Here is a 144,179-nt window from a genome sequence, read left to right as displayed (position 1 = left end):
TCCCTGACCACCTGGGCTCCAATGGCTTCCAGGTTCTCCCTGGCGTGGCCATCATGCTTGCTTTCCATTTGTGGTTGCACCTGAAGGTCGGAAAATACTCATTTAAATATTTTGATTTGGTTCCCCTCCTTACTGGGAGGAAACGTGATTACATCTGAGAGCAGGTGTGGGAAGATTTTGTGCTAAAGCACTCACACGTGATTCTCTGGCCCTGCTCCATTCTAATGCCTTTTACACCAAGCGCAATGTGGCTGGAAAAATGCGGCCAAAGACTCAAAGTTACTGCCTAAAGTGAAACTGAACCAAAAAGACCAGGAGATTCTAGTTTTCATTGTTTGTGTTGAGCTAACCACAGCTTGGGTGCTGCAAGAAATATAATTAATCAGCAGCCTCACATTAGGAAATTCGGAAAGAGTTGTTACTCCTCATCATTATTCAGTAATCGCTGTTACCAAACATTTGCTGTTGAATTAGAACCGTAGCATCCCTCCAGTGCAGAAGGAGGCCATTCAGCCCATCGTGTCTGCACCGACTCTCCGAAAGAGCATCTTATCCAGGTGTACCCCACACCCTATCCCTGTAACCCAGCATATTTAGCGTGACTAATCCACTTTACCTACACATTTTTGGACTGTGGGAGGAAACCGGAGCACTCGGAGGAAACCCTCGCAGACACGGGGAGGACACTGAATCAGGCTTGGTTTTTGCTCCTCAGTCAAATAGCCAACTGACTTGTATGATCTGTTCTCAAGGTGGGGAATGGCTGTTTTGGAGTTACCTGGGAGCAGTTTTGACCCTGGAATTAAATCCTAGCAAAACCAAATCCTTGAAATCAGTGAGGAAAAAAACTAATAAATAAAAAAGTAACCAAGATCATTAAAAAAATTTCAGCATCAAGATATTTCTGCCACACAGCCTGCACCCAACCCTTACACAAAAATTTTGATTCTTCAATTTGCACAATTTAACTTCTAAATCGATTTGCCTCTGAATAAGACAGTGTTTCTTTTAGAGCAATGCTAAAAATACAACAAGGTGTCTCATACAGATGCTGTCCTTCCTGTTGAGGACAATGGGAAATGTAATAAATATCCGGAGCTGCAGGCAATGCAATGATTAGGTTCCCCGGCAATGCAATGTTCTGGTACACAGGATACGTTCCAAAGTGCTATAGAAATAGCTGGATCCAATGCTGGATCATTGCTGAACGTCAGCTCACTCCCAGTAAAAGGCAGGCTTTGTAGAACTGGTATGTTTTCCACGTTGATGTTCTTGTAGCTGTGATACTAAGAAAGTCTATTGCTGAGGGACAGTAAAAGTGATTCAGATTACTTTGATTTTGATATCCCTGTCATTTCTCCATAGAATTGCTTTGACCCTGGAAAAATGGATTTTCTGCATATTAAATTCCCTTTATAACAATACAATAATTCCCAAATAGAATCTTGGAATGGTAAGGCAGTAAGGTAAGTGGGTAAGTGAGTACATTGGGTAAGATAACAGACGGGTAGAGTGGCAGGTGGGTGAAATGGTAAGGCGGGTGGAAACATAGAAATATAGAAAATAACAACAGGAGCAGGCCATTCAGCCCTTCGAGCCCACTCCACCATTCAATATGATCATGGCTGATCATCCAACTCAGTAGCTTGATCCTGCTTTCCCCCCATATCCTTTGATCACACCCACAATGTTTTGGCTGCAACTGCTTTCTGTGGTAGAGAATTCCACAGGCTGAACGCTCACTGGGTGAAGAAATTTCTCCTCATCTCAGTCCGAAAAAGTTTATCCCACATCCTTACACTGTGACCCCTGGTTCTGCACACTCCCACCATCGGGAACATCCTTCCTGCATCTGCTCTGTCTAGTCCTTTTAGAATTTAATATGTTTCTATGAGATCACCCCTCATTCTTCTGAACTCCAGCGAATGTAATCCTAACCGTCTCAATTTCTCCTCATATGTCAGACCTGCCACCCCAGGAATCAGCCTGGTAAATCTTCTCTGCACCCTCTCTAGAGCAAGAATATCCTTCCTCAGATAATGAGACCAAAACTGCAGCAAGACATCCCTATTCCTGCACTCGAATCGCTCGTTATGAAGGCCAACATACCAATTGCCTTCTGCACCTGTATGCTTACCTTCAGCGACAGTGTACAAGGACAACCAGGTCTCATTGCACATTCCTCTCTATCGCCATTCAGATAGTAATCTGCCTTCATGTTTTTGCTACCAGAGTGGATAAGCTCACTTTTATCCAAATTATAATGCATTGCCGTGATCTTGCCCACTCACTCAGCTTGTCCAAACCACACTGAAGCATCTCTGTGTCTTCTGCACAGCTCACCCTTCCACCCAGCTTTATGTCATCTGCAAATTTTTAGAAACTACATTTAATTTCCTCATCCACATCAATAACATATATAATGAATAGCTTGGGTCCCAGCACTGAACCCTATGGAACCCCACTAGTCATTACCTGCTATTCGTAAAATGACCCATTTATTCCTACTCTTCGTTTCCTGTCTGCCGACCATTTTTCTATCCATTTCAATACACTAACCCCAATTCAATGCACTTTAATCTTACATGCTAACTTCTTATGTGGGACTTTGTCAAAAGCCTTCTGAAAGTCCAAATAAACCACATCCACTGGCTCCCCCTCATCAAGTCTACTCAATACATCATTGAAGTTTGTACGAGGCAGATTTTTTATATAGAGAGTGGTGGGTGCCTGGAACTTGTTGCCGCGGGAGGTAGTGGAAGCGGATACGGTAGTGACTTTTAAGGGGTGTCTCAACAAGTACATGAATGAGATGGGAATAGAGGGCTATGGTCCCTAGAAGCTTAGGGGGTTTTAGTTAAGTTGGGCAGCATGGTCGCTGCAGGCTTGGAGGGCTGAAGGGCCTGTTCCTGTGCTGTAATTTTCTTTGTTCTTGTTCTTTGTTCTATATCAGTTCCAGTCCTGCCCAGGCATAACCTTCCCAATTTGTTCTGGTCCCACCTCCCCCAGAACCAATCTCAATTTCCCAGGAGTCTGAAACCCTGTCCCTCTCACCATTGCTTCACCAAGTATTCATCCGATATTTTCTGCTATTTCTACTCTGACTAGCACAAGGCAGTAACCCTGAGATCACTATCGTTGAGGTCCTACTTTTCAACTTACTTCATAACCCCCTATGTTCTGCTTTCAGGACCTCTTCCATTTTTTTAACCGATGTCATTGATGCTGATGTGTGCTAGGTCCCCTGGGGGTTCACCCTCCCCCTTCAGAATGTCTTGCACCCACACCGAGACATTCTTGACCCTAAAACCAGGGAGGCAACGTGCCATCCTGGAATCTCATTTGCAGCCACAAAAACAGCTATCTATTCCCCTTGCAACTGAGTCCCCTATAACTATTGCATTTCAACACATTATACTCCTCCCCTCTGCAGCAGAGCCAACCACGATGCTATGAATTTGGCTGTTGCTGCTTTCCCCTGAGAGGCCATTCCTTTCAACAATGCCCAAAGCAGTATATCTGCGGGGGAATGGCCACAAGGTAGGTTGGCAGCTGGGTAAGTGGATACAGTGGATAAGGTGGCAGATTGGTGAGATGGGTAGGTGTGTGAGGTGGAGTCCGGTCGGGGAAGGAGTTGGAATGGGGGTTAATCAGACCGGGTCAAGGGGAAGTAGGTGGGCTGGTTAGTGGGGGAAAGTCGGGAGGCTGATGGGAAAATTGGGGGTCAGGGAGGTTAGTCAGTGGGTCAGTGCAATGAATGGGGCTCAGTGTATAGTAACCCAACCATTAGACTAAAATAAAATCAACGTGCCAAGGATGCTGGAAATCTGAAATAAAAACAGAAAATGCTGGAAAAACTGTTGCACAGTTCAAAACCCAACACATTTCTACCTTTCACCAGTTACACAGATGGGTGATTTTGGACTCAAAATATTAATTCTGTTTCTCTGTCCACAGACGTTGACAGACTTTTAAATTTTTATTTCAGGTGCCAGACTAAGTTTTTTCCTGTCTAACATCTCCTGGGTAACTATCATTGAATTGGAATTAACCAAAGTCTCTGATTCTAACTCCGAGTTGAAGACATTGGCCAGAATGCTCCAATCTTGCCCGTGACTAGGATTCTCTGATCCCACTGCAGTTAACGGAGTTTTGGCTGAGCGCCAAATTCTCTGTTCTTGCTGACAGTGGTAGCAAGGTGAACGAGACCAGAGAATTCCAGCTATTTTCGGATTTCCAGGAAGCAGGGAAATTTCCCATCATATGTTAAATTTCTCAAACAATTCCTACAGGGTCCTTGCGACGGGACCTCAGAAAGTGCATCTTCCGGGGTATATCCAACTATCCAGACATCAGAAGGTCTTTACCAACTCTTTGGAGTCAAAATAAATAACCAATTAAACTAAACCAAATAAACTGAGGGACAAAGTAAAAGGGGAACTGCCTTAAACAAATACAAATCACAAATGAAACTTAAAACATAAAACCAAAATGTATTAAATGGGTTGATAAGGCACCCAGTCTCTGCAGTGCCCAGTGGGCATGGAAGGCCTCCCTGGTGCCCGTGGACGCTGCATGTTCTCTCTCCAGGGACACCCGGCCACAAATGTAGCCACGGTAAAGGGGCCGACAGTCAGGTCAGCCAATCCCCTCGATTGCCCACTGCCTGAACTTGTTGATGGCAAATTTGACCAGGCCCAGGAGCAGGTTCATGAGAAGGTCATCTTCCTTCTCCACCTTCTCTGCACTGGTCAGGAGGGTGGGGCTGAAGCGCAAATAAAATTACCAACATCTGCCTGTTCATCTCATATATTGCTTAGCGTTTGAACTCCATGAGTTTCACACTCACTTGCTAATACATTACATAACATTTAAACACTCATGGACAGTAACCTAATGTACTGCACAACACGTGAGATCCAGCTGACCTAACGTTATCTTTGGTACACTCACTGATCTTTCCAACATACTGCCCATTGGCACAACAGCCACAGGAAACTAGCTGTCCCTCCTAAATGTCTGCCAGATATGGAGACACCATTCACTGCTGCCACAAACTGTAATGGACATCATTGACACAGATCACAACAAAGTGCCCACCAAGAAATTCAGCAATTACTCTTGAAGTCAACTGGAAAACAGGCAACCCAGAAAATATTTCTGTTCATACCTTAGTGAAAATGGAGAATGGACCAATTAAATAGAGTGATCCTGTAGATTAGTACTCAGTGCACTTAGCAATGAGAGGGAAAAGATGAACTTTGCCAAGTATGCTTGAAGATGAATTCTGATTTGAAATTGTGTAATATTTTCATTAATATAATGAATATTAAAGAAGGCAACAAGTGTTACGGATGGGAGGAATAAACCAGCTGAATGTAACAGATGAAGAGCAATGTGAATAAGCGATGTAGTGCAAAATGATTTTTGGAACATTATTGGCACGGATCTGGTAAGTAAAGAGTTTAATTGTTCCAAAATTACTTTGAAAGCAGCTAGGGAGGAAACACATCTAATTTGAACACTGCACACATCCCACAATCTGCAATGAGGTCATTGGCGGGTGGCACAGTGGTATAGTGGTTAGCACTGCTGCCTCCCAGTGCCAGAGACTTGGGATCGATTCCCAGCTTGGATCACTGTCTGTGTGGAATCTGTACGTTCTCCCGTGACTGTGTGGGTTTCCTCCAGGTGCTCCGGTTTCCTCCCACAGTCCAAAAGACGTACTGGTTGGGTGCATTGCCCATGCTAAATTCTCCCTCAGGGTACCCGAACAGGTGCTGGAGTGTGGTGGCTAAAGGATTTTCACAGTGACTTCATTGCAGTGTTAATTTAAGCCTACTTGAGACACTAATAAACTTTAATTTGTTTTTTTTGAAGTGAAATTCATCAAGGCTTAAGTATTGTCCATGGTACAAGGGAGAATTTCACAGCTGTTCTTCAAAAAAGTGACAATTGATATATTGTTTCATCCAAAAAAGCAGATGGAACGTTAAATTAACATGTCATTCACTGTGAATACTGCACTAGAGTGCCAACCTAGATATTGTGTTCACAATGCTGGAGTGAGACTTGAACTAACCACCTTCTGGCTCAGAGGCAAGATGATCACTGTGTATGTGTTTCAAATGGTGGATCTATTGGGTGAGCGGTAGCCACAGTGATCTCAAACTTTTTGTGTCCTTTGGCCATCTTTACTGACTTAACATAACCTTTGACCCAAGTTGATTTGAGTAATTAAAATGACATTTAAGCAGGTGCCTCTTTGTCACTCCATGAACTGGTGCTCATTCCCTTCACCACCATTATGCTATTCCTGCAGTGCACACCAGTAGCAAGGAATAACAAGTTCTTCTTCCATAGCACCTATCAACACTATGACCTTACAACCTTGAAGGCAAGTATAGTAGGTGCATGAGAACACCAGTACCTGCGAGTTCCCCTTCAAGCCAAACACCATTCTGATTTGAAAATCTATTGCCGTTCTATCACTACTGCTGTTTCAAAATCCTGAAAACTCATTACCCAGAACAAAATGTGGGAAAACTTTCACCACAAACACTTCAACAGTTCAAGAAGATGACTCAATACCATCTTGCCATGGGAGATTAGAGGTGGGCAATAAATGCTGGCACTATGAACAACGCCCACAACACAATGAATGATAAAAGGTATTGTGAAAAATAAAATGGAAATTGCAACTTCAGATGATACAAAAGGCTTTGTGTTATTATCAGTCACAGTATAGCTGCTGATTGTCCAGTCCATGCCAGCATTCACGAAAGAAATGGTTAAACCAGTCAACAGAAAGGAAAAATTCTGCCTTCTTATCTTTTTTCATTACACTCTCACTTCAAAGCAAGGAATGACCTACTTTGATGAAAAAAACGAAGTACAAAGCAGCATCAGGCCATTTCACTGAACTGGAGGATTTGCCAGATAAAAGATGAACCAGATTCAGTACTTTTTGTAAAACACTCTGCAATCATTAACAAAGTTCAAGCAACGCCTCCTTTATAAGCTGTGATCAATTCAAATATTCCCTTAAATGTCACTCAGTGTTTTTAAGTAAAGGCCACATTTTTTTTCCCGTCTGCATTATTAGTGATTTAAATGATCAGGTGTGACGTGGGTTTTTCATAGATCTGTGAGATTTTCGCAGCAATTGGGAAACAAAAGATAATGTATGCAGATCTGGTGATGCAGGTCGAGGCTGAGGAATAAAAGCTCATAACTGGATTAATGTAGTTTTACCTCACTTGTATTTTAAACCTTTTTTTCTATTTGTTTACATCACTTCTGCAAAGACACCGATCGACATCAGAATTCTGCGCAGAGGAATGAGCTGAGGCAGTTGAATATTGCTTAAGGGGGACAAAGGACACACAATCAATATTGATGCAGTTTACAAAAGGACATTATAACTCATAAAATGCCATAAGTAAATGATGATCTCACATTGAGACCCATCAGGAGAGACTGAGCAGGCTGGGGTTCTTTTCACTCAAAATGAAAAGAGTGAGACCTGATAGAGATCTTTAAAATTATGGGAGGATTTGTCAGGGTGTGCTTGGAGAAAATTGTTTCCAATTGTGGAGGGACCTAAACTAAGAGTCATAAATATATGTAAGAATGTCGCTAATAAATCCAAAAATAAATACAAGATAAATCTTTTTGCCTAGTATAGTTAGGATGTGGAATCTGCTATAAAACTGGATGAGGCTAATGACATTGTGATGGTGCTGTGCCTTTAAGAAATGTATTTTAATCATGTATCTGCAGGTTTTTCAAGCAGACCATAGCATTTTATTAGTGCCATGATGTTGCGGCACGGTAACACAGTGACTAGCACTGCTGCTTCACAGCTCCAGGGACCTGGGTTTGATTCCTGGCTCAGGTCACTGTCTGTGTGGACAGTGCACATTCTCCTCGTGTCTGCATGGGTTTCCTCCCACAGTCCAAAGATGTGTGGGTTAGGTTGGTTGTCCATGCTAAAATTGTCCCTTAGTGTACTAGGATGCTTAGGTTAGAAGAATTAGTGGATAAAATATATAGGGATATGAGGGTAGGGCCTGGGTGGGATTGTGGTCGGTGCAGACTCAAAGGGCCTCTTACTGCACTGCAGGGTCCTATGATTCTATGTCCTTTATTGCTGCTGAGGGAGTATAATTGATATTGTGTTGATTTTAATCAGACTAATGCAGCGTTCTGGGGTTTTATAATTCTTTGGGGATTGCTGAGTGGAATTTGATCTGGGAATGATTGACAGGTCAGATGATATGCCTGGGGACAGTTTCATTTCCACAGAAAAGTCCAGTTTTTAGTTTTAGTTCTCAGTTGCTGCTAAAAGCTGGTGGAGGCAGGCAGTGTCTCTCTCCCTCTCTCCAGCGGCTTCTTCCAGAACTGGGAAGCCTCAAAGATTTAATCCAACTTTCATATGACCAATTCACAGCAGGTGATCCCAGCATCACCAGAGCATATCACTTTTGTGCCAAGTCTCCAGAAGGGTGTATGTCTGTGAGATGGTGTTTACCTTGGAACAGCAGAGATAGCTAGCTATTAAGAGTTATAGTGTGCCGTGTTTAACTCTTGTAATTGGTAAAAGTTATGCTAAATCATTTTATTATATTTTAACTGTGTTCTTAAATAAACCAGTGGGTCACTTGAATCATACCTGGAGTGAAATACCTTAAGCTTATTTATGCCAAATTCAACTGTGAAAACTGAGGGTCTAGGCTAATTTCATAAAACGCCAGAGTTTCTGGTCTGGGTCTTAACAACATTGATGCATTTGTAGGAAGTTAAATAAACATAAATCAGCATTCATACTGAACACAAGGTGAAATTAGTGCAGCCTTTTAAACTACCCACATCATTTCTTTCACAGGATTCACATTGTGGGAAACTATGAAGGGAAGAAAATAAGACAAGATGCAAGAAGTAATCAACATTAACTAAATCTTTCCTGCTCAGACTAAGGTGTAAGTTTCCAAGATGTTAATTTAATTCTGGAGACCGTGAAGAATCTATCAGATTCTTCTCTATGCCATTTGGTTAACTAGTATGTTTTAGGGAAAGCTTCCATTCTTAAGTGATGTGATGTATATGTGACTTCAGAAACATAGCAATGCAGTTGAATCTTAATTGCCTTCTGAACTGACTCAACAAGCCATTCTGTTGTATCAAGTAACTACAAAAAACAATGATAAAACTGGACATACTATGTGGCATTGACTTAGAACCAAACACAATAAAAGCACAACCAGCCAAAGTCCTCCTTATTAACATAAGGATTTGTGCTAAACCTGGGTGAGTTGCCCCCATAATCGTCATGCCTGATATAGTCATTCTCACTGAATCATAAACTTTAGCCAATGCCCAGATTCCTCCTTCACGATCTTTGGACAAGTCTTGTCCCACCAGCAGAACAGAGCACCAGAGATGATGGCACAGTGTTAGGGACAGTGTGGCTAGTGAGTCTTCAATGTTGACTCCAGGTTCCTTGAAGTCTTGTGATATCAAGTCAAAGGCGAGTAAGGAAACCGTCTAATAATTACTACCTGAACACGGTAGGTGTAATTTATCTAGGTTTTCGAAAGGCCTTTAATAAGGTGTCCCACAATACACAAATGAATACGATTGGAGAATGTGCAGTTAGGGAACAAGTAACAGAATGGCCTGCTAGCTGACATCAACACAAACAAAAAGTAGTGGGAGTAAAGGGTCGTTATTCAGAATGGCAAATTACAGGAAGACATCAAGAATGGACAAATCATCACAGATAAATGGGAAACAGTACAAGCTGGAAGGAAGAATAGGGAGGTCACTTGATACTTGGCAGGTGGGGAAGAGAAACATAAGGCAGCTCAAGAATTGAATCCACCAATCACCAAAAGTTAAACCACAGCTTAACAGAATCTTTACAGTGCAGGAGGCCATCCAGCTCACCGAGTCTGCACTGGCTCTATGAAAGAGCATTCTGCCTAATCCCACTCCCCTGCTTTATCCCCATAACTTTGCACGTTCTCTCTTTTCAGGTAACAATTCAATTATTTTCTGAATACCTCGGTTGAACTAGCCTCCTCCACTACACTCTCAGGAAGTTAATTCCAGACTCCATCCATCACTCACATCACTAATTCCTTGTGTCCATTGTTTTGAATCTGTGCTCTCTGGTTCTTGATGCTCTCTTGATTTGGAACAGTCTCTCACTATTTATCATGTGCATATTCCTCAAGATCTTGAACTCTGCTATCAAATCTTTTCAGTCTTCTTTTCTCCAACGAAAACAGTCCCAATCTCTCCAATCTATCTTCATAACTATGGTTCCTTATCCCTGGAATCATTTTGTGAATCTCCTCTGAACTCTCTCCAATCCTTCACATCCTTCCTCCAGTTTAGCTTCAAGAACTGGGTGCTATACTCTAGATGAGGCCTAACTAGTGTCTTATACAAATTCAACATGACCTCCTCATTTTCATACTCAGTGACTGCAATATGTGGATTCACAAGAGAATGGGTGAGATCCTAATGACTATTTCTCATTAGTATTTACTGTTGAGAAATACATGGATTTTAGGGAACTTGGGGAAATAGATAGTGATGTCTTGAGGAATGTACATATTATAGAGAAGGAGGTGCTGGAAGTATGTATAAATATTAATAATTGGATGAGAATTTAGGAGGCATGGTTAGTAAGTTTGCTAGGTGACACCAAGATTGATGGCATAGTGGACAGTGAAGGTTATCTAGGATTGCAACGGGATCTGAATCAGTGGGCTGATGAGTTTAATTTAAATAAATGTGAAATGATTTATTTTGGTAGATTGAACCAGGGTAGGACTTATTCAGTCAACACACAAACAGTAAGACTGCCTATTTTCCAGACGTCGCTGGATTCCGGGGAAGTGCCGGAAGATTGGAAAACGGCTAATGTTACGCCGTTGTTTAAGAAGGGTGCCAGGCAAAAGGCGGGGAATTATAGGCCGGTTAGTTTAACGTCTGTGGTAGGTAAAATGTTAGAATCCGTCATTAAGGAGGAAATTGCGAGGCATCTTGAAGGGAATTGCTTGATAGAGCAGACGCAGCACGGTTTCATTAAAGGGAAGTCGTGTCTGACAAATTTACTGGAGTTCTATGAGGATGTGTCTAGGGCGGTGGATAGAGGAGAGCCAGTGGATGTGGTCTTTCTGGATTTTCAGAAGGCGTTTGACAAAGTACCTCACAAGAGGTTACTGCAGAAGGTCGGGGGACATGGAGTTGGGGGTAGGGTATTAGCGTGGATAGAGGATTGGTTGTCAAATAGGAAGCAGAGAGTGGGGGTCAATGGGTGCTATTCGGATTGGCGGATGGTGACTAGTGGTGTGCCCCGGGGGTCGGTGCTGGGGCCTCAGCTTTTTACCATTTATATAGATGATCTGGAGGAGGGAACCGAGTGTAGGGTGTCGAAATTTGCTGATGACACCAAGATTGGGGGAAAGGCAAATTGTGCGGAGGGTGTGGAGAGTCTGCAGAAGGATCTAGATAGGCTGGGCGAATGGGCCAGGAAATGGCAAATGGAATTTAATGTTGGCAAGTGTGAGGTGGTCCACTTTGGTAGGAAGAATGGTAGGAAGGATTATTACTTACGTGGCGAAAAACTGCAGCAGGCGACGGTGCAGAGGGACCTCGGGGTCCTTGTGCATGAGTTGCAAAAACCCAGCTTGCAGGTGCAGCAGGTGGTCAGGAAGGCGAATGGGATGCTGGCCTTCATAGCGAGGGGGATTGAATATAAAAGTAGGGAGGTCTTGCTGCAGCTGTATAGGGCATTGGTGAGGCCGCAGCTGGAGTACTGTGTGCAGTTTTGGGCGCCGTACCTGCGCAAAGATATTTTGGCCTTGGAGGGAGTGCAGAGGAGGTTTACTAGGCTGATACCGGAGTTGAGGGGGTTGAGCTATGAGGAGAGGCTGAATAAACTAGGCTTGTACTCGTTAGAGTTTAGAAGAATGAGGGGAGATCTCATTGAGACGTATAAGATGATGAATGGGATGGATAGGATAGAGGTGGAAAGACTCTTCCGGCTCAAAAAAGACAGTAGGACTAGGGGGCACAGCCTCAAGATAAAGGGGGGCAGTTTAGAACGGAGTTGAGGAGGAACTTCTTCACTCAAAGGGTGGTGAATCTCTGGAATTCTCTGCCCGTTGAAGTGGTGGAGGCTGCCTCGCTAAATATTTTTAAGACGCGGGTTGATGGGTTTTTGATGAGAGAGGGGATTAAGGGTTATGGGGAGAGGGTGGGAATGTGGAACTGAGACACGACAGATCAGCCATGATCTTATTGAATGGTGGGGCAGGCTCGAAGGGCTAGATGGCCGACTCCTGCTCCTATTTCTTATGTTCTTATGTAAACCCATCACTAGTATTCAGCACAAACAGATCGAGACCTCAGTCACAGAATCCTGACACTAAATTGCTGGATTGCTGCAACATTCTGGTGTTGGAGTGGGTGAGGTACGTGGGTCAGTATGTGTATTTCCCTGTGATGATTACAGAGCAAGGGGGCTGCCTTATCACACCTCTCCCTGTTGTGCTTTGCAGGCACCACCGAGAGTGTATGCAAGAGCACACAGTGCACAGTATGCTCTCTAGTGTGGACTGTTTAGTTCAGGCCATCAGCACTAATCTCTGTGAAGTACATGAGCAGCTGTGGATCCTGAGCAGAATAATCATGCAGGTGGCTCAGTGGAGGCTGGTGGGGACACCAGCTGCACCACTGCAGTAGACTCAGTCAAGCCAATGGGAAAGTTGGCCAAAGGCTGAGAATGTTCAAGAGGAGGATGAGGGTTCAACATAGCCAGCAGGAGCCTCAGTAAACTTCACTTCCCTGGTCTAGCTGACACTGGGAGCATCTGTGGTGCAAGTACCAGTGGTGATGGCAGCCTCTGTATAGATACAGGAAGCACAATTGCAGGATGGGCCCCACTGGGTTCAAGGGGCAGATGTCAGGAACCAAGTGGAGATTTAGAAAAGTAAACTTCCAGCTAAATAAGCTCCCTGCCTGCCTAAGGTCTATTTGCAGGGTTAGTACAGGTTGGGATGGAGTTGAGGTCCCCCACTACTAACCGCAGAGTGGAAATTAGGTCTAACAGGGCTTCTTAAACTGAGGTGAGTTTACTAAATTGCCCACAATAGCAAAAACATGACCCCCTAGTCTTAAATATCGGATCGGCTTCAGGACGGGACTGCACAATCTTGGCAGAAAATACTTTTATCCGACCTTCTGCACCATATCTCTTACATTTAATCTATGTCCCCTCATTCCAGGCTCCTTAACATTTAGAAAATGTCTTCTCCGATACCTTCATTACACAGTCCAACTGCTGTGAATCAACAGACCCTGAGATCAAATTGGTAACTGGAAAGCTGGAAATGTGTGTTATTATAAAGCTGCCTGGTGTACAGGTGTAGGAGGAAGAAGTATAAGTGTGAAAAAGCAGCAAGTGCGCTACTCAAGATTTTACTGCTAACCACCAATGATGTATCTCTTTTCTTGACCTCAGTGCTTTTCATTCGTTCATTTATATTTATTTCCTGTTGCTGAGCAACCGTGTTATTGTTGAGGCAGAGGTGTGTTTTTCTTTGGAATTTTTTTTATTGCTGTTTTGTTGGCTGTCCATGAATCTGACAGCCTCATACAGGTTGGTTTGATGCACCCAAGTTTTTATTTGTCATTTTGCATCCAGTCTCTGTTTTTTTTATACATTTACCAAGATTTTTGTCTTCTTTAACTCCTCAATCTCTCTGGGTTCAAATTCTCTGTGTGCTGACACTACATGAAAGCGTTAAATTCGGTAAGATCCTGGCGTGGATAGGGGATTGGCTGACTGGGAGAACTCAGAAAGTGGAGATAAAGGGGTCTTTCTCAGGATGGCAGCCGGCAACTAGTGTTGTGCCTCAGGGGTCAGTCCTGGGACCACAACTTTTCACAATATACATGAACAATTTGGAAGAAGGAACTGAAGGTACTGTTGTTAAGTTTGTAGATGATACAAAGGTATGGAGAGATAGTATTGAGGAAGTGGGGGTGGGGGAGGGGCTGCAGAAGGACTTGGACAGGTTAGGAGAGTAGGCAAAGAAGTGGCAGATGGAATACAATGTGGAAAAGTGTGAGGTTATGCACTTTGGGAGGAGGCATAGACTATTTTGTAAATGGGAAAATACCAAGTAAATCAGAAACACAAAGGGACTTGGGAATCCTCATTCAAGATTCTCTTAAGGTTAACATGCAGGTTCAGTTGGCAGTAAGGAAGGTAAATGCAATGTTAGCGTTCATATCAAGAGGGCTAGAATACAAGAGCTGGGATATATTTCTGAGACTGTATAAGGCTCTGGTCAGACCCCATTTGGAGTATTGTGAGCTGTTTTGGGCCCCGTATCTAAGGAAGGGCGTACTGGTCTCGGAAAGGCTCCAGAGGAGGCTCACAAGAATGATCCCTGGAATGAAAGGATGAGGAACAGTTGAGGACTCTGGGTCTGTACTCACTGGAGTTTAGAAGGATGAGTGGGGATCTTATTGAAACTTACAAGATACTGCAAGGCCTGGATAGAGTGGATGTGGAAAGGATGTTTCCACCAGTAGGAAAAAATAGAACCAGAGGGCACAACCTCAGGCTAAAGAGATAATACTTTAAAACAGAGATGAGGAGGAATTTCTTCAGCCTGAGAGAGGTGAATCTGTAGAACTCTTTGCCGCAGAAGGCTGTGGAGGCCAGATCATTGAATGTCTTTAAGACAGAGATAGATAGGTTCTTGATTAATAAGGGGTTAGAGGTTATGGAGAAAAGGCAGTGGAAGGAGAGTGAGGAAAATATCAGCCATGATTAAATGGTGGAGCAGAATCAATGGGCTGAGTGACCTAATTCTGCTCTTGTGTCTTATGGTCTTATTACTGTGTGGAAGTTTGACACAACTTGGAAAACAATGTGCGTACATGTGTTTTGTTTTATGGTTGTGGTGGTAATAACTTCAGAATTGCCTGTGTCTGCCTGCAGACAACTTTCTGAAAAGTTTAGTTTATTTATTTGTGCCACAAGTAGGCTTACATTAACATCGCAATGAAGTTACTGTAATCGCCACACTCTGGCCTCTCAATTGCATACTGCTTCTGAATCCCATATAACCAGAAACACCAAGGAAAGAAAAGAATAGCAAAAAAAAATAGAATTCAACCAGAATGATAACAGAATTTTAATAAAAAAGTTTACCAACAGCTGAAAGGAGGATGCTGACATCTATGAAAAGCTTTCACAATCCGATTTTCATGTTTTTCACTGTGCATGGACTTCATGGTTACCTGTAAGAATTGTCTAGTATGTTAAACTGTCCAGGAGGCCAGCAGAGATGAGCACACAGCTTACTGGAACCTGTGCTGTGCCAGGAGAAATTCTTTACTGACAAAGAAGCAGCAGTTCAGACTGGATTGAAATGGCTGACTCCACATAAGGCCAGAGTGTAATTAACTGAGTGAGATGTAAGAATAGGGTTGCAGTTGCGCATGGGGAACACACAGAGAACTACTCGATAGTTTGTGTGTGTGTCCTTGTTAGAAGGTCAGCAGGAAGGGGAAGTTAACAAGGTCTAGCAGGGTACACCTTGACTCATCCGGCTCACCCAGAAATAGAATAGAAAAACAGCTTGAATCATAATGGAAGGGGACCGTAAGACAGGCAATGCTCAGGAAAGATCAATGACTCAGGTAGGATACGATACAACAAAACTGAGATAGAGAGAACTGAATATAGGGTGCATGAGTAAGGGGTGCTGAATAATAACAGCGAGCCAAAAACAGCATTGAGTCCAACTTGAGGAGGCGTAAGGATATCAATCCTTTCCTCTCTTCTGCATTTTGCCCAGTGCATCAACTTACATTTATCTAAGCTACGGATATAATTCAATACTTCGTGCATTGACAGAGGTAGAGGAGCAGAGGGACTGGCTGGCTACTGGAAAGGTAACTTTCTAGGAAGCTTTAGTAGCTGAAAAAAGATGCCAGGAGGTAGAGGAGTTTCAGGAAAAAGATTCTAAATCTGCCAGGGTTTGGTGGCTCATGGGTTTGCCGCTTCCATTGGAATTGGCATAAAGGGGGATGTACAATCATGCACTCAGAAATTTTGATGTCATTTGGTGGAATAATTTGTATTAAGCTTCACTTTGTCTTGAACTTTATATTCTGGTATACCAGAGATTCTTGTCATGTGCCCTCACATAAATACTAGTACTATTAATCATTCTCTCCTTCTCTGTGTTAGAATTAGCACATTCAACAAAATACAGTTGGAGCATTCACCATGGAGCAGTCACCAAAGCTTTATCTACATACTCACCCTTTCTTCCAGGCAAAATCAACATGATGTACACACATATCATGCTGTCTCTTTGGTTATTAGATATGCACCAATGAATTGGATAACTTGTTCATATTTCTCTTTAGTGCAAGCATTAAATCCCATACCAGCGTGAAGCAGGAGAGACAGACATCCCAAGGATCCAGAACCTCAACAATTGCAATCAACAAACCACTTAAACACCAAAATAACACTCATAGTGTGATGACTTCAGCCAGGCTAATGAGGTTGGCTTGCTAGAGTATGAACCCCTGAGTTAATTTGATTTTGTTTATTTGGTTGGTATACAAAAAGACCTACCCGATGAGTCTTAATTCATGGTTAAATCAAGAAGCCCCGCGCTCCTTGTTTAAAGCAGGTGTGTCAGACTCCCAGCCTGCATTCAGCAGGGAACAACTCAAAAGCTGGCTGTGGATAGATGTATGGTGTAAATAAAGTAACTTGGTGATGGGACTTTCGTTTCTGTGGAGTTACTACAGTGGCGACGAGGAGAAAGGAGCGACCTGAAGGAACTTGCTGAACCACCACACATATTGAGGGTAAGCCGTCATTGAGAAAATATGCCACTATGTAGAAAATTGGACCCTTTTGACCTCTCAGTGAAGACCTGGACCCAGTACATGGAAAGGATGAAGAATTTCTTCAGGGCAAACAACATAATCTCAGATGAGAAGCAAAGGGTTAGCCTGCTGACTGTGTGTAAACCAGCAGATTTTGTAGTATGTGCTGTTTAACTTTCCGGGAGCACCAGACACAAAGTTCTTCAAAGAGTTATCAAACTTAGTTCAAGAATATTATGATCCTAAGCCATCCCTGATCCCGTGGAGGTACCATTTTTGCTTCATATTTAGAGAACCAGGGGAGTCAATCACCAGTTTCCTAACAAGGCTAAGACATTTGGCGGAGGCTTCTGAATTCAGGGAGGGAGGGGAGACACTAAATGAGATGCTTTGAGACTGATTGGTGTGCAGAAATAATGATATAACTATACAGAAATACCTGTTGGTGGAGGCCCAGCTGGACTGTAAACAGGCATTACAGCTGGCCTTGTTAGAAAAAGTGGCATGCGGAGCGCATAAGCTTCAAGGTATCCCGATGGAGGTAGAGGCCAACACCAGGGAGACCAGGCTAGGGAACTACCACTACAGGGCAGGCTACTACATAGTGGCCCTCTGGAAGGATTTGGATATGATGGAGCCCAAATCCGCCTATAAAACCACACCTAGACAAGCCCAGAGTGACAGCAGTTCCTGTAGAGCCCCACCCAACACGAAATTGCGATGATTGCCAGAGTCAGGATGTACAGAGGAAAAGCAAGCCTCCTAACCAACATGGCCGAAAAGAACACGTAGGCCGAGGGACAGGAGAATGTACAGCCTGGAAGCTCCCCCTACCTCTGACGAGGAATAGCTACTGTGCGAAGCAATGACAAAATCAGAATCCATCAAATTGTCAGTGAGACTGAATGGATGTCCAATTTTAATGGAGGTCAAAACAGGGGAAACACTGTTGGTCATAGGGGAGACAGTGTTTAACAAGATACTCACTGGACTACAACCCTTAGCCCTGACCAAAACTTCGGCAAGGCTGAGGATCTATACAGGGGAACCACTGAAAGTGATGGGTACAGTCCATGTGCCAGTTGCTTACGGGAAACAATTAGTTAGTCTCCCACTAATGGTAGTGCAAGCTTCAGGACTGAGTCTATTAGGGCGAAATTGGCTAAAAGAGATCCAGTTAGATTGGACAAATATCTTCAAGCTGGAAAACAGCTACCTGAGTGAGGCCCGGAGCAAATAAATGGAGGTTTCACGGGAAAGCCTAGGGACAATCAAAAGAGTCAAGGCAAAATTGCCTTGTCAGTCTGGAGGTCGCCCCAAAGCTTTTCAAAGCCCAACCAGTACCTTTTACGTTAAGGGAAAAGGTTGATGTGGAAATCAAAAGATTACTGCGCAAAGGAATAATAAAACCGGTCCAGTTTGCGGAATGGCCGGCACCCATGGTTCCAGTCTTAAAACTGGATGACTTGGTGTGCTTTTGCGGCAATTTCAGCTGGATGCTCATCCCTGCTGAATAAAAACTGCTTTTGAGTTAAGATTGAATCAGGCTTGGTTTCTGGCATTCCATAGTAACTTGTATTGTCTGTTCTCATATGAGGAATGGCTGCTTTGGAGAGATACGTGGAACAGCCCCTAGTGTGGAATTAAAACTCGGGAGAAACTAAGTCCTTGAAATCAGAGAAAAAAATATAAATCAATAAAAAAGTAACCAAAATTGTTTAAAATATTTTCAGCTGCAAGATACTCCCACCACAGAATCGCCACACACCTACGTAAACCGTTTTACTTTCAAAATATCACTAATGTAGAATTTTATTTCTAAATTGATTTATATTCCTCATAAGGCAGTTCTTCTTTTAGAGCGATGCCAATGTCTTATACAGATGGGTTCCTAAACCAAATAGACCAGTAAGTTCTAGTTTTCATTGTTTGTGTTAAGCTAACTACAGTATGGTTCTCCATAAGATACACAATTATCTCAGCAGACTCAGATTAGGAAATGGGGAAAGTATAACCAAGGTTGTGACTCCTCACCATTATTCAGAAATCCCTGTTGCAAAACATTGGCTGTAAAGTTAGGGCTGAATCAGGTTTGGCTGTTGCTCCCCATAGTCAAATAGCCAGCTAACTTAAAATCATAGAACCACCAAATCCCTACATTGCAGAAGGAGACAATTCAGTCCACCGTGTCTGCACCAACTCTTGACATAGCATCTTACCCAGTCCCTCTCATGCATCTCCGTAACGCCACGTATTTATCCCCCCTTAATTCCCCCTAACCCACATATCTTGGGACACCAATTTAGCATGGCCAATCCATCTAACCTACACATTTTTGGAACGTGAGAGGAAACTGCAGCACCCGGAGGACTCTATTTATTCACCCGAGGCTAGAATTGAACCTGGTCTCTGGCATTGTGAGGCAGCAGAGCTAACCACTGTGCCACTCTCAATTTGTATCATCTGTTCTCATATGTGAGGAATGGCTGCTTTGGAGTTACCCGGGAGCAGTTTCTATCCTGGAATTAAACCCCAGCAAAACCAAATCCTTGAAGTCAGTAAGGGAAAAAAATATGAATAAATAAAAAAAAGTAACCAAAATCATTGAAAAATTTTCAGCACCAAGATATTTCTGCCACACAGCCTGCACACAACCCTTACGCAAACATTTTGATTTTTCAATTTGCACGATTTAAATTGTAAATCGATTTGCCTCTGAATAAGGCAGTGTTTCTCTTAGAGCAATGCTAAAAATACAAGATGCTCTCCTTCTTGTTGAAGACAATGGGAAATGTAATAAATATCTGGAGTTGCAGGAAATTGTAATGATTAGGCCCTCTGGCAAAGCGATGTTCTTTTACACAGGACATGTTCCGAAGTGCTATAGAAATAGTGCACAAAGCTGGATCATTGCTGAATGTCAGCTCACTCCTAGTAAATAGGCAGGCTTTGTAAAACAAACATGTTTTCCATTTTGATGCTCTTGTAGTTGTAATATTAAGAAAGTCTATTGCTGAGGGACCGCAAGAGTGATTCAGATTACTTTGATTTTGATATTCCTGCCACTTCTCCATACACTTGCTATCCATTTGACCCTTAGCACTGGAAAAATGGATTTTCAAATACAAAAGCATCAAAGCAGATTAGTCTCTCCATCATGCCTTTCTGCCTCTTTGAAAAAGCTTGGCAACTGATTCCAGCCCTTCCACCACCAGCCTCTATATTTTGTGGCATGGTGGCACAGTGGTTAGCACTGCTGCCTCACAGCACCAGGGACCCAGGTTCGATTCCTGCCTTGGGTTACTGTCTGTGTGGAACTTGCACGTTTTTCCCGTGTCTGCATGGGTTTCCTTCGGGTGCTCCGATTTCCTCCCACAGTCCAAAGATGTACGGGTTAAGTTGATTGGCCAAGCTAAATCGCCCCTTAGGGGGATTAGTAGGGTAAATGCATGGGGTTATGGGTGGGACTGTGGTCAGTGCAGACACGATGGGCTGAATAGCCTCCTTCCGCACTGTAGTATTCCATCATTCTCCTTAAACAGAGATTGAATCCATTTCGAAAGCTACTACTGAAGCTGTTGGCACTGTCTTTTCAGCAGTCATACTAATTTGCTATGTAAACAAATTCACTTGGATACTTTATCAATTTCCTTAAAGCTGTGCCACTGGTTACCAACCCCCTTGCCTGCAGAAACAACTTCTATTCATTTACTCTATCGAAACCCATTCAAATTATGAAAACCTCCAACAAATTCCGTCTTCACCTTGCATGGTTTAAGCAGAACTTTCAAAACGTTAGCACAGATTCAATGGCCACATGCTCATTCCATGATTCTAGGATTCTCTGGTCTCTTCGTATTACTGAAGTCACTCATCCCTGGTAGCATTTTAATAAATTTCTTCTTCTCCAAGTCTCAAAAACTTGGATTTTTCTTTCCTAAAGTGTGACACCCAGAATTGAAAACACAATTCCGGCCTCACCAATGATTCATAAAACTTCCTTATTTGATACTCTAAACCTTGAATTTAAAGGTAAGAATTTCATATGCTTTTTAGAAATACTTTTCAACTTTTTGTCCCTTTAAAAGTGTATCATGTATTTTATACTGTCTTTCCTGGTTCTTTCTTCCAATGGCTATGACTAATGAAGGTGATGTGGGGTCTCACCTACCAGCTGCAGAACCCCACCTGAGCTTTTTTGGTGAGCATTCCCTGGAAGAAGTGTCTCTTGGGCACTTAACTGAGCAATGACCGACTTTCTCCAAGATCAGAGCATTACTCTTTATTTTAAGTTGTACTGGACCAAGCTAGAGCCCCAAACTAGCCACACAGACCCCTACTGACTATAGCAAGATCTGCAAGACATAACAGACTACAGGATGAAGCATGTTAAATCGCCATTCCAACACATTGCTCCCTAATGAGCTCCATGCATTCTATGCCCATTTTGAGCAAGACATCAGCGAGAGCATGCCCTCCACTCCAGAAGCCTTGGTAGAACCTGTATCTGAGTTCACTATTGCAAATGTCAAAGCAGCTTTCTCAAAGGTCACCCACGGAAAGCAACTGGCCCTAATGAGGTACCCGGACGAGCCCTCAGATCCTGTGCAGATCAGCTGCAGACATCTTCAGCCTTTCTTTACAACCACCTGCTTCAAGAAGATGACCAAAAAAAAGTCAAGCAGCGTGCCTTAATAACTATCGTCCTATGGCTCTGACATCCATCATTATGAAGTGCTTAGAAAGGCTAGTCACGGCATGAATCAATTCCAGCCTCCCGGACTGCCTGGATCCACTAAGTTTGCCTATCGCTGCAACATGTCCACAGGAGGCGCCATCTCCCTGGCCCTGCACTCAATCCTGGAACACCTAGATAACAAAAACAACTATGTCAGATGCCTATTTATTGACTACAACTCAGCCTACAAAACCCATCTCCAAAGTTCGAGGCCTGGGGCTCGGCTCTTCCCTCCGTGACTGGATCCTGAACTTCCTAACCCACAGACCGCAATCAGTAAGAATAGGCAACAACACCTCCTCCACATTCATCCTCAACACCAGTGCCCCACAAGGCTGTGCCGTCAGCCTCTTTCTATATTGCTTACACACAATGACAGTGTGGCTAAATTCCCCTCCAATTCCATTTTCAAGTTTGCCGATGACACCATCGTAGTGAGTCGGATCTCAAACAATGACAAGACGGAATGCAGCAAAGACAGAGAAAATCTGGGGAACTGGTGTGACAAAAATAATCTCTCCCTCAATGTCAATAAAACAAAGGAGCTAGCCACCGACTTCAGGAAGTATAGAACATACCCCTACATCAATGGCGACAAAGTAGAGATGGTCAAGAGCTTCAGGTTTTTCGTTGTCCAGAACACCAACAACCTGCCCTGGTACCTCCATGCCAACACTATAGTTAGGAAAGCCCACAAACACCTCTACTTTCTCAGAAGATTAAGGAAATTTGACATGTCAGCTACGACCTGTGGGCGAAAAGGTAGCACAGTGGTGAGCACTGCTGCTTCACAGCTCCAGGGTCCTGGGTTTGATTCCTGGCTCGGGTCATCATTTGTGTGGAGATTGCACATTCTCCTCGTGTCTGCATGGGTTTCCTCCGGGTACTCTGGTTTCCTCCCACAGTCCAAAGATGTGCGGGTTAGGTTGATTGGCCGTGCTAAGAAATTGCCCCTTAGTGTCCAGGGATGCGTAGGTTAGAGGGATTAGTGGGTATAATATGTAGGGATATGGGGATAGAGCCTGGGTGGGATTGTATTGGGTGCAGACTCGATGGGCCGAAGGGCCTTTTCTGCACTGTAGGATTCTATGACTCTCACCAAATTTTACAGGTGCACCATAGCAAGCACCCTTTCTTGTTGTATCACAGCTTGGTATGGCTCCTGCTCTGTCCAAGACTACAAGAACTTACAGTAGGTCATGAATGTAGCCCAGTCCATCATGCAAAAAAGCCTCCCATCCATTTACTCTGTCTACACTTCCCACTGCCTTGGAAAAGCAGGCAACATAATTAAAAACACCATGCACCGCGGACATTTTCCACCTTCTTCCAATGGGAAAAAGATGCAAAAGTTTGAGATCATGTACCAATCGAATCAAGAACAACTTCTTCCCTGCTGCCATCAGACTTCTGAAAGGACCTACCACGCACTAAGTTGAACTTTCTCTATTCCCTAGCTATGACAGTAATACTACGTTCTGTACTCTCTCCTTTCCTTCTCGATGAACATTATGCCTTGTCTGTATAGCACTCAAGAAACAATGTTTTTCACTGTATACTAATATGTGTGATAATAATAAATCAAACCAAATCAAATGAAGAATCAAGTTGATTGAGTTGCTTATCCTGGCTAAGACACCTGAGTAAATTCCCTAACTCTTCTTGAAAACAGAAATAGGGGATATTTTATATCCACCTGAGGGAGCAGACAGGACTCGAATTAATGCTGATACCACCTCCAATATCCTAGATTTTGCACTCATAACTCTGGAGTGCCTCAGAGGCAAGAGTGCTTTGACAGAGCCAGCAATATGTCACTGTACACGTGATTCAGTTGGTGGATCTATTGGATATAGTAATTAATGTAACCTCAATCATGCTTCCTACTCCTTTGACACAATCTTTCAACAAAATACAATCAAGCCATTGACACAATTTGATTTGTTGAATTAAAATTGATCTGAAAAATTGTGTCAATTGAAATGCAACTATCCATATTAGTGAAGATACAAATGACTTTGTGCTATTACCAATAATAGCACAGGCTGTACATCACATAAGTGAGACAAAGCACCCTGTCTATCCAAGTCAGTGTTCATGAAAGGAATAATTAAACCAGTCACCGGAAAGGAAAAATTCTGCCTTCTTATCTTTTTTTCATTAGTCTCATTTCAAAGCAATGAATGGCCTATTTTGATGAAAGTACAGGAGTACAAAGCAGCATCAGACCACTTCACTGAACTGGAGGAAATGCTTGGATAAAAGATGAATCAGATTCAGAATTGTCTGTAAAACACTCTGAAATCATTAACAAATTCAAATATTGCCTTCATTATAAGCTGTGATCAATTCAGCTATTCCCTTAAAATGTCACTTAGGGTGTTTTTAAATAAAGGCCACATTTCTTATCGGCATTATTAGTGATTCAAATGATCAGGCGTGACGTGATGTCTCCAGAGATTTTCGCAATGATTGGGAAACAAAAGATAATGTATGCAGATCTGATGATGCAGTTGGAGGCTGAGGAATGAAAGCTCAAAACTGGATTAATGCAGTTTTACCTCATTTGTATTTTAAACCTTTTTTATCTATTCGTTTACGTTGCTTCTGCAAAGACACCGATCAACATCAGAATTCTGTGCAGAGGAATGAGCTGAGGCAGTTGAATATTGCTTAAAAGGAACAAAGGACATACAATCAATATTGATGCAAATTAGGAAAGGATATTATAAATCATAAAATATCGTAAGTAAATGATGATACCAGAACTGAGAGGGTAAACCCACCATGAGAGACTGAGCAGGCTGGGGTTCTTTTCACTAGAAATGAAAAGGGTGAGACCTGATATCTTTAAAATTATGGGAGGATATTACAGGATATGCGTGAAGAAAATGTTTCCAGTTGTGGGGGGAGACCTAAATAAGAGACAATTAATATGAAAGCCACTAATAACTCAGCAGATGCCACTTTACCAGTAATTTTAGAATGTCAAAGGCAATACCACAGATGTAGCTTTGAAGAATAGGATTGATGCATGTAATGAAATGCTGGATAAACATGAGAGAGAACGGACTAGAAGATTATGCTGACAGGAAGATGCAAGGTGGAGGGGGATAGGAAATGGTTTGTGTGCCCTATAATACCAATATGGCTCAGTTAGGCTGAAAGACCTATTTCTGTGCTATAAATTCTACAAGTTTCTACATAAGCACATCAAGCCAACTTAGATGAATACGTTAAAGGCTTTTAATAAGCATTTATGCTCAACCCTCGCTCCCCTGAGTGCAAACTGTCGACCTTCTGTTTCAACACAATATCTAGGCAATAGCAAAAAGAAAACAGGAAATCCAGTTCAGCGCAAATACTGAATGAAAAGCGGAATTAATATAGACTGTAAAACAATCCGGGTTTCCATGCTGAGGATAAGATTAGCCAGGCGAGGAAAGCAGGAACGGAAGAAAATTAAATGAGTGGGCTGCACATGAATTAAAGCTGTTCCACACTCAGACTTGCATGTACGTGTCCATGAAGTGAATTTAGTTGAGGTGATGGGAAAACATAGGGAAACAGAGCATTTTAATAAAACTGTTTCAATAAGCTATTCTTGATGCTCAATAAAATAGACATCTGTCAGCACAACATGGTAAGCTGAGTTAGGATAGCAACTCCATCTGCCCCACTCTCTTCTGACTGACCTTGAATTAGGACTAATATTGCTCATTTCCAATTTGCTCCACACGCACCTCCCATCACTGACCCCCTGGGCTCTATGATGAACTCAAAAAACCAAGCTCTTGCTACCCAGGATTTAGCGTATGACTGCACTGATACCATAACCTTGACAGGAACTCTGTTCATGGGAAATGTTACTTTGGCCCGCAGCGAAGCTCCCCACCCTACCCCCAGCTGTACTTCCAACAATCTATTCCATACACACACACACACACACACACTTGCCAGTGTGGAGCGGCCTGAACATCAACAAGTATCGCATTGGTTTCCTTTCCTCCTTCGGTATCTTTTCCTTTGAGTAGCGTTCCAAATACATGGGCAGTGGGCAAACTCACCCACAAAAACTGCAAAGAGAGGGACATGGATAAGTTGGTGGAGAGGCAAGACAAATGACAGATGAAATTCAGTGCAGAGAGGTATGAAGTGATTCATTTTGGTAGGAAGAGAGAGACAGCATAAAATAAAGCGTAGAGTTCTAAAGGGGGTGAAGGAGCAGAGGGACCTAGGTGTAGAAACATAACAAAGAAGCATAGAAGATAGGAACAGGAGGAGGCCATTTGGCCCTTCGAGCCTGGTCCACCATTCATTATGATTATGGCTGATCATCCAATCAATAGACTAATCCTGCTTTTCCCCATGACCTTTGATTCTATTCGCCCCAAGTGCTATATCCAGCCGTGTCTTGAATACATTCAATGTTTTGGCATCAACTACTTCATGTGGTAATGAATTCCACAGGCTTACCACTCTTTGAGTGAAGACATGTCTCCTCACCTTCGTCCGAAATGGTCTACCCCGAATCCTCAGACTGTGACCTCCTGGTTCTGGATTCCCCCATCCTTAGGAATATCCTTCCTGCATCTACCCTGCCTAGTCCTGTTAGAATTTTAAAGTCTCAATGAGATCCCCACTCATTTGTCTGAATTCCAGTAAAAGCAATCATAACTAGTCAATCTTCCCTCATTACATCAGTCCCACCGTCCCTGGAATCAGCCTGATAAACCTTCACTGCACTCCCTCAGGAGCAAGAACATCCTCAGGAAAGAAGACCAAAACTGCACACAACACTCCAGGTGTGGACTCACCAAGGCCCTGTATAATTGCAACAACACATCCCTGCTCCTATACTCGAAACCTCTCGCAATTGCCTTCTTTACCATCTGCTGCATCTGCATGCTTACCTTTGGTGACTGGTGCACAAGGACACCCAGGTCTCACTGTATACTCCCCTCTCCCAATTTACAGCCAATCAGTTAATAATCTGTCTTCTTGTTTTTGCTTCCAAAGTGAATAACTTTATACTTATCCAAATTATACTTCATCTGCCATTGATTAGCCCACTTATCAAGGATCCTCGTCACAGTTCACCCTCCCATCCAACTTGGTATTACCTGAAAACTTTTAGATATTACCTTTTGCTCCCTCATTCAAATCATTAATATATAATGTGAATAGCTGGGGTCCCAGCACCGATCCCTGTAGCACCCCACTAGTTATTGCCTGCCAGTATATATGTGCTTAAGTCATTGTAAGTGGCAGATTGAGAGAGCAGTTAATAACGCATGCAATATCCTTGGCTTTATTAATAGGGGGTATAGAGTACAAGAGCACAAAGTTGTGTTAAGCCAGTATAAAACATTTGTTCGACCTCAACCAGAGTATCACATCCAGTTCTGTGCACCACACTTTAGAAAAGATATGAAAGCATTAGAGAGAAAAAATTCACTAGAAGAGTCCCAGGGATGAGGAACTTCAGTTATGATAGACTGGAGAAGTTGGGAATGATTTCCTTGCCGAAGAGAAGGTTGAGAGGACATTTGATAATTATCCAAAATCATGAGGGATTTGAACAGAGCAGATAGGGAAAAACTGTTCCTACTAGTGAAAGGATTAAGAATAAGAGGACACAGATTTAAAGTAATTGTCAAATGAAGCAACAGCAATACTGGGAAAAACTTCTTTATACGGCAAGTAGTTCAGATCTGGAATATGCTGCCTGAGAGTGTGGTGGAGCAGGCAAGTATTCAAGAAGGAAGTGATTATTATCTCAAGGTATGTTTAGGACTAAGCAGAGAAGACAGCGGAATGTGCACTGCTCATTAAACTGCTGACCACCAAATACCATTTCTGGTCACCAAGCTAGTGTATGTTGTGAATGGTTCCATCTTTGAACCATAGAACCTTAGAAAATTACAGCTCAGAAACAGGCCTTTTGGCCCTTCCTGTCTGTGCCGAACCATTTTTTGCCTAGTCCCATTGACCTGCACTTGAACCATATCCCTCCACACCCCTCTCGTCTATGAACCTGCCCAAGTTTCTCTTGAATGTTAAAAGTGACCCCGCATTTACCCCTTTATCTGGCAGCTCATTCCACACTCCCACCACTCTCTGTGTGAAGAAGTTGCCCCCTAATATTCTCTTTAAACTTTTCTCCTTTCACCCTTAACCCATGCCCTCTGATTTTTTTTCTCGCCTAGCCTCTTCTCGGGAGCTGTCCCTTTCCTCTTCAAATCTTCTATCTGAGGGCAGCACGGTGGCACAATGGTCAGCACTGCTGCCTCAAAGCGCCAGAGATCCGGGTGCAATACCGGCCTCAGGTCACAGTCTGTGTGGAGTTTGCACGTTGTCCCCGTGTCTGTGTGGGTTTCCTCCAGATGTTCCAGATTCCTCCCACACTCAGAATATGTGCAGGTTAGGTGTAGTAACCATGCTAAATTGCCTGTTAGTATCAGGGAGATTAGCAGCAGAAATACATGAGGATAGTGCCTGGGTGGGATTGTTGTTGGTGCAGGCTCGATGGCTGTCAGGGTTGTACCAACAAAGCCTCTGCAAACAAAACTCTCCCCTCGAAATTGTATCCTTGACCACCATTCTCCTGTCTTTGCAAACTACCCATTACTGTAGATTCAAAAAGACTATCAAATACATGCTTCAACAAATTATACAGAATGCTTTTATTTGAACTCTGTGGCAAGGTCTCTTTTTGATACATCCCCAGTAAACACCCTAATCCCCAACGATGCATCAGGTTCAGCTACAGCATGATTTATCCAAGATGGCCAATGACACAAAGAATTGTGAATCCTGTGTTTGGAAGCAAAATATAACAACAATGTTAAATTAACAGTGTTAGATTAAATGAATGGGTAAAACTAGCAAATTGAACTCAATGCAGATAAATGAAGAGAGGAACTTTAGGGTATTAATCCGCCAGTGACAATTCATGTGTGATCTGTTGTTAATTTCAAACCTGAGATTGATAAATATTTGTGAACCAAACATTTTAATGGATGTGGCACAAAGGCGGGTATGTGGAGGTCGGTCATAGATCAGGCTATAGGGATGAAACAGTTTACTTTCCTAATGTCCCAGTGATTTGTGAGCAATGTTGGTTTTTAGCTCTTTTGGTTTCATGATAGAACCGCCAGTTAGGGTGGCACAGTGGCTCTCACTGCTGCCTAACAGCACCAGGGACCCGGGTTCGATTCCCGATTTGGGTCACTGTCTGTGCGGAGTCTGCATGTTCTCCCTGTGTCTGCGTGAATTTCCTCTGGGTGCTCCAGTTCCCTCCCACAGTAGGAAAGACATTCTCGTTAGGTGGATTGGCCATGCTAAATTTGCCCTCAGTCTACCCGACCAGGCGCTTGAGTGTGGCAACTAGGGGATTTTCATAGTAACTTCATTGCAGTGTGAATGTAAGCCTACTTGTGACAATAATAAATAAACTTTAAACTTTAATATGCTAAATCTTAGACAAAATTGCCCCTGGTTGACAGTGTTGAGAATTGCAATATATGCTACACTGATGCAGTTCAGGGGATGCAGTGACATTGTGGTCATGTCACTGGAGTAGTAGTCTAGAGACCCAGTTAATGCTCTGGGTACATTTGGTGGAATGTGAATTCAGTTAAAAAATCTGAAATAAAATGCTAGTCATCCATTGTTGTAAAAACCCATCTGGTTCACTAGTGTCCTTTAGAGAAGGAAATCTGCCTTCCTTACCCAGTCCAGTTTACATGTGACTCCAGACTCACAGCAATGTGATTGATTCTTAATTATGGTCCCTCTGAAATAGTCTAACAAGTGACTCAGCTCAAGGGCAATTAGGAATTGCTAAAAATGCTAGCCTTGCCAACAATGCCCACATCTAAGAAACAATAAATGAAAGTATTTAATTTTGAGGAGGCAACTTTGTTTTTAATTCCTCTGTACTATAGCCAAGCCAGGAATTCCAAACTTCCACGACAAATCCATAACTTCCATGAAACTGCCTCACATTTTCTTAGTTCTTCAGAATCTGAGTTTTTGCCTATCATACTGACAACAACGCAAGAGCCATCTACTTGAGTCTCTTTTTTCTCACTCTCCAAAGCATCACCTTAAACGCATTGTTTGATTTGGCTTCAAGAGCTGCTAAAGCTAAAGTATTCCAGATTTTAACTGAACTTCCAGCTGCAATCCAAAATTTATGTCTCATTACACAATAACTTTTCACTGAAAATAATCTTTAAATATTTACCTTTACATAAATTTTAAACACTTTTATTAGAGTAAACAGAGTAAATAGGGCTCTAGTTTTTCCAAGTCTTCTTATAACTGTACCTTTCATTCCCGATTACCTTGAACCATAGAATCCCCACAATTCAGAAGGACGCTATTCAGTCCATTGAGTCTGCACTGACCACAATCCCACCCAGGCCCTATCCCCCTAATCCCACATATTTACTGTGGTTGTCCCCCAAGGTGAGGGGGCAATTCAGCATGGCCAATCCACCTAACCGGCACATCTTTGGACTGTTGAACCTTTTCTTTAGTTTCAATGGTGCTTTTAGAATGAGGTGCTCCAAACTTCCATGTAATATTCTGACTGTGGCTTAATTAAATGCTTGGCCCTGCCTCCTTTTGTTTCTTTGTGAACCTCCAACAGCCAGGGACTTACAGCATTCTCATCATAACTAAAGCCTAGCATTTAACTGATTGATATCCTTTCATGTAAAGTCACTTTTAAGCATCAAGCCTCCCCCTATTCTTGTATTTATACAATAATACAAAGGGTACTTGCTAGCTATATATAGAACATAGAACAGTAAAGCACAGAAATAGGCCCTTCAGCCCACAATGCTGTGCCAAACATGATGCCAAATTAAACTAATCTCTTTTGCCCGCCCTTGGACCATATTCCTCTATTCCTCACATATTCATGTGCATATCGAAAAGTCCCTTAAATGCCTCTATCATATCTGTCTCATCACCAGCCCTACCATTCTCTGTGTAAAAAACCTACCCCTCACATCTCCTTTGAACATCCTCCGTCTCACCTACAGTGCATGTCCCCTAGTACTAGACATTTCAATTCTGTAAAAAAGATTCTGACTGCCAATCCTATCTGTGCCTCTCATTATTTTATAGACTTCTATCAAGTCTCCCCTCAGCCTTCACCACTCCAGAGAAAACAACAACCCTAGTTTGTCCAGCCTCTTCTTACAGCTCATACCCTCTAATTCAGGCAGCATCCTGGTAAACCGCTTCGCACCCTCTCAAAGCTTCCACATCCTTCTGGGAATGTGGTGACCAGAACTCAACACAATACTCTAAAGTGAAGCCTAACCAAAGTTTTATAAAGCTGCAACATGACATTCTGGCTCTTGTACTCAATGCCCCAACCAATAAAGACAAGCATGCCATACGCTTTCTTTACCACTCTATCTACTTGTATGGGCACTTTCAGGGAGTTATGGACTTGAGCCCCAAGATCTGTCTGAACATCAATGCTGTTCAGTGTCCTGCCATTAACTGTATACTTACCCTTAACATTTGATCTCCCAAATGTTACCTCATACTTGCCCAGGTTAAACTACATCTGCCATTTCTCCACCCATAGCTGCAGCTGATCTATAGCCCTCTGTATCCTTTGATAACCTTCTACACTATCAAAATTCCACCTATCTTTATGTCATCTGCAAACTTACTAAGCTGCCGCCCATCTAGTTTTTCCAAGTCTTCTTATAGCTGTACCTTTCATTAACTTGAATCATTGAATTCCTACAGTCCAGAAGGAGGCCATTCAGCCCATTGAGTCTGCACCAACCACAATCCCACCCAGGCCCGATCCCCTTAACCCCACATATTTACCATGGTTGTGCCCCTGAGACGAAGGTCAATTTAGCATGGCCAAGCCACCTAACCGACACATCAAGTCATTTACATATATCACAGCTGAGATCCCAGTATGGATCCCTGCAGAACACCACTAGTCACAGACCTCCAGCCAGAAAAGCACCCTTCCACTACTACTCTCTGACTTCTACGGGCAAGTTAATTCTGAATCCAAGTCACCATGCATCACCAGGATCCCATCTTAATCTTCTGAATGAGCCTACCATGAGGGACCCTGTTGAAAGCCTTACTAAAACCTATGTAAACAACACTCACTGCTCTACCCTCATCGATCACCTTCATCACCTCCTCGAAAAAATCAAGACATGACCTGCCGCTCACTAAGCTATGCTGACTTTCCCTACTCAGGTCATGTTTTTTCCAAATGTGTGTAAATCCTGCCCCTAAGAATCCAGTGAGAAGTCTCACAACAGCAGGTTAAAGGCCAACAGGTTTATTTGGTAGCAAATGCCACTAGCTTTCGGAGCACTGCTCCTTCATCAGGTGAGTGGGGAGTTCTGATCACAAACAGGGCATATAAAGGCACACACTCTGTTTACAGAATACTGATTAAAATGCAAGTCTTTACAGCTAATCAAGTCTTAAAGGTGCAGACAATATGAGTAGAGATAGCATTAAGCATAGGTTAAAGAAATGTGCATTGTCTCCAGACAGGACAGTAAGTGAGATGTTGCAAGCCCAGCCAAGTCACGGGGGTTAGAAATAGTGTGAAATGAACCCAAGATCCCAGTTGAGGCCATCCTCATGTGTACAAAACTTGGCTATTAGTTTCTGCTCAGCGACTCTGCGTTGTCATGTGTCCTGAAGGCCACCTTGGAGAACGCTTATCTGAAGATCAGAGACCAAATGCCCGTGACCGCTGAAGTGTTCACCCACAGGAAGGGAACAGTCTTGCCTGGTGATTGTTGAGTGGTGTTCATTCATCCATTGTCGTAGCGTCTACATGATCTCCCCAGTGTACCATGCCTCGGGACATCCTTTCCTGCAGCGTATCAGGTAGACAATGTTGGCCAAGTTGCAGGAGTATGTACCGTGTACCTGGTGGATGGTGTTCTCAGCTGAGGGCTCAATTTCTGTCCCACCACAAAATGAACCCCATCAGTCTCGCAGCGGACACAGAGGAATGAGGCTGCGGGAGTTCTTCCACAAACCCCACAAGGCCAACAGCAAACACAATGAGACAGCCAATGAACAGGAACAGCCGACAGAGAGATCCGCAGTGCAGCAACCAAAGATGAAAGAATCCAATTGGACTCCTCCAGAAGGCCGCTGCCTTCAACTTGACATGTATGCCCAAGTCATCAGGCAGTGCATCAAAACCACATTCATCAACCGCACTCAGAAGACAGCCCCGAACGTCACCCAAGCATAACACAATGCTCTCAAGACCGACTGCAACATTTTCATCAAACCAGCAGACAAGGGAGGGGTCATCATCATACTGAACAGAACAGATTACTGCAAAGAAGTGTACCAACAACTGAACAACGAGAAACACTACAGACAGTTACCCACAGACTTGATCAAAGAAAACACTCGTTAACTCAACACAATGATCAAGACCTTTGATCCGGACCTTCAGAGCACCCTCCATGCTCTCATCTCACGTACTCCACGCGTTGGAGATCTCTATTGTCTCCCAAAGATACACAAGGCAAACACATCGTATCAGGCACTGGGGCCCTGAGCGAGAACCTCTCTGGCTATGTTGAGAGCATCCTGAAACCCATTGTACAAAGAATCCCCAGCTTTTGTCGCGACACTACGGACTTCCTACGGAAACTCAGCACACATGGATCAGTTGAACCAGGAGCACTCCTCGTCACAATGGATGTCTCGGCGCTCTACGCCAACATCCCCCGTGATGATGGCATTGCTGCAACTGCCTCAGTGCTCAGCACTGACAACTACCAGTTTCTGATTGCAATTTTACAACTCACCTGCTTTATCCTGGACCACAATGTCTTCACCTTCAACAACCAGTTCTTCATCAAGACACATGGAACAGCCATGGGGGCCAAATTCGTACCTCAATATACCAACATCTTCATGCACAGATTCAAACAAGACCTCTTCACCGCACAGGACTTTCAACCAATGCTATACCCTAGATACATCGATGACATTTTCTTCCTTTGGACTCATGGTGAACAATCACTGAAACAACTATATGATGACATCAACAAGTTCCATCCCACCATCAGACTCACCATGGACTATTCTCCGGAATCAGTTACATTCTTGGACACATGCATATCCATTAAGGACGGTCACCTCAGCACCTCACTGTACCACAAGCCCACAGATAAGCTCATGTTGCTCCACTTCTCCAGCTTCCACCCTAAACACACTAAAGAAGCCATTCCCTATGAACAAGCCATCTGTATACACAGGATCTGCTCAGATGAGGAGAATCGCAACAGACACCTCCAGTTGCTGAAAGATGCCCTCATAAGAACAGGATATGGCGCTTGACTCATCGATCAACAGTTCCGACATGCCACAGTGAAAAACCGCACCGACCTCCTCAGAAGAGAAACACAGGACACGATGGACAGAATATCCTTCGTCATCCAGTACTTCCCCAGAGCGGAGAAGCTATGACATCTTCTCTGGAATCTTCAACATATCATTGATGAAGACGAACATCTTGCCAAGGCCATCCCCACACCCCCACTTCTTGCCTTCAAACAACCGCACAACCTCAAACAAACCATTGTTCGCAGCAAACTACCCAGCCTTCAGGAGAACAGTGACCACAACACACACAACCCTGCCACAGCAACCTCTGCAAGACATGCCGGATCATCGACACAGATACCACCGTCTCATGTGTGAACACCATCCACCAGGTTCATGGTACATAGTCTTGCAACTCGGCCAACACTGCAGGAAGGGATGTCTTGAGGCATGGAACACTGGGGAGACCATGCAGACGTTACGACAGTGGATAGAACATAGAACATAGAACACTACAGCACAAACAGGCCCTTCGGCCCACGAGTTGCGCCGATCACATCAACACCTACCAACCTACAGACCTATCTATAACCCTCAATCTCATTAAACCCCATATACTCATCCAGAAGTCTTTTAAAAGACCCCAGCGAGTTCGCCTCCACCACCACTGACGGCAGCCGATTCCATTCACTCACCACCCTCTGAGTGAAAAACTTACCCCTAACATCACTTCTGAACTTCCCTCCTTGCACCTTAAATCTGTGTCCTCTCGTAGCAACCATTTCAACCCGGGGAAATAGCCTCTGAGAGTCCACCCTATCTATTCCTCTCAACATTTTGTAAACTTCTATCAGGTCGCCTCTCAACCTTCGTCTCTCCAGGGAAAAGAGTCCCAGCTCCCTCAACCTAACTTCATAAGGCATGCCTCCCAGTCCAGGCAACATCCTTGTAAATCTCCTCTGTACCCTCTCAATAGCTTCTACATCTTTCCTATAGTGAGGCGACCAGAACTGCGCACAATACTCTAAATGAGGCCTGACAAGGGTCTTATAAAGTTGCAGCATTACCTCCCGACTCCTAAACTCAATCCCTCGATTAATGAAGGCCAGTACACCACACGCCTTCTTGACCACCTCCTCCACCTGCAAGGCCGATTTAAGAGTCCTGTGGACCCGGACCCCTAGATCCTTCTGCTCTTCAACACTACTCAGACTTCTGCCCTTGATAGTGTACTCGTTCATCCCGTTGGTTCTGCCAAAATGGACGACTACACATTTATCCGCGTTGAAGTCCATCTGCCACTTCTCCGCCCAGTCCTGCATCCTATCTATGTCCTGCTGCAACTTTTGCCATCCTTCCAGACCATCCACAACACCACCGACCTTAGTGTCATCAGCGAACTTACTTACCCATCCCTCCACTTCCTCATCCAGGTCATTTATGAAAATGACAAACAACAAGGGTCCCAGAACAGATCCTTGAGGCACTCCGCTGGTGACTGACCTCCATTCAGAAAAAGCCCCATCCACAACCACTCTCTGCCTTCTGCAGGCAAGCCAATTCTGGATCCACAAGGCCAAAGGCCCTTGGATCCCATGCCCTCTCACCTTCTCAAGAACTCTTGCATGGGGGACCTTATCAAACGCCTTGCTGAAGTCCATGTACACTACGTCCACGGCACTTCCTTCGTCAATGTGTTCAGTCACATTATCGAAGAACTCAACTAGGCTTGTAAGGCACGACCTGCCCTTGACAAATCCATGCTGACTATTCCTGATCATGTCAAACCTCTCCAAATGTTCATAAATCTTGTCCCTCAGAAGCCTCTCCATCAGCTTACCAACTACTGAGGTCAGACTCACCGGTCGGTAATTTCCCGGGCTATCTCTGTTCCCTTTCTTGAAAATAGGAACTACATCCGCAATCCTCCAATCCTCCGGAACCTCTCCCGTCTCCATTGATGACGCAAAGATCATTGCCAGGGGCTCTGCAATCTCTTCCCTCGCCTCCCACAGTATCCTGGGGTACATCCCATCTGGTCCAGGCGACTTATCTACCTTGATAGAATTCAAAAGTTCCAACACATCCTCCTCCTTAATATTCACGTACTCAATCTTTTCCATCTGCTGCAAATCCATAACAAAATCTCCCAGATCAGCTTCCACTGTGAATACTGAGGCGAAGTACTCGTTAAGCACCTCTGCCATTTCTTCTGGTTCCACACAAACCTTTCCCCCCTCACCTTTTATAGGTCCTATCCCTTCTCTTCTTATCCTTTTACCTTTCACATATTTATAGAAGGCCTTGGGATTCTCCTTAATCTTACCCGCCAAGGTCTTCTCATGACCCCTTCTGGCTCTCCTAATTTCCCTTTTAAGTTCCTTCCTACAGGATGAATGAACACCGCTCACCAATCACCAGGGAAGACTGTTCTCTTCCTGTTGGTGAACACTTCAGTGGTCACGGGCATTCAACCTCTGATCTTCGGGTAAATGTTCTCCAAGGCGGCCTTCACGACACACGGCAGCGCAGAGTCACTGAGCAGAAACTGATAGCCAAGTTTTGCACACATAAGGACTGCCTTAACTGGGATCTTTGGTTCATGTCACACTATTTGTAAACTCCTATGACTTGCCTGGGCTTGCCACATCTCACTTACTGTCCTGTCTGGAGACAATACACATCGCTTTAACCTATGCTTAATGCTCTCTCCACTCACCTTTGTCTGCATCTTTAATACTTGATGAGCTGTATACTTGATTAATCAGTATTCTGTAAACTGAGTGTGTGCCTTTATATGCCTTGTTTGTGATCAGAACTCCCCACTCACCTGACGAAGGAGCAGTGCTCTGAAAGCTAGTAGCGTTTGCTACCAAATAAACCTGTTGGACTTTAACCTGGTATTGTGAGACTTCTTACTGAGTTTACCCCAGTCCAACGCCACATCATGTGTAAGAATCCAAGCAGTGTTCTGACAAGGAGCTTTCATGCAATTATGTAATACTAGTGTGTAATTGAAGCATTTTGGCGTGGGTTGCAATGACAGATTGACATTTGTTTAAAGCAATGGGCCTCAGAAATAGATCATGTAAAGCATCCCTGCATTAATGGCTATGTCACTGAAAACTGGGCCTGTTGACAAGGTTGAATGGTAACACTTTCCAGAATATATGAGGGTTATCATTTTTATCTATCAATGAATCTCTTCATTGTTCTGAAAATGAATCAAATATTCCCAATTTAACATTGATTAAAATTCTTCTTTTTCTAGATCTGGACTTTATCAATTCCCACCAAAAAAATAAAACTGTTTATTTATCAGCAGTGCATTCACCGCCCCCCCCCCACCCAGTTGCTGTAACCAGAGAATATAATATGCCAAAGATATGCGGGTTATGTGGATTGGCCATGCTAAATTGCCCCTTAGTGATTTTGATTTGATTTGATTTATTATCTAGCCCTTCCAGCCTGTCCCACCATTCAATAAGTTCATGGCTGATCTGAAGTGGATCAGTTCCACTTTCCTGCTTTCTCCCCATAACCCTTAATTCCCTTGTCTGTCAAAAACCTATCTACCTGTGACTTAAATATATTTAGCAAGGCAGCCTCCACCACTTCAACGGGCAGAGAATTCCAGAGATTCACCACCCTTTGAGTGAAGAAGTTCCTCCTCAACTCTGATCTAAACTACCCCCCCCCCACTTATCTTGAGGCTGTGCCCTCTAGTCCTGCTATCCTTTCTAAGCGGGAAGAATCTCTCTACCTCTACCCTAACTATCCCCTTCATTATCTTATACGTCTCCATAAGATCCCCCCTCATCCTTCTAAACTCCAACAAGTACAGACCCAGTCTTGTTAGTCTCTCTTCATAGTCCAACCCCATCGTCTCTGGTATCAACCTCCTCTGCACTCCCTCCAAGGCCAATATATCCTTGCGCAGGTGCGGCGACCAAAACTGCACACAGTACTCCCGCTGCGGCCTCACCAGTACCCTGTACAGTTGCAGCAAGACCTCTCTACTTTTATATTCTATCCCCCTCGCTATAAAGGCCAGCATCCCATTCACCTTCTTGATCCCTGCTGCACCTGCAGACTGGGTTTTTGCGATTCATGCACAAGGACCCCCAGGTCCCTCTGCACCGTAGCATGCTGCAGCTTCTGGATAAGCCTAGCAAGAGGAGAATCCAGTGCCTAAAGAGGTGCAACCAAGATATTATCAATGGGTTCGTGGTCAATTGACCATGAGCAAGAAGCAGCAACTGATGCTTTGATTTATTAACATGGAGAATGACTAAATCAAACTCTCACATCAATGATATCCTCATGTTAAAAGGAAAGAAGGCTTTGCTTAGAAACTGTAAGGAAGATCCCTGAGAATTAGCCTGGATAGCCTCAACACGGGGCTCAGGCCGGGGCCTCGTTATGCCACACGGACACTGTGGTAGCTCCACTGTAAGGTACTGTGTGGATTGTGTATTATCTTGTTGTGAATGTGATAGCTAGCTGTTCTCTAATCAAATCGCCCCCACACACTGACTCCCTCACTCAAGCGCCTACTGACCCTGGAGCTGCCTTTTAGTCATGATGTGGATATGCCGGCGTTGGACTGAGGTAAACACAGTAAAAAGTCTGACAACACCAGGTTCAAGTCCAACTGATTTATTTGATAGTAAACTCACTAGCTTTCGAGGGGTTTCCCTCTTCTTCAGGTGAATGGAGAGTTCTGGCCTCAGACAGAGCATATAAAGCACAGACAGTCTACAGATTACTGATTAGAATGCGAATCTTTAGTTGGACTTAAACCTGGTGCTGTCACACTTTTTGCTGCCTTTTAGCACAGAGTAAAAAGTCTGAACACCAGGTTTGAGTCCAACCGATTTATTCGATAATAGGCTCACAAGCTTTCGGGTTTTTTTCGGGGGATTTTAGCACAGAAGCAGCTCATTGGCAATGGGCGGTACTTGGGACACTGTCCAATCAGAGCAGGGAAAGGGGCGGGACTCGTTCGCGCTGTCCAATCAGAGCAGAGTAAGGGGGGGGCTCGCCAGTGCTGTCCAATCAGAGTAGAGTAAGGACTTGGCCGGCGACACTGTCCGATGCGAGGAGGGTACAGGGACGGAGCTGGCCGCAGTGTCCAATGGGAGGAGGGTATGGGGCGGGACCGGCAGAACTGTCCAATGGGAGGATGGTAAGGGGGCGGGGCTGGCAATGTTGACCAATGGGAGGAGGATATGGGCGTGGCTGGCAGCACAGTCCAATGAGAGGAGGTTAAGTGGGCGGGGCTGGTAGCGCTGTCCAATGGGAGCAGGGGAGGGCGAGGCTCGCGCTCTGTGTGGGGCAGGGTAACTGGCGCGGCGCGAGGGCAGGCTGACAGTTAGCTAATACGGAGCGCGGAGCGGGAATGGCGCTGTGCTGCTGCCGCCGCTAGTGTTAGTGCTGTCTCTGTCACTGCTCCGCATTGACATGGAGACACACTCCATCCACTGGTTCCGCAAGGGACTCCGGCTGCATGATAATCCCGCGCTCAGAGAGGCTCTGCGGGGTGCCAACACCATCCACTGCGTCTACATCCTCGATCCTTGGTTTGCCGGTTCGTCCAACGTTGGTGTGAACCGCTGGAGGTAAGAAAGGGGGACAGTGTCCCAGTTGTCCGAATTGTCCTGGTGAGGGGTGGACAGTGTCCGAACAGTCCTGGTGACGGGGAAACGGTGTCGGTGTTGTCATGGTGACGGTGATCGGCGCTGACGTTGTCACGGTGATGGGGGAAACGAGGTCGGCGCTGCCCCGATGACGGGGGAACGGTGTCGGTGTTGCCCGGATAATGGGGGAACAGTTTCAGCATTGACCCGGTGACAAGGGGAACGGTGTCAGCGATGCCCCGGTGACAAGGGGAACGGTGTCAGCGATGACCCGGTGACAAGGGGAACGGTGTCAGCGATGCCCCGGTGACGGGGGGGTGGGGAACGGTGTCAGCACTGTCCCAGTGACGGGGAGGACCGGTCTTGGCGTTGTCCCAGTGACGGGGAGGACCGGTCTTGGCGTTGCCCCGGTGACGGAGAGGACCGATGTCGGCGTTGCCCCGGTGACGGAGAGGACCGATGTCGGCGTTGCCCCGGTGACGGGGAGGACCGATGTCGGCGTTGCCCCGGTGACGGGGAGGACCGATGTCGGCGTTGCCCCGGTGACGGGGAGGACCGGTGTCGGCGTTGCCCAGCGACGGGGGAACGATGTCGACGTTGCCCCGGGGGCGGGGAGAGCGGTGTCAGCGTTGCCCGGCGACTGGGTGAATGGGCTCGGCATTGCCCCGGCGACAGGAGAATGGTGTCGACGGATGATCGGTGTTGGCCTTGCCCCAGTGATGGGGGGACCGGTGTCGGCGCTGTCCTGGTGATGGGAAGGACCGGTGTTGGCATTGCCCCAGTGATGGGAAGGACCGGTGTCGGCATTGCCCTGGTGATGGGAGGCACGATGTCGGTATTGCGCGGTGATGGCGGGGGGGGGGGGGGGGGTACTTTGCCGGCGTTGCCCTGATGACGGGGGAGAACAGTGTCAGCGTTGCCCCGGTGACGGGGAGGGAACCGTGTCGGCGTTGCCCAGGTGACGGGGTGAACGATGTTGGCGTTGCCCCGGTGACGGGCTGAACGGTGTCGGCGTGCCCTGGTGACAGGGGGCACGGTGTCGTTGCTGCCCAGGTGATGGGGGGCACAGTGTTGGTATTGCCCCGGCAAAGGAGGGGGGAACGATGTCAGCATTGCCCCAGCGACCGTGTTCTCCTGGTGACTGGAGTCCAACATAGGCTGGGTGACCACTTTGCTTGCATTTTGTCCATAAGCAGGACCCAGACCTTCCCGTAGTTTGCCATTTCAACACACTACCCTGCTCTCCTGTCCACATGTCCATTCTTGACCTTTGCAATGTTCTAGTGAGCCCCAACACAACCTAGAGGAACAGCACCTCATCTTCCAACTGGGCACTTTACAGCCTTCCGGACTGAACATTTCAGTTCAACAACTTCAGAGCACAAACTCTTCCTTCCACCTTCTCCCCGTTTCCATTTATTTTGTTTCATTCTGTTTCTTCCTTTCATCTCATTCATCCACTTTTATCATCCTTCTTTCTCTTTTCCATTTTCCCACTTTTCTCTCCCACTCTCCTCATTGCACCCCAACTCCCCTATCTCCCTTAATCATCTGTACCTCTGTTCGGCCCATTCACATATTCTGATCTCTTAATGAACACTGTTAGCACCTCTCTCAGCCATCTTTATCCTCATTTACTTTCCCTTTGTTCTATTACAGCACGACCCGCGCCCCCCCCCCCCCCCCGCCTCCATATAGTGTAAATCTTTTTTGATTTTCTTTGCTCTTAGCTCTGATAAAGAGTCATTTAGACTCGAAGCTTTAAGTTATTTTCTCTCACTGCAGATGCTGTCAGACCTGAGATTTTCCAGCATTATTCTGTTTTTGTTCCCGGAGGGTATAGTGTCAGCGTTGTCCTGGTGACCGGGACGGGGGCAGACGGTGTTGGCGTTGCCCTGGTGACTGGGCAGACGGTGTTGGCGTTGTCCTGGTGACTGGTGGTGGGGGGCGGGAGATGGTATCGGCGTTGTCCTGGTGACAGGGGGGTGGTGGAAGTGGGGTAACGGTGTCGGCGTTGTCCTGGTGGCGGGAGTGGGGGGGGGGGGGGCGCGGGAGGAACAGTATCAGTGTCCTGGTGACGTTGGGCAGGGGAGTGGTGAAGGAACTGCGTGTCGGCCTTGTCCTGATGACGGGGAAACGGTTGGTGATGGGGGGAACACTGTGCAGGAACATCCATCCGTGCCTAGAGCCACATTCTCACTGAGCTGGTAATGGGAGCAGTTATGTAATCTGTAAGTAGGACATCACTGCACGAGTTTCACACGTGAACAGCGAGCGAACTCAACAATACAATTCTCATCGAAAAGATTGACATTGATTTGTGTCTTTTTTCAATGAAAAAGGAATGTATTTCGAAAAAAAATGGGATTGAAAGAATATTGAATGTGTAGATTGGTTAACAGCTCAAAAACGGAGGATAATAAGAAATGTTTTTCTGACTACTGCACATGGACCAGTATTCTGGCTCAATGTTCTCTATTATATAAATCACCTGAACTTGGGTTCCTAGGGTATCATTTCAAAATCTGCCAATGACTTGTGATTTGACAAGTAACAGGGGTTTTTGCACATCACAAAAATATTTAAATCGTTTGTAAATTGGATTGCAACCAGTTCAAATGAGATTACCAATTTAAATATGAGGTTTAAGTTATGCTGGATCGTTCAGTCTGCTTTGTTAGTTAATCACTAGTGCCTCTAAAGGAAATTTCACTCATAAAATGAGTGGGTGGCACAGTGGTTCGCACTGTTGCCTCACAGCTCCAGGGACCTGGGTTCAATTACCGCCTTGGGTCACTGACTGTGTGGAGTTTGTATGTTCTCCCTGTGTCTGCATGGGTTTTAGAACATAAGAACATAAGAAATAGGAGCAGGAGTAGGCCATCTAGCCCTTCGAGCCTGCCCCGCCATTCAATAAGATCATGGCTGATCTGTCGTGGCTCAGTTCCACATTCGCGCCCTCTCCCCATAACTCTTAATCCCCTTGCTTATCAAAAACCCATCAACCCGCGTCTTAAAAATATTTAGCGAGGCAGCCTCCACCACCTCAACAGGCAGAGAATTCCAGAGATTCACCGCCCTTTGAGTGAAGAAGTTCCTCCTCAACTCCGTTCTAAACCGCCCCCCCTTTATCTTGAGGCTGTGCCCCCTAGTCCTACTGTCCTTTCTGAGCGGGAAGAGTCTCTCCACCTCTATCCTATCCATCCCATTCATCATCTTATACGTCTCAATGAGATCTCCCCTCATTCTTCTAAACTCTAACGAGTGCAAGCCTAATTTATTCAGCCTCTCCTCATAGCTCAACCCCCTCAACTCCAGTATCAGCCTAGTAAACCTCCTCTGCACTCCCTCCAAGGCCAAAATATCCTTGCGTAAGTACGGCGCTCAAAACTGCACACAGTACTCCAGCTGCGGCCTCACCAATGCCCTATACAGCCGCAACAAGACCTCCCTACTTTTATATTCAATCCCCCTCGGTTGCTGCAGTTTTCTTCGGTTGCTGCAGTTTCCTCCCACATTTCAAAAGACTGGTTAGGTGCATTGATGTGAACAAGCGTCGGAGTCTGGCGAAGAGGGGCATTTCACAGTAACTTCATTGCAGTGTTAATGTAAGCCTTACTTGTGACTAATAAATAACCTTTAACTTTAAAATATCATAAATAAATGCAAAGAAAACAGAAAATGTTGGAAAATCTCAGCAGGTCTGACAGCACCTGTGGAGAGAGACAAGAGTCAATGTTTCCAGTCTGGATGACCCTTCATCAGAGCTGAAATGAATGCAAACCAGATTAGACTCGGGCCAGGGAAATGTTAGTGTAGAGAGTACAGTCCCAGTGCTGATAAAATGTCTTTGTAATAAGAACATAAGAACATAAGAAATAGGAGCAGGAGTAGGCCATCTAGCCCTTCGAGCCTGCCCCGCCATTCAATAAGATCATGGCTGATCTGTAGTGGCTCAGTTCCACTTTCCCACTTTTCCCCCCATAACTGTTAATTCCCTTGCCCACCAAAAACTTATCTACCCGTGTCTTAAATATATTTAGCGAGGTAGCCTCCGCCACTTCAACGGGCAGAGAATTCCAGAGATTCACCACCGTTTGAGTGAAGAAGTTCCTCCTCAACTCCGTTCTAAACTGCACCCCCCTCCTTATCTTGAAGCTGTGCCCTCTAGTCCTGCTGTCCTTTCTGAGTGGGAAGAATCTCTCTACCTCTACCCTATCCATCCCCTTCATTATCTTATACGTCTCTATAAGATCCCCCCCTCATCCTTCTAAACTCCAACGAGTACAGACCCAGTCTATTCAGCCTCTGGTATCAGCCGAGTGAACCTCCTCTGCACTCCCTCCAAGGCCAAAATATCCTTGCGCAAGTGCGGCGACCAAAACTGCACACAGTATTCCAGCTGCAGCCTCACCAGTACCCTGTACAGTCGCAGAAAGACCTCCCTGCTTTTATATTCTATCCCTCTCGCTGTAAAGGCCAGCATCCCATTCGCCTTCTTGATCACCTGCAGACTGGGTTTTTGTGACTCATGCACAAGGACCCCCAGGTCCCTCTGCACTGTAGCATGCTGCAGCTTTTCGCCCTTTAAATAGTAATCCCTCCTACTATTATTCCTGCCAAAGTGGATAACCTCACACTTGCTAACATTGTACTCCACCTGCCAGGTCCTCGCCCACTCGCTCAGCCTATCTAGATCCCTCTGCAGACTTTCCACACCCTCTGCACAATTTGCTTTTCCACTTATCTTTGTGTCATCAACAAATTTCGACACCCTACTCTCAGCTCCCTCCTCCAGATCATCTATATAAATGGTAAATAGTTGAGGCCCCAGCACCGATCCCTGCGGCACTCCACTAGTCACCAACCGCCAATCAGAATAGTACCCATTCATACCAACTCTCTGCCTCTTATTAGACAACCAATCCTCTATCCACGCTAACACCTTACCCCCAACTCCATGCCCCCTAACCTTCTGAAGCAACCTTTTGTGCAGCACCTTATCAAACGCCTTCTGAAAATCGAGAAACGCCACATCCACCGGTTCCCCACTGTCTACCACACTAGTCACATCCTCATAGAAGTCCAATAAATTTGTCAGACACGACTTCCCCTTAACGAATCCATGCTGCATCTGCTCTATCAAACAATTCTTCTCAAGGTGCCTCGCTATTTCTTCTTTGATGACGGATTCAAGCATTTTTCCAACAACAGACGTTAAACTAACTGGCCTATAATTCCCTGCCTTTTGCCTGCTACCTTTTTTAAACAGCGGCGTAACATTAGCCGTTTTCCAATCTTCCAGCACTTCCCCAGAATCCAGCGAAGTTTGGTAAATAATCACTAAGGCATCTACTATCACCTCTGCCATTTCCTTCAGAACCCTGGGATGCATTCCATCCGGTCCTGGGGACTTGTCCACCATCAGTCCTGCTAGTCAATCAAGCACTGCCTCTCTAGTGACAGTAATCGCATTCAGGCCCTCAACTCCTACCATCCTTCTATCTTTAGTACCCGGCAAACTATTCGCGTCCTCCTCTGTGAAGACCGAGGCAAAAAACTTATTTAAGGCCTCAGCCATTTCCTCATCCCCCACCACTAAATCCCCCCTCTCATCCTCTAAGGGTCCAACATTCACTCTAGCCAGCCTCCTCCTCTTTATATATTTATAAAAACTCTTACTGTCCTTTTTTATATTTAGTGCTAGTTTAGCTTCATAGTCTATCCTTCCTTTCTTTATCAACTTCTTAGTCAATCTTTGTTGATTTTTAAACCTCTCCCAATCTTCTACTCGCCCACTACTTTTAGCCACTCTAAACGCATCAGCTTTTAATTTAATACTCCTTTATTTCCTTCGATAACCATGGCTGATTATCCCTTCTCCTACGTTCCTTCTTTACCATCAGAATAAATTTCTGCTGAGCTCCTTTTTGTAAGGAGCCAATAACTTTTTCAAATCCAAAAAATCAGGAACTGAGTAAAATAGTAGTTCAATCTGTTCAAGGACCTGCTTATGTAGCCTGACCCACTTTGTAGCAGAGAGATTTTATTCCTATGTAATTGACACAGTTGTCTTGATGAAAGGTTTGCCTGCTCCATCTAAATAAAAACTGTTTTCCTCCTCCCAAATCTCTGATGGATTTTGAAAATAGGAAGTTCATGGCTGTTGTGCAATAAATCCACACATTTGGACAATATGGGAGAAAACAGATTGGATAATTGTAATATAGATGTGTTTCAACTGTATTGACTGGCGAATACCTGGAGAGTAACTGCTAGGCAAACAATTCTAAGGAGTTCAGTGGTTGGAGAACAGTGTATGGTCCAGCAGTGCGGTATTAGAAACATCTGAGTGTCTGAGGTGAATGAAATGCCTACAGAAATCACTTCTGGCTACCTGTGTTTTCATTTAATTGATCATTGTACATTAAATTTGTGTAACCTTAACATGGTATTGAATTGGATTGCAACCAGTTTAGATGAGATTGCCGATTTAAATATGAAGTTTAAATGATGCTGATCGTTCAGTCTGCTTTGTTAATCATTCATTAGTGCCTCTAAAGGAAACTTCACTCATAAAATGATTGGGTGGCACAGTTGCCTCAGTGCCAGGGACCCGAGTTCGATTCCCGACAGACCCGGGATCTGATCTGCCGGGTATTGAACAGATTTTGATCTGATCAACTCCCGGAAAACAATGTGATTTCACTGTTCAAGAATCAATTAATATTGTAAAAATACTTTTTAATAACGTTTCTCTTGTTTTACAAACTGTGTTCGGATTTATTTCATTGCAAAATCCTTCTGCACTGTCAAAGACCCCACCGCAAACAACGACAAAATGGGCTACAATTACTGTTTTAAAACGCTTCACTTAAGATTACCTGGATAAAAAATCAAGGTGTGGGTGAAGGAGTTAGCCGTAATTCAGTGGATGTCGGATAAATAGAGAAGGAGATGAGTTGTTTGGCATGAGACTAGAGTCGGGAAAAAGGCATTAGCTGGCGGGAGTTTCATGAGGCGGTAGCTGGGCGATATGAGGGGCTGGGAGGGCGGTGCGGTGTATTCAGTTGGTTGTAGGAGACTGGCTGAAGTCCAGAGATTGGTCAGCAAGCATGTCCACCTTCATGTGTCTTATACCTGTTCAGCCTCACCAAAACAATCGACTTGACATTCCTGCATGGATACTCCTCGTCTTTCAACTCGCCGTGAAAAAGTCATTGTAAATGTTAACGTATATACTGTTAGCCTCCTGTAACCAGCAAACTCGACATCCAGCAACACCTCCCTACCTCCCTATTGAACGTTGCTGCTGGTAGCCCTACAGTAACATGCAGTGTCATTTAAGTTACAAATTATGCCATCGATTTTGTTTTTACGGAACTGTGCGGATTCTACCTGCCACACTTTAGATATTTTCTCGCACTGTCAGATGCTTATTTTTATGTCCAGTCTTTTTTCAATGTATAAAGCAGATATTTTAATTCAGAGCGGAGCACTCAAATTACAACTCAAATTACAACAGACCAGGACCCTGCCAATTCTTAATGCCCCCCCAAAATCTCATCTACAACCTCTTTGAATAGAAATTTAACAGTTGTGTAAATAAAAACATGCAGCTTTTTCGCATAGCAGAAGAATGGTGCGTTAGCAGCACAGAAACCCACCAAGTGAAACCGGGAGAGGCTGCGTCAAAGGAGATTTCTGTTTATTATAACATTGTTCTGTACACAGGCATTTTCTTCCTGTTTAATTATAAACTGATCCCAGGTTTTCCCCCGCCCTCATCCTGCTGGGTTTCAGAAACTTTATGTAAAAAAGATGCCAGTCATTGCGAATATCCATAGAATCCCTACAGCGCAGGAGTGGACTATTCGACCCATCAAGTTTACACCATCACTCCGCAAGAGCACCTTACCACCGCCCCCCCTCCTCACCCACCCGCACCCCCACCAACCCAAATCGCCAACCCAAAATATTAACCAAGTTATAAGGATCAGTCCGTTTCCAACCTAACCAACGAACTCTATTATCTTCAAGCCTCTGACTGCTTGAATATTTAGCCTTTCTGATCTCGACTTCAGTGGAAAATAAATGTTCTCCTTTTATATGGCATTAAGTTGCAGTGATTTTAAAAAGTCTACTATCTGATTTAAAATGAACAGTACTACCACAGGAGCATTGGCAGTGGGCATAAATATCATTGTAGGTTTTCATGTCACGCACTCCTTGACGCAAAGGTTCAGAATGCTAAATGTAACGCAGTCAGTCAAATTGTAAACCGTTCTTGTGCCGCCTTTAATTCAGTTTATGATTTTTAGTGCAATTTAGCTAAATTGCCTTGTGTGCTAGGATACATCAGTGGAAAATAATTTCATTTGGAGTCTGATCTGGGCCGTCTTAAGTGAATCTGTGACGCAAATCCATCTACACAGTGACCTGTGGCGCTGGTTACGTCAATAGCACAGCGATTTGTTAAATGTCACTTCTATGTAGTTTCAATGTTCGTGTCAAATTAGTTATTTGTCAGCTATTTTTAACGAAAGTAGGTCATTTAATCACAAAGTTGAACACGATTTAAAAAAAAATCATTCATTTAGCTGCCAGAATTACTGATCATGTATGGCCAAAGTTGATCCAACAGGCAACTCAGCAGGGGAGCATGATTGGAGATCGGGATTCTGGCGTGGTTAAGGGAGATGACCTGTTAACGCAGCTTTTGAAAGCATGTCCGAAAGATGTGTTGGCTAGGTGCATTGGATATGCTAACTTCTGTCTCAGTGTACCTGGAGTATGGCGACTTGGGGAATTTCACTGTAACTTCATTGCAGTGTTAATGTAAGCCTTACTTCTGACTAATAAATAAACTTAAAACTTTAGCTGGGCTCTGATCTGAATCCGTGTTTAATTTCTGGCTACAATTTAAAAAAATAACTGTTTATCATTCAGAAGCAGCAAGCCACTTACCAAAAAACACCAGGAACTTCGACAACTGACTAGTACCCGCCAAAGTCAATCATCAAATCCCTACAGTCAAAAGGAGACCATGGGGTCCGCACCGACAGCAATCCCGCCCAGGCCTTATCCCCACGTGTTTACCCTGCTCGTCCCCCTGTCAGCGCATCTTTGGACTGTGGGAGGAAACCGGATCACCCGAAGAAACCCATTTAAACACTCCAACCGGTCACCTGAGGTCGGAATTGAGGCCAAGTCCCTGAGGCAGAAAGGCAGCAGTACTAAATAATATGCCACTGTGCTGCTCTAATTGACTATATTAATTGACTATATTTTTGCTCAAAAATATATTCTATAAAATATGTAAACATACATTACATGTGTGCTATAGATAAGCTACTGACAATGTATAATATGCCTCACCACACTGAGAATTACAGATTATATTTATGATGTACATATTTCATGTCAAACCTTCTCTTCAACTCACCCTGACCTTTGTCCATTTATATCCCACGACCATACTAAATCCTGAAAACCGATCGCCCCAGCCTCGGTGCTATTTTCTCCCTGCCTCCAGCATGTCCATTTCACATTGCAGTGTAATTCACTCGATGTACTATACTGACCTTCCCACTCTTCATATTCAAGCGCATCATGCTTTTCCTCCCTCGCATTCATAGTCGTCTGCATGTTTGGTCATTGTGCAGTGCAGTTGCCCTATGGAATTCTTTGCCCAGCTTCCTCAAAGGCTGTCTGGCATAATTATTCTCCCACATCGTTCTACCTCCTATGATTCCAAAGTTGCATGCTTTGTTGCATGAAAATCACTATTGTTTTAATTACGCTTTAATGTTTTACAGCACGATTCACTCCAAACGAACAGAATTGTGACAATATCCTGAACTGGCCATCATGTGGAACCTGTTCATGTTCAACTGGGATTGTTGCATAATATATTTATGAAAAACACGATTGTTTAATTCATTCAAGATTAGAGGAGAAATGATATGATGTATTTAAACAGAAGACCCAAGGTTCTATTTGTTGTGTCTCATTATCCGAAGAATGAACCACGTAACCATGGTAACAGAATTGTTGAAGAGATGAGTGCTTTGTGCTGTGATGTATTATTTAGTATTTTTGGTCATCCATGGAATGTGGGCATTGTTGGTTGGGCCAACATTTGTTCCCCATCCCTAATTGGCCTTGAACTGAGTCCACTTCAGAAGGCATGTAAGAGTCAACCACATTGCTATGAGTCCAGAATCATACTTAGGCCAGACCAGGTAAGAACAGTAGATATCCTTCCCTAAAGGACAGTAATGAACCAGGTGGGTTTTTACAACAATCGACAATGATTTCATGGTCGCTATTAGACTTTTAATTCAAGATTTTATTGAATTTAAATTTCAACTTCTGCTGTGAAGGGATTTGAACCTGGATCTCCCAGAGCATTACTCTGAGTCTCTCAGTTGCTAGTCCGACAACAATACTAGTACAGCATTGCCCCCCCTTATTTAGTAATATTATGCATCAACATGAGACATAGAATTGGGTTAAGTATCTTGAGTAAAGTGTCTTGAATTTTTCTGTTAACAAATTGCAATTGTGAAATGTTGTTCCTGATTTCTTATTTTGAAATGTGAACTCAATAAAGAATCAAAACCACATGGAATTATGGTTATATGGTTCACTTAAGTTCTTGAATCTTATTACTGTGAACAATATGCGGTTGATCTTACCAAAAAACGTCTAAGTCCAGAATGAGCATAAAAATGGGAGAGTTTCAGATCTGTTATTTTGGGAAGACCAGCAGCCGGATTTTATACACTCTAAGATTTTTTTTAAAAAAAAGATCTCAATCTGTTTCTTGCCAGTAGGGAGAGTGGGCCTAGATGGCCTGAAAGCCGACTGGTAGCAGCACAGTGCACCATTCTGCATGTGCAGGTTTTGTGCTCTGAGAGCAACAGAGAACTGTCAGTGACTCTGCTGCTATCAGCCGGTCTCTGTGACCGAAACTTGGCCTCTCGCCCGTATTACCTTAGGGTCCCACAGCTGATCATGAATTCCCCCCACCCCCCTTCCCCCAGCCTGGAATGATCATGAGTATGCCCACCCCCCACAGCTAATGGCTGTGCAGAGTGCACAGGCTGGCACTGTCCAAGAGTACACCCCTTTCACCCCCTCCCGACCTCCTAGGGGTGGTGAGGTTGGGGTGGCTAAATGGCCTCTAGCTCTGCTTGCGAGGCCACCATGTCTGATTGCTGTTGATGGGCGAACCATATCAAAGGACTTTCTCCGGCATGGTGTCTGAGGCAAGTGAGCCCAGTGATTCTGTCTCGGGTTCACAAATTCTTTTAAATTAGGTTTTACCTTTCTGGGCACTAGGTTGAATGTGCTGGATATCTTGTGTCAGTAAAACGCAAGAGGTAAGAAGTCAGGAACAAACCAGATTTCTCAGCTCTTTGTGATCTAACTACCTGCCCCATAGATGCAAATTGCTGGCTCCAAGTGGAGAGGATCTCCAAGAAGATCACGCATATCAACACAGATGTTCTCCCAAGGTGGCCTTTACGACACATGACAACACAGAATCGCTGAGCAGAAACTGATAGCCAAGTTCCGCACACATGAGGATGGTCTCAACTGGGATCTTGTGTTCATGTCACACTGTCTGTAACCCCCACAACTTGCATGGGCTTGCAAAATCTCACTAACTGTCCTGGCTGGAGACAATACACACCTCTTTAATCTATGCTTAACCCTCTCTCCACTCACATTGTCCGTACCTTTAAGACTTGATTACCTGTAAAGACTCGTATTCCAACCATTATTTTGTAAATTGACTTTGTATCTTTATATGCCCTGTTTGTGAACAGAACTCCCACTCACCCGATGAAGGAACAGTGCTCTGAAAGCTTGTGGCTTGATCTATCAAATAAACCACTTGGACTTTAACCTGGTGTTGTGAGACTTCTTACTGTGCTTGCCCCATAGGCCATCAGTGCACAATGGTAAGATCGCCTCTTTTGTCTCAGATCCTTGAGACATAGCTGAGTGACGTTCCTATTCCTTGAGCCACTCAATCCCAGCATAAATCTCATTCGCAAAGCAGAAATGAAAGTGATTTTAACTCATCCAAAACATTGTGATACATAGGTAGCTTGAAAGAACTTGCATTTTATATGAAGTATTTCATCTCCCTAGGAGGTTCCAAAGTATTTAATTACCAATAAAGTGTTCTGAAGTACTAACACTACTGCAATGTGAAAAAATATTGCAATCCAATTTCCCTCTGAATATGTCAACTGTATTGGCATTCCTGATTGGACACACTATTTCTAATGCTTTTGTTGATGGTATAAAGTTTAGCCAAAGCACTAGGAGAATTCCTTCTGTTTCTCAAGTAGTGCCATGATATTCTTTTACAAATTAGCAGATGAAGCTTTGTGTCTTTCAGATGGGATGTTAAACCAATCTTTGGCACTTGCAGCAAATTTCTTTGCAAAACTTTGAAAACCTGGATCATATGCTCAAAACCAAAGGGAGGTTGGCCCTGCAATCTCCTGACTCATGCTATCACCAAGATAACAGAAGCAGATGTTCCAACACTATGCATGTCTTCCTCAAACCCTTCAACTCCTTTATTCAGCTGATCCAACCTGTGTCCCCAATTTGCACTCTCATCAAATTTCTTCACCATTTGATCCAAGCCACTGTGAGAAATACAGGAAACCTATTCAGTTTATAATTTTGGGACATCTGTTATTCTCAATATACATCAACCTACTTTTGCTTTTCCTTGGAAAATCCATTGATCAAGTGCATAGATTGTAATTCATGGCTGAATTAATACAGCTATAATCTTGTGAGTGCTTCTAAGTGCTGATAGCTGTTTCAAAATGTATTTTCAATCACTAATCCATCTGAACAACACTGCAAAATATAGCACAATAACAAAAGCATTTGGAAGTACTAAAATACTTTATCATACAGAAAGAACATTCTAACTGCTTAAAAAAAAGTGAGAAGGTGACCAGGATGTGTAACTTTAGAAGTTGAAATGAACAATTTGAGACAAGAACAGAGGATGCTGGAAAATCTCAGCAGCCCCAGGAGAGAAACACAGTTAACATTTTGAGTCATGAACAATTCATTGGAATTTTTTTTTCAGTTACTACAAAGGGTCTATGACTCAAAGTGAACTGTTTCTCTCCCAATGGACGTTGGCAGAGCTGCTGAGTTTTTCCAAACTGATATGCTCTTGTTTCAACATCTGCACCACTACCATCCTGGTACCAAATAAAAACCAGGGAGCGTGCTTTAATGACTATCAAGTGGTGGCTGTGATATTCATCATTATGAAGTGCTTCAAAAGGTTAGTCATGGCAGGAACCAATTCCAGCCTACCAGATTGTCTGCCACCACAACAGGTCCACAGCAGACGTCATCTCCCTGGCCCTGCACTCAGCTCTGGAACACATAGATAACAAAGACACCTGTTTCAGACATCTAATTATTGACTATAGTTCAGCCTTCAACAGCATGGTTCCCACAAAACTCATCTCCAAACTCCGTGGCCTGGGGCTCAGCTTGTCTCTCTGCGATTGGATCCTGAACTTCCTAACCCACAGACTGCAATCAATAACGCAACAACACCCCCTCCACGATCATCCTCAATACCAGTGCCCAAGAAGGCTGTGTCCTCAGCCCATTACTATCGTCCTTGTACAATGATGACTATGTGGCCAAATTTCCCACCAACTCAATTTTCAAATTTGCCGTGACACTACCATAGTGGGTTGGATCTCAATAATGACAAGACGGAGTACAAGAAAGAGAGAGAAGAATTGGTGCAACGACAACAATCTCTCCTTCAATGTCAACAAAACGATGGAGATAGGCATCCACTTTAGGAAGTATAGTGGAGGACATGCCCCTGTCTGCATCAATGGGATGAAGTAGAAATGGTTAAGAGTTTCAAGTTTCTGGGTGTCTAAATCACCAATAACCTGCCCTGGTTCTCTCATGCTGACACCATAGTTAAGGAGACCCACCAATGCCTCTAGTTTCACAAAAGACTGAGGAAATTTCACATATCTGCAACGACTTTCACCAATTTTTACAGATGTGCCACAGAGAGCATTCTTTCCGATTATATCACAGCTTGATATGGCTCCTGTTCTGTCCAAGACCACAAGAAACTACAAAGGCTCATGAAAGTGCATCACTCAAACCGGCCTCCCACTCATTGACACTGTCTACATTTCTCACTGCCTCAGAAAAGCAGCCAGCATAATTAAGGACCCACGTGCACTGGACACATTCTCTTCCATCTTCTTCTGTCATGAAAAAGGTACAAAAGTCTGAGGACACGTACCAACTGACTCAAGAACAGCTTCTTCCCTGCTGCCATCAGACTTCTGAATGGACCTGCCTCACATTAAGTTGATCTTTCTCTATAGCCTAGCTTTGACTATAACGCTACGTTTTGCACTCTACGTTTGTCCTTCTCTATGAACAGTATACTTTGTATAGTGTGTAAGAAACAATTCTTTTCACTTTATACTAATACATGTGACAAATCAAATCAAGTATTTTGTTTATTGAACAATTTGAGACATTGAAAGCACTGGAATATCATTGATAAATAGAAAAATCATTTTATTCCATCTGGCACTCCTGGTCTAAGTTACTAACAAGTTGAAAGTAAGGTAGTGATTCAGTCAGCATAAGGAGATTATATAATGTTGATTTATGAAGTTATGAAGTGCTTGACAAATTGCACTCATAATTTAATTGATTTGGAATTTATTTTACTAGTAGTGTCAATCTTGAACGGTCATCCTCCTAAATGAAAATATTTTTGATGGCTTGGAATCCTTTCCTGCTATGTACTTCAACACCAGCAGTTTGGCCAAACAGAGCTCAAAATATTTAATGTTCCTTTGATTAGACCAGGATGAACATGACTTGAAGCTTCTCCTATCCACTTAGCTACGTTATGGGATCATTCCATCAAGCCGGCTGGTGCCACCTGCCTGGTTTCTCCTGGGAGCACGCAGGTGAGGCTCAGGGAGTAACATTCACAGCTGAGGACCAGACCATTTCCAGTCCCCTCTCTACTTCCTCCATTGGGAGTTGAAGATGGGGCTGGGAAAATTCAGGCATTATTTTGACATATGTTGGGTTCTGATTTTATCATTCTAAAAATGTACTCTTAACTGAGGACACTGGCAAAGATTAAACCAGAAGAAAGAAAGAAGAAGCACGAGTAAAACAATACAGCTGTAGGACAGGTTTGTAGCCCAAATAAGTGTTTATTATATACAAACTAATTGAGCATAAGGAGCAAATTAATTGAAATGCAGAAGCAAATCTATTTGGATGGTATGTGATGGTAGCTGTTGTTGTACTGAAAAATGGTAGTGGACAATTGGGAATGGGAACTAAACATACCAGAAAATAGGAAAACTGATAAAGGAGAAAATGTAGCCTTAGTGATTGATGATGCAATTACTAATGATCGGAAAAATACATTGAGTGATAAGCAGATAGTGGAGTCTTTATGGGTAGAATTAAGATGATTTAAAACAGGAGTATGAGTTGTGGATAAGCTCATTGGTGGCAGCTATGAAGTGGCAAATGCAGACATTAGACAAACGTTTGGCAAAAACAATGATTTTAATGGGAGATTTTAACTTTCCTATAGATTGCGACAAGGGGCTTAACACATTTTAGAAAAGTAGTTAATGTCTTCACTGTGTCCAGTTGGGTTTTTTGCAATAACATGTTTTTGAGCTATCAAGGGAGTATGCCATGTTAGATTTTGTATTGCGAAATGAGCCAGATTTAGTTAACAGCATAATGGAAGTGTGGACATTTATCTGCTCACCACCATAATATGATCAGATTCAATGTAGTGTTTGAGGGAGCAAAATGAAGAACAGCTATTAAGGTTCTAGATTTCAGCAAGCGTGATTTCAATATGATGAGACAGAGACTCTACAGCAAACTGGACAAGCCTTTTGATGGGTGAAACAAGATAAGATCAGTGGGAGAGATACACTTTTTGGTCTGCCTGAAACTTCTTGGTTCTCCATGCGAACAGTGTTGCAGACTGACGTGATAGATCCAGGACTACTTGGTGAGGGATACCTTTAAGCCCAGGTCAGCTGCCACAGAGATGCAATGGGGGAAAGGTCGATCTCTCAGATATTTCATCCATGGTACACTGAGAGGCTGTATGACTCACATTGTATGTATATAGTAAATATTACATAGGCACAATTGTATTGAAGCACCTCCAAGTGCAACATGATCAGGTAGAAAATTAGAATTCATTTCATTTTATGTATTGAACATTTCAAAATGTTTTGTAATTTTTTTAGATATTTAATGAATAAAGTGTAGGAAGAATAAATGGGCATGATGACATCAGGTGGCATTCCTGGTGTCATTACACTACTTTTGTTTAATACGTCAGGTGGTTGGGCATTACTATATGAACTCTAGCCACAATATGTAAATACAAAATAATTGTGCAATTAAGATTGTTAATGACCCAATTGTTTGCCATAATAAGGTGCGACCACTATACCAAGACATTCAAATCGGATTCATGCCATGTGTAGTTCCAGTTTCATTAAGAGGCAGTTTGTTAGAGCTGCTTTAAAAGCCAAAGCTGAACTTATCACTTAGTAAATTTTTATTATTGGGAATGCTCATTTGAATGAACAGTTTATCCATTTTTAAATCATATGAATTAGAGATCTGTTTTCAGTTGTTGAGAGCTCTGCTGGATGCTATATTTTGATCCTGGCTATCTTCCAGGGCTATAAAACATCAAAGAGAGACGGGCATTGTGGTCTTGCTTCTCTTCAAAAGCTGTGTAAGAGTGTACTTTTGCATTTTCAGATGATTTAATGGCATGCATTCATTATTAGCTGCATGCGTGCCAGCCTGGATGCTGTTCTTCCATATGTTCATTCTGCCAACCACCAATCCTACAACTGGACTGAAGCTTTTAATATACAATGTCATTCATGAATATATCTATGTGCTTCTTGAATCATTGCTAACACCTTTAATCTCCAGCCAAATTGACTTTCCTCCTGGATTTACGAGCATTCTCTGCAGCACATTGGCACAAGATTGCACATACTGAGGTCTTAACTTCCCCTAGCCAACCTCGTTAGGTCATTCTGCATTTCTGGCATTGGGACTATTTCCTTTTCACCAACTCAATACTGCTGACCTCCAAGGCCACCTCCTTCTAGGCTGCACGTGTCTGCCTCAGCTTTCTCTTCTCACCAGGCATCAATTTCTCATATTAGTGGATACTATAAATAAGAGGGTTCTGAGAGGGTCCTTGTTGAATCTAGGGGTTGGTTTGCCCTTCTCCCCTCCCTCTCTCTTCGCTCATCAACAGCGCAAATATCTTTGCAGGGAAATATGCAACAACTAGACAACTCCTCCATGCAAATAAGCGGTTAACTTGTTCAGGTTAAAAAAGAATGCCACCTCTGATTAGTGCCAAAGTTTGAATGTAGCAGAGCTTAAAATAATACACTCACCTTAGAAGCATGCAAACCTCTCAATGGCAAATTGCAGGGTTTGAAGTGTCGCTGCATTTGCTGGGTCCCTGACACTGTCCTGTGCTAAGGCACCATTTAGATGATTGAGTAGCTTACTACTAAATGAGTATTTCCTAACTGGTAAAAGTCAGAAACAGTGGAGTAGCAAAGAGACATGGGCACATAGATAATTAAAACATCATGAACCAGTGTAAAAAGAAATCAATTCCTGTAATACCTATAAGGTCTGAAGTACAAGTGGATGCAAGTCATGCTTCAGCTATGCAAAGATCTGATTAGACCATACCAGGAATATTGTGCACAGTATGATGTATAAATTGTTGTTCCTTTACAATTTGGTACTCTTGTGAATTGTCATATGAGTGCAAGACAAAAAGCTCCACCAACATTTCTTTTTTCAACTGTAATCAAATAATTGTCTCTGCCATTTTGCTGTGCTTAACCAATTCCATCATCTCATCCATCCCCTTACCATTCCTTTTAAAGTTTATTTATTAGTGTCTCAGAGAGGCTTACATTAACATTGTAGTGAAGTTATGTGAAGATCCTCTATTCACCACACTCGGTGCCTGTTCCAGAGAGAATTTAGTATGGCCAGTGCACCTAACTAGCACATCTTTCGGACTGTGGGAGGAAACCGAAGCACCCGGAAGAAACCCATGCAGACATGGGGATAGCGTGCAAACTCTGCACAGGCAGGGACCCAAGCCGGGAATTGAATTCAAGTCCCTGGAGCTATGAGGCAGCAGTGCTAACCACTGTGCCACCATGTTGCCCATTCATCCCTGTCAAGCCATCCCCATTCCATTCTTTCTTCGTTGCTCCCTCACAGAGAAAAATTCTTTCCAGCCAGGGTAACGTTTGTTATTCAGCTTCTGTTATCTTCCTTTTTTTCTACCCCAGCCTGTCATCACCAACCGTTGGCAGCATGTGTGTCATGCACTCCAGTCCCCTCTGTGCCCATGGGCCTCCACCATTCACAAGGCACTGCCCACCTAATAAACCAGCCACAAACACACCCCTTAAACTGACCAGTCAAAACAGTCCCAACATTTCAGTTGACTGATATAGTAGAAAAGAGTTAGTGTGTAGATCAGTCATGATCTCATTGAATTCCGGAAAGGTTCAGGAGGCAAAAATAGTTACCCTTTTCCCATTGTATGGACTCTTGCATTACTAGTTTAATGGGTTGCCATATAATTTTAAAAAATGTTCTGTGGAATAAGCTGGACATAAAAAATAAAATTTAATAAATACAAAATCAGAGAGCAAAAACAGGTTTGTATATTAGAGAAAATATTTTAATGAATCTTTAAAGTGCTTTGTGGTGAAGACTAAGTTGAATTATGAGGTAATGAGGGTAGAAGAAATAATTAGTTGACATGGGTAATTTTAGTCTTAATTATAAAGTCACACTGAATGTAAGGCTTGCTGCTTATGTAAGTTCTTTTATGCATCGGAGCCTTTCCAAGTAGTATTAATAGTTTTACCTGGCAGACAACTAATGTACCTGTACTGCTAATCCTTTTACTGCTGAACTGAAGGGACACACTGATGCTTTACTTGGAAATGCAAGCTATGTGAGAGGAGCCAAACTTCATTGATTTGAGACAACATATGAAAGACTTTCTGATATTGCTGTTCTTTGAGATCTGGATGCAGACTGATAGTTCAATAATTATGGATTGGGCACGGAGAATGCGAGTAGAGAAGGCATACATATGCTGGTGATTATCCTGTCATATTTACTTAAAGATGCTATAAGCCAATGAGAGGGTGAACTATTGGATTGGAAATCATGTACGATGTGGAGTGAGCGAGGTGGTCACAAGCTCAGGCTTGCTGTGAGAGTGCGAGTGTTCTGGACCTTGAGAATGGTGTGTGTAGCTTGGGATCTAAGGGTTGAAGAGGGAAAAGGCCAGAAGGATTTGGAATGTGCTTATCAAGCTTATCGCTATGGAATACTGAAGAATGTATTTATGCTAAAAATAAACTTTAGGAAAGACTGCTTACCCCCTAATTAGGCAGTTTACAGCCTTCCAGACTCATCACTGAATTCAACAGCTTCAGATCATAGCCTCTGCCCTCTTATCCTGCTGAAAGCTATTGATAGTTCTATTATTCCCATTTATACCTCTTAGATCCACCTTTTGTTTCTATACTTATTCCGTCACCATCTCATTTTGCCTTGACTTTTTTATCATTGAACCACTCCTGTCTACTACAAATCTTTCTTTTTCTTCTTCCATCACTGCCCCACATCCTAGCCTCTGCAATTACTTAAAACCTCAATCTCTAAACCTAAATCAATGCTGCCTGAAATTTAATTGTTTCTCTCTTCACAGAGAGAATTTTCAGAACTTTCTGTTCTTATTTCACATTTCTGTTATCCAAACATGCGGTGGAGAAATGGGTTGAGGAGCCAAGTTCAGTTGGCAGTAGAGTATCAATCCCATTTATTTGATCATGGAATATCCGTGTCATTAGCAAGGCCAGCATTTATTGCCTGCCCACAGTTGTCCTTGAGAAAGTGTTGATGAGCTGCTGTCTTGATTTGCTACAGTGCATGTGGTTATGCACATCCATACTACTGATAGAGGGAATTTAGGATTCTGACCCAGTGACAGTGAAGGAACTGCAACATAATTCCAAATGTGGGGGTGGGGTGAGGGGGGGGAGGCGCACGGTGGCACAGTGGTCAGCATTGTTGCCTGCCAGGAATCTGGGTTCAAATCCCAGCTTGGGTCACTGTCTGTGCGGAATCTGCATGTTCTCCCTGTGTCTGCATGGGTTTCCTCCAGTTTCTCCTGTTTCCTCCCACAATCTTAAAGACATGCTGGCTAAGTACATTTCCTCGAACAGGTATCAGAGTGTGGCAACTAGGGGAATTTCACAGTAACTTCATTGCAGTGTAATGTAAGTCTTACTTGTAACTAATAAATAAATTTTGACTTTGAAATCAGGATGACATGTGAATTGGAGAGGGATTTGCATGTGATGGGTGTTCTCATTTGGCTGTTACCATTGACCTTCTGGATAGTAGGTGGTACAGGTCAGGAAGATGCTATCGACGGAACTTTGATGAGTTGCTGCAGCGTCTTGGACACCTGGTATCCATGGTGTGCTGGTGTTGGAGGGAGTGAATATTTAAGTTAATGGATGAGATGCCTATCAAGAGGGCTTCTTTGCCTTGGTAGTGTTTGAGTGTCTTGTGTTGTTGGAGCTGTACTGATCTTGGTAAATGAAAAGTATTCCATCACATTTCTGACTTGTGTCTTTTAGTTAGTAGACAGGTTTTGGAGAATCAGGAGTTGAGTTACTCATTGCAGAATTCCTAGCCTCTGGCCTGCTCTTATAGCTGCAGTATTTGTATGCTGCACCAGTGGCTTTTTGGGTTATGTTAACAATAGTTAAAAATGGGGTAGACTACAGTCACAGCTTTCCAACTCTACAACCAGCAAATGGACAACAAACTTCAATTTTCCTTTTGCACTAAACCAGTCAAGAATAAACCATTCCTCAAGAATTACCCTGGACCACAGCCTCACAAACTGTCAATACCTGGAAAAGGCCGAGACTATTGTAAATATTATTGGAAAACCAGCAGGCACCAACTGGGGATCAAGTGCTTGGAATCTTCATGCTGTTAGCTGTGTTCTTATGTAGAATACTATTCCTCAGTCTGTGCAGAAAACAGCCATACATAATGCTTGTCTTCAATACATCAATGTGGATAATCAATGGTACACTGAAGTCAACACCCGTATAATGATTCCTATCTAAAATCCCACTTCCTGATGTGTGCCTGAAGGCAAAAATGCTGAAAGATTTTGACAACATTGAAGCCAAACCCTGAAGATTTTCAGAAACTAACGAGTGTAAGACATAAATCTCTCTCACCTTTCTGGAGCACAACAAATGCTTTGAGCAATGCAGATTTTAACAAAAAGGATAACTGATGAAATCTGTAGGCTGACATCAATATTGCAAATATCTGGTGAGTGGTCTGACAGTCTCCAGAGCTTAGTCTCCCTCAAAAACAGTGGTCTGCACTCCATGCAAAGACACCACATCACCTCCACAAATGGAATTTAAAGGACAGCCCACTATGTGACAATGTTCACCTGGATCAGACTCTTCATATTATGAATGAATGTGGCCTATGAAAATTTTTCACAGGATTCAAAATGATCCATCTAACAGAAGACAATGCTGTTATTTGATTATCCAACTTGCATGTAAGCTTTAAAGCTGTGAAATGTCACACAGAAGAGGCATGTTTTGGTCATTGATAATCTCCAAGATATTGGTGGGGATTCATTTCATTGAATATCAGGGAAGATGATTTGATCATCATGTTGGAATAATCATTGCCTGGCATTTGTGTCACATGAATGTTTGTTTATTTGCCACTTAGCAGCTCAAGCCTAAATACTGTCCAGATCTTACACTGAAATGTGTAAGACTGCTTCATTCAAGTACTTCTCCAAACTCTGACGGCAATTGAAGTCAAAGGACAGAATCGCTGGCTCCATTTGAGTGACTGTAAAAGATGGCCACCGATATCTGCCACCAAATCATAAGGATCATTTTCACCATCTACAGTCTTTCGGCGATTTTCCTGTCACCAGGACAATTGGATCAATGGAAAAATGGACTGACTAATGGACGATTTCACTCTAACACCTTTTTGTACATGTCTTATGAGTATGCTGTAAAGTTTAATGTAAGTGGGTGTTGGGTCTGCTCACATATGCTAAAGAAGGGATTCCTCTGTTCCCTATTCCTCTCAACCTCCAGGAAATGATAGAATGGATTTTGTATCAAAACAAGACTAAAAATTGAATGAAGGCTGTGTTCAAGCCTACAGGCTTCATACAAGTTAACGGATAGGACGGCCCTCTATGGGGACCTTCAGGCAAAAATATCGCTCAACTTGCAGAGAGGTGAAATATAATGAGAACTTGCAAATGGAATGTTTCAGTGCGATATAATACTGTGCAGAGGGACCTGGGGGTCCTTGTGCACAAATCGCAAAAACTCAGTCTGCAGGTGCAGCAGGTGATCAAGAAGGCAAGTGGAATGTTGGCCTTTATCATGAAGGGGATAGAATATAAAAGCAGGGAGGTCTTGCTGCAACTGTACAAGGCACTGGTGAGGCTGCAACTGGAGTACTGTGTGCAGTTTTGGTCCCCTTATTTGCATAAGGATATATTGGCCTTGGAGGGAGTACAGAGAAGGTTCACCAGGCTGATACCGGAGATGAGGGGGTTATCTTGTGAAGAGAGATTGAGTAGATTGGGCCTGTACTTGTTGGAGTTTAGAAGGCTGAGGGGGGATCTTATAGAGACTTCCAAGATAATGAAGAGGCTAGATAGGGTAGAGGTAGAGAGATTCTTTCCACTTAGAAAGGAAACCAGAACTAGAGGGCACAGCCTCAAAATAAGCGGGGGCGGGGGGGGGGGTGCAGTTTTGAACAGAGTTGGGGAGGAACTTCTTCACTCAAAGAGTGGTGAATCTCTGGAATTCTCAGCCCATTGAAGTGGTGGAAGCTACCTCGTTGAATATATTTAGGTCACGGGTAGATAGATTTCTGGTAGACAAGGGAACTAAGGGTTATGGGGAGCAGGCGGGAAAGTGGAACTGATCCACTTCAGATCAGCCATGATCTTATTGAATGGCGGGGCAGGCTCAAAGGGCTAGATGGCCTTACTCCTGCTCCTATTTCTTATGTTCTTATGTTCTTAATATCTTCATTGTTAACCTTTTATAGAGAGAAGGTTATTAATGAAGATGATTTGGCCTGAAATTCCTCAGTGATATCCTGGGGCTGGAATGATTGGCCTCCATCCTCCTTTGTGTTAGGTATGACACCATCCCGTGGAAAGTTTACCCCCACCCCACTCCACCCTCAATCACATCATCTAATTTTTGCATCAAATAGTTCATAAATGGGTGGAACTCCAAAGTAGAGAGAACTTGCATTGATATAACAATTTCTGTGACCTTTGAACGCTCAAGACGCTTCACACCCCCAATTAAATACTAATGAAATGCCATCATTATTGCATTTGTTGCAGCCCATTTGTGCACAGAAAAGTCTCATGCACAGGAATGGGATAAATGATCAGATTTTCTTTAGTGATTTTGCATGAGTGATGAATATTGTACAGAATTGTTCAAGGATGTAGTGTATGGATGCCTTAATTCTTTCAGTGCTGGCATCAATTGTGTTCATTGTAATAGATACTCTATGAGAAAAGCTATAATTTTTAAATTCAACCTTTTGAAAATAAATTTCCAAAAAACTGTGTGGAACTGTCTTTACTCCATTCTGGTCAAGTTTCATGTTTATTAGACTGTTAACCTAAACTAAGTACTTAAACCTTAGTAAATGTTAATTGCCTTCCTTGTCTGCATTTGCAGGAAGGAACATGGGGTTTTGCCCATCTCTGTGTGTAGGTGATCATTTTAAACTGTGATAACATTAACATTACTAATTCTGACATGAAAAATATATTTGTGCCATTGCTGTGGACTTTGTAATGTCACCTTGGTGTTAAGTGCAGAAAAGAGAACATGCTGTGAACATTTGAGCACTAGTAACGGAACCCATTAGTTTCCTTTTATGTGCCACAACAAAAGGAATATTGGCTAGGTTCTGTCTAGCATGTGATCCTCCACACTGTATTTCCTTTCTGTGCTCTGCTCAGGCTGTGCACAATGACTAAGCTAAACATTTTTGCTACTACTTCCAAAGTAAAAGAAAGGCATCAAATGCTGAATTTCTATCCTTCAGATTCCTGCTGCACTGTCTGGAAGATCTAGATGCTAGGCTTCTGGAGCTAAACTCCCGCTTGTTTGTTATACGTGGGCAACCTGCTGATGTCTTTCCCAGGCTTTTCAAGGCAAGTTTTTGTTCGTCACATAGAAAACTTGAATATATTATACTCCTCTAAATTTACTATAACTAAGCTTCTCAGTATCTTAATATTCTCTTCCAGTATATTTCTTTAAAATTCAAAAGTTTATATTCTCCTTCTATTTGTGCCTTCTCATGTAACTATTTAAATTTTCTACGTAGGGAGTACAGTGGTAGGTAAGGAGTTGTGAACAGTGGTTCTCAGCACATCCAACAAATCTTCATAACTTCACAAAATCTGCAGATTTAATTTTGCCACTAACAAAAACTTCCAAAGTATTGTTCTGTGAATGTTAATTCCAATTTTGGGAGTTTATGACTTTTCCAAATTGTCATTGTCAAATTCTGTGCTCAAATATCATTGGTATTTAAGTTGACTGGTCCTTAGTTTGAATCAATTTCCTCAGTTTGGATCAGTTCAGCTCCCACTTTCAATATCTGTCCATTTTGCTCTGGGTCATTTTTAATGGCCACTCCCTGCCAGTGTTTGCCTTATCCACTGATTGCAAGTTATGATTTTAACAGGATACTAGATTCTGGTTCATTTCCCAGCTCATCTGGTGTTAAGGGAAAACAATGTCTGTTCCAGTGCAGCTTCCAACTTGGGAATATCTTCCACTCAAGATGAACATTGATAGCTGTAATTGACAGCCAATGCCATACTAATTAGCCCAACACCAACCAGTATCGTAGCATTGACTGAACCAGGGATTTTTTGTATGTTTTCTCCACTTGCTGTCTGGAATCACAAAACAATGTTAAATTTTCAATACCTTTCCAATAATATTTTGAACAAGTCACTGAGGAGCACCCTTCCTTCTGTTGTTTTAAAAGAAGTCCATGGGTGATGTATGACAAAACTAATCACAAGGATATCAGCATCACCTGGAATATTCTTGATTAAATTGATGCTGCAAACTGAACTGGATATTGTCTAGTTTCCAGTTTTTCCAGAGTTGGATTGAAAAACTTCAACCAGACAAGATCAGAATATGAGTTGTTAAATTTACTTTACATCAGGCAATGTTCATTAAAAAAGAGTAAAATAAAATTCTGTCTGGAAAATGATTTGATTCTGAGCTAAAGATGAGCAAGATTCTTCTTTGTGGTCACCTAGCCAGGAACTGAAACAATTCCTCAGATCATAAAATCTTACAATTGAGCAGCAGTGTGTGGAAAAAAAATTCATGTTTAAGAGCGAGATATTGAACTTCAAATATAATGGAATACATGAGAAGGACAGTTTTAATAGTGTTGCAAATATTTTTGAACATTTTCTAGTTTGTTCAGGTTTGTTCTAATGGGTTCATTACTTAATCTAACAGGAATGGAATATCAACCGTTTGACATTCGAGTATGATTCTGAACCATATGGTAAGGAGCGAGATGCAGCCATTAAGAAGCTGGCTAGTGAGGCTGGAGTTGAGGTCATTGTCAAGATTTCTCACACATTGTATGACCTAGATAAGTATGTACTCGATTAAATATTCAAACTATTGGAGAGGTAGAGAATGGTTGGCACTGTAAAAACTATCCAAAATGTGTTGGCAATGAAATGCAAGCAAGTTCCTGTTAACATTTTAAAACCTAATGAATGTCTAAATCCAAAAACTTGTGTTCAGAGTTCAATGTTAAGTATCTTACAGTAGTATAATTTGAAGGGCTCAGAGCTAAATATTAATTCATCAAATAATGCTTTTCTTCCCAATTGTCAGTAAATTGATTCAGCCATTCAATGGGAAAAATCACAGCTCTTTGTTTGCGTATAATAATTTTAACATGGCAACCTTAATTCAAATAATTTTTTTCTCTACTCCAGCCTTTCCTCTTGGTTCCTGTAGTTCAGTTTTTTCCTCTCTGCCAAATCACATCTCATTGTATAATATTTCTTTGTAAATATGAAAAATCATCTGGAAATCATTGAAATGTTTTTCTGTAACAAGTTTTGAAAGACTTTTATGACTATTTCTGGTATGGCCTTTAAATCCAAATTCCTTTGCAGTCTATAATGCAGGGTCTCTTTTGTTATCCACAGTTCTACCAGTTGATTAAATACTGGCAATATTGTGAAACAATGTATTAAGTCAAATTTAAAATGGACCATCTTTTGTTTCTTTACCCATGCTGTCATAATCTCCTTTGCCTTGCACTGTCATCCCTTTTGTATATTTAATATCTCTGACCTTCCAGTGTTTAACAGACCTTCCATTTTCTTCCCTCCCTGCCAATGTACTTGATTAAATCTTGTCACATTTTTCACTTCTTCCAACTGTAACAAAATGTCATAGACCTGAAAAGTTAACTCTTTTTATCTCTTAACAGATACCACCTGACCTGTTCAGTATTTCCAGAATATTCTGTTTCTGTTACTCGTGAAACACACTTGGAGGTCAATACACCTTAGCTGTTGCCACTTGTGGTGAGAGTGTGTATTCTTCATGTTGGACAAACAGAAGCTAGATTTGGTGATATTTCTTCATATATTGGTTTAGAAATGCTCAAGTATGAGTTTTCAACTTCAGACACCCATCATAACCTTTCAAACTAGGTAGTTGCAAAAACTCAGTTTGTGCTGTCTAAAATATTAAATGTTATTTGCCAAATTCATGTTATCTCTTCCAGAATAATTGAGTTGAACGGAGGACAACCCCCATTAACATATAAACGGTTCCAAACTCTGATAAGTCAGTTGGACTCTCCAGAGCCACCAGTGGAAACCATTAGTGAGGGAAAACTTGGAAAATGTACAGTATTGGTATTGGATGATCATAATGAGAAATATGGAGTCCCATCACTGGAGGAACTTGGTATGCATGACAAACTTAGGTTCTATCTCAACTAAATAATGCAACAATGTTTCATTTTTGTCTTCTCTTATTTCCACTGAGAAAGATTCTTGAATGTAAGTGAATGAAGGTGAGAAAACAAATGGCAAGCTGCAGGCAATGAATATGAGAAGAAACATTCAGCGATGTGAAACCTTTTTTTTATAAACAGTGATCAAGATCAATGTAGGCGCCTTGACAATTAATAATGGTGATATTGTAAATGAAAATAAGGAAATGGTGGACGTATTGAATAAGCACTGTAGAGGAAATGAATGACATCCCAAGGAAACCATATTGAATTAGGATTGGCAAACTTATTGTCAAGAAAACAACAATAACAGAGGAAATAATGGTACGAAAGAATTACAAGTCTTCATCTCAGACTTAAAAAGAAGGCATTGCAGATGCTGTAACTGTAAACTTCCAAAGTTCTCTTGATACATGAGCTATGTCTTTAGATTGGAAAATTGTACATATCACTCCATTCTTCAAGAAAGTTGAAAGATAAACAAGAGATTCGTAGACCAGTTAGCCTAGCATTTGTTGCTGATGTTACTAGAGCATATACAATGATGAAGGATTTTGGAACCATAGAAAAGTTACAGCACAGAAGGAGGCCATTCAGCCCATCTTGTCCATGCCAATCTAAGGATATCCAGGTGCCCGTTCTAATCCCACCTTTCTGCACCAGACCCATAGCTCTGTAGCTTACAGCATTTAAGGTCCAGATCTAGGTACTTTTTAAAAGTTTAGGATCCCTGCTTCCATCACCAACTTGGCAGCGCATTCCAGACACCCACCACGCACTGCGTAAAAAAAAAGTTCTTCCTTATGCCTCCTCCAAACCTTCTGCCACTTGAATCAAGTCCCTGGTTCCAGAATTCTTCACCAAGGGAAACTATTTTATCCTGTCCACTCTATCTCTTCCCCTCATAATTTTGAACGCCTAAATCAAGTCATCCTTCAGCCTTCTTTGTTCCAAGGAAAATAACCCCAAATTATCCAAACTGCCCTCATAGCCATACTTTTCTAGCCCTGACACATTCTTGTAAATCTCCTCTACACTCTCTCTCTCCAGAGTAATTATGTCCTTTCTGCAATGTGGTGACCACCATTGCACATGATACTACAGTTGTGCCTCACCAGTGTTCTTTACAATTCCAACATTATATCCTTACTTTTATATTCTATACCTCTACCAATGAAGGAGAACACTAATATGCCTTATTTACAGCCTTGTCTATTTGAACTGCTGCCTCTAGGGACCTGTGTACTTGAATGCCAATATCTCTCACTCTATCTACCCTTCTTAGTATATTTGCGTTTATTGTGTACTTTCTAGAACTGCTTGACCTCCCGAAATCATGTAATCCCTACTACATAGAACACAGAACAGTACAGCACAGTACAGGCCCTCCGGCTCTCAATGTTGTGCCAATCTATGTCTAAACCCAAGATCAAGCTATCCCACTTCCTATAATTCTGGTCTGCTCCATGTGCCTATCCAATAACTGCTCGAAAGTCCCTAAAGTGTCCAACTCCACTATCACAGCAGGCAGTGTATTCCACACCCCAACCACTCTCTGAGTGAAGAATCTACCTTAGACATCCCTTCTATATCTCCCACCATGAACCTTAAAGTTATGCCCCCTAGTAACAGCTACATCCACCCGAGGAAATAGTCTCTGCATGTTCACTCTATCAATCCCTCTCATCATCTTATAAACCTCTGTTAAGTCGCTTCTCATCGTCCTCTGCTCTAAAGAGAAAAGCCCCAGCTCCCTCAACTTTTCCTTATAAGATCCACCCTCCAAACCAGGCAGCATCCTGGTAAATCCCCTCTGCACTCTCTCCAATGCTTCCACATCCTTCTTATAGTGAGGTGACCAGAACTGAACACAATATTCCAAATGTCGTCTCACCAACGTCCGGTACAGTTGCAGCATAACCCCACGGCTCTTAAACTCAAACCCCTGTTAATAAACACCAACACACTGTAAGCCTTCTTCACAACTCTATCCACTTGAGTGGCAATCTTCAGAGATCTGTGGATATGAACCTCAAGATCTCTCTGTTCCTCCACATTCCTCAGAATCCTACTGTTGACCCTGTAATCTGCATTCAAGTTTGTCCTACCAAAATGAATCACCTCGCACTTATCGGGGTTAAACTCCCTCTGCCACTTCTCGGCCCAGCGCTGCAACCTATCAATGTCTCTTAGCAGGCTGCAAGAGCCCTTCACGTCATCCACTACTCCACCAATCTTGGTGTCATCAGCAAATTTACTAACCCACCCTTCAGCCTCCTCCTCCAAGTCATCGATAAAAATCATAAATAACAGAGGACTCAGCACTGACCCTTGTGATACACCGCTGGTAACTGGTTTCCACTCTGAAAATTTTCCTTCCACCACCACCCTCTGTCTTCTATGAGACTACCAGTTACTTATCCAATCGGCCAAATTTCCTTCTATCCCACACCTCCTTATCTTCTTCATGAGCCTACCATGGGGAACCTTATCAAACGCCTTACCAAAATCCATGCATACGACATCAACTGCTTTACCTTTGTCTGCACACTTAGTTACCTCCTCAAAGAATTCAATCAAATTTGTGAGGCAAGACTTACCCCTCACAAAACCGTGTTGACTGTCCCTATGAGTCAAATGGCTCCTTCAATAGCATCTTCCAAACTCTTGACCTGCTGATCTTGTCCTTTTTAAGTGGTGGAGAAGCACTGTCTACTGGGGCAAAATCCTGGAATCTCCTTTCTTAACGGTAATGTGAGTAGACCTACACCACAGGGACACAGCAGTTCATGGTAGTGGTTCACCACTTCCATCTTGAGAACTATTGGCGATGGGCAACAAATGTTGGCCTTGCCAGCGATGCACACTACCTGTGAGCAATATTTTCAAAAATCATGAACAAGTATTTCAGTGTAGTGGGGTCATCTTTTTGTCTAAAAAAAAACAATACTTTCTAAATGGTGCAAAACTGGAAATAGTTGAAGTCCAAAGAGTCTTTTGGGGGTGGGAGAGGGAAGTCCACATACATCGATCATTAAAAAGTTATAAGAACATAAGAACATAAGAAATAGGAGCAGGAGTAGGCCATCTGGCCCTTCGAGCCTGCCCCGCCATTCAATAAGATCATGGCTGATCTGTCGTGGCTCAGTTCCACTTTCCCGCCCTCTCCCCATAACCCTTAATCCCCTCTCTTATCAAAAACCCATCAACCCGCTTCTTAAAAATATTTAGCGAGGCAGCCTCCACCACTTCAACGGGCAGAGAATTCCAGAGATTCACCACCCTTTGAGTGAAGAAGTTCCTCCTCAACTCCGTTCTGAACTGCCCCCCCTTTATCTTGAGGCTGTGCCCCCTAGTCCTACTGTCTTTTTTGAGCGGGAAGAGTCTTTCCACCTCTATCCTATCCATCCCATTCATCATCTTATACGTCTCAATGAGATCTCCCCTCATTCTTCTAAACTCTAACGAGTACAAGCCTGGTTTATTCAGCCTCTCCTCATAGCTCAACCCCCTCAACTCCGGTATCAGCCTAGTAAACCTCCTCTGCACTCCCTCCAAGGCCAAAATATCCTTGCGCAGGTGCGGCGCCCAAAACTGCACACAGTACTCAAATAATCAAAAAAGGCAAATGAAATGATGGGTGATTCTCATTTGTTTACAATGCTGTTGGCAAAAGTAAATAATATTATGAACAGTGAGAATCTTCCCCTTGTCTCATTATTACTGTTGGATGCATTCAGGGTAAAAGGTTGCAGTTCCTCAGATCGAGGGCAAATCAGTTCTTGAATTTGTTTCTGCCTTTCTCTATAAGAACTTTTAACAGGAACTGATGAAAAGGTGATGATATGCCCTCAAGATTTGCCCATCCCCTTCTGTTTTCTTTCAATCCCTTATGCCTTGTCACTGTTGTGGTTTTACTGCTTCATCCATTAGTTGATGTACTGGAATAGATTTTAATATATATTTAATGAGTTAGCCTTATGTAATAGGGTAATTTTCTTTCTTTAATTAGATATATTTTAATGAATGAGGAAAGGAATTTCCAATGGACAATAAATTGATTGATTTGTCTCTATAGGACCGTAGTTATGGGGGATTTCAATCTGCATATTGATTGGTTGACCCATGTTGGACACGGGGGGCTCGAGGAAGAGTTCTTGGAATGCTGCCGGGATAGTTTCCTCGAACAGTGTGTGTTGGAGCCGACGAGGGAGCGAGCTATCTTGGATCTGGTGCTATGTAATGAGGCGGGTAGAATTAGGGACCTTGTGGTGAAGGATCCTCTTGGGGAGAGTGATCATTGTATGGTGGAGTTTCTGGTGCAGATGGAGGAGGAGAAAGTGGGTTCCCGGACACGCGTCCTCTGTTTGAATAGAGGGGAGTACGGTAGGATGAGAGAAGAATTGGCGAATGTGGACTGGGGGAGCACGTTGGAGGGAGGGTCTGTTGAGGAGCAGTGGAGGATCTTTAAGGAGATCTTTCTTGGTGCTCAGCGGAAATTTATTCCGATGGTCAAAAAGGACAGTAGGAAGAGAGGTAATAAGCCGTGGATAACGAAGGAGGTGAAGGAAAGTGTTAAATTAAAAGCGGAGGAATTTAGAGTAGCTGAGAGTAGTGGGCAAGAAGAGGATTGGGAGAGGTTTAAATGTCAACAAAGATTGACAAAGAAGTTGATAAAGAAGGGTAGGAGAAACTATAAAGCTGGGCTAGCGCTTAATATAAAAAAGGATAGCAAGAGTTTTTATAAATATATAAAAAGGAAGAGGCTGGCTAGGGTGAATGTTGGTCCTTTAGAGGATGAGAAAGGGGACCTAGTGGTAGGGGATGAGGATATGGCTAAGGTATTGAATAACTTTTTTGTTTCTGTCTTCACGGAGGAGGACGTGAATAATTTGCCGGGTGTTAGCGATGGAAAGGTGGTAGGACTGGAGGGTCTTAATGACATTACTGTTACTCGAGAGGCGGTGCTCGGCAGACTGGAGGGGCTGATTGTGGACAAGTCCCCAGGACCGGATGGAATGCATCCGAGGGTTCTGAAAGAAATGGCGGAGGTGATAGTGGATGCCTTGGTGGTTATTTTCCAGACGTCGCTGGATTCCAGGGAAGTGCTGGATGATTGGAAAATGGCTGATGTTACGCTGCTGTTTAAGAAGGGTGCCAGGCAAAAGGCGGGGAATTATAGGCCGGTTAGTTTAACGTCTGTGGTAGGTAAAATGTTAGAATCTGTCATTAAGGAGGAAATTGCGAGGCATCTTGAAGGGAATTGCTTGATAGAGCAGACGCAGCACGGTTTCATTAAAGGGAAGTCGTGTATGACAAATTTACTGGAGTTCTATGAGGATGTGTCTAGGGCGGTGGATAGAGGAGAGCCGGTGGATGTGGTCTTTCTAGATTTTCAGAAGACGTTTGACAAAGTACCTCACAAGAGGTTATTGCAGAAGGTCAAGGGACATGGAGTTGGGGGTAGGGTGTTAGCGTGGATAGAGGATTGGTTGTTAAATAGGAGGCAGAGAGTGGGGGTCAACGGGTGCTATTCGGATTGGCAGATGGTGACTAGTGGAGTGCCCCAGGGGTCGGTGCTGGGGCCTCAGCTTTTTACCATTTATATAGATGATCTGGAGGAGGGAACCGAGTGTAGGGTGTCAAAATTTGCTGATGACACCAAGATTGGGGGAACGGCAAATTGTGCGGAGGGTGTGGAGAGTCTGCAGAAGGATCTAGATAGGCTGGGCGAATGGGCCAGGAAATGGCGAATGGAATTTAATGTTGGCAAGTGTGAGGTGGTCCACTTTGGTAGGAAGAATGGTAGGAAGGACTATTACTTACGGGGCGAAAAACTGCAGCAGGCGACAGTGCAGAGGGACCTCGGGGTCCTTGTGCATGAGTCGCAAAAACCCAGCCTGCAGGTGCAGCAGGTGGTCAGGAAGGCGAATGGGATGCTGGCCTTCATAGCGAGGGGGATTGAATATAAAAGTAGGGAGGTCTTGCTGCAGCTGTATAGGGCATTGGTGAGGCCGCAGCTGGAGTACTGTGTGCAGTTTTGGACGCCGCACCTGCGCAAAGATATTTTGGCCTTGGAGGGAGTGCAGAGGAGGTTTACTAGGCTGATACCGGAGTTGAGGGGGTTGAGCTATGAGGAGAGGCTGAATAAACTAGGCTTGTACTCGTTAGAGTTTAGAAGAATGAGGGGAGATCTCATTGAGACGTATAAGATGATGAATGGGATGGATAGGATAGAGGTGGAGAGACTCTTCCCACTCAAAAAAGACAGTAGGACTAGGGGGCACAGCCTCAAGATAAAAGGGGGGCGGTTTAGAACGGAGTTGAGGAGGAACTTCTTCACTCAAAGGGTGGTGAATCTCTGGAATTCTCTGCCCGTTGAAGTGGTGGAGGCTGCCTCGCTAAATAATTTTAAGACGCGGGTTGATGGGTTTTTGATAAGAGAGGGGATTAAGGGTTATGGGGAGAAAGCGGGAAAGTGGAACTGAGCAGCGACAGATCAGCCATGATCTTATTGAATGGCGGGGCAGGCTCGAAGGGCTGGATGGCCTACTCCTGCTCCTATTTCTTATGTTCTTATGTTCTTAAATAATGATTTCCTGCAATGTTTAAGTTTTCAGCATTTTCTTGTCAACAATTGATCTACCTTGACTTTAACAATAATTGTTGCAGAACAAAATAACAGGCAGAGTTTTTAATTTTCTAAACTGATTAGATCAACCAACAAAAGCAAGGTTTCGAATACAGTAACTGAACTAAAACTATTTGTCCAGTCTAATTTGAACTGTTTAACCATAAGTTGAATCCTGGATATTATCTGATTGTATTGATCCCTGACCATTTGTCAAACTAGGTTTTGATACTGAAGGTCTGGATTGTGCTGTGTGGCCAGGTGGAGAAACAGAGGCTTTAACTCGACTTGAAAGGCATTTGGAAAGAAAGGTAAGTTTAAAAAAACCTTTAGATGCTTACATTCCATTTTTTCAAATGAGAAAAATGACTCTGTTTGGCTCTTTAGTTTTAAAAGTAGTCCCAGTCAAAAAAGCAGAAAGCTTTTAAGGGAACATAAGGGAACATTGCAATATGAGTAGCTTGCCTATTGATACCAAGCGGAGACCAGTGGGCAGATGGAAGCTCTATAAATAGACACTTCATCAGTACTGTAGGACACTTTACCACTTGTATTTCTCTTGCAGGCATGGGTAGCAAACTTTGAAAGACCAAGAATGAATGCCTTTTCACTGCTGGCAAGTCCCACAGGCCTCAGTCCCTATCTTCGATTTGGTTGTCTGAGCTGTCGGCTCTTCTACTTTAAACTAACAGATTTATATAAAAAAGTGAGTTAAGTTTCTGTCTTGAGCATTGGAATTATTTGCCGTTGGGAGTTGTCTAATGCTTATCAATCCCATCAGTTTTGTGATTTTGATAAAGTGATTTGATTTATTATTGTCACATGTATTAGTATACTCAAAGTATTGTTTCATGTATGCTATATAGACATACCATTCATAGAGAAGGAAATGAGAGCATGCAGAATGTAGGGTTACAGTCATAGCTAGAGTGTAGAGGAAGATCAATTTAATGAGAGAGTTTAAGAATATTAGAATAAAGTTTTAGAAACATAGAATGAAAGTGAAAATAGAATTGCAAGGTATGCTGGGCACAGCTTGCAAGAAGTCACCTCACTCCAGTGTCATCTTGGACAGGCTTATCTTTTTCGTTATGTTTTTCATGAGATGTAGGCATTGCTGGCTGGGCCAGTGTTTATTGCCCATCCCTAATTGCCACTGTAGCCTGTTGTAATTAAATGAGGCCCCAGCACTGATTCTTGCAGCAGTCTGCGAGTTCCACCCTGCCTCCCTGAAAATTACTTATTTATTCCTACTTTCAGATTTGGCTCACAGAAAACATGTTATTATTACCTCTAATCTCATGAATTCTAATCCGGTGTACAAGCTTACCAAGACTCTTATAAAATTCTTGTGCTATATTCATCAAGTATATTCTGCTAGTTACACCCTTAATGAAACTCATAGATTTGTCAAAACTTATCTTCCTTTCATAAAACAATAAGTATGCCTAATCATATTGTGATTTTCTACATAACTGTTGCCATGCCTAATAAAAACTTACAGCATTTTCCCTATTGTTGAAGTCTAGCCAACTGATCATTAATTCATTTTTCTTTCTCTCCTTCCTTGAACAATGGGATTGCATTTGATAATTCATTGGGTACTAGGATCTATGGACTTCTGGAAGATCAAAATTAATACATCCGCTATCCCTTCCAGCTCTTTAATACCTATTCTAATCAAAAGAAGGGTGGGCCCATTTTGGGATATCTTGCTGAGGCAGAGGACATGGCTGTGGTATTAAGAGTACTTTGTATTACTCTTCATTAAAGAGGATTCTGCCAGTGTCACAGTAAAGGAAAACCAAGCAGAGAAAGTGGATAGGATAAAAAATGAAATAATACCTTAAGGTTGGCAGTGCTCAGTGTCACTCAATCTAAATGATGGGCCTTTTAGGTTGGTGAGGGAATCTATTCCTTTGCCCAGCTTTTTTCCTTTTCCAGTTCTTCATTTTTTTAATTCAACTTGATTTCCTCCAAGATTGTGAATCTAGCATTTACCATAAGCTTTTTCTATTTCATATTAATCTCTATGGGGGAGTTTTACAACAATTTTACATTGCACCCAGATTGCGGTGGGAAAATGTCATAAAATTGGGCGCAATGCCGGGAATGGCACCTGTTGCCATTCCCATTTACCAAAAAAAATTGGCACGATTGGGAGTCTGCCCACAATTTGCATTTTTTTTGCATTCATTACAATGTCATTAGTGAGTTTCACTCCCAATTGTCCCAGTTCACCTAACTGAACTACCTTATTTGCTGCAGTCGAAATCATTGAAGAAAACACCTCCTCTATAAAAGTCAGATACTGGTGCTTGAGCAGTGAGGGTGAACGAGGAGGTAAGTCTCGACATTCAAACTGCTCCTTGCTGCTCTGATGGCATTGTTTTGTGGCAGCCACATCGCATTTCGGATCAGAGGGGCTGCGACTGTACTCTGTTGTTGCTCACAGCATCTGAATTCAAACTCTCAGCACGGGCCCTGCTCTGAGTGCTAACTTCGGGTCAGAGCACTGACTCTGGGTCCTAGTGCAGGCAGCAACAAACACTGTTGCAGGTGGGGGATGGGCTGGAAACTCTCTGAAGTGGTAGTGCTGCAAACTCAGGACTTGTCAAACAGCAGTGTTTGTGACAGTAAAGGGTTCTGGTATGTTTGTGAGTGGGGGGCAATCGTTGGGGGTGCTGTTGCCATTCTGGGACCTGTGGGGGAAGTATGGGGAGTGTGTGGTGTTGAGGGTCTGTGGGAGGCGGGCTATAGGGAGTGGTGTGTTACTGGGGGCTGTGTGCGGTATGGTGAATGTGTATTGCTGGGTGTCTGTTGGGGGGGTATGAGGAGTGTATGTTGCTGAGGGGCTGTGGGGGACTATAGGGAGTGTATATTAGAATCATAGAAACTCTACAGTGCAGAAAGAGGCCATTTGGCCCATCCAGCCTCTATAGACTATAATCTCACCCAGGCTCTACCCCCATATTCCTACATATTAACCTCTAATCCCTCTAATCTGCGCAACTCAGGACACTGAGGGGTAATTTTAACATGGCCAATCAACCTAACCCGCACATCTTTGGACTGTGGAAGGAAACCAGAGCACCTGGAGGAAACCCTCACAGACACGAAGAGAATGTGCAAACTCCACATAGACAGTGACCCAAACCAGGAATCGAACCCAGGTCCCTGGAGCTGTGAAGCACCGGTGCTAACCATTGTGCTACCCTACCACCGTGTTGCTGTGGTTGAGGGGAAGGGGGCTGGGGTTGCATGGGGAGTGTGTGTTGCTGGCCTGCGAGTGAGCAAAGTTCTCTATCTGTCTCTCCACTTCCTCAAATTCTCCTCCGGCCCCCTTCAAATTGACGAAATGGCTTTTGCCATGCAATCTATTGATCTTGCTGTTCTTTTGGTTGCTGCTGGAGCTGAGGAGGAGGAGGATGAATTGCAGGCAGAGGAGATCCGTGCCTTACCAATCACAGGAGTAGAGGGAGACAGCCACCATGGCTGCCATTCACCCAGGAGAAAAAGGGAGCGGAGACCCTGGCAGTCCTAAATGCAGGTATCCTTTGGGCAACTGTCAGACATTGCGTGATGCCTATGGCTCCAGCTCCAAAAGAAGACAGTGCAACATCTGTGCCATTTGTTGCAGGACCTGGCATCTCAGGGCACGGTGGGGGTAAGGGGGGGTGGGGGGGAGAGCACGGTGGAGGAGGGTGGTAGGGGAGACACCCACCCCTGGTGGCCGTGAAAGTGATGGCCGCCTTAAACTTTTACGTCACCAGGTCCTATCAGATAGCCAGTGGAGACATTTGTGGCAGTTCCCAACCATTGGTCCACAAGTTTGTCAAGGAGGTCACGGATGCCCTGCATGCCCGGGCTGGCCAGTATGTCAAACTTGACCTCGACCAGGCCCAGCAGGAAGCTTGGGCTGCAGGATTCACAGCCATCGCGGGGTTGCAGGTGGTTGCAGACTGCACCCACATTGCCCTCATGGCCTCAGTCAGGAATCCAGGAAGATTCATGAACAGAAAGGGCTTCCTTTCAATGAATGTGCAATTGCTGTATGACCATCAGCTGAATATCATAGACGTCTGCATCAGCCACCCCGGCAACATACATGACAGCTTCATATTGAGGAGTTCTGATGTCCTGGAGATCTTTAAGGAGGAGCCCAGGTGCAGGGATGGCTCATGGAGGGCTTAGGATACCCGCTTTGGACTTGGCTGATGATGTTTGTGTGGAGGCCTGAGACTGATGTGGAGATCCAAAATGATGAGACCTACACTGTCACCCGTTCAATAGTGGAGAGGTGCATAGGGCTCCTCAAAATGCAGTTCAGGTGCCTGGACTACTCTGGCAGGACCCTTCAATATAGCCTCTGATATCATCCTGCATTGTGGTGATGTGCAATGCCCTTTGTAACCTGGCTCAGCAGTGAGGGAACCTTTGGAGGAGGGGGAGGAGGGGAACGTGGAGGCCAACCAGCCAGGCATCACTGGGGAGGAGGCTGCCGAGCAACAAGAGGATGAGGTGGACAATGACAAGCAACAGCAGCCAGGCACTGGAGGGCTGGGGCAGCAAGGATCCTCCCCAACCCCCACCCCCATCCCTTCCCTTCCCATCATGCAGCCATGGGCCACAAAATCTTGAGAAGCCTGTTGAGGCCCTCAGCTGTGGCCCAATGTGACTCGACTGTGGCCCTCTGGGACTCCGCCATGGCCTGCTGTGACTCAGCCGTCGCTTGGGACCTACCACTCATGGTGAGGATCTCCTGCCCCAGACTTTCCACTGTGGATGCCACCCTTGCAGTGTTAGCCAGGGAACCTGAAAGCTTTGGGGACTCGTCCCGATAGCCTCGCTATTGGTCCAAAGTGGCTGTCAAACCTTCCTGTTTACCTGGCTCTGTTGCTGCATCTCCAGCAGCTGAGGGCAAAGTGATCTCAGAGGTCCAGCATGTAGCCTGAGGCCAGCTGAGTCCTCACCTCCGGCAAGCCCCCGTGTGCCAGAGGCCTCGGATGTTCCATCCTCCACCCGACACATCAGCAGATGTGTCGTGCGCACCAGAGACTGACCCAGATGTCTCACCACTAACTTGACCCACTAATGTGAGAGTCTCTGGGATGATGAGTTGCAAGGTGGAAGGTGACACAAAACTGGTGCTGGCCTTGGAGGTCCCTTCATCTACTTTCTCTGAGGATTCTTCTGTGCTGTCAGGGGCAGGGCGGGCAGGAGCAGAAGTGAGGGCCATGATACCAGGTGGCCCGGGCGCATTGAGGTCCCTTCCTGTAACATAGGACACAAGATGAACTGCAAGGGAGGGAGAGAAATCTGGGCTGCATGCAACTTACTTTCTCCAACAAATAGAGGATTTGCAGATGCTCACTTCTATGCTTCAGCATGACCATGCTGTCTCTAATGGTCCACATGCCCTTCTCTCCTGCAGACTCCAGTGTCCGCTCCTCAAAGGGGATCATTTAGGAGGAAGATGCTAGATGAGGTTAAACACTTACCCTTGCTGCCGGATTAGGTCATTCTGTTTTTTGCGGCACTGCTTCCCATTCTCCTCGCCAGTGCCCTGGCACTAACACATGCTGCCACTGCCTGCCAGGCTGTGTTTCCATCCTTTCCTCTGGGATACATCCCACCTTGTCCCTATTGCTTCCAGGTCAGCATCTGAAAAATGGGAGCTGTCTTCCTGAAGGCCATTTCTTCTTGCACTGCCTGCTGTCTGGTCATCCTTGGGGGTTTTTTGGAGCTCTCCCTTGTTAGGGATGATCAGCTGCTGGCAATTTGGGGTAAGGGGGTTGGTAATATTGAGGGGGGGAGGGGGAGGTTGCATCTAGCCTGTGGGAGTTTTGTCAGCAGAGTTTTTTTTCAGTTTTCCTGCACATGCGCAGTTTGTGGCTCTGATGTGAGATGTTGGCTGCCTGGCGAATTAAGCCTGCCCACTGCCTCTAGCAGCTAAAAATGGTCTAGTCCATATTTCCAAAGACTAAGTGCATAAAATTGGGAGTGAAAACTTACCCAAAAAATGGATCAGTAACTCTTCCGTTTTCATGCTAGCTCAACACTGAGAAAAATTCTTGCAAAATTCTGCCCTCTATCTTTAGTTATTCAGGGCACTGTAGCTTTAAATACCCTTTCTTTTCTCCCCTCGGGTAAGTGTCAACATTTGTACCTGAACTATCTGTTCTTTGAAGGCTATTTACTGTTTTACCTCTCAGTAATCCAAATCATCAGATCTGTTTTTAGTTTGCTGAGATTAGTTCTCTTCCAGTTTGAGTATTTTCACACTTGAAACGTCTTTGTCCTTTTCCATTTCTGTTTTATTCTAAGCTGAATGATATTGTGATTATTGTTGTTCAAGTAATTACCACTTCATTCTCCAGATGATAATCCAATATTGCTGCCCCCCTAGTTGGGCTGGGAACAAACAAATTAGTTCACTTCATAATTTCAGGAAGTATTCACCCTTTTTATATTTCAAACTGTTATTGCTCAATTTAGGTTAGTAGAAGTCTCTACAGCTAGGCTGTAGCTTTTACATCTTTTAGTAATTTGCCTCTGGCCTATATTATGTTGTGATATAGAGATGTTGACATTGGACTGGGGCGGACACAGTAAGAAGTCTCTTAACACCAGGTTAGAGTCCAGCAGGTTTATTTGGTATCAAAAGCTTTTGGAGCGCTGCTCCTTCATCTCAACTCTCCACTCACCTGATGAAGGAGCAGCACTCCGAAAACTCATAATCCCAAATTAACCTGTTGTAGTTTAACCTAGTGTTGTGAGACTTCTTCCTATATTACACTGTTGTCAGATAAATTAAGTTATTTGTTTTGGATTTTTCTCTTTTTAGATAAAGAAGACCGATTCGCCACCACTTTCTCTCTATGGCCAGCTTCTGTGGCGTGAGTTTTTCTATACAGCAGCAACAAATAATCCATGCTTTGACAAAATGGAGGGAAATCCAATCTGTGTGCGTATACCTTGGGACAAGAATCCTGTCTCGCTAGCTAAATGGGCAGAGGGGAAAACTGGCTATCCATGGATTGATGCTATTATGACCCAGCTGCGTCAGGAAGGTTGGATCCATCACCTCGCCCGACATGCTGTGGCATGCTTCCTAACACGAGGAGACCTCTGGATCAGCTGGGAGGAAGGAATGAAGGTATAGGAGCAGATAATGGTGAATGTATGATTTCTGATGGAGTGAGTTAGGGATGGGTGGGGAAGTATGCAATAGGGTGCCTCAGCGGTTTTTTATTCATTCGAGGAACTTGGGCAGCGCTGACTGGCCAGTATTTATTGCCCATTAGGATCATTGAGAGTCAGTTAGCTCAGTTGGCTAGGCAGCTGGTTCATGATGCAGAGTGGCGCCAACAGTGCAAGGTTATTCATGAAGGCCCCGCCTTGCCAATCTTGCTCCTTGCCTGAAGTGTGGTGATCCTCAGGTTAAATCACCACCATTCATCTCTTCCTCTCAAAGGAGAAAGTAGCCTATGGTTGACTGGGACAATGGTGACTTTACCTTTATTGGAATCATTGTTTTTCATACTTCATTACATAAATGAACTGAACTTTGGATATAGGAACTGCAAGTTTTGAAATTTGCAGATGTTGCAAAACTTGGCATCCAAGTGCACATGATAGCAGACTTCAGTAGAACATGGACAGACTGATGAAATAGGTAGCCACATGGTAGATGCAATTTTAATGCAGTTAAGTGTGAAGTAATGAACACTGGGAGAAGGAGCACAAGAGAGACAGTATAGTCTAATCTATGCTATTTTAAGAGGGAGATGCAAGAGCAGAGAAATCTGGTGCTGTGTATTCACAAATCCTTGAATTTGACAGATAAAAGCTGCTCTGATGAAGGGTCATCCAGACTCAGCATTGGCTCTATTTTCTCACCACAGATGATGTCAGACCTGCTGAGATTTTCTAGCATTTTCTGCTTTTGCCTAAATTTGACAGGCCAACTTGAGGTGGTTGTGTTATGTATGTTGGGGCATACCCCCTTTAAGGGAATGAGCCATGTCATAGAATCATAGAAACCCTACAGTGCAGAAAGAGGCCACCTGGCCCATCGAGTCAGAACCGACCACAAATCCCACCCAGGCCCTACCGCCCGCACCCCCCCCCCCCACCGCCCCCCCCCCCCCCCCCCACCCCCCCGCCCACCATCCCCACATATTTATCTGCTAATCCCTCTAGCCTGTGCATCCACGACCTGGGATGTGGGGTGAGCTGGGTGGTAACTGCCCTGAATGGGCAGTCAACGCTTTGGTGTGGAAAAGTAGGCTGAATAAAGTCCGTGTCCCTGACACCTGACTGTGAGGTAGTTCTTGAGGCGAAGCCTCAGTACTAAGAGATTTAACAATTAAGGAGTTGTAGGGCATTCTGGTTTTGTAACCAGGGAACTGAATACAAGGAAGTCTGCTAAATCTTTACTGGTTATACCTCTGGATTATTGTGGACAAAATCTGAGAACCACTCTTTAGGAAGGATATTGAGGATTCGAAGAGTACAGAGGTTATTAGCCAGAATGATACCAAATATGAGGGACTTCAGTGGAGATCTTGGGCTGTAGTGAATGTTAAGGGGCACTTAATAGAGGTACTCAAAATTGAGGCGTTTTGTTCAGAAATTGATACATAGATGATGCATTTGCAATATTTGAATCTATAGCCAAATGTAAAGATTGTTTTATCTATTGTAACATGCTCCATATCCTCAATTCACTTTTGAGATGGAGCAGTCTTTTGCACTCACTTTCCATGATGTGTTAGATGAGAAATCTTCAAAGGGATATTCCACTGTTGTATATTGCAAGCCTTCCTTTACCTATCAATACATACAGTTAGGATTTGTGCAGACTCACACACTATAAGATTGGTCATTTCAGCAATCTTATAAATAGGGCCCTAGCCATTTGCTCACCTTTAAAGCTCAGCAGAGAAATGGATTGCAAAACAATGGTAATCTTAATCAGATCTTGCCAATTGAATATTGTGAAAACTCTCAAATGGTCCATAGGATGCAATTTTTGAACCTGAAAAGTGCTTGATCAACTAAAATTATCATGGTAAGGCAAAATGTCTCAAAAATTTCAACAATAGGTAAAGGAAGCCATTTCCCACTGCTGCTATATAATGACTACACACATGGTTCTTTCCACTAACAGTCCAAAAAGACATTCCACCTACCACACAATCACCACACCACATGGACAACATCATGTATGAATTTTGGTGCCAGTGCAAAACCAGGTACATGCATCATACATCCCAGTGACTGGCCAATTGAATCAAATGTGTTCCTCCGCTTGTTCGTGATGGACAGAATGCACATGATACTCTGTCAGACTGCACTTGCAAGACCCAAAACTAAACAACCTATTTTTGGATACGATTCTGAGATTGGCAATGGAGATTGGAGAGCACTTGCTGTTCTATGCTGAATGTGGCAATAACTACCCTAACAACCAACTTAAGATGATCAGTCAAACTTATAATGTGGCAAATTTACATTTGCCAGAAGCAAGATGCATTCATACACAGGCACCCATTCTCTGCAAACAAAAGTAATATGTTCAAGCCTTTTTTTTAATTACCCAGGAGCCTACAGTTCTGCATAGCTTTCTCCATGGTAATACCTCAGCCACTCAACCAACCTTTTCTCCGATAATCTAAATTGTTGTGATTGCTTGAAATTATCATTCTTGGTGCTTGTCCTGCAAAGCAAAAATATTTGTCTGTCTTTTGAGTAAAATTTAATAAACTGTTTCCTCTGGCAAGTGAGTCAATAACCAGAGGCCAAAATTTTAAAATTATCATGGAAAAAAAACTAGACAGGAAATGGGAAATTATTTCACCAGAGGCTGTTGTGATCTTAATCACACTACCTGAGACGATGATGGAACCAGATTCCATGGGAACCTCCAAAGAAAAATGGACGTATACCTGAAGTGAATATATTTTATAGAAAGCTGGATATTGACGTAATTGGATAGCTCTCGCAAAAGAGCCAGCACAGGTATGATGGACTAATTGGCCCTCTTCAAATTCATATAACAAAGGTCTGTCAACAAAAGAAGGTACTATCTATATTGCATTTTAGGAATGTTAATTGATAACCATATCTTACAACTTTCCTGTCTCTACATTTATTAGAGAAACTGTCCATATAAAGTTTCAGTGTTATTACACCTTCCTGTTGGTGGTGCTGTGACACTGTGGTTTGATGTCTCCTAGCTCCTCCACCTGAAGTGCAGAGAAATTTCTGTCTCTAGCAAGCTATACTTAGTTTGCTTCCAAAACTACTCTTCCAGATTAGATGAAAGTAAGGTCAGAATGAATAGCTGGAGTGGATTGTTGTTGTCCAATCCTGGTCCAATTACTCCCTACCCTCTAAACCCACTTCTTCCCAAAGACTACATTTATTTTGGATTTGTGTTGGCTTATAGAAATGTAAATGTGATTTCCAGGATCGGACTGATTCAGCACACACTATCCACACTTACAAGTTATTAATATAATTTGAAGGTTCAAACACTAGGCAAAGATTTTCAAAATCCTTTAATCAAATATTCTTGATAGGAACTTCTGTCATATCGCCAGGAAAATATATCTTCAGATGGTATCCTTTTAAGAACTACATGGGGTGACTTTCCACTGTAACTTACAAAAAGGTGGGGCATACTAAATAATTGAGGACCAAAGGGAACTGCAATGGGATGTTAATCAGACAGTGGAACTGAATGACAGTATATGTGAAGTAGCATGTGGTGGTCTTTGCTGGGGGAAAACGTAGCTTTTTTTCATACCTGCATAATCACTAACTGGATACTGGGTTTTATGGTAAATTTAAGATAAAAATGTTGGGTGGAATTTTCCAGCCCTGGTAGCAGCAATTTTTTTGGCAGGCAAGAGTGGAATATTCAAGTAGGTCAAAAATCAGATTTCTGCCGGTGGGAAATCGGTTCAGAATTTTCCTCTCGTTGTTTTCATGGTGGGCTGATGAAAGGTTGGATTTCCTACTGATGCTTAGGAGGAATACAATTCGCAGGCATTACCATGTAGTGAATGCACATTAAAAACACTATTCAAAATCACGTTTATAAGTGAGTGGCATACAGCTGTCTGCCTCACTTCATTGATGACTTTGTGGTGAGCACAACACTCATTGCTTACTTGCGACATGCTGCTCCAGGTTCTCACTAGTGCCAGTGCGATGCCACACTGGCTTCCTCCATGCTCTAGAAGTATGTGTTCAGCAGGGCTGCACTCTGACCAGGAGGTGAATGGGGGAATGGAGAATAGAAACATGTGGGACACTGGGCTATGGTGGACTGAGGTTTGGGAGGGGGGAGGACAACTGGGGCATTGGGCTATGGGTTTAGAGAGTGAGGGGACGATGGCAGACGGAGGGGAGATTGAGGGTAGGGAAGATGTAACCCAACATGGAAGACTAGCACAAAGAAAAGTGGATGGGTGGAATCGACCTGTGTGAATGGGAGGGAATGCATGCAGAATCTGAAATACAAGGTGTTCTATTATTGTAGAACAAGAAGGCTTGGTTGCACAGAGATTCATTTAAGACAGGAGAGGGAGAAGCATGCACATGAGGGATGGGTTGCACAGAGACTCATGGAGGAAGGAGGGGGATAAGGAAGGAAACTATGTTGTCATCAGTAAACAAGGAAATGGGAGCATATGTTGAATGTCTGTTATAGTCTCTAGGCTAGGGACAAAAAATCAGGGTGAAACATCAAAGGCAGTCCTGCGGCTATGCATGACACATACATTGTTGTCGCGCTCCAAGGAGGGCAGAAACTACATACTTAATTTGGAGAAGGCATAGCTTGGTGTGCTAGGCATCATTGTGGTCTTATGCTCATTGGACATCGGGTTGTCAGGCATGGTACTAGACTGCAGATGAGATAGCATTTGCAGCATGTGACTGGGGAAAATGTACTAAAGCATGGGGAATTCTGAGGTCTTCTGATGGGGTGGGAGGTGGGGGGGGATAGTTTGGGTTGGGGGGTGTTCCTCTCTGATTGCACTCAGCCTCAAGATGGGGAAGGGGTGATATCCACATAGGGCATGGGGACATCAACAGTGATTGGTTCAGTGGGGAGGGCTGGCATGTCCACCATGGCTACAATGGGATCCAGGGTTACTGGGGAGGCTTGAGAATAACTGGAGGCTCCAGGAAGATTAGAGGGACCCAAACACTGTCAGATGGAACATAAGAACAAGGAGCAGGAGCAGAAGTAGGGGATTCTGGGAGGGTCAAAGCTAGTCTCAATAAAAGTGCTGCAGCACCATCCTGAAACCCCATGTTGTGCAGTTAGAAAACTTGGAAAAAATCTGAATGGGAGGGGTATGAAACAGTGTAGATGGAGTGCACAGCTGGACTCAGGAGTCCTTTCAGGGATACTCTCAGGGTCCCAACATTGGAATAGAGTCAGATCTGAGAGAAAAGAGGAAGACTTTCCTCTTTTCCTCTGAGAAAGGAGGAAGACTTTCTCGAAGCAATTTTACTCATTGCCTTTTGATATAATTAAACAAGAGACAGTAAAATTGGCCCTGAGCTTTAACAGAGGTAAGTGATAATGAAAAATCAGCATACCAGATCGGAGACTGTGGGAGTGCCTTTGGTAAGGTGCTGCATTTCATGAATGTTACCAAACCTCTTCCAATCTTTGTGGGATTGGAATTGAGATATCAAGAATCAGGTTTGGTACCTAGGTCACCTAGGTCTACAAAAGTGCACCTCAGCGTCAAGGCTGTATCAGTGAAAAGCTAGTAGCACAGATGGCATCCTCTGTTTGCGAACAAGAGGTCTACTATATTAACCCAGTATTCATTAATTTGTTGCATCCGTGAATCCTTACAGAGAAGGAGTAAGTAATGGAGCTTGCGCTTAGTGCTGCCTCATTGATGGCAGTGCTCTGATTCAGGAGAAGGGCCCAGTACCGCATAGCACAGCTTCTGGATGAGGCTCAGCTTGAGGTCCATTGTTCAGGGAAGCCCAAGCAACACCCTCGGACGAGGACGTCGTGGAGGCAACTCGCACAAACCAGGGGTCTACCAAAGAAGACTTTGCTACCTTGGGATGTGAAAAATAACACCATGCCCATCTGCGCTTATCAAGAGATGTGGTGGATCATATCTACCGCATTCTGTGGGAGAATTTATATTCCATGGACAGGGAGGACACCCCATGCCTGATGGTCACCATCAAGCTTAATTTTTTTGCCTATGGATCATTCCAGGGATACAAAGGGGACCTATGTGGTATCTCTCAGACATCAGCACATAATGTATCATGGAGGTAACTGATCCTGTCTACAGTAAGGCTCATCATTATGTGAAATTCACTTTCAGCGGAGCTAGCCAGGCTACTACATTTCTGGATTTGCAGCTATTTTAGCATTACCTAAAGTAATGGATGCACTGGATCACATGGACTTCTCCATAGCTGCAGCCACTGATGGAAATGATTCCATTCCCTAAATGCTCAACTGGTGTGTGATCTTCAGAAGCACATTATGCACGTTTGTGCCAGGTACCCTTGGAGTTTTCATGATTTGCACATCCTGAGCCACACATAGATGCCTCATTTATTGAAATGAACCCAGGGATTACAGGGATGACTGGGGATGAGGGGTACCCATTCAGATAATGGCTCATAACATTCATGTACCATCATTAGAAATAAGAGGCACAAAATAAGATCATGCATAGGTTAACATGAGCCATCATCAAGCAGCCATATGCATCTTGAAAATTCTGACTGCTCAGGTTGGGCTCTGTGGTATTTTTCGTAGATGGTGTCCCACAAAATTGTGATGCCCTTCACAACCTGGTGTCTCAAAGGCATGGAGGAGGGTGTGAGTTCCTTGGATGAGGAAGGGCAGGAATCTGAGAGGGAAGGTGAGGGTTAGCATCCACATGAGGATGCCATTGAAGAAGCATGATGTGGAAAATGTGCCCATGCCACACTGATAATAAGATTCCAGGAGGAGCAAGGTGCAGGTGAGCAGGCAAAGCCACATTTTTTCTGTCCCTTACTGCCCTGCCAGTATACTGAAAGGTCTTTACAACCAGCTACATCAAGAGCAAGTTCAGCATTTGGACATGCAACACCTAATCTTTGGAAAGGGGTGCAGTAAGCCCTGCATCCTTGTGCTCTGGGAAGTAAAATTATGGACAACAACATAACCTAATGAGAATCTTTAAGCAAATACTGAAGATGTGCATAGTTGGAGAGACCATCATGGCTGCAGGTCCTGTGCTTTGACAGTTCCAGTGAATGATGTGGAGATGCCAGCGTTGGACTGGGGTGAGCACAGTAAGAAGTCTCACAACACCAGGTTAAAGTTCAACAGGCTTATTTGGTAACACAAGCTTTCGCAGTGTTGCTCCTTCTTCAGGTGAGTGAAGAGTTGTGTTCAGAAACAGGGCATATATAGACACAAACTCAATTTACAAGATAATGGTTGTATTGCGAGTCTTTACAGGTGACCAAGCCTTAAAGGTGCAGACAATGTGAGTGGAGAGAGGATTAAGCACAGGTTAAAGAGATGTGTATTGTTTCCAGCCAGGACAGTTAGTGAGGTTTTGCAAGCCCAGGCAAGTCGTGGGGATTACAGATAGTGTAACATGAATCCAAAATCCGGGTTGAAGCCATCCTCATGTGTGCAGAATTTGGCCATCAGTTTCTGCTCAGCGATTCTGCATTGTCATGTATTGTGAAGGCCGCCTTGGAGAACGCTTACCCGAAGATCAGAGGCCAAATGCCCGTGACTGCTGAAGTGTCCTTCCAACAGGAAGAGAACACTCCTGCCTGGTGATTGTCGAGCGGTCTTCATTCATCAGTTGTCGTAGTGCCTGCATAGTCTCCCCAATGTACCATGCCTCGGGATATCCTTTCCTGCAGCATACCAGGTAGATAACATTGGTCGAGTCGAAGAGTATATACCGTGTACCTGGTGGATGGTGATCTCATGTGAGATGGTGGCATCCATGTCGATGATCCGGCACATCTTGCAGAGGTTGCTGTGGCAGGGTTGTGTGGTGTTGTGGTCACTGTTCTCCTGAAGGCTGGGTGGTTTGTTGTGGACAGTGATCTGTTTGAGATTGTGCGGTTGCTTGAAGGCAAGAAATGGGGATGTGGGAATGGCTTTGGCGAGATTTTCATCTTCAGTGATGACATGTTGAAGGCTCCGGAGAACATGTCGTAGCTCCTCTGCTCTGGGGAGTATTGGATGAAGAAGGGTACTCTGTCTGCCATGCCCTGTGTTAGTCTTCTGAGAAGGTCAGTGCGGTTTTTCACTGGGGCACATTGGAACTGTCGATCGATGAGTTGAGCGCCATATTCTGTTCTTATGAGGGTATCTTTCAGCATCTGTAGGCATCTGTTGTGATCCTCTGCATCTGAGCAGATCCTGTGTATACGGAGGGCTTATCCATAGGACATGGCTTCTTTAACGTGTTTAGGGTGGAAGCTGGAGAAGTGGAGCAATGTGAGGTTATCTATGGGCTTGCAGTACAGTGAAGTGCTGGGGTGACCATCCTTGATGAGATGTGTGTGCCCAAGAATGCAGCCGATTCCAGAGAGTAGTCCATGGTGAGTCTGGAACTTGTTGATGTCATCATGTAGTTGTTTCAGTGAATGTTCGCCATGAGTCCAAAGGAAGAAAATGTCATTGATGCATCCAGTGTGTAGGGTCGGTTGTAGGTCCTGTGCAGTGAAGAGGTCTTGTTTGAATCTGTGCATGAAGATGTTGGCATATTGAGGTGCAAATTTGGTCCCCATGACTGTTGTGTGTGCCCGGATGAAGAACTAGTTGTTGAAGATGAAGATGTTGTGATCCAGGATGAAGTGGATGAATTGTAGAATTGCATCTGGACATTGGCAGTTGTCGGCATCGAAGTAGGGTAGGGTGGAGTAGGGTAGAAAGAAGGGTAGGTTGAAGTAGGCATTTTGTACCTGAAGAAGGGAAAGGGTTAATGGATTTTATACCTAGAATATGCCACAAACATAACCTTTCATAATGATTGATTTTCTCATGCTTATACTGCTCCTGTCATTAATACAAGTTATTTGTTCATGTGTTACATGCTTGAACTCTCATTTTTATAAAGACAGATAGTTTAATGTGGCTGTTATTTTGCAGACTTTGCAAATCTTTCCTATTTGTGTTAGTTGGACATTGTTACACAAATGGTATATTATGATACCGGCTTTTGACAGCTGCTGATGGCAGATCTCAATTCCAGCTTTTAACAGGAAGAGTCCTGTTGGGGCAGCCACAATTGCACAAGTAACTTCAAAGACAGGGAAGCCAGTACTGCTGCAGAAGGGTTTTGAATCATGACCGGATTGAAGACTGTGTTGTGACTGCAGGACTGTAATTCCTGATTAAATCTGGGTCTGAATCACGACCAAGGAAGGAAGAACCAGAGTTCTGGCTGGAATTGGGACTTTGAATCATGATTACTACTGGAGCTCATAATGTATAAATGCCCACTTGTGTTTGTGTTCTATGAGAGGTCTGGTAGTCCGTTGTGAGGAATCAGTTCTCCCAAAGCTCTGGAATAAACACCAGAGCTTTGAAATAAAAACCACTGTATTTTGACTCACTAACAGTCTCAGAGGTATTATTTTACCTACAACAGCGTTGAGTGGTGAGGGAGCTGCAGCAGTGCTTTCATCATGGGACTTTGGACTCATGGCGAACATTCACTGAAACAGCTACATGATGATATCGACAAGTTCCATCCCACCATCACACTCACCATGGACCACTCTCTGGAATCGGTTGCATTCTTGGACATGCACATCTCCATCAAGAGCAGTCACCTCAGCACTTCACTGTACCACAGGCCCATGGATAACCTCACGATGCTCCACTTCTCTAGCTTCCACCCTAAATATGTTAAAGAAGCCATCTCCTATGGCCAATCCCTCCATATACACAGGATTTGCTCAGATGAAGAGGATTGTAACAGACACCTCCAGATGCTGAAAGACACCCTCGTAAGACCTGAATATGGCACTCAACTCATTGATCGACAGTTCCGACATGCCGCATGAAAACCACACCAACCTCCTCAGAAGATAAACAGGGTATACAGCAGACAGAATACCCTTGGTCATCCAGTACTTCCCTGAAGTGGAGAAACTATGACATCTTCTCAGGAGCCTTCAACATGTTGTCAATGAAGATGAACATCTCACTAAGGCCATCCCCACACCTCAATTTCTTACCTTCAAACAATTGCAAACCTCAAACAGACCATTGTCCTCAGCAAACTACCCAGCCTTAAGGAGAATAGTGACCATGACTCCACAGAATCCTGCCACAGCATTCTCTGCAAGACTTGCCGGATCATTGACACAGATGCCATCATCTCATGTAAGAAGACCATCCACCAGGTACATGGTACGTAATCTTGCGACTTAGCCAACGTTGTCTACCTGATACGTTGCAGAAAATGACATCCCGAGGCTTGATACATTGGGGAGACCATGCAGACGCTACGATAATTGATGAATGATCACTACTCGACAATTACCAGGCAGGAGTGTTCTCTTCCTGTCAGGGAACACTTCAGCAATCATGGGCATTCAGCCTCTGATCTTCGGTTAAGCGTTCTCAAGGCAGCCTTCACGACAATGCAGAATCACTGAGCAGAAACTGATAGCCTAATTTTGCACACATGAGGAAGGCCTCAGCCAGGATCTTGGGTTCATGTCATATTACCTGTAACCCCCACGACTTGCCTGGACTTGCAAAATCTCACTAACTATCCTGGCTGGAGACAATACACACCTCTTTAACCTGTGTTTAACTCTCTCTCCGCTCATATTGTCTGCACCTTTAAGACTTGATTACCTGCAAAGACTCGCAATCCAACCATTGTCTTGTAAATTGAGTTTGTGTCTATACATGCCCTGTTTCTGAACACAACTCTTCACTTGCCTGAAGAAGGAGCGACACTGCGAAAGCTTGTGCTACCAAATAAACCTGTTGGACTTAAACCTGGTGTTGTGAGACTTCTTACTGTATTTCCAGTGAAGACAGACTTCTCATTTTGAGAAACCATTACAGCCAATCCTTCAAGGTGATTGAACATGCCGAACTCCATGTTGCCTTGTGAGGAGTATAGTTGCTAGTGCATTTTGCACATGCTTCCAATAAAGAATTTGACACATCTCCCTGAAATAATACAAGGGTCCAGTAACTAACTTGACTTAGCAACACATCACATGAATGTGAGGCTGACAAAGGGAGTCAATCACTGAGTGGGAGCATAACTCACTCTCACAATAAGAGGGCATGTAGATGCATATACACGATACTTTCAATAACTGCAGCTTTCTCATAAACAGGAAATGTATTTAGAAAGATACATGATTGAATACCTGTGATCCAGAAATTATGTTAATGTTTCTTAAGTTTTCTAACCCTCCCACTACATCTTAGTGCAACCTTGATACCCACAACAGAGGTTGAAGCAGCTGCTGACTGCTACATCTTTGATTTTGGTGGGTGTTCTTGGTTCCTGCCCTGCTTGAATGTTCTGCTGTGGGCAGGTGCATCCTTCTTGTCTGTACAGCTTGAGGTGATGGGATCACTGGCAGAGGGGATTGAGATCGGCTGGACACTGAGTCACCTAGATGGATGGCCCCGGGGTCTCCAGTTGTTGGCCCTCTTTCCTGTGGGTGCTCAAGGAGCCCCACCTGAAACCTTGAAGCAAGGTCAAGGTGCCACACCACCTCTTTGTCCAGCCACTAATTGATCTCGCCACTGCCTATAATGACGGCATATAGGTCCAAGCACAAATACAGCAGGATCTGCTAGACAAAGGTCTCTAAGGTGGTCACCGACCTCCCTTGGAAACTCTGAGATGCTCGCAAGTTGGAGCCACACATCAGACAAAATGTAGATGGACTGAATGTAGATGCAATATTCCAACTGTCATTGCATCTCTAGCACATGAGATGGCCGTTTCCAGAGGTCATCATCTGACTCAGAGGGTGCCTGATCTCCAGCAGTCCTCCGAGTGTCAGATATCTGGGCTGTCACTGCCTTCAGTTGCTATGTGTATGTGTTAGCGAGGTGTTGCCCTAAAAATGTGACCCTGACCTTAAACTAAAACCAGCACCTGCTGGGGCATGTGTCCTTGTGCTGGTGGAGCCTGCAGGTGAATGTGGTGATAGGTATTCTTCAAATTAATCCTCATCATCCTTTTTGAGGTGGAATAGGGCTTACAGTGGCTGTGCTGATCTGTCTGGACCTGCTACCTGTAACAGCAAGAAGATAAAATTAGTTCATGAACACGCTCAATACGACATTACATGTCACTCACTGAGAATATCAGGATGTGACCCACTCATGGAGGCACATTTGTACTGGCTACAGGGAGAGGCCTTTCTCATCTTCCCCACAGGAGTGTCCTCCCCTGCCAACTTGACAGCATTCTCCCTGAATTTGAAGAGTTCCTGAATGTCAGCCATTTCTCCTCCAGTCTGGGATCTCAGTGTTTTGTTGGCAAGTTTGCCCTACATAAAGAACAAAGAACAATACAGCATGGGAAACAGGCCCTTCGGCCCAATGAGCCGGCACCACCATTTTAACAATGTGCTTTTCCTCCTCCACCCTTGACCCGTGTCTATGCTTATGGTACCCCATTGGAAATCAGATTAAGGGGAGAATAATTTAGGGACAATTTGTTACACCAATCAGCCTAAGAGCACATCTTTCGGGTGTGGGAGGAAACCGGAGCACCCGGAAGAAACCCACGCCACCACAGGGAGAATGCGCAAACTCCCACAGATACTGGCCCAAATCCATGTATCTGCACAGCATACAGTAATAGTCACTGAGCTGTCATGGTGCCCACCTGCTGGTCCAATTTAAGCGTACACAAACGACGCGAAGTACTAGGCTACTCTCGAAACATCGAAGAGCAGCCCACGCACGACCCACCGCGTGTGTGCCCCTCGTTAGACAACAAGGTGGACCAAAGCACCTGTGGAGTAAAAGAGAAAAACATCAACACATGTAACAGTTGATTTCCAGGAACGTCCCGAGGCTCTGATCCTTATTTAAAACAGTCTCCTATAACCCTCCATCCCTATTTCGCTCATGTGTCTATCTAAGTACACCTTAAACAAGTCCAGCATGCCTGCCTCCACCACCTTACTTGGCAGTGCATTCCATACCCCCAAGACCTCCCTCTAGCATCCAAATGTGTGAAAAACCTCCCTCTAGCATTCAAATTATACCTCTTCCCCCTCACCTTAAGCCCGTGGCCCCTTGTGATGTTTGTCTCCAATCTAGGAAAAAGCCTGCCACTGTTTACTCTATCTATACCCTTCATTATCTTATACACCTCTATTAGATCCCCCCTCTATCTCAGCCCCAATTTACCCAATGTTTCCTCATAACCCTGTCCTTCCATACCAGGCAGCATCCTGGTAAACCTCCTGTGCACCCTCTCCAGGGCCTCCACGTCCTTCCGGTAGTAAGGTGACCAGAACTGGACGCGGTACTCCAAATGCGGTCTAACCAACGTTCTATACAACTGCAGCATGAGATGCCAGCTCTTGTACTCTATACCCCTTCCTATAAAGGCTAGCATACCGTAAGCTTTCTTCACAACCTCTCCACCTGTGTTGCCACCTTCAAAGACTTGTGCACTCCCAGGTCCCTCTGCATTTCTATACTTTTAATAGGTCTACCCTTTATCATGTAACTCCCCTCTACATTATTCCTTCCAAAATGCATCACCTCACATTTATCAGGATTAAATTTCATCTGCCATTTATCTGCCCAATAAACCAGCCTATCAGTATCCTGCTGTGTTGCCTGACACTCCTCCTCACTGTCTGCCAATCCTGCCATCGCTGATCACACCATGTACGCCCTCTTCCAAGTCATTTATATATATTACGAATAGAAGAGGTCCCAGTACTGAGCCCTGCGGCACACCACTGGTCATGATGTGGGTATGCCGGCGTTGGACTGGCGTAAACACAGTAAAAAGTCTGACAACACCAGGTTTTAGTCCAACCTATTTATTTGATAATATGCTCGCAAGCTTTCGGGTTAGCCCCTTCGTCAGGTGAATGGAGAGTTCTGGCCTCAGACAGAGCATATAAAGCACAGACAGTTTAGAGATTACTGATTAGAATGCGAATCCTTACACCTAACCTGCTGTTCAAGACCTGAAGTGGCTGATAATGTGAGTGGAAGGAGCACTGATCACAGTTTAAAGAGATGTGTATTGTCTCCAGACAGTACAGTAAGTGAGGTTTTGCAAACCCAGGCAAGTCACGGGGGTTACAGATAGTGGTGACAGACCTCCAGCTAGAAAAGGACCCTTCCACTACTACTCTCTGTCTCCTGTTACCTAGCCAGTTTTCAATCCATCTAGATACCTGTCCCTGTATCCCATGAGCCTTAACCTTTTCAACCAACCTACCATGAAGGACTTTGTCAAACGCCTTACTGAAATCCATATAGCCAACATCAATGGCTAGTCCTTCATTGACCGTTTTTGTCACCTCCTCAAAAAATTCTACCAGATTCGTAAGGCAAGATCTCCCCTTAACAAAGCCATGCTGCGTATCCCTAATCGGATCACAACGCTCCAAATGCGTACACATCCTATCCCTGAGAATTTTTTCCAACAACTTTCCTACCACTGACGTCAAACTCACCAGTCTATAATTACCAGGGTTATCCCTACTACCCTTTTTAATCAGCGGTACCACATTCACTATCCTCCAGCCCTCTTGGACCTCACCTGTGTCCAAAGAAGAGACAAAGATTTGCGTCAGAGGCCCAGCAATTTCATCTCTCACCTCCCTAAGCAGCCTGGGATAAATGCCATCAGGCCCCGGAGATTTATCAGTTTTTATGCTACCTAAAAAACCCTAACACTTCCTCCATCGTAATGGATATTTCTTTCAACTGGTCTACAGCTCCCTCCAAGACAGTACAAGACACCAAGCCCCTCTCCTTTGTGAATACTGACGCAAAGTAATCATTCAGGATCTCCCCAATTCCCTCAGACTCGAAGCACAGTTCCCCTCCTCCGTCCCTAAGAGGACCGATTTTCCTTCTAACCACCCTTTTGTTCCTAATGTAAGAGTAAAATGCCTTTGGATTTTCCTTAATCCTATCCGCCAAAGCCATTTCATGCCCCCTTTTTGCCCTTTTAACTCCCCTTTTGAGCTCCCTCCTACTCTCTTCCCTACTTTCATAGCGAGGGGGATTGAATATAAAAGTAGGGCGGTCTTGCTGCAGCTGTATAGGGCATTGGTGAGGCCGCAGCTGGAGTACTGTGTGCAGTTTTGGGTGCCGCACCTGCGCAAAGATATTTTGGCCTTGGAGGGAGTGCAGAGGAGGTTTACTAGGCTGATACTGGAGTTGAGGGGGTTGAGCTATGAGGAGAGGCTGAATAAACTAGGCTTGTACTCGTTAGAGTTTAGAAGAATGAGGGGAGATCTCATTGAGACGTATAAGATGGATAGAATAGAGGTGGAGAGACTCTTCCCGCTCAAAAAAGACAGTAGGACTAGGGGGCACAGCCTCAAGATAAAGGAGGGGGCATGGTTTAGAACGGAGTTGAGGAGGAACTTCTTCACTCAAAGGGTGGTGAATCTCTGGAATTCTCTGCCCGTTGAAGTGGTGGAGGCTGCATCGCTAAATATTTTTAAGACGCGGGTTGATGGGTTTTTGATAAGAGAGGGGATTAAGGGTTATGGGGAGAGGGCGGGAAAGTGGAACTGAGCCACGACAGATCAGCCATGATCTTATTGAATGGCGGGGCAGGCTCGAAGGGCTAGATGGCCTACTCCTGCTCCTATTTCTTATGTTCTTATGTTCTCTCTATATTCCTCCAGTGCTCTCTCCGTTCCCAGTTGCTTAGACCTAACATACGCCTCTCTCTTCTTCCTGACCAAGTCCTCAATATACCGTGTAATCCACGGCTCTCTAATCCTACCTTTCCCATCTTTATTCTTAACCGGCACATATCTTTCCTGCAACCTTTTCAGTTTTCCCTTGAAAGCTTCCCACTTGCCGAACGTGGACTTACCCACAAACATCCTCTCCCAATCAGTATCCATGAGGTCATGCTTAATCCGGCTGTAACTTGCTTTCCCCCTGTTTAGCACCCTCCCCCTCGGACAGCACTCATCTTTTTCCATTATTATCCTAAAGTAGACAGAATTGTGGTCACTGTTAGCCACATGTTCACCCGCTGCAACCTCAACCACCTGACCTGGCTCATTACTCAGAACTAAATCCAGTATAGCCCCCTCCCTAGTTGGGCTAGTTACATACTGCTCCAAGGACCCTTCCAGCACACATTTTACAAATTCCTCCCCGTCCGAACCCCCAGCTCTAAGCACCTTCCAATCCACTCCAGGAAGATTAACATCTCCCACTACAACAACCCTATTCTTTCTGCATCTATCCAAAATGTCTTTACGTATGCCTTCTTCCACTGCCCGTGGGCTGTTGAGTGGCCTATAGTACAACCCTAGCATAGTAATCGCTCCCTTCCTATTCCTCAACTCCACCCACAGCGACTCAATCCCTAACTCCTCTATATTATCCTCCCTCTGCACTGCTGTGATGTGCTCCTTAACTAACAACGCCACCCCACCACTTCTCTTCAACCCTCCTCTATCACGCCTAAAACATCTACACCCAGGAATATTTAGCTGCCAGTCCTGCCCTTCCTTTAACCACATCTCCGTCACTGCCACCACATCTAAATTCCTCACGAACATTAAGGCCTTAAGCTCATCCGTTTTACCCATTACAGTCCTTGCATTAAAACAGACGCAATCCAAACCTCCAGGCCCACTCGGATCCTCCTTCCCCTGGATGATTTTCCTCTCAACCAGACCTACCCTGTTACCCAACTGGCTCCCAATCCCAGTGCCTACTGAGCTATCGGTCTCATCCCCTCCTCCCCTCCATATTAGTTTAAACCCTGCCGAAACACTCCAGCTAACTTCCCAGCTAAGATATTTGTCCCCTTCCCATTCAAATGTTCCCCATCCCTCCTGTACAGGTGACCTTCTCTCACAAATACTTCTCAATGATCGACATAAAGTAAATCCCTCTGCCTTACACCAATCCCTCAGCCACGCATTCAGCTGTAGGATCTCATTATTCCTAGCCCTGCTGTTACTAGGCAGTTTACGCCAGTCCAACGCCAGCATACCCACATCATGACTAGGCAGCAGCCCAGAGAATGCCACCCTGGAGGCCCTGCTCTTCAGCTTGGCCCCCAACTCCCTGAATTGCCTACATACATCGCCCCTGCTCTTCCTTCCTACGTCCTTCTCTCCTACGTGTACAATTACGTCAGCCTGGGTCCCTTCACCCTTCAAAATTCCCTCTATCCTCTCTGATACGTCCTGTACCCCTGATCCAGGGAGGCAGACTACCATCCTGGAGTCTCGCTTTTGTCCACAGAACCGCCCATCTATTCCTTTAACCCTCCCATCACCCACCACTACAGTGAGGTGAATAATTTGTTTGTTTAAGGAAGGTGCATTAATGTGAACACTGAGCAAACATCCTGCTCACAATTTCCATGGTTCTTCAATCTGGACAGCCCCCAGTTGCCAGCCCCCTTCCTTCCCTCTGAGGCATTCTGGTCCTCCTGTCTTACCTTTTGTACCCCTGTTGATGCCTTTTGGGGGACCACTGGGGGAGTCTTTGGACCAGGGCTCTTTTTCCCCTTCCTAACGGTTACCCACCCATTCCCTCCACCCCCAGGCCCTGGGATCTCCACTTGACCGTGGTTCATATCCATTATTACCTCGTTCTCCCTGACCAGAAATATATCCTCTAGACGCAGCTCTAATTGCCTGACCTGGGCCTTCAGACGCTGCAGCTCTAAACACTTGATGCAGATGTGGACCTTCGGGAGACACATTGTCTCCAGGAACTCCCACATATAGCACCTAACACAGCTGAAGCGTCTCCCCATAAACTCTGCCATTTACCTAACCACCCTTGGAATTATGAATACAGAATGGAAAATAGGAAAGATGGAACCAGTAACTCACCTTACCTAAGCCTGCTCTCGCCTAAGCCCAGTGAGCCAAAGCCCTTATAGCTCTCACTCTGCTCCCACCTCACTCCGCTGCCTGCTGTCTACTATTGCCTTCTTTTAATATTCACGCTCTCCCTTCCCAACTACCCCCGCACCTAACTTCCGCTACGGTAAGAAAAAACAAACAAAAACCCCGTGAACCGGAAATACAGAGAAGAAGTTTCAAAGAAAATCAACCACTCACCACAGCCACCAGCACTCTCCAGGTACACTGCTCCATGAAAACAATTTACTGGAATGTGATGATAAGAGATGGAGAGAGGTTGGGAAGTATGCATGCCTGTTATGTGTGTTCAGCCTTCCCAAGTAAGGGCCAAGAATGGAACTTGTGCAGCATGATAGCTTAGATGCTGGTGATGTTAAAGTGTCCATGAGATCATCCATTCTGATGTGTTTCCCATGTTAGATCCCAGAGCAGTCAGATCCCTTTGCACGCATAATGCCATTATGAATGTGAGATTGGAGTGGGCTGAAGATTGACTCTCACTGGCGGCACAGATGAGATCATTCATTATCTTCCTGCACTACTGGATGGCATTTCTCGGGCAAGTGCAGACCAGCAAGGTGAGGCTCGTGCACCTCCTGGAACCATCTCTCAGGTAGAGGACATCGTGTTCCTGGCATTCTCCATGGATGAGGGCTGCAAAACAGTCATTGCTGAACCTTGGTGCAGTATTTTCTTGAGGACAGCCGTATTGCAATGTTATCTCCACACAGTTGGGCTGGAGAGAATGGTTGTGTAGTTTAGGCAACATTTAGCTATGGTGCCTGGACCTTTGACTTCATTAGGTTATGGCAGGACTGATAAATCAGTTCAAATCAGTGATTTAGAGAGCTACTTGCCAATGCGTAATTAATGAGCTTTCAAGTGTAAAATCATGTGCGAGTTCCCATTACACGGTCCAGCAGGAAATACGCCGTGAAACCTGCCTGCTACCACACTTGGTCTCCAAAATGAAAAATTAAATTATGATGACATATATGTAAAATCTTAGTGAGGCTACATTAGAGTACTGAATATAATTCTGGGCTCCAATACAAGAAAGATATTGAAGCAATGGAGAAGCTGCTACAATAGCATCTTTGTAATGTCTCAAAGGTGCATCACAGGAGTATTATAAAACAAAATATGTTACTGGGCCAAGATGCCCTACTCTTTGAATAGTAAATTGGTATTTTTCATGTCTAGTGTCTTATATTTAATATTCCACCCAAAAAAACACCTTTTGATAGTGTGGCACTCCCTCATTACTGCTCTTGAATGAACAGAGATTATTTGTTAAGAATCTAGTGTAAGACTTGAATCAACTTTTCAGTCAGGTGACAGTGTTACCATTGAGCCAAAGTTGAGGCTTTGATAGTTCAGCCTCTTATCAAATGGTCTTGACTCCATTCTCTTTCTCCAAGTTATTTTTTAATTCAAACAAAGTAGAGCACGAACATTCAGAACTGCAAATATATTGATTGCTTCAACATCATTCCTAATGTTTCACTGCAGGTGTTTGAGGAACTGCTTTTGGATGCTGACTGGAGTGTAAATGCTGGCAGTTGGATGTGGCTATCTTGTAGCTCCTTCTTTCAACAGTTCTTTCACTGTTATTGCCCTGTTGGCTTTGGACGCAGAACAGACCTCAACGGAGATTATGTGAGGTAAGTTCCCAGTGAACTTTTACTCTGTTTGAGAAATAGTTAAGTACATTAGCATAAATGAAATATTATAAGGCTTGAATTTGCATTTTCTTGAACTGTTTGGGGATCTGAGTAGTAATAAAGGCATCAGAAATTTATGGGTGCAAATTTTTCTTGGGAACTAGATTTTTGAAGTCCATATTTTTAAGGACTTTATTAAACCTTGAGTCTTAGATGCTTGACAAGTGAGGTACCAAATTACAATTTTCTTTAAGGTATTTCATTACATATTGAAAGTTCATAAAAACACTCAATTCCAAGGCACAACAGACAACTGAAACAGTAAATATGAAGGAGGAAAAACTTGAACAAATGGGCACAACAGCTCACAAAACTTAAAACTTTCTAGTTGTGATACATAAACTATATTATTCTGATGTAGGTCTTTATTCTATTGAATATTGTATACTAATTGTTTCAAACATCTCCTCTCTCCTCACCCCTGTCATATCTTGGGTTATATATGCTCACAGTATGGTGGTTCTCTTACAAAGCTGCGTATATTGGTGAGGGCTGCACTTTCATTAGTTGGTCGAAAAGTTCCAAGCAACTCAGTACACTATAAAAGTAGTGAGGAAGTAACTTCAATCAACTTGAATGGGCTTGAATAATGGTGCTGATCATAACACTGTCAGTCCTGGATCTGCTTAGTCTATGGAAAATTAATGAGACAGGGAGACCATGAGTGCATTGTCTATGCAGACTACCTTATCCTTTACCTCTAGCAGATCTAAAATCATAGCGTCCATAATTGAAAACAGTATGGTTCAATTGACCTCTCACCTTCTCTAATTTCACAGACATTCACAGTATAAAGGCAATATCTGACTTAACACCATGCACAAGAAGATTTGGAAATAAGTCATGTTTTGACGCTCCCTGGAAACCTGAAGCTTAGGTCAGAAATCCAGACAAGAGAAATTAGATTATGCTCCCTTTAATCTGTTAGAGATAAACCACTGTGGCCTGTACAATCAGGTTTGCATGGAAGTAACTCCACCTCATTGTGGAGTATAATACATGCTTGTACATTGTACTTTTTAAAATCCCTCATTCCTCTGGATTGAGCAACATTTACTGTATTAATTGGTACAGAGATCCTAAGTTAAAACAACTGTAGAACTAAATAAAGGAAGAACAAATTGATGCCACGCAATTCTAAGCCTTTGTATCAGGGAGAGGTATGATCTCTCTTTAAAATTGTGGCAATTTCGCCTTTACATAGAAAGGTAAAACATAGAATGTAGAAGCAGGAAAAGGCCATTCAGCCCTTTGAGCCTGCTCTGCCATTCATTTTGATCAATAGCCTGATCCTGCCTTCCTTCCCATATCCTTTGACCCCCTTAGCCCCAATATCTAATTTCTTCTTGAAATTACACAATGTTTTGGCTTCAACTACATTCTGGGGTAGTGAATTCCATAGATTCACCACACTCTTGGGTGAAGAAATTTCTCCTCATCTCAATCCTTAAAGGTCTACCCTTTATCCTCAAAGTATGACCCCTAGTTCTGGACTCCCACACCATCAGGAACATTCTTTCTGAATCTACCATGTCTAATCCTATTAGAATTTTATAGGTTTCTGTAAGATCCCCTCTCACTCTTCTACAATGAATATAATTCTAATTGACATAGTCTGTCCTCATATGACAGATCTGCTGTCCCAAGAATCAGCCTGCTAAACCTTCGGTACACTCCCTCTAAAGCAAGGGTTTCTCAGATTAGGGCACCAAAATTGCACACTATTAATGCTCCAGGTGTGACCTCACCAACGCCCTATACAATTGCAGTAAAATATCCCTATTCCTATACTCAAATCCTCTTGCTGTGAAGGCCAACATACCTTTTGCCTTATTTACTGCCTGTTGTACCTATGTGCTTACTTTCAGTGACTGATGCACAAGGATACCAAGGTCTCGCTTAGTTTCCACCTCTCTCAATTTAAACCCATTCAAATAATAATATGCCTTATTTTTGCTACCAAAGTGGATAACTTCATGTTTATTCACATTGTACTGCATCTGCCATGCATATGCCCATTCACTTATCCTGTTCAAATTGCACTGAAGCATCTCTGTATCCTCCTCACAGCTCACCCTTCCACCTAACTGCAAATTTGGAGATAATACACTTAATTCCTTCTTCCAAATCATTAATATAGAACATGAACAGTCGGGGTCCTAGCACAGATCCCTGTGTTACCCCACTAGTCACTGCCTGCCAATCAGAAAAAGACCCATTCATGCCAACTCTTTGCTTCTTATCTGCTAACCAGCTTTTAATCCAACTCAAGACATTATCTGCAATCCCATGTGCTTTAACTTTACATAGTAGTCTGTTATGTGAGACCTTGTTGAAAGTCATCTCAAAGTCTAAATAAACCATACCCACTGGCCCTCATTGATCAACTCCACTAGTTACATCCACAAAGGATTTCAATAGATTTGTCAAGCATGATTTTCCTTTTGTAAATCCATGCTGAATTTGTCTGATTATACCACTGCCAAATGCTGAAATCCTTGATAATGAACTTCCCCAGTATCGACATTAGGCACATTGGTCTATAGTTCCCTCTTTTCCCTCTACCTCCCTTTTTGAATGGAAGGCTCACATTAGCTACCTTCCAATCTGTAGGAACCAGTTCAGAGTCCAAAGAATTTTGGAAAATGACCACCAATCGATCCACTATTTCTAGGGCCTCTTCCTCAAGTACTCTGGGATGAAGATTATCAGGCTCTGGAGAATTATTCACCTTCAAACTCATCAATTTCCCCAAAACCATTTCTCTGCTAATACTGATTTCCTTCAGCTCCTCACTAAAACTTGTTTCACTCAGAAGTTCTGGTACATTATTCATGTCTTCGTTTGTGAAGACAGAAGCAAAGTACGAACTTAGTTCCTCAGCCATTTCTTTGTTCCCATTATGAACTCTCCTGTTTTTGACTGCAAGGATCTGACACTATTTTGCAGCTTTTTCTGTTTACATACCTGCAGAAACTTTTAGTTTTTGTGTTGCCTGCTAGCTTACTTTTTCATATTCTATTTTCCCCTTTTTAATCAATCCCTTAGTCCTACTTTGCTGAATTTTAAACTGCTCCCAATCCTCAGGACCGTTGCTTTTTCTTGCCAATTTGTATGCTTCTTTTTTGAATCTAATACTATCTCTAATTTCCCTTGTAAGCCATGGTTTGACCACAGTTCCCTTACTGCCTTGTGCCAAACAGGAATAAACAACTTCTGGAGTTCACCTATCTGCTCTTTAAATGTCTGCCCACTGTCTTTCCTTTCAGTAATGTTTCCCAGTCCGTAATGGCCAATTCATGTCTCATTGCATTATAGTTACCTTTATTGAGATTCAGGACCCTGGTCTCAGAATCAATTACATCATCATCCATTTTGACAAAGAATTCTATCATATTATGGTTACTCATCCCCAAGGGTTCTGTCTCAACTAGATTGCCAACTAATTCTTTCTCATTGCACAATACAGTCCACAATGGCCTAATGAGGAACGCTTGTTGGTTCCTCAACTTATTGGTCCAGAAAACCATCCCTAATGGACTCCAGAAATTCCTTCTCTATTGTAATGTGACTAATTTGACTCTCCTTATCTATTTGCAAATGAAAGTCACTGGTAATCACAGATATTCCTCTAAGACATGCTTCTTGGATTTCCTGTCTAATGCTATTCCCAACATTACCACTAAAGTATGGTGATGTGTAAACCACCCCCACAAATGCTTTTCGTCCCATGGTGTTTCTTAATGCAACCCATACAGATTCCATATCATCTGTGCTAATATGTTTCCTCAATATTGTATCAATATCTTCATTAATCAACAATGCAACTCTGCCACCTTTTCCTTTCTTTCTGTTCTTCCTAAATACTGAATAGCTCTCAATTTTTAGTTCCAATCCTTGGTCACCTTGGAGCCATAATGCCAATTTTACTCCTTTACATCAATCTCTGCAACTAATTCATCCATGTTGTTTCGAATGCTCTGAGCATTCAAGTACAAAACCTTAAAGTCAGTACTTGTAATGTTTTTGTCCCATTCCTGCTTTTTTACTGTGTCCTTTATTCTGATCCTTGATTTCTCTGCCTATTACTTTTCTTATTCACCTTGCTGTCTTTTCCTCTTCTTGATTTCCCAGGATTTGATTTGATTTATTTAAGAGTTTTATTTATTGATTAAAATTGATTTATTTAATTTGATTTAAGTGCACTGTTTTGCATTTGGAAGAGGAATGCATTGTGTAGGTCACCAGACTTAGTACTCCGCTTTCTTGAACTGAGTTTGTAATATCCTAAAAATCTGACAATTTTCCAAGTTTCCAAGAAACATTGCCTGGTCAAATCCATCTCCAGGTTCTGTGATCTTTCAGAATTTCTTCAGTTTCATGTTCCAGGGAAAGCACATTGTTTTTTCTTTAAGCTTGCATATGGTTACAATAATGATATACATTGGGCTCCTTGGAATATTCACTGATAAATATTCAGTTGGTTTTTTCTATCCTTTAAGCCCATTGGTTCCTTATCAGCTGACTTTTGTTTTAGATGTGGCTAAGGATGGATCTAATATTAATTGCCCAATATGTATCCCAAGGAAACTAAAATTGAATCAGAGACTCGCTCAGAATTAATATAAGCAAATAATGGTATTGAAGAAAATAATGCACTAAGAAGTCAAATTCCCTGGATCAGATAATTTCCATCCCAGGGTTTTAAAGGAAATTGGTGACAATATTGCAGAGGCCTGAACTTCCAAAATTCTCTGGTTCAGGAGCTATGTGTTTAGATTGGAAATTTGTACTTATTATTCTATTTAAGGAAGGTGGTAGAGGGAAACCAGAAAGTTGTACATGTCGCTTAATGTCTGTTGTCAGAAAATTGCTGGAGTCTATAATTAAGGGTAAGGTGACTGAACACCTTGAAAGTTTCCAGCTGAGCAGAGACAGCTCACATAGATTTGTAAGCAGTAGATCACATCAGATAAATCTGACTGATTTTATTTCAAGTAGTGGAGTGGGAATGCCTAGGGACACTATTGATATGGAGTTCCAGAAGGCATTTGATGAAGTCCCTTCATTTGATTACAGGATTGATTTTCAGAGTAAAATATGTGTTGAACGTTTTAAGGACAATTTCAAAGCCGTCTGAAAAGGACATCATCAGTGGCATGCTGTTAGGTGATTTGTGACCATTTGCTAAAGTGTATGGCAATGAAAGCAGATTATTGAAATTTATCTTAGGTGCCTAAATAGCGCAGATAGAAAAGCGCTTTCCTATTAGTAGAGGGATCAATGGCTACGGGGCATTGATTTAAGAGGAGAATTGAGAAACTTTTTCACCCAAAGGTTGGTGGAAGTCTGGAACTCACTACCTGAAAGGGTGGTTGAGTCAGAAACTCTTGTAATGTTTAAGAAATATTTAAATATTCAATTGTAATTTTATTCAAATGTAATACAGGACATGATTTTCTGGCCTGTTCACCTCAGGTGCAAATCCTGTGCCTGAGGGCCATGATGAAATTTGTGACAGTGAAATCTCAGTTTGAGATCTTCCCTGCTACCCAACAATGAGCTAATCAGGTTCACATCCGGAAAAGTTGCTTCTGGGGTCATCAGATTCCTCCCCCACTGCCCCTAGCTGGCTGGAATCACCACTGATGTGTATAGTCCCCAGGTGGTGATGGACATGGCTGCCTGGCAGTGCCAGTCACTGAAAGCAGATGAGGTCTGCAGGGAACTCCATTGTAGGGGGTTCCTATTAGGTGGAGATGCCCACAACGATGGGGCATGCACAGCACTGAAGCGCTGATGCCAGTGATGATTGGGGGCTATGGCGTGCGGTGCTGAAGTACTGAGCCAGGGATGATTGATAGGGCAGGATGGGGAAGTCGTGGCGCTCAGCACTGAAGTACTGATGCCAGCGAGGATTTGGGGACATGGCGCTGGAACACTGATGTTGGTGGTGATGGAGGGAGCATCACCATCATCAAATTAAAATTGAACTGTGCATCCCTTGTGGTTGGTTATATATTTTTTTGTAAATCTATCTTAGGGAAATGTAAGTCATATTTACAAATAAATGTTAAAATATTAGAAAACTGTAAGTTTCATGGACTTAAAGGCACATTTAAAACAAACATGAAGTGCAAACATAACTCGGGCTACTAAGGCGCTCATCATTTACATCAATCTCATCTTCCTGAACCCCAGGAATCAAATGAATATAGTACCAGATACTGTAATGGATTAGATGACTTGAATACAAAGATATCAATATTGTTCTGAAACACAAAAGCACACAACTTTGAACAGTTAGCTTAACATGAGTGGTAGGAAAGATAATCTTTACTCAATAATGTAATAGAAAAACATGAAGAAACTGAATATTTAATGAAGAGTGGTCAGGCCAGATTTCAAAAGGGAAGGTCATGTTTGACCAACTTTGTTGAATTCTTTGAAGTAAGGAAAAGAGTAGACAAGTGCAATGCATTTGGATTTTCAAAAGGTTTTCAATAAAGGTACCACATAGGAGCTTCATGATGAAAGGTCTGAGCACATGGAGTCAGTGGAAAGAAAATCTGTAACTGACTTTGTAAGCAAATATCAACGATAACACACTACCATCAGCCCGGCCAGTGGAAAGGTAGCAGGAAGGCCAACAAGCTGGTTACAAAACAGATGAGAGTGATTTCAATTTTAAGTTAAATTAATGCTTTCAAAATGCTGAAATGCATTGAAGTCAATAGGAACTTCTTGTACTTATTTCATAAATACACCAGAATTTTCAGTTCCAAATATAGTAAAACCTGGATGGACCCCTTGGGGACTGACATCAATGTCCTTTTTTATTTGTAATTTTCAAAATTGCCATTGTGTACTGTAAAAATATTCCCAATAATCTTGAAGCTGCCACGATTATGATCAGCACCTAACTAGCTGCAGCAATACTAAAAATTCCCCTTACAGCACACAGTTCTCTTTTATTTAACAATTTTGTTGTCTAAATCTCCATTTCATTTCAAACTATTTGTGCACAAGGAGCAGAGTGTAACTTCAGTAATGAGCTGAATTTCACTGTTCTAATTGCCAGCACTAGGGCAGATACATAACAAAAATTATATTGACAGGTTCTAATAGTGCTTTGAAGTTTCCTAAATTAGCAAGCCTTTCTGAAAAAATTGAGAGTTTGGGAAGGAAAACACAGAAGGCCACATGTATAAGAGTGAAACCTGCAGTAAAACTGGTTATTGGGATTCAAAAACACTTGTCCACTTTGCTTCAGATGAAATATGGATCTTTTCCAGATCTCTCTAAATGTGTGATGTAAGATAAGTCTTCCTCCAAACCATCCCCCACCCCCTCCCTGCCGCCCTCAGCCCCACGCCACACCCATATCTATCCCTTTGTGGCGATTAGTAGACTCAATGCCTGTCTCCAAGATCAGGAACTCAAGTTTATAGAGAATTACACTGGAGAGCATGAGTTCTTTTGTTGAGGGTATGTAGTGCTCCATTGTGCAGTGTTAATCAGGCACATCACAAATCATCAGTGCATATGACATATAGGATTGCTTCACATATTTAGAATGAAGCTGAATTCTGGAAGGCAACACACTGAGTTCTGTTGAATTGGACATTTTCTGATTGTCATTTCCATTTCTGTAAACTACTTTAGTTTAGTCACTCTAATCCTCTTCAGACTTATTTTGTGTAGTTTATATTTTCAGTTTAAAATTGTCCCCATCTGAACATTCTTGGATACAATTCCATGGCTTCTGGCAACCTATCCAATCACCTATGGGGCAAGAAGCGAAGTGGGTGCATGTTGAAAATAGCATCCTTGAATATCATGTCTGTGTACTGACACCTCTGGGATATGCTGGAAGTTTCCAATTGTGTGGATGGGTAGGATGTTGAAGCCAGCACTTCTCATGGCTCTGATTAATGGATTGTTAAGTCCTTGAGCTTGTTAACAGGCTGGGGAGGGACAGAAGATGATTTTCAAATTGCAGGTCACTAATCCTGATTGTTTGGTGCTCATTAGTGCTCAGTGGGGAGTGTGCAAGTAATATTTTGGAAAATTTTAATGAATAAGAATTTTTGTATGAGATTAGGCGCAGTACCTCTGAATTGGCCTTTTGGTCAGTTCTCTGCACAGTGAGGCAGCTGGTCCTCTGATGTTCTGTCTCTTCCTTTCTGTAAGGCAATGGCAGACTCCAAGAAGGCTGATGTCTGTCTTTGATGATCATGCTGTTCAGACAACTTCTACCTCCTGGTAATGCTTGACACCAGTAATTATGCAACTGAACTTGCCTCTAGACCAATTAGGACAATTTGCATTTGTAGATACCATCCTGTGAGTGGCATGGAGGCAGTGCAGGATTGTGTCCCAGAAATGTTTTGGGTTTCTGAAACCTGATTGAAAATCAAGCCCAGGGTGTCAAGATGCTGAAACCTTTCTTGATCCTATTCTATGTAACATCTTCAAAAACACAAGAATCAGCTCCGGTGACATTTTATTGTCAATACAGTATCCAACTACTGCCCTGGCTGAATTCTACTAACTCTGATCAGAACAGAAATTATATGGAGATTCAGTTATTCAGAATGAGGCAGTTTGAAGACTATCACTTGGCTACTGAAGAGGTTGAGGCTTTTTATTCCCCTTTTCATAGCATTCTTGGCAACCCACACTACCAATCCAATGCTATGGTTGGTTCAAATTAAACCTGTTTTCAGGCCTCAAGACAGCCATCACTCAGTAAATGGCACTCTCGTCTGAGTCAAAAAATTGTGAATTCAAGTCCCACACCAGAGTCTGGAGCATATTATCCAGGGCTGGTACTTCAGTGTACTGCTAATGTAGCAGTGCACTGCACTTTCAGAGCATGCTATCTTTCAGTTCAGGTGTTAAATCTATCTATCTCCTCAGTTGGGCAGGAAAAATCCCATGGCCTTATTCAAAGCAGAGTCCTCCCTGTTGTCTTGGCCAAATTTTCTTTCAACCGGCAAACAGATTATCAGGCAATTAACTCATGATTGGTTGCGAGAGTCTGCTGTGGTGAACTTGGTTGCCACATATCCTAAATTACAACATTTTAGAAGGACTGTACACATTCTGAGGTTATGAAAGACGCTATATAAATGCTAGTTCTTTGTTTCTTCCAGCAGCAGTGCACAATTGAAGGCACATATGCTGCCTAGAATTTTGTTTTGCTCCAGTGGTGAGAGATTCATAATTTAACATGTGGGGAAACTATGGCTATGAATTGCTGTCTTGTGACTACACCATACTACACCCTTGGCCTTTCAAATCTCTAAGGGGACCTGAGGGCTAAAGGTACTGGTAATATATGCTGTAAAATGTGGTGCTTGATATATGGGTTGAGGTTGAGGGGGAGTGAAGGGACATGGTGAAATATATAGCACAGAAATGGAGAACAGATGGGCTTTTGTCTGCATTATCTCAATGAATATTTTTGCACAATATTAGTATTTACAATAAGGCTCTGTTTTGCAGACGTTACTTGCCAATTCTTAAAGGATTTCCTGCAAAGTATATCTATGATCCTTGGAATGCTCCTGACTCTGTTCAAGTGGCAGCAAAGTGCATAATTGGTGTGCACTATCCAAAGCCCATGGTGATACACGCAGAGGCAAGTCGGCTCAACATCGAGAGAATGAAACAGATTTACCAGCAACTATCACGCTACAGGGGACTTGGTGAGAAACTTACTCTCTCCTTTCTCAGAGAAACCTAATCTGCTACACATCTGTCACAGTTTGGAATCCTGCTACTAAAACCCTTTCTTCCTCTTCAAGGCCCTACACCTGTAAACATAATTGGTTCTTGGATATAGAAAGTGGAGTATATCAGGTAGAATCGCCCTGGGCACTGTTCTTTAAAAAAAACTTATAAAATTATTACTATAATGAAAGTACCCCTTTCCAGTTATGTTTTTTCCCAACACAAGACAATAATAATCAATATGGCACCGCTGTCTGTAACCAAATACTCGCTATGAAGTCTTGTTACAGCAGTTCTAAGCCACTAATGAACATAGATATCAATAGGACATATATCAATATATCTTGACAGACAAACGTCAGTGTACATTCTGGGTGTGATTTTGTAAACTCTGTCAGGTGATTCACACCAGTAAGTGGGGGGGCTAATCCTGCTGGAGAGGCCAACAGTAAACCACTCAAGGGGCCATTGGGCAATGTGCCAATCTCCCAGGATACTGTGAGATCAGTTGACATGCCACCCTCACCGCCCCTCCCCCCAGTCACCGACCTTCCAATTGCTGGCCATCGTTTCCTAGTGCGAGGCTGATCACATAAGTAATGGGTCGTGATTCCTGTTATTGGCCTCCCGCTGACATTTCCCACCTCGCTATGCTATGTGCTCCCTGAGTGCCTACCGCTTCCTGAGCAGATAGGCTGTGCAGGCCTCCCAAATCAAGCACTGTTTTGGGATTGCCTATCTCAAAAAAATTGTAGTAATTCCTCAAAACCACTGTTTAGTGTGGAATTCCCATACTTTTGGACAACCTGCTCCTCTTAGTGCTCAGAAAATGACAGTGTGGTTCCTGAAGCTCTGCATGATGGTGCTAGCCATTGAACCCTTTAAACAAATGTCTGTAATTGCAGATATTCTGCAATATGTAATCTCTTTGCCTAGTGTAGGACAGAAAGTACCATCATTATAACTGGATCACCACAATTGGCATCTTATAATCATATATTTCAAGTTCCTATTTTGATATTTCTAGAATTAGATAAATTCACAAAGTATAATATTTATGTGGAATCTTTCATGTGTAACTTTCTGAAACACCCACCTTGAATACCCAAACTCAGTTAGCTCCAGCAAACAAAAACTCAGTTTGAGCACTATTTTAAACAAAAGCGTATAGTTATAGAATTAACCAGTAAAATATCAAACAGTACCAGTAAAATGAACAGTCAGTTTACTTTTTAGTGCTTCAATAAAATGGTAAAATTCATGGATATTTTTGAAATAACTAGCATAAAATGTCAGCACAGCTTTTATAAAATGTTGAATGGGTAGTGATTTCCGTTTTTATTTTGCATTGGATGATTTTTTTCAATATCAAAGGTACTATACAAGTTCTTTTTACCATAATAGGTCTACTTGCATCAGTGCCTTCAAACCAAAATGGAAACGGCGGAACCATCTACTCCATGGGAGATCAAATATCTGAGAATAATGGTGAGTCTGCAGTTTTCTACCTCAAACAGTTGAGCATTACTATAAAGCAAGCTTCTTGAAGGGTCATCTTAAGCCATGCTATCCAAAGCACTATTCAGATACTAAGATTGCTTTTGCAAGCCCATGGGATTATCACTGTATGCCGTGCTGTTTAGATCTAAAACATGTACACGATGCTACTCCTTCGACCTGTCTTTGAAACATGTTGAAGAGGATGAGATTACAATGATGACTTTACTATTAAAGTCTCCTCCTTTGTGACTTCTTATTTTTTAATTTGGGTCAGTTTTGATAATGGTCTAGAAGAAGCATGCTGTGGATTCAATAAGTGATGGCCTGACTGGATAATCAATTATAAATGATACAGAACAGACTTGTGGAAGTAACAATTCAGTAAGCTAGTGCTCTCACTGCAGCAGAGTAACTTTTCGCTTGCTCACCAGTTGCACAGTTGAATAGCATAAGGACATAAGAACTTGGAGTAGGAGTAGGCCATCTGGCCCCTTGAGTCTGCTCTGCCAGTCAATAAGATCATGGCTGATCTTTTTGTGGACTTAACTCCACTTACCTGCCTTCTCACCATAATCCTTAATTCCTTTACTGTTCAAAAATTTATCTGGCCTTGCCTTAAAAACATTCAATGAGGTAGCCTCCATTGCTTCACTGGGCAGGTAATTCCACAGATTCATAACCTTTTGTGTGAAGAGTTTCCTCCTCAACTCAGTCCTAAATCTGCTCCCCCTTATTTTGAGGCTGTGCCCCCTAGTTCTAGTTTCACCTGCCAGTAGAAACAACTTCCCTACTTCTATCTTATCTGTTCCCTTCATAATCTTCTATGTTTCGGAAAAATCTCCCCTCATTCTTCTGAATTTCAATGAGTTTAGCCCCAGTCTACTCAGTCTCTCCTCATAAGCTAACCCTCTCAACTCTGGAATCAAGCTCCTCTGCACCCACTCCAGTGCCAGTATATCCTTTCTCAAGTAAGAAGACCAAAGCCATACATAGTACTCCAGGTGTGGCCTCACCAGCACCTTACACAGTTGAAAATAACCTCGCTATTTTCAAACTCCATCCCTCTAGCAATAAAGAACAAAATTCTATTTGCTTCTTAATTACCTGCTGCACCTGTAAACCAACTGCTTGAGATTCCTGCACAAGGACAGTCAGGTCCCTCTGTACAGCAGCATGCTACAATTTTTTACCATTTAATAGCCCATTTTGCTGTTATTCCTATCAAAATGGATGACCTCACATTTATCAACATTTACTCCATCTGCCAGACCTTCGCCTATCCACTTAGACTATCTATATCCCTTTGCAGACTTTCAGCGTCCTCTGCACACTTTGCCCTGCCACCCATCTTAGTGTCATCTGTGAATTTTGACACACTACACTTGATCCGCAACTCCAAATTATCAATGTAAAGCATAAATAATTGAGGTCCCAACGCTGATCCGTGAGGCACACTACTAGTCAACTGATCGCCAATCAGAAAAACACCCATTTACCCTCATTCTTTGCTTTCTGTTAGTTAACCAATCCTCTATCCATGCTATTACATTATCTGTAACACCATGCATCTTTGCCACTTTGTATGCATTTTCTTTCACTTTGATACCCTCCTTTATTTTCTTAGATGTCCATGGCTGATTAATGCATTCCATCAGGACCAGGAGACTTGCCTACCTTTAGCCCTATTAACTACCTGTTATGTAGCAGTCTTTGGTGTGGCACCTTGTCAAATGCCTTCTGGAAATCTAGATACACCACATCCACAGATTCCCCATTATCCACTGCACATGTAATGTTTTCAAAGAATTCCACCGAATTAGTCAAATACGACCTTACCTTCATGAACCTATGCTGCGTCTTACCAATGGGACAATTTATATCCAAATGTCTTGCTATTTCTTCCTTGATGATAGAATCAAGCATTTTCCCTACTACAAAAGTTAAGCTAATCAGCCTATAGTTACCTGCCTTCTATCTACCTCCTTTTTCAAACAGTGGCGTCACATTTGCTGTTTTTCAATCTGTGGGAACCACCCCAGAGTCCAGCGAATTTTGGTAAATTGCCATTAGTGCAGTTGCTATTTCTCCCGCCATCTCTTCTAGTATTCTGGGATGCATTCCATCAGGACCAGGAGACTTGACTACCTTTAGCCCCCATTAACTTGCCCAACACTACCTATTTCGTGATAATGATAGTTTCTAGGTTCTCACCTGCCATAGCCTTCCTATCATCGATTTTTGACATGTCACTTGTGTCTTCCACTGTGAAGACTGACACAAAATACCTGTTCAATGCCTCAGCCATTTTCTTATTTCCAATTATTATATCTCCCTTCTCATCCTCTAAAGGACCAATGTTTATTTTTTCATTTTATATACTTGTAGAAACTTTTGCTATCTATTTTTATATTCTGAGCTAGTTTACTCTCATAATCCATCTTACTTTGCTTTATAGCTTTTTTCGTGGCCTTCTGCTAACCTCTAAATATTTCCCAATCTTCTAGGTTCCCACTAATCTTTGCCACTTTGTATGCATTTTCTTTCAATTTGATACCCTCCTTTATTTCCTTAGATATCCATGGCTGATTATCTCTTCTTCTACAATCCTTCCTTATCACTGGTATAAAGATTGCTTTGAAAGTCCTCCACTGTTCCTCAATTGTCCCATCATAAAATTCTTGCTCCCAGTCTACCTTAGCCAACTCCTCCCTCATCCATTTGTAGTCTCCTTTGTTTAAGCACAAGACACTGGTATTGGATTTTACCTTTTCACGCTCCATCTCTATTTTAAACTCAATCATATCGTGATTGCTTCTTTTAAGAGGATTCCTAACTACAAGATCATTAATTATTCCTGTCTCATTACACAGGACTGGATCTAGGATAGCTTGCTCCCTTATTGATTCCATTACATACTGTTCAAGGAAGCTATCATGGATACATTTTCCCCCTTAAGGCTGCCTTGATCGACCTTGTTTGACAATTGATATATAGATTAAAATCCCCCATGATAATTGTTGGACCATTTTTACATGTGTCAGTTATTTCTTTGTTTATTTTTCACTCAACCATGATGGCATTATTTGGTGGCCTATAGACTATACCTATCAGTGATTTTTTTCTCCTTAATTTCTAATTTCCACCCAAATGGATTCAACCTATTTTTCCACAGAACCTATATCATCTCTCACTACATCCTGATGTCATCCTTAAATATCAGAGCTACACCGCCTCCCTTACCTTCCTGTTGATCCCTCTGAGCAGTCTGATACCCCTGGATATTCAACTCCCAGTCATGACCATCCTGCAACCATGCCTCTGTAATGGCCACCAAATCATATTCGTTCACAGTGATTTGTGCTGTCAACTCATTTACCTTGTTTCAAATGCTACGAGCATTCAGATAAAGTGCCATTATGCTAGTTTTTGTATCTTCTTTTGAATTCCAGCTCTTCTATTAATAACGTCTCCTGAGTTCTCCTTCCTTTTAACTTTTTTCCTGACTTTTGATATAGTTGGAACATTCTCCCCACGTTTTGCCTTGCACTCTCCTTCTTGGACTCCTTACATAGGTTCCCATCCCCGTGGCATATTAGTTTAAACCACCCCCCCACCCACCACCACCACCACGCCCCCTCCCCCCCCCCCCCCCCCCCCACGCCCCCCAACCCCCAACTGTTCTAGCTAACACTCCCTAGCATGCAGCACTCTATATTTATTTTTTGGAGCCAATAGATGCCAGTACACATCCCGTATTATTATACATATGGAATAATTTGCAGATAAGGAAAAGCCCTTTGCTATTGGTCCACCAGTAATGGTGTGGTGCGGTTCCTGTCGACATATAAAACATAGGAATTCAGTACACCCCAGCTCGCAAAGAGAGATTTTGACACAGAATTATCTATAACAAGGTCAAAGTCAATAGGTAGTATCTCCTGCTCCTACCCAGCAGGAATTGTGGTGGATGGGGGAAAAAGATTTGACAGGAGATCAAAAATCCTGTCATATCTATCTCTCAGTGAAGATCACTAAAACAGAGATTATCTGGTCATCATTTTTTGTGGGATTTTGCTATGTGGAAAGGAAGCTATTTGGCTCATTGAGTCTGCACTAACTCTCCAAAACAGCACCTTATCCAGGCACACCACTGCCCTCCACCCCTCCCCTGTTCCAGGAGCCCTGTGGATTTTACATGGCTAATCCCCCTAACCTACCCCTCTTTGACTGTTGGAGGAAACTGGTACACCCGGTGAAGGAAACCCACGTAGCCATAGGGAGAACATACAAACTTCAGACAGACACCTGAGACCAGAATTAAATCAAGGCCCCTGGTGTCATGAGGCAGCAATGTTAACCATTGATAAGAGCCTGATGAGAAGAGGATAGGTGGCGGTAAAATGTTTGTGCAAACTTGTTTATCCAATCCACGCAGGCTTTGTCTATTAAAATAGAGCAGAAGATGAGTTCTGAGAGACAGGTGATGGCCTCACTGACATGTTAAAGTCAGGACTTGACAAAATTGATCAGATTCCCACTACATTTAATACATACCAGCTGCATTTCACACCCAATTCTGTTGGGTTCAGCAGGCCCAAAAAAGGAGAAAATGGTTAAGTAACATTTTTCTGATAGTTAATCATGAGTCAGGAGGGATAATACCAGGAACCCTAGAGCCCCAAGAACAAGTGCCCTCCTCCCCTTAAATTCCATGACTGTTAGAGGTTATTTTTCAAAGACCCCTAGCCAACCTTTTATTGTCACTGGATAGTAATAACTTGGAAGTTATCCATGAGCTAGTCCAAACTTTTGCCTCTTTCATTCAGTTAAAACTCAGGGGTCATATTTCTATCTTTAATTTTGTTCTTTCTTACATTGACTTCAACCAGGCATTGTTCAAAGCCATACTGGTGGAATGACGATGGGTAAACGCGAATTGGAACATGATACAACTGTAGGTGATGACGTGGAATCTTTAGGACAAAAAATCCGGCGACACTGTGATGGGGTATGTATTACAAATGGAATAATGCCACTCCATTTTGTTATCCTGGATTTATTTCATCTTTTCAAACAAAACATAAAACTGTTGCAAATTTTAGGTTTTCACTGGATCAACCTTCCAGGACAATGTTAGTGGCTCTTACTTAAGTGATTTCCATGTGCCTTTTACTTTCCTGCAAGTTAGTCATATGGCAGTGTGACCTGGGGCTCATTAACAAATTACATGTGTGCATATTGGGTACAGTGATCTTTTCCAGACAGTAGATAGAGATTCACTCTAGTGAGATGGAGCCAATTGAAAAGAAGTAAAGCTGTTTGTTCATGCATTTCTTGCAAAATAAATCAGCCTTTCAACCTCTGGTTCCTTTTGTGGCTTAATCTGCTGAGCTATCAGTCAGACTGCTGCCACCTCCTTAGTTATGGAGACTTTGACAATTGTCTACTTCTGCACTTAAATGAATTAAACCATTTCAATAGCTCATGTGAATGCCACTACATCATATTAACTGAGATATTTCGATTGTTTGTAAGAAATATCCATCTGACAAAATGTTTTGCTATTCCTAAATACATATGTTGTGTAGATTTAGCCCTCTGCCTGTTAAATTGTACTGAATAATATCTTAATAGATGTTTTTTGGAAATAGTCAAAAATCCCAAAACACGACAACAGTTTATTTGCTGAACTATGATGGTAATGCTCAGTTTTATTTCAGAGGGAAATTAATAAACCACTCCATGGAGGTGCATATGGTCACTAAAGAATGTGGTGGTGTTTCTTATCTGTGTGGTCTTCATGTTCCTGTTGTGCTCTATTTCTCTATTCTCTTTCTGTAATTCTTCTTCAGCTGTTTGCATCCACTCTGTTCTTTTCTCTGTGCTTTCTTTCCTTTCAGATGGGAATTGATAAATGTTGTGCTGTGAAAATAAGCTGCTAGTGGCTGGATGCTGTATTTTCTGGTGGGAGATGCAATTAAAAATGTGGCCCTCAATAACTTTCTTCTCATCTTCTTACTGCACTTGTGTTTCATGCATTTTATATCCTGCCTATCTCTCTGCCTTCTGACACTCCCTCATTCTCATTGTGACCTCCTACTCAGTGCTTCATTATCTTTACCCTTTTTGAACAAGTCTCCTTCCTTCAATCATATTATCTGCAAGCCTGTCTATCTCTTGCTCTCTGTCCCTATTAATTGGTGAGAGGACAGAAAGATCTGCAGCCCAATCCTGCATCCATAGGCTATGTCTGCAATAGATTTAGGGTGGCAATAGACAGCTGAACCAACCAACGGTGGTGGAGTGAAGGGAGCCAGGGAAGGACAGGGGGGCAGAATTAAGGGAGTGCAGAGATAACAGCTTTGTAGACTTGGAAGAGTTAAAGCAAGGGAGAAGGATAAGGCTATGAAGGGATGGGTATGAGCATTTTAAATTTCAGATTGTGCTGAACCAGGAGCCGTAGTAGGTCACTGAGTGCAGGGGTGATGGATGGACAAGGCATAGAGCGAGTTAGCATACAGGCAAGAGCAATAAGAGTTGAGATTTGTAGATGCAAAATTCATGAAGACATATGATTTCTAATAAGATATGACTAGCCGTTGTACATAGCAAGTTAAGGCCAAATCCTGTTTTTGGCTCAATCAATTTAGTATTAGGATACCTACACCCTCTTGGCACAGGAGGAGAGGTAGATGGAAGGTTCACTGGGTTGATTCCTGCAATGAAAGGGTTGTCTCATAGGAAAGATTAAGAAGAATAAAAGCTGATCTTACTGAAACATAAGATTCTGAGAAGGCTGGACAGGGTAAATGCTGACAGGATGTTACCTCTTGTGGTGGAATCTAGAACCAGGTGACACAGTTTTAAAATAAGAGGTCTCATTTTTAAAACTGAGATGAGGAGGAATTTCTTTGAGAGCCAGTCTTTGGAATTCTCTGCTGCAGAGAGCAGTGGAGATGGGGCAATTGAATATATTCAAGGACAAAATAGACTTTTGATTGAGAAGGGAGTCAGGAATATGGAGAGCTGGCTGGAAAGTGGACTTAAGGCCACAACCGATCAGCCATGATCTTACTGAATGGCAGGACATGCTTGAGGGACCAAATGGCCTATTTATGCTCCTATTTCTTATGGTCTTGTTTCCTTTGCCTTCACCTTGGCTCGGGAGGATATTTCCAGTCTTCCCATCTCAGTTTTCTCTTTCATCACTTAGGGTCCATTTTCAGGGATTCTTAGAGAAATTGGCATTAGGCCTTTGCAAAATGACATCCTTTGATAAGGGCAGCAGGCAGGTTGGACAGATAACAGCAGCAGGACAATAAATTCAGTGAACAATTCAAGCAAAACAAAATTAGCCCAGAAGATTGTAGCTATTGTTCTGCAGTCACAGTCTGAAGGGCCCACCGCTGAGGATGACACCCATGAGCATGCAGTCAGGCTTTGGCCTCCATTCCCTGATTTCTAGTATCAGACCGGTAGCTAGAAAATAAATATAAATTGACAGAAGTGGGTGGTACAACTTCATAATGAGATGTCACCAGCAAGCACAAATCAACAGAAATGGGTAAAAGGCTAGTAGGTCAGCTCATCTGGGGCTTTGTATCAACCCTGCTGCCTTTCTCATGTCTTGAAGACTAGCTATCTTGTGCAGAGCCTTTTTTGAATAATATAATTTTTTTGAATAACACAACATAGTGTTGTCTCCACTCCCAGATTGCCAGCATGAATTATAGAATCCCCATAATACAGAAGAAGACCATTCAGCCTACTGAGTCTGCACCGAACGCAAAGCCACCCAGAACTTATTCCCATAATTTCTCATTTTTACTCTGTTAATCCCCCCGACACTAGATCAATTTAGCATGGCCAATCAACCTAACCCACCTTTGGAGTGTGGGAGGAAACCAGAGCACCCGGAAGAACCCCATGCAGGCATGGAGAGAACTTGCAATCTCCACACAGACAGTGACCTGAGGCCAGAATTGAACCTGGGTCCCTGGCATGTGAGGCAGCAGTGCTAATCAATGTGCCACTGTGCCACACATCATCATGAGATGCTGAAGAGGTATAGGTCTGTGCTTCATCTATGCCCTGGTATTTTAATGACTTGACCCACCAAGTACAAAAGCGAAGCATCATGTCTGCTGAAAATCTGGAATTAAAAACAGAAAATTCTGGAAGTACTCAGCATGTCAGGCAGCATCTGTGGAGGGAGAAACTGATAAAAGGTCATCAACCTGAAATGTGGCCTCTGTTTCTGTCCTCAGTGGGTCATGTAGAATCTGAATATTTCCAGCATTTTCTGTTTTAGTGCAAGTAAAGCTGGGTCTGGATTTAAATAATACTTTCCATGGAGCAAGGCAGCAGGAAAATTTGGCCCATCAAGTATCAGTTTAGGCTTTTGGGAGAGGTTGAGTATTAAGACTAAGAAGCTTAATGACAGTTTTAAATAAATTGACAAAAATTAATCAAATTGTGAAGTTCTTAACCTTTATTTTAATCATCAGGAATTATTATGCTAACTGATGAGATGTTTTGCCAGTTTGATAGATTTATCAACACTGGGGAAACAGTTACACGTTTAGATTGTGTTTTATTATTGAAAATCCATATTTGAATATTTATCATATTATGACAACTAAAGGCTTGTGAACAAGAAGCGCTTCTCATAACCATGGGACTTCGCTGCTGTATACAGCCATTGAAGTACTTTCAAAAACCTAGTCAATGTATAATGTAGGAAGCACAGAAACCATTTGCCGATCTGTTTTTGTACTGCTGATATAGAACATAGAACATAGAACACTACAGCACAAACAGGCCCTTCGGCCCACGAGTTGCACCGATCACATCAACACCTACCAACCTACAGACCTATCTATAACCCTCAATCTCATTAAACCCCATATACTCATCCAGAAGTCTTTTAAAAGACCCCAGCGAGTTCGCCTCCACCACCACTGACGGCAGCCGATTCCATTCACTCACCACCCTCTGAGTGAAAAACTTACCCCTAACATCACTTCTGAACTTCCCTCCTTGCACCTTAAATCTGTGTCCTCTCGTAGCAACCATTTCAACCCGGGGAAATAGCCTCTGAGAGTCCACCCTATCTATTCCTCTCAACATTTTGTAAACCTCTATCAGGTCGCCTCTCAACCTTCGTCTCTCCAGGGAAAAGAGTCCCAGCTCCCTCAACCTAACTTCATAAGGCATGCCTCCCAGTCCAGGCAACATCCTTGTAAATCTCCTCTGTACCCTCTCAATAGCTTCTACATCTTTCCTATAGTGAGGCGACCAGAACTGCGCACAATACTCTAAATGAGGCCTGACAAGGGTCTTATAAAGTTGCAGCATTACCTCCCGACTCCTAAACTCAATCCCTCGATTAATGAAGGCCAGTACACCATACGCCTTCTTGACCACCTCCTCCACCTGCGAGGCCGATTTAAGAGTCCTGTGGACCCGGACCCCTAGATCCTTCTGCTCTTCAACACTACTCAGACTTCTGCCCTTGATAGTGTACTCGTTCATCCCGTTGGTTCTGCCAAAATGGACGACTACACATTTATCCGCGTTGAAGTCCATCTGCCACTTCTCCGCCCAGTCCTGCATCCTATCTATGTCCTGCTACAACTTTTGCCATCCTTCCAGACCATCCACAACACCACCGACCTTACTCATCATATGATGAGTAAACATTGGTCAGGACATTAAGAATAACTCGCCTGTTCTTTGAAATCTGAGGAGAAAAATGGGGCCTCCATTCAAAACCTTATCCAAATATTGGCACCTCTGACAGTGTGGCACTCCCTCAGTACTGCAGTAGTGCGTCAGCTTAGATTGCTGTGCTCAGGTCCTAGAACTCAAAAACTTCTGACTCTGATGCAGATTTCCGAAGGTTTCCACATCTTAAAGTATTGCAGGTGGTAACATTTACCTCAGATTGATGCATTGTTTTGTGCTTAATTGGAAAACCTAGTGTCTAGTTTTTGTTAACATTTAGTTGACACTTCAGTGTCGGCATCACAAGATATCAACATGAACCTTTGTGTCCCTTGCAGAACAATGAAGATAAACAGGACCTGAACCTTGTATCTTACTGAAACGATTTAACTATTTATTACTGGAGCTGTTCCCAAGAAGGACCAAGAAAGAGTTCACAAATAGCCCAGTTGTTTGTACTCATTTTTAAATTTGTGTGCAATGTCTGTACTTACTCCAATAATGTAAACATTCAATGTACAACTCAAGTACTGAGTCTTTTAGGGTATCTTTTATAACTTTTTGTAACTCAGCATCTCTAATAATTGAACTATGTGCTGTTCCTGCTTCAGAGAGTTCCTAATTGTTTGCCATTCCTATTTCAACCACCAGTTAAAATTAATATAACAAAACTTGATGCAAATGTCCAGAGCAGTGTAGGGATAAGGCAGGAAAGTAGAGTTGAGAATTGTCATTTCAGAGCAATCATGATCTCATTGAGTGGCAGAGCAGAGTGAATGGGCCAAATGGCCAACTTCTGCTCCTACGTCTTGTGGCCTTGTAGTTTAACAGAACTCTTATCACTGGAGAAGCTGTCACTAAATATACTGGTTCCATACTTGGTGACCACCTTCTCAATATAGTAAGTGGTGTCAATCTGAAGATGCTTCTTTTTGGTTAGTGAAATGAGGGTTTACTACATTGCAGTTACTTTACCATTTCAGAGGTAGTTTGTATTCAAATTTTGAATGGAAGTGAACGGTAACCGACTAGTTAATACATTTAGAAAACTACAATTCAAGGATTGTAAATTCTCCAGAAGAAGTGATGTAAAGAGATCTTGGTAGGTCGAACTGAATTAGACAAAAGTCATATTACTGCTCTGGGATAAAAATACAGGTAATCCTTTACAGCTGTCAGGAATCTGAAGTTGCAGCTGCTGGGTCCCATTTTGATGTGTTCTTTGCTCTAGCAATGGAGACATCAAGAGTCACATCTCCTGTGTCCCAACATTTTACATTCTTTTATAATCCTCATTTTGATTTGATACAAAGGTCATCATGTGGGGAGTAAATGTTGTAAGTTGCCATAGAGAACATAACATCATAGAGGGAATAGGGTACAATTCCTCAGGGAGGGAATGTTGTGGAAGTAAATGTTTCATTTCCCGAGGTAGTAAATGGCAGTATGGTACACTTCTGCATCATGGGGTGCATCATGAAAGAACAGTGGGCTGGATTTTATGACATTGGTCATCCAGAAACTCAAGGTTGAGGTCGACGGACAATCCTGTGCTCCACACCTTACCTGCTCCGATTCCTGTGGTGGGCAGATAGGTAAATTTCTGGCCAGTCTCTTCAAGAGCTGTCCATGCACCCCATGAGCAGCAATCAGGAGCATAATGATCAAGGCGCCACCCCCCCCCCCCCCCCCAATGCCCTTCCCCGCTCCCCTCCTTTCAGGAGTGCTGTGGCCACTTTAGCCTTGTAACCATTTGCCAGGCTGAGGGAGAACTCAGGAATTGAAATATGGACTTTAGAGTTGATTTTTTATGGACCTGGTTTGCAACAAGAACAGCAATATGTATCTAATGTAGTAAAATCTCCTAATCACCTATAGGAGTGTAATCAGTCAATATTTGACACCGAGCCTGTAAAGAAGACAGATGTCTAGAAGCTTTATCAAATAGATAGGTTTGGAAGAGTGTTTAACAAAAGAGAGAGGTGAAAAAATAGACTTAGGGAGGGAATTTCTAAGCTTAGGGCCTAGACAAACTGAAGACACAGCAACCAATGGTGATGTAATGTAAACTGGCGTTGCACAGGAGGACAGAACTGGAAGAATACAGAGATCTCAGATTGTTGTATGACTGGAGGATGTTGCAAAGTTAGCCAGGCAAGGGGGGAGGAGGGTGAAGCCATGGAGAGATTCAAACATAAAAACACATGTTTTAGTTTAATGAAATACATAGTTCTGTAAATTAGCCAATCTGTGTTCTGCATGTTCCTCTGTAAAATGAAAATGACAGTATACCTTAATACTTCGTCCTTTCAGCAGGGTACAAAGTCAACCATATTAATGCAATAATTGGTCATATCTTGTCTTAACCCAGGAGAGCTGAGAAAAGTTCTTATGTTCTTACGTTCTTATGTTCTCCTCTTAATGCTGTTTCAATTAAAAGATTGCAACATGTAAGGTGGCAAAGATATTGAAAGGTAATTACAGTGTGGAAACATTCCAGCTTCAGATAACTGGGGCAAGATCTAGGTCGGATATAAAACACCCTGAAAATGCATAAAATTATTTTTCGTGCTATCAAAAGCTATTTTTTGTAAACTGTTTTATATACAAAGTTTGGAACAAAATTAGGTCATAACATAACTGATCCTGGTGCTTTTACAACTAAAATAAAGTGTGATTTTGGTTTCTTTGGCATTGATAGCCTGTCTCAATGATATTGAGTGAAACAATGCTAGGGCTAATTTTGAAATCATTAACTCACAGCAGGCTGTCACCAGCACCTATTGGAAATGCAAAGGCCTTGCCTTCCACTATCTGCTAAGTACTAGACAGTTTTTTGTCTCTTGTACATGCTAACCTACCCCATTGTAATCTGTGCCTGAGATTCATGAAACCTCTCAACCCAGATTTGAACAAATTAAACGTACCTGTAATAAGCTACGTATGTTTCTGTGCATTACCTGGTGTGTTTTGTAAGTTGTGTTACAACACAAACATCGCTATTTTATAAATTCACTGCCACCTCTTGCCGTGTCGATAAAATGAGTTTTTGTATCTGATTAGCAAGCTGGACGAACATTTTGAGGTTTGAATCAAGCAAAAGGATGTAATGAAATGACAATTGTCAATTGTCTTTTTACTGTTTTTATAAGGTTATTAAAAAATAAATGGATCAATCATTGAACATGTTGGTCTCAAATGAACTCTTCATTATTTCAAAAATTTCATATTTGAACTAAAAACAATGCTAGAAATACTCAGCAGGTCAAAGAGCATCTGGTAAGTTTCTTTTGTTGATGTTTCGAGCAGTATTCCAAATGTGATCTCACCAAGGCCTTGTGTAGTTGCAGTAAAATTTCTCCACTTTTATAATCAATTCCCCTTGCAAGAAATCCAACATTCCATTTACCTTCCTAATCACTGGCTGTGCCTGCTTACTAACCTTTTATGATTCAGGTACCAGGACATCCATTCTGTAACACTGAGTTTTGCAAGATCTTTCCATTTAAATAGTATATTGCTTTATATACCACCCATCCTATTATCAATCATGATCACCTACCAGGGTCCTTGAAAGTTCTATACTGGCATCACCCCCATGGCCAAAGTGGAGCCAATCCTGCCTTTCTCCCTTTGGCCCCACCTGCTTCTGTCAGCTTGAGTTACTCTTTAACATAGCGTTTATTGTAACCCTCAACTCTGCTGGGATCAATGTTATGAAACCAATGACTCATTGGCAAACCTGCTGCCATGTGGGGTTCACCAGGAAAAAAAACACACCTGAGCATAGTTCTCATCCAGTCGATTCATGCTCATTAGGGTGTCCCTTAAATTGGCCAATTATGCTGACCTACCCTAAAGACCCTTCTCCCATTTTGAGGGTTCACACTGTCATGAACCATGCATGTTATTTGCAAGGCATCTCAATAGATGACACTGGTTAGTCAAAGTGAACATTTTTTCAAAATGGTATGAGGAGTCATGAACTATCCATGGGAATAAGCAACCCAGTTGTAGTGTATAAATTACTAAAGACTATTTATGAAAGAAAGGTCAAATATACATGAACAGGATTATAATTCTAAACAAAACACTGGAGTAATGCACATACACAGTTTAATCTAGAAATTATCCCTTGTTCCAAACTATATCAAAGAACAAAGAAAAAAAAAGCCCGGGAAACAGGCCCTTCGGCCCAACGAGCCTGCGCCGCCATTTTAACATTACCAGTCCCCCCCTCCACCCATGACCCTTATCTATTGTTTATGGCATTCCACATTGAGGGAAACTAATTTAGGGACAATTTATTACCTCCAATCAGCCTAATAGCACATCTTTGGGGTGTGGGAGGAAACCGGAGCGCCCGGAGAAAACCCACGCAAGCACGGGGAGAATGCGCAAACTCCCACAGACACTGGCCCAAATCCATGTGTCTGCACAGGAAACAGTGATAGTCACTGAGCTGTCGTGTTGCCCAGCATCTGGTCCAGATTAAGCACACACTAACGACATGAAGCACTAGGCTACTCTTGAACATTCAAGAGCAGCCCAAGTACGACCCATATCCCTGATACCTGAACTCAGTAAGACATCCTAGTTCCCCAAACAACATCCACCTTAAACCAATCTATGAGTTAAATCAAGTTTATAATTACCCCACAATACCATGAGGTTGATCCACTCTGGGAAGTGTCTTTTCCTGGTTCAGCAAAGATAGGTAAACTGCCTTTATGATGGTTTCTACACTAAATTAACAGTAAGACTTTTGAAAGGAACCTCTGCTGTTAGTTGGCTTGCTGTGAGGGGTTAAATGGGTGATGTTAAACTGGTCTCTATGCTTCTGCAGGAGTTAACAAAAATACCCCTGGCTCTCTTTGATTCTGCCCACCATATATTGGGCTGTTTGTCTCCTACATTCCTGAATTCTTGAAAATTAGCATCTGTATGATGCTACATGCAGATCGCTCAGTCATCTCAGTTAACTGCTTCCTGATGGTCGGGCTGATCTTATCTAGATGTCTGTTAATCATGTTACTAGGAAAAGGGTGTATGTCATCAACCCCTTTGAATGTGGCCAAATTCTTGCTAGGTAGATTACATCCCATCTTTCTCTGTTAATTTTGGGTCTTGTCATCAAGCAAATCATGACATCAAATACAGAGCAACTATGGTGTGAGGAAGTGCCTTGAGAAAATGGTGTAAGTAGCTTTCCATAAGAACATAAGAAATAGGAGCAGGAGTAGGCCATCTAGCCCTTCAAGCCTGCCCCGCCATTCAATAAGTTCATGGCTGATCTGAAGTGGATCAGTTCCACTTTCCCTCTTTCTCCCCATAACCCTTAATTCCCTTGTCTATCAAAAACCTATCTACCCGTGACTTAAATATATTTAGCGAGGCAGCCTCCACCACTTCAATGGGCAGAGAATTCCAGAGATTCACCACCCTTTGTGTGAAGAAGTTCCTCCTCAACTCTGATCTAAACTGCCCCCCCCACCTTATTTTGAGGCTGTGCCCTCTAGTCCTGCTATCCTTTCTAAGCGGGAAGAATCTCTCTACCTCTACCCTATCCATCCCCTTCATTATTTTATATGTCTCTATAAGGTCCCCCTCATTCTTCTAAACTCCAACGAGTACAGGCCCAGTCTATTTAGTCTCTCTTCATAGTCCAATCCCCTCATCTCCAGAGACCCACACCACTACGTTCTACCATCAATCCCACTCCCATGTACTCCCCACCATTAACCTTTACACACTCAATATAATCTGCCTTTCCCCTCAGTTAGCTTTGAACCTCCTAGATCACCCTTGACTATTTAACCATGCCTTCTCTCCTCTCCAAACTACAGCCAGTACTGTCTCCATGCCCATCCTAACCACTCCCATTATCCACACCACCTATTTTGTCTTCCCCCATGACTCCATCCCCACAATGGGACCAACAGTTACCTGTCCATGACTCTGGAATTGCCAACTTGTTGCATCCCACTACGCCCCTCTTGGCTGTTCCCTCTGCTACCCAGTAAACTCAGTTTAACATCCAGGGCAGCAATGTAAACACTCTGACTTTGCCCTTTAGGGCATCTCTTTCCCAGCATCCCAACCAGCAAACCCAACCCTGCTCTCTCATATTCAGAATCACCAAACCGGTCATACAAGGCCCTCAAGTCCCTCCCACATCCTGCATCCTTACTTCCCCTCCTTGGCCAATCTCCCTCCTCTGAGTCCCTTAGACTGCTGCCACCTGGTTGAACAATCACTCCAACTCCAGTTGGCTATCTTCCCCGCTGCATGCTGCTCCCATGTAGGCATAAATCTGAAGACGTGCATTGCGTACTCACTGATAACTGGGAAGGAAAGCTCAATGTTGGCGAACTGGCATTTTAATAAGCATGCATGACATGCAGATGGATGCAACTATGCTTCCTGGCACCTTCAACGTTTCCTGAACTTTATTGAAAATGTTTGTTCTGCCCTCAAGAAACTGAATTCTGACCTCCCACTCAATTAAGTCCTCCCCCCACCCCTTACCCCCTCTTACCCCCCCACTAACCCACCTTGTTTTCCACTCCCAGGAAAAGCAATTCTGCCCCTAGCATGGAATCTTGTGTCTTTCCCATGTCGAGATTGGTACCAAGAGGAACTTAATCAGTTGGCTGGGCGTCCTGATTGATGCCTTCCAGCCTCCACCCATTAAATCTGCGATGGCAACACCAATCATGGAGAACATGACAAGTGAGTCCTTGTTTGGTTGCTGAACCCTGGGAAGGGGTCCTTCACTCAAACCACCCTGTGCCTGATCGAGGGCTCTGATATCAGAAGTGGGGGGGAGGACACCTGCTGACAGCCACCCCTTGCCCTCACTGTCAATTTCCTTCCTCCGCAGCCACACATCTGCCAACATTTCACCTCTGGCCTCAGATCCAGTGACAATCTGAAGCCTCAGGAAAGTGTTGTACCAGCAGAACCCAGCACCTTTCCTGTAGTGGTGCCAATCAATAGAGGCCGGCAGCTCTTTGCAGGTGAGCTTTCCCCCCTGGAGCCTTTGATCCATAGAGGGCCTGCCACTGACCTGTCAAGTGCCTGAGTGGTGAAACAGGCCTTCCTGAAAAGACGAGATGCAGGGATCTCTACAACCAGCATCCAAGACACCCACCACTTAGAGAATATTCCGCCCTCAGTTTCTAGCTATCTAACCTGTGCTCAGTCTCTCCCCTTTATGCAAGTGAGAAACTATTGATATTTACTATCCTGCCTCCTACACAAGTTAGGATCACTTGGATGAAGGATATGGAGTCAATGCCTCCAAATGGAAGGACAGGCAACTAGATCACATATTTACTGTCCATGTTTGGGATTAGTCTGTCACTAATCAGTTTTTGTCAGTTTCATAAAATCCCTACAGTGCAGAAGGAAGCCGTTCAGCCCATTGAATCTGCACCGACAACAATCCCACCCAGGCCATTTCCACATAACCCTGTGTATTTACCTTATTAGTCACTCTGACGCTGAGGAATTGGGCATGGCCAATCCACCTAACATTCACATCTTTTGGACAGCAGGAGAAAACTGGAGCATCGGGAAGAAACCCACACAGACATGGGAGAACGTGCAAACTGCACAGTCACCCAAGCTGGGAATCGAACCTGGGTCCCTGGCTCCGTGAGGCAGCAGTGTTAACCACTGTGCCAACATGACGCCCAAGTCTGATATAGTTCATATTTGTAAAAGGAAGTCTTGCCTCCTTTTCAGGCACCATTTAGCAAACTCAAAATCTGGTGTCTCTATGTAAAATACAATTGCTGTCTGTGTCACTGTACATCAAAAACTCAATACAGATCCCAACAGACAGCAGTGATCACTATTAACCATTTTCTTCATCTCTAGCATCATTTTCACCTTGTGCTTCATAAATGATTAATTAAACCTCACTGAAGATTTAAACTATCTTTAAAATCATAATTCCCCTATTGTGGTATTTTAATGTTGTCTACTCCGTCTCAAAAACCTTATAAATGAGCAAAAGAATAGATTCTGAAATAACTGCTGATAAATCTTAAGCAATGTGTTTTTTATTTACAAATGTTTTTAATTTCTGAATTAACCAATGAAGAGACTCAATGTTTGATGCATCATGCTTATTCCAAGTATGGGAAGAGCCTTAATAGATTAAAGGTGAGATCAGTTTATTATCCAGCAGCAAGATGTTAGTTTACATGTTTACCCTGATGACTGTGGAACGGTTAGAATCCTGCTTGCCTGACCTCTTGTCCAGTTTCTCTGTGAATTTCCTACAATGTTAATGAAGCTGCAGACATTTTTGTTCTTGTATCTGAAAGAAAATGTCTCTGTCTCTGACAGTTAACCTTTTCACTAACTGAAACAGGTAGTCAGGTGTATCTTCCAGCTTTGAATGTTCCATCTGGTTAGCTGCCGGCATTGCTACCATTCAGCTGGATTTGGTAGTGTTTCCCGCTATTGCTCCCATCTCGTCCTCCAAACTGCTGTAAACAAATTCCACATTTTAAGCAGCTTGAGGAGCAACCACTTAAACATTTCCCTCCTTGGCTTTTCATCCCCATTTGCCACAATTCAAAACAGCATTCCTCTTCCCCACAAAGTTGCCAGTCCCAAGTTTGACCCGCTTCAAGCCCTTCAACTGAAGTAATTCCGAGCTTCACCATGACTGCACAGAATCAGATCCCAGGCCTGGGTTGCCAACTCTGGTTTGACGTATTCCCGGAGATTTGATCAAATGACAGCAACATGCATTCTCCTGTGTCTGATGTAGTTAACCAGGCATTTCAAATGAATATCAACAAAGACGGCTTGATATGGAGACACACAAGGGTGATTTGGACAGGTCTGATTTTAATTTGCTTTGATTTAATTTATTATTGTCACATGTATTAGTTTACAGTGAAAAGTATTGTTTCTTGCAAGCTCTACAGCCAAAGCATATCATTCATAGAGTATGTAGGGACGAAGGAAAGGAGAGGGTGCAGAATGTAGTGCTATTGTCTTAGATAGGGTGTAGAGAAAGATCAATATAATGTAAGTTTGTCCATTGAAAGTCTGATGGCAGCAAGGAAGAAGCTGTTCTTGAGTTGGTTGGTACGTGACTTCAGACTTTTGTTTCTTTTTCCCAATGGAAGAAGGTGCAAGAGAGTATGTCCAGGGTACGTGGGGTCCTTGATTATGATGGCTGCTTTGCCGAGACAGTGGGGAGTGTAGACACAGTCAATGGATGGGAGGCTGGTTTGTGTGATGGACTGGGCTTTGTTCACAAGCCTTTGTAGTTTCTTGTGGTTTTGGACAGAGCAGGAGCCATACCAAGCTGTGATACAACTAAAAAACGTGCTTTCTTTGGTGCATCTAGAAAAGATGGTTAGAGTCATAGCAGACATGCCAAATTTCCTTAGACTTCTGAGAAAGTAGAGGCATTGGGTGGTTTTCTCAACTATAGTGTCGGTATGGAGGGTCCAAAACAGTTTATTGGTGATCTGGCCACCTAAAACTTGAAGCTCGCAAACATTTCTACTTTGTTTCTGTTGATCTGGATAGGGGCATGTCCTACACTACGGTTCTTGAAGTCGATGACAACCTCCTTCATTTTATTGACATTGAGGGAGAGATTATTGTTGTCGCACCAGTTCATCAGATTCTCTATCTCACTTTTGTCCTCTTTCTCATCAGTATCTGAGATCCGACCCACTACAGTGATGTCATCCGCAAACTTGAAAATTGAATTGGAGGGGAATTTGGCCACACAGTCGTAGGTGTATAAGGAGTCAATAATGGGCTGAGGACAAAGCCTTGTGGGGCACCAGTGTTGAGGATAATCCTGGAGGAGGTGTTGTTGCCTATCCTTACTGATTGAGGTCTGTGGGCTGGAAGTCTAGCATCCAGTCGCAGAGGGAGGAGCCGAGCCCCAGGCCATGGAGTTTGGAGATGAGTTTTGTAAGAATAATGGTGTTGAAGGTTGAGCTGTAGTCAATAAATAGGATTCTAACATAAGTGTCTTTGTTATCTAGGTGTTCCAGAGTTGAGCGCAGGGCCAGAGAGATGGCATCTGTTGTGGACCACCAGCTTTGCAGACCCCTGGAGGCCCTTCATGGACCCCTGCAGATCTGCGGACCCCAGTTTGGGAACCCCTGACTTAGTCCATTGTAAAATAATTGACTTTTTGTTTCATGACAAATTCTAAATCAAATAAAGAACACAAAGGATTAGAAAGAATCATAGAATCCCACAGTGCAGAAGGAGGCCATTTGGCCCATTGAATCTGCACCAACAACAATCTCACCCAGGCCCTATCCCCATAACCCCATGTATTTACTCTAGCTAGTTCTCCTGACACTGAGGTGCAATTGAGCACAGCTTATCCACCTAACCCACACGCCTTTGGACTGTGGGAGGAAACTGGAGCACCCAGAGAAAACCCACGCAGACACGGGGAGAAACTCCACACAGACAGTCACCCAAGGCTGGGATTGAACCTGAGTCCCTGGCTCTGTGAGGAAGCAATGCTAGCCATTGTGCCACTGTGCTCCCCAAGATTTAAAGATAAATGATATTTGAATTTGATGTTTCTAATGGTACGAACTGTAATGAAAGACGCCAATTATCCATTCAAAGCAAATCTCAAAAGTAACAACTGATTTTCTTACAGTTTTATCACATTTTCCAATGCATAGCAAGTTATAAAAACATTAAATTCCAAACCAAACCAGGAAGGTTGGTTTACAGGGAGGTGCAATATTCCTGAATCCCATAATAAAACATATTTCACTACAGTGCACATTTATAGGCCCAATTTGTGTCTCCTTTCCAGTTTTTGCTTTACTCTCCCATCCCAGGTTAACTCTCTCTCTCTCTGCTTTGTGAAATTCAATGATTTCATCCCTATCCGTGTCCAGTGTCTAAAGTTGAATGAGGTTGTTTTCACCACCAGCACTGTTCTTGATCCAAGCTGAGTTTCGAAGCCCATGATCCCTTTCTTCACTATGATCCCAATCTCATCTTTGTAATTTTACCTGTCTCCATCCTGACCTCACTGATCTGCTGCTGAAACCCTTCCCAATGACTTTGTTAATTCCTGACTTGGCAATGCCAATAGCCTCCTGGCTGATCTCCATCTTCCACAAGCTTGAGCTCATCCTGAACTCAGCCTTCTGTGTACTTAGTCAGACCAAGATATATTCGTATAACGCTCCTGTGCTCACTGACTAACATGGAGTCCTGGTTCAGCAATGCTTCCTGTTTAAAAATCTTGTCCTTATCATTCCTTCATGCTCTCACTCACCCCTCTGACCTCCTCCTCCTTAGAACTCTCCAAGATTTCTGCACTTCTCCAATTCTGCATTCTTCTCCATCCTCGATAGTTCGATTGTGACTGTTCCTGTCGGGTGCAAGGCCAGGAATTCTAGAATTCCCACTCTAAGCATCTTTAAGATGCTTCTTCAGATCTACTTTTTTACCAATATTCTAGCCACCTGGTCGAATATATCTTTTTCTGGCCTTGTGTTAAAGATCAAGAAAAACAAAGAACAGTACAGCACTGGGAAAAGCCCTTCGGCTCACGAAGCCTGTGCTGACACACATGATGCCTTTCTAAACTAAAGACCTTTTGCCTCTTAGCGGTCTATATATCCTTCCATTCCTGGCCTATTCATGTATTTATCAAAATGTTGCTAGTGTATCTGCTTCTAACACCTCCTATGGCAGCGCATTCCAGGCACTTACCACCCTCTGTGTAAAAAACTTGTCACTCACAGCTCCTTTAAACTTTCCCTCTTTTACCTTAAACCTACGTATCCTAGTCATTGACATTTCTACCCTGGGAAAAAAGATTCCAACTATCCATTTCTCTCATCATTTTGTAAACTTCTACCAGCTTGCCCCTCAGTCTCTGACATTCAAGTGAAAACAAACAAAGTTTGTCCAATCTCTCCTCAAAACTAATACTCTCCAAACCAGGCAATCTCCTGGTAAACCTTCTCTTACCCTCTTCAAAATGCATTGTCTGGATTAAATTCCATTGAATTTAATAATGGCTTCTGTGCAGGGTTGTGACATGTGTTTTACAACATTAAAGGTAAATGTGAGCTATTACTCAATTAATTTATTGATGTTCATTTATTGGAGTATGTCTACCAGGTAAAAGCTTTAGATTGCTAGTTCAGTGTGTTCAGGTGATTGACTCACTAGTTTATTAACAGCTACTTTAACAGTCACTTTTTTGGTGATATCACAGAATTCGTACAATGTAGAACAGGTTATTTAGCTCATCAAGTCTGTACTAACCCTCTGAAAAACCACTCTACCTAGGCCAGTTCTCTGGCCTAACCCCACACCTGAACATTGAGCATGGCTAATCCATCCGATCTACACATCTTTGGACGCTCAGGGGTAATTTAGCATGGCCAATTCACCTAACCTGCACATCTTTGGATTCTGGGAGGAAACCGGAGCACCCAGGGGAAGCCCACGCCGAAACGGGGAGACTGTGCAAACTTCACATAGACAGTGATGCAAGACCAGAATTGAACCCAGGTCCCTGCTGCTTGGAGGCAGCAGTGCTAACCACTGTGCCACCATCTGGGCATTATCTCAATACAACGTTCATCTAACTTGATCGTATTGAAAAGAAGACTTTGAACTGCTTTTTTAAAGAAAGAACTGACTTTCTGATGCAATACCAGCCTCACCCTTTTCCAACACACTCGCCTGGGGGGACTCAGGTGTTTCATACACCCTTCAATGTCTCTGTTTACCAAGCACACTAATTACATGACAGCAGGTTCTTTGTCTTTGATTCTCTCACAGTCTTTATTTCATCTCACTGTCAAAGCCCTTGTGACCTCATGAAAGCCCTAGTTAATAGCTAGGTGCACAAACTGAACCAGGCTTCAAGTACAGCTCAATTCAATGTATTTATATATTTAAATTCAGGCATTACTGTTAAGACCAGCATTTACTGCCTAACCCTAGTTAGCCTGAGAAAGTGAAGGTGGGTGTAATTATTGAAGTGTTGTTGGCGGTTTGATATAACCCAATGGCACGTCAGAGGCCAGGTCTCTCCTGAAGGTGGCAACATCAGTCAGAATATCCAGTTATTCAAATTATAAAGGCATTGCCCACACTGATCTGTGCAGACTTTCCATCAAGTCGCTGATTAGCAGCGCAAGAGCTTTGCTGTTTCCCACCACATACCTGCCCCCCTCCCCGCCGCCCCTCTCAGGGGTGCTGAGACCAGCTGTTGCTTCTCTCGGCTTCAAGTTTATGATAGACTTCTTCCCTCCCTCTCTGTAATCTCATCCAACCACCAACAACTCACCAGAATCACAAATTCTGTCCTCTTGCATTCTAACCAGTATTCTGTAAACTGTGTGTGTCTTTATATGCCCTTCTCTGATCAGAACCTTCCACATACCTGATGAAGGAATACTGTTTCCGAAAGCTTGTGAGATTACTATCAAATAAACTGGTTGGACTCTAACCTGGTGTGGTGAGATTTCTTATTCTTTCACAGCCCCAGTTTTAATCACTCCATCCTGGGTGGCTGTGCCTTCAGCTGCTTAGGTCTCATCAGGAGTTCCTTCCCTAAAACTCTCCACCTCACTTACCTCCTCTAAGACACACGTGTCAATTATTACTCTGACCTGTTGCTTGTATCAAAGTTTTCTTTCTAAGACTGTGAAGTGTCTTGGGACATTTTATTATGTGAAAGGCACTATATAAATACAAATTGTTGTTTTGTACTCCTGCTGGTCTCCATCCTGATTGAGGAATGGTGTGTCCCTCTCCCATTAGTTGTTGAAAGCAAATTACTGCGGGCGCTGGAATCTGAAATCAAAAAAGAAAATGCTGGAAAATCTCAGCAGGTCCGGCAGCATCTGTAAGGAGAGAAAAGAGCTGACGTTTCGAGTCAAAGCTTTGACAAAGGGTCATCTGGACTCAAAACGTCAGCTTTCTTCTTCCCTATAGATGCTGCTAGACCTGCTGAGATTTTCCAGCATTTTGTCTTTTGATCCCGTTAGTTGTTTTATTGTAACTACCATTCACAACTGGATGGGGTTGGATTTCAGAGCTGTGATTTGATCCAGTTGTTATGGGATTGTGTATCTCTGTCTCTCGCATGCTATTTCCTCTATTTGGTCAGGACCTGACCTGGGATTCCACATAAACACTGTCATTACGAGAGCAGGTCAGATACTAGGAACACTGCAGTGAGTAACTCAGTGAGTAACAACGGGAGTCATGGTGGTACAGTGGTTAGCATTGCTGCCTCCCAATTCCAGGGACCTGGGTCCAATTCCTGGTTTGGGTCACTGTCTGTGTGGAGTCTGCACATCGTCCCTGTGTCTGCATGGATTGCCTCTCACAGTCCAAAGATGTGTGGGTTAGGTGCATTGGCCATGCTAAGTTGCCCCTTACTGACCCAGGATGCATAGGTTGGAGGGATTATTGGGTAACTATGTGGGGTTGCAGGGTTAAGGCCTGGGTGGGATTGTTATCTGTGCAGATTTGATGGGCTGAACAGCCTCCTTTACACTGTTAGACTTCTATGATTCTAAGAAGCTCACTGAACTCTTTCAGTCTGTGTGGGAGTGAGGAACCATCCGTGAAAATACCAAGAGTCTTCCATTATCCACCTGTACAAGCAGAAAGGAACTCATCTATCCCATCACAATTATAGAGAATTCCTGCTCCTCTTCATCACCAGGAAACTTTTCGCTAGAATCCTTCTGAACTGCTCAAGGTAACACCTCAGCCAGGATCCACTGCCAGAGAGTCAGTCACGTTTCAGGATAAAAGTCGAGGAATCACTGATAAGATGTTTGCAGTTAGCTCACTCCAGGAGAAAGGCCAAGAACAGATCATGGATTTCCACATCACAATTGTTGACCTGACAAATGCCTTTGACACAGTCAGCTGTGATGGCCTTTGGAAGGTAATAGAGAAATGTGGCGACCCTGAGAAATCCACCGCAATGGTTCGACAGGTCCATGGCATGTGGCCTGGATGATGGTGAGACCATTCCAGTCATTGATGGAATTCAGCAGGGCTACATGCTATAGCTAACACTCTTCAGCAAGTTTTCCTCTGCCTTGCTCACTGATACTTTCCATCAGTCCTAAGTCAAAATGTATCACATGCACAGGAAGTTTCTCAATCTGAAATACTCCGGTCCCTTCCCATCTGCACCCATGGCTCTTCCAATGCTCTTAGTCACTTTAACAGTTTCTGGTTCCTGGCCCTAACCATCTCCTTTTCACCATGGACAGCCAATCCTCCATCCCCACTAGGAAGTCTTTTGGGCTCTCTGCTCCTTCCTCATACAGAGGCCCAATCAGTTTCCATCCATTCCACCCTCCTCCTCCTGCCTGAACTTGTTCTCATATAGAATAACTTCTCCATTGACCCTATTCTTCCTTTAGCTTCTCCCAGTTCACTTGGGATCATCATAATGCTGAGTGATCACACTTCTCCATCTCCTCCTGTCAGCCACTCATTTCACTTCCAATCCCTAAGGCACAGTAAGTAGTCTCACAACATCAGGTTAAAGTCCAACAGGGTTTATTTGGTAGTACGAGCTTTCAGAACGTTGCCCTCTTCATTGGGCGAATGAAGAGTTTGGTTCACAAAAGGGCATATATAAACACAAACTCAATTATAAGATAATGGTTGGAAAGCGAGTCTTAACATATAATCAAGTCTTTACAGGTGCAGACAATGTGAGTAGAGAGAGGATTAAGCACAGGTTAAAGAGATGTGAAGTGTCACCGGCCAGGACAGTTAGTGAGATTTTGCAAGCCCAGGCAATTCATGGAAAGGATGTCCCAAGGCATGGTACATTGGCGACCATGCAGACGGTATGACAACAGATGAATGGACACCACGCAACAATTACTAGGCAGGAATGTTCCCTTCCTGTTGGGAAACATTTCAGAAATCAAGGGCATTCAGCCTCTGATCTTCGGGTAAGCGTTCTCCGAGGCGGCCTTCATGACAACGCAGAATCGCTGAGCAGAGACTGATAGCCAAGTTCCACACACATGAGGACGGCATCAACCGGGATCTTGGGTTCATGTCACACTATCTGTAACCCCCACAACTTGCCTGGGCTTGCAAAATCTCACTAACTGTCCTGGCTGGAGAAAATACGCATCTCTTTACCTGTGCTTAACCCTCTCTCCACTCACATTGTCTGCACCTGTAAAGACTCACATTCCAATCATTATCTTATTTTCGAGTTTGTGTCTATATATGCCCTGTTTGTGGACTGGACTCTTCACTCACCTGATGAAGGGACAATGCTCCAAAAGAATGTGCTACCAAATAAATCTGTTGGACTTTAACCTGGTGTTGTGAGACTACTTACCGTGTTTACCCCAGTCCAACACTGGCAACTCCACATCAATCCCCAAGGTCAAAGCAAAATACTGTGGATGCTGGAATCTGAAACAAAAACAAAAATAGAGAAGGGCCACCCAGACTTGAAACATTGACCCTACTCTCTCTCCACAGATGCTGTCAGACCTGCTGAGATTTTCCAACATTTTCTGCTTTTGTTCCTCTTCCAATCCCACTGTGTTTAAGTGTCTCACTACCACATCTTTCAATCTGGTCTTTCACCTCCCCCTTCTCCTTCTTCTGACAGTCCCCTCTCCATTACTTGCCTCATCACATTCCTTCACTCTCTCTGTAACAGATGACCAGAACATTTTAATCTCTTCTCAGCTACTTTCTTCAATGTTTCCTCAATCTTCACTGACCCCCAGATGTGCTGCTTCCTGATTTTCTCCTTCCTCATCACTCCATATATCCATCTCAGCATCCACATCTCATTAGCATCCAGTCTTTGTTCCTCTCTGCTTCAGCACTATATAGTCTCACAACTGTCTTGTAGATTCTTCCATTCAGTTTCCACAACACATTTCTATCACACATCACAACACTGAACTTATTTCAACATCTCCGACCCGAGCTAACCCATTGCTTAATTTCCATTTTCATACTTTCATCTTCAGGTACTTTAAGCTGCTCACTTTCTCCATAATCTTCACCCAAAATCTTCACATCTTCAATCTGATCCTCTTCCTCAAGCTCAAACTGACAGGCCGTGAATTGTATCTTTGGTCTTTTGATCTTCACACCCGTCTTCCAATGCTTTCCTCCAGTTCTCCGATACTCAGGCTGTTCTCACTATCTCAACCATGGTGTTCAATCTCATCTGCAAACATCATTAACCAGGACACGTCCTGTCGTACATGCTCAGTTAGAACATCCATCTCAGTCAGGGAGGGACTCAGTGCTGGTTCAGCCTTGTCTAACACTCCTTGTACACATCTTATATTAGTTGTAAGTACTTCCCAGAGACTTCACAAATTCTAGCACATTTCCAGACTTCCTCCCTCGTCTCCTTTGTCTCTATTCACTTCCTCCAAATAAAATTTCTGCTATGGGAATCCACCTGGGTCCTCAATGTGTGCCTTTTTTGTAGGACATGTGAAATATTGCTTAATCCAGTTCGATGCAGACCCTTCCCTCACGTTTTTCTCCAGTACGGTGATGACTATTGGTGCCACCACCCACCCTCATTCTGAACTGGAAAATGTCATCAACTTTACTCCCAATCTCCACACTTCTCTCACCTTCACATGGTCCATGTCTGACTCTTCCCTTTGCTTCCCCAGCTTCCCTGTCTCCATTTCTTTGGATTCACTCTAAGCCCCCAGCTTCTATAACTACTGTGATTACAATTCCTCACACTCAATTTTCTCAAATCCCCTCTAAATCTCCCACCCAACACATTAACCCTCCTACTAAGGGAAAAAGTTTCTTCCTATCTACCCTATCTTTGTCCCTCACAATTGTGTACACTTCTATCAGGTCCTCCTCAGCCTTCTCTGCTCTAAGGAAAACAATCCCAGACTAACCAGCTCGCTTCATAGCTGAAATACTCCAATCCGTACAACACCCTGGTGAATCTCCTCTGCACCCTCTCCAGTGTAATCACATCCTTCATATAGTGTGGCAACCAGAACTGCACACAATACTCCAGATGTGGTCTAACCAGTGTTTTATACAGTTCCATCATAACCTACCTGCTCTTATATTCTATGCCTCAGGAAATGAAGACAAGTGCCTTCTTAACCACCTTATCTATCTGTCCTGCTGCCTTCAGGAACCTGTGGACATGCACTCCAAGGTCCCTCTGGACTTCCAAACTTTGATTTGATTTGATTTGATTTATCGTCACAGCCTGCTGCACTGCTCAAGCAACACAGCAGGTCAGGAGACATTAGCAGGAGGCATTTTGCGAGCTTCCCAAGTGCTTATTTTAGCGCAATCAACTCCGTGCCAGAAAGTTGCACAAAGCAGATTATTAAATGGAATACTTTTCAAATTAACATTTTCATGTGATTAGCGACCCAGGATGGTATTCTCTGAGCCTGCCGGCCTCTCCCCCTGTGCCAGGAGTGGTTTCCATCAGTGGGATTTACAGCTGCTTCCCACTAAGGGGAAACAGGGGTCTGCACCCCGCTGGTGGGGACAGAGGCCATTGAAGTCCCGGGAGATCGGGGGCAAGGCCAGCCTGGCACCCTGGCACTGCCCAAAGGGCAAATTGGCACTGCCCACCAGGCACTGGGCAGTGTCACAGGTCAGGGCCCAAGAGGGGGGGCATGTTGGGGAAGTGGGGATCTACTGGGGGTGATGGGGGGGGAACCGTTGCCACTCTGCGAGTGGGATCGGTGAGGGTAGGAGGGAGGAAGGCAATCAGGGTGAGCTATTGGGGGGTGGGTGTGGGGGTGTTGGGCCTGGTCAATGAAGTGCGGGGATTTGGGGCTGGCAATCGAAAGGGTGTCGGGAGGGGGCTAGTCACGAGATTGTGGGGGAAAGGGGAAAAGATTGTGGTTGACCTGGGAGGGATCCAATAGGCCAGCATTTGGAGGCCAGTGATTGGGAGGTTAGTTATGGTGGGGCCAGTGTGCATGCCCCACCTCCATGCTGACAGATCAGTGCATGCGCAGTGCCCACTCAGCACTGTGCTGCCGGCCTCTCCAGCGGGAATAGATACTATCCCCTTGCTCTTCAGAGTGAATCATGCTGAGGCACACTGCATTGCACAATGTCAGAGATTTGTTCAGGTGAATACACCCAAAAAACAGGCGGAAAATACTCCCACTTTCCCGGTCACTGGGCACTTAGTCTTGTTTTGGGAAAATCCCGACCCCTATTGTTTCTTGTGTGCTATACAGTTAAAGCATACCGTATATAGAGAAGGAAAGGAGAGTGTTCAAAATGTAATGTTACAGTTGTAGTTAAGGTGTAGAGAAAGATCAAGTTAATGCAAGGTAGGCATTGTTTCAAAATCTGATGGCAGCAGGGAAAAAGCTGTTCCTGAGTCGATTGGTATGTGACCCTCAGATTTTTGTACCTTTTTGATTCAATTTATTATTGTCACATATATTAGTATAGAGTGAAAAGTATTGTTTCTTGTATGCTATACAGACAAAGCATACTGTTCATAGAAAAGGAAAGGAGCAAATGCAGAATGTAGTGTTACAGTCATAACTAGGGTGTAGAGAAAGCTCAAGTTAATGCCAGGTAGGTCCATTCAAAAGTCTGATGACAGCAGGGAAGAAGCAGTTCTTGAGTTGGTTGATACGGGACCTCAAACTTTTGTATCTTTTTCCCAAAGGAAGAAGGTGGAAGAGAGAATGTCCGGGGTGCTTGTGGTCCTTAATTATGCTGGTAGCTTTGCCGAGGCAGCGGGAAGTGTAGACAGAGTCAATGGATGAGAAGCTGGTTTGCGTGATGGCCTGGGTTTCATTCATGATCCTTTATAGTTTCTTGAGGTCTTGGTCGGAGCAGGAACCATACCAAAATGCATCCTAACATTCATTGTGTATTCCTTTGTTTCGTTAGTCCTCCCAAAATACATCACCTCACATGTTTTTTTGAGGAACTAGTTAGGGCACTGGTTATTTTGGAACTAGTATTATGCATTGAGACAAGACCATAAAGGAGCCTCTGGGGAATAGTTATCACAATATGAGAAGATTTTGTATTGAGTATAGGAATGGTTTAGTTGAGTATGAAACTTGAGCATAAATCTGACCACAGAACTATGTAGGTATAAGCAACACATTGGTTAAGATCGTTTGAGAAACTAAATTAAAAGGTATGACATGGGACAGACAATAACAAACAATTAAGTATTAATTCATAATTCACAACTATTATCCATTCCCTTAAAGTGTTAAGGGAAAGGGAAAGTGTTTCAACTATGACTAACATGAGAAGTTAAATATAATATTGGATTGCAATGAATGTCAATTTTACACTGCAAACGGTTACAGTCTGGAATGAGGTGATGGTGGAGGCAGATTCAATTATGGTTTTAAAAAGAGAATTGATTAGGCAAAGATCATAGAATCCCTATAGTACAGAAGGAGGCCACTTGGCTGAGTGTAGGGTGTCGAAATTTGCTGATGACGCGAAGATGAGTGGAAAAGCAAATTGTGCGGAGGGTGTCGAAAGTCTGCAGAGGGATCTAGATAGGCTGAGCGAGTGGGCGAGGACCTGGCAGATGGAGTACAATGTTAGCAAGTGTGAGGTTATCCACTTTGGCAGGAATAATTGTAGGAGGGATTACTATTTAAAGGGCGAAAAGCTGCAGCATGCTACGGTGTAGAGGAACCTGGGGGTCCTTGTGCATGAGTCGCAAAAACCCAGTCTGCAGGTGCAACAGGTGATCAGGAAGGCGAATGGGATGCTGGCCTTTATAGCAAGGGGGATAGAATATAAAAGCAGGGAGGTCTTGCTGCAACTGTACAGGGCACTGGTGAGGCCGCAGCTGGAGTACTGTGTGCAGTTTTGGTCGCCGTACTTACGCAAGGATATTTTGGCCTTGGAAGGAGTGCAGAGAAGGTTCACTAGGCTGATACCGGAGATGAGCGGGTTGGACTATGAAGAAAGGCTGAATAGACTGGGTCTGTACTCGTTGGAGTTTAGAAGGATGAGGGGGGATCTTATAGAGATGTATAAGATAATGAAGGGGATGGATAGAGTAGAGGAAGAGAGATTCTTCCCGCTTAGAAAGGACAGCAGGACTAGAAGGCACAGCCTCAAGATAGCGGGGGGGAGCAGTTTAGAACGGAGTTGAGGAGGAACTTCTCCACTCAAAGGGTGGTGAATCTCTGGAATTCTCTGCCCGTTGAAGTGGCGGAGGCTACCTTGCTAAATATATTTAAGACATGGATAGATAGGTTTCTGATAGACAGGGGAATTAAGGGTTATGGGGAGAAAGCAGGAAAGTGGAACTGAGTCACTTCAGATCAGCCATGATCTTATTGAATGGTGGGGCAGGCTCGAAGGGCCAGATGGCCTACTCCTGCTCCTATTTCTTATGTTCTTATGTAACCTAATCTTCACATCTTTGGACTGTGAAAGGAAACCAGAGCACCCGGAGGAAATCCATGTGACATGAGGAGGACGTGCAAACTCCGCACAGTTACTCAAGCCAGGAATTGAACCTGAGTCCCTGGCGCTGTGAGGCAGCAGTGATTAAAGGCCCATGAGGAAAGACTGTAGGAGTTAATATTGCACGGACACAGCAGTCTGTAACCAGCCATTCTATAAATACCTTATGTCTATCTTCATGGTAAAAGACATCAAAAACATTTTGGGGAAGCAATGTGAACATGATTACTAAAGAAATGGGACTAATAGATTAATGGGACTAAGAGCTGATAAATCCCCTGGGCCTGATGGGTTTACGTGAAGGTATTTATAGAGATAGTGGATGCATTGGTTTTGATTTTCTGGAAAATCTCTAGACTGGTTCTCTAGAAAGGGAATGAAGTGGAGTTTCAAGTTTTTAGCTGTTCCAGATCCCCTGGTTCCCTCCATGCCGACACTATAGTTAAGAAAACCCATCAATGCCTCTACTTTCTCAGAAGACTAAGGAAATTTGGTATGTCAGCTACGACTCTCCCCAACTTTTACAAATGCACCATAGAAAGCATTCTCTCCGGATGTGTCGCAGCTTGGTATGATTCCTGCTCTTCCCAAGACTGCAAAAAACTGCAAAAGGTTGTGAATGAAGTCCAGTCCATCACTCAAACCAGCTTCACACCCATTGACTCTTGGAAAAGCAGCCAGCATAATTGGGGATCCCATGGGCTTTGGACCTACTTTCTTCCACCTTCTTTTGTTGGGAAAAGGATACAAATATCTGAGATCACATACCAACCAACTCAAGGACAGCTTCTTCTCTGCTGCCAGACTTTTGAATGGATCTACCTTGCACTAAGTTGATCTTTCTCTACACCCTAGCTATGACTGTAACATTATATTCTGCACTCTCCCGTTTCCTTCACAATGTATGGTATCCTTTGTCTGTAATAGTGTGGAAGAAACAATACTTTTAGTATACAGAATACATGTGACAATAATAAATCAAATCAAAATCCTGTGGTTTAAGAGGTTAGCAAATATAACACCATTATTCAAGAATGGAGAAATAGAGAGAGAAAACAAAGAATGACAGGGCAGTTAGACTGACATCAGCAATAAGGAAAATGCTGGAATCTATTATGAAGCACATGCTAACAGGGTATTTGGAAAATTTTAATATGATTGTATATATTTGCAAATATTTGAGGTTATTTGAGGTCGTAACAGTTTGG

At 43.3% G+C, this 144,179-nt stretch overlaps 1 protein-coding gene across 1 annotated transcript; it reads left to right on the top strand.

Moving 5' to 3' along the window:
- Positions 1-39,396: 39,396 nt before the first annotated feature.
- On the top strand, positions 39,397-123,155 carry LOC145357057 (cryptochrome-1-like). Its single transcript, XM_080210129.1, has 12 exons — positions 39,397-39,669; positions 64,042-64,150; positions 65,490-65,632; positions 66,787-66,971; positions 73,874-73,962; positions 74,217-74,357; positions 80,499-80,810; positions 100,304-100,455; positions 110,026-110,228; positions 111,658-111,741; positions 116,643-116,761; positions 121,818-123,155. Exons 1-12 carry the CDS (start codon positions 39,512-39,514, stop codon positions 121,857-121,859), a joined length of 1,737 nt encoding a protein of 578 aa, XP_080066255.1. The 5' UTR covers positions 39,397-39,511; the 3' UTR covers positions 121,860-123,155.
- Positions 123,156-144,179: the final 21,024 nt, after the last annotated feature.

Source organism: Carcharhinus amblyrhynchos, chromosome 22, assembly GCF_965287045.1.
Source record: "Carcharhinus amblyrhynchos chromosome 22, sCarAmb.v2.hapA, whole genome shotgun sequence".
NCBI lineage: Eukaryota > Metazoa > Chordata > Chondrichthyes > Carcharhiniformes > Carcharhinidae > Carcharhinus > Carcharhinus amblyrhynchos.
The sequence above is the reverse complement of the archived record's forward strand: the minus strand, read 5'-3'. Positions and strand labels throughout refer to the sequence as shown.

Bases quoted from the DNA above. Each gene is read 5' to 3' on its own strand.
- LOC145357057 (XM_080210129.1), top strand. From the start codon at position 39,512: ATGGAGACACACTCCATCCACTGGTTCCGCAAGGGACTCCGGCTGCAT. The intron at 39,670-64,041 runs GTAAGAAAGGGG...TCTATCCTTCAG, and splicing joins GTTGGTGTGAACCGCTGGAG to ATTCCTGCTGCACTGTCTGG. The intron at 65,633-66,786 runs GTATGTACTCGA...TATCTCTTCCAG, and splicing joins ACATTGTATGACCTAGATAA to AATAATTGAGTTGAACGGAG.